The sequence below is a fragment of the Hakea prostrata genome, chromosome 4 (assembly GCF_041222555.1).
Source record: "Hakea prostrata isolate BN-2017 chromosome 4, UWA_Hpros_2, whole genome shotgun sequence".
Classification (NCBI taxonomy): Eukaryota; Viridiplantae; Streptophyta; class Magnoliopsida; order Proteales; family Proteaceae; genus Hakea; species Hakea prostrata.
Window position 1 is genome coordinate 21,157,593 of NC_142603.1, and position 126,197 is coordinate 21,283,789.

The 126,197-nt window shown below is 37.4% G+C and overlaps 2 protein-coding genes, 2 non-coding genes and 2 pseudogenes across 9 annotated transcripts; 2 read left to right on the forward strand and 4 right to left on the reverse strand.

Moving 5' to 3' along the window:
• Positions 1 to 10,314: 10,314 nt before the first annotated feature.
• Positions 10,315 to 55,382, reverse strand: LOC149018459 (Metal-dependent phosphohydrolase). 6 transcript variants are annotated; one of them, XR_016172943.1, is made up of 10 exons: positions 55,013 to 55,382; positions 54,747 to 54,871; positions 54,578 to 54,615; positions 44,929 to 45,039; positions 38,442 to 38,521; positions 31,469 to 31,505; positions 27,669 to 27,710; positions 12,598 to 12,670; positions 12,140 to 12,212; positions 10,315 to 10,513 (listed from the first exon to the last, which is right to left on the reverse strand). XR_016172943.1 is itself a non-coding variant. In XM_089152702.1 (9 exons), exons 1-8 carry the CDS (start codon positions 55,313 to 55,315, stop codon positions 12,603 to 12,605), a joined length of 804 nt encoding a protein of 267 aa, XP_089008828.1. In that variant the 5' UTR covers positions 55,316 to 55,382; the 3' UTR covers positions 10,556 to 12,212; positions 12,598 to 12,602. The 6 variants fall into 6 exon arrangements, 3 of the variants coding, with proteins under 3 accessions (XP_089008828.1, XP_089008829.1, XP_089008827.1); XR_016172944.1 differs by lacking the exon at positions 10,315 to 10,513 and adding an exon at positions 10,556 to 11,999; XM_089152702.1 differs by lacking the exon at positions 10,315 to 10,513 and having other exon boundaries at positions 10,556 to 12,212.
• Positions 55,383 to 74,519: 19,137 nt separating this feature from the next.
• Positions 74,520 to 74,592, forward strand: TRNAA-UGC (transfer RNA alanine (anticodon UGC)). The gene has a single exon. It is a non-coding gene; the product is annotated as a tRNA-Ala (tRNA).
• A 5,812-nt stretch (positions 74,593 to 80,404) lies between these two features.
• LOC149018461 (small nucleolar RNA R71) lies at positions 80,405 to 80,511 on the forward strand. The gene has a single exon (XR_016173218.1). It is a non-coding gene; the product is annotated as a small nucleolar RNA R71 (small nucleolar RNA).
• A 2,713-nt stretch (positions 80,512 to 83,224) lies between these two features.
• On the reverse strand, positions 83,225 to 84,962 carry LOC149018462 (UDP-glucuronate 4-epimerase 1 pseudogene; annotated as a pseudogene).
• A 5,440-nt stretch (positions 84,963 to 90,402) lies between these two features.
• LOC149018463 (uncharacterized) lies at positions 90,403 to 90,837 on the reverse strand. The gene has a single exon (XM_089154361.1). It carries the CDS (start codon positions 90,805 to 90,807, stop codon positions 90,481 to 90,483), a length of 327 nt encoding a protein of 108 aa, XP_089010487.1. The 5' UTR covers positions 90,808 to 90,837; the 3' UTR covers positions 90,403 to 90,480.
• A 5,897-nt stretch (positions 90,838 to 96,734) lies between these two features.
• Positions 96,735 to 98,931, reverse strand: LOC149018464 (zinc finger BED domain-containing protein RICESLEEPER 2-like; annotated as a pseudogene).
• Between the last annotated feature and the right edge of the window lie 27,266 nt (positions 98,932 to 126,197).

A 126,197-nucleotide genomic window follows, 5' to 3' on the forward strand; every position in this document is an offset into this window, starting at 1 on the left:
AGGTCGAGCCAGATGATGTCCATGAACAAGGTAAGACCCCCTCCACATGTTGGTTAAGGTTACAACAGTGTTAGGGATCAATCGGGTAAGCAAAACACTCAAGTATTGAAAAGTATTAGGGGTTGTTGCTTAAGGGGTTAATGACCAACAACGCCTAGGATGGTGGTGGGTTAAGAATAAAAGTTGGAATCTATTAAAGATAACAATGCATTATTTATTTGTGGAGGTGTGGGATTAAGTAGAGGTAGAGCATATGTGGTGGGTGGAGAAGAAACCTCTATTCGGGGAGAAACCTCGGATTCTACATTGACTTTCAGATCCAATTGAAGTTAGTTGATCACTCTCCTATTCTATTCAAACATGATATTATTTGAGAGTAGTTTTCTTCCTCTAAGATTCTATAATGATGAATTTGTGTAGTTTAAACCTTTTCCATCGATGATCTTGATTGGATCATGCCAGAAGATGGATTCCTATATCTGCATCAAGGGTTGATCTTATCGAGGAAGATGATGTGGGTTTAAATTATTCTTCCTCTATGATCGGTAGTCTAGTGACCTCTCTAGAGTTCTAAGAATGAAGTTTGGACTTTAATTAATCCTACATCAGATCGAGGATGAGTGATCAAAAGTCAGAATTTTGGACTTGGAATTTTGCTTGAGAAAGGGGCAGTCGATTGACCCAACAAACCACCATAACTGAACAGCTAGGTCACAAAGGCTATTTTGATGTTGATTTTGCTCAGTTTGACTCTCAGACCCTAATGTAAATTTATAATCTTAACCTAGGGATATTCTAGAACCTGTTAGTGTATTTACTTGGTGAGATCTAGCACAATTACCAATACTTTTCCGTTGAAACAGGTTCGGTTACAATTGCATGTATATCTGAACTGATGCTATAATGAACCGCTTGCTTCGCTATACTTGTCATTAGTCTTGTATCTTGTTGTATTTACTGTTATACATGTTTATATGATGGTGATGTGTCATGAGTGATGATAGATGCCTTTTAATACTTTGCATGGTGTGGAATGGTGTGCTTGATGCGACTATGATTGGGGAATACCTAGCTTGGGATATCAGGGCTGTGGTATGGGACACTGTCCTCTGATGTCCCTAGCACCTTCATGGTTGATGTCCTACATGATTAGGAGGACTAGATTGCATAGTTAGGAACTCTTACATGCTAATACCCTTTAGGCAAGGGTATTGAAGTCGAGCGACCCGTGATGGTAGTGACGTGACTCTGTATCATCCAACAACGGTAGCTAGTCCGTGAGGAGACTTAGTGGTCCATTGTCTATCATACAATGGAGGGTTGCATATGTTAGGGTTGGGCTCATGGGCACCCAATAGGAGGCTTGGGTGTCATGAGGGAACATGAAAGCATCTGCCCCAAAAATATATGGATGATCATAGGGTTAAGGAATGAAATCCAACAGAGGTAATCAGTCCATGAGGGTCTATATTTCTAGGTGGAAAATGATACTAGACCAACAGTGCATTGTGTATGAGGAAAGGTATCTGGACCACATGTAGTGTGTTACCATAGGACCTTGCATTGGGTTTAGAATCCCCGACATGTGCCAGTGCTCAGACCAATGGTTGTGGTGAGAGAGTGTGGACCAAAACCCTAGCTATGGTTGATGATGATGACCGTACCCCTTGCCCGAGATCCCAATTGAGGTAGCCAGTCGGTGAGGGATTAGAGTGACGAGACCTACCCAGAGGGGGGCTGGTATTACATCTTAAAGCATGTCTGCTTGAATAAACTCGCATAGTTAGATTACTATATGGATTTCATAACTCATGCATTTCATTATTTCATTTGCGACTCCCTATATGATTGAGGTGTATATATATGGAATTGTTGTCTTACTAAGTTTGTTCTCATCCTTGTGGATTATCTTATTTTCTTCACATGACTTTACAGAAATAGGAGAAGTTCCCCATGTGTGGGAGAACACCCCTTAAGAGATATTGGAGGCGTCAATGGGATCTGGTCTTGCATAACACGAAGCTTCCTGCAGGTCATGAGTGCTCTTATAGCACCTATTGATAGGAAGACAACCTAGGTCGTTCATCATTTGGATAGGTCTATGAAAGAAGGACTTATGACCCTGTGGATTGAGAAATACGAGATAGAGTACTCTAATAAGGAGAAGGAAAATAATGAAACATGATAAAACATTCCATTAGACTATTTTTGCTTTCATTGTCATGAACCTAGTTACCTCATTTGGATACACTTTTTTGAGACATACTTTGACATCTTTCAACATTGTTTTCCTGGGATATTGGATTCATTTATTCCCTTAATTAATTATTGAATTGTTCTTGCTCACAAATTATGGCATTTTGTGTATTATTTATTATTAATGATGTAACTATGGATCTTGTGGCTGTGGATCACTCCCACGGGTTGTCGAGTGGGTCTGATACCGGCAGTTGGAGTGTGACACTCCAGGTAAAAGGGTACCTCATAACCTACAATAGAATCTAAAAGGAAATACACATAAAGGGTTGAGTTCCACAAAACTCAACGAAGTCAACATAATCACACATCATGCAATAATTACACACATTTATATGCAATATAGATGAAATGAAATAATGAGTGATGATGATGATGCAAATATGATCCTAAACTCTAACGAATGTAGTCTATATGCTAGACATGCATTAGGTTACAACACCAGCCTCCTCTGTGCATTCTAGTCACTCTCCCTCACGGTACTCAAGCATGTCTTTTGGGTTCTCCGCAGCAATTGGGTCAAGTCACATCATACCGTGGCTAAGGTTTAGGTCACCACTCTCTCACCAACCATTGGTCTAAGAACTAGCATGTGTCAGAGATAAGTCTAGCCCAATGTAAAGTCAACTACGTCTCATGCTACATGTGTTCCAGATACCTTCCCTCATGCCTAGTGCCCTTTTGGTCCGTGTATCCTTCCCACCTAGGAATGTTATTCCTCATGCCACTCAAGCCATCTTTTGGAATATTATTCCTTAACCCTGTGGTCATCCACATATGTTGGGGCATATACCTCTCTCATGACACTCAAATCATCTTTTGGATGCCCCATGAGCCCATCCTTAACATATGCAACTCAACCGCTATATGGTAACAGTGGGCTTGCATGATGTTCACAGGACCCAGCCATTGCCATCAAGGGTCATTCGACTTTAATACCCCTGCCGAAAGGGTAGTAGCACTCTATCGGGTTTACTAGCCAAATGCATCTAGACACTTAAACACCATGCACTTAGTGAATCTATATAGACACATAAGCATCAGGGGTAATGGGTGATCCACAACCTTGGGTTGATATAAGTACCTATATAGGTAGTATTCTACCACCAAACTTCCAACACAATCACACACACACATCCATCATTTGAATGAAATGATAGCAACATAAACTTATATATTAATAAATAGTGGCATAAACATAAACACCAATTTATCTTTCATCCGTGCAAGGTCTCACGCAATTCATAATAGAATGTTTGACATTTGAATTAATGGAAAGAAAATCAAATTAACTACATGACATATGAAAATGCATCCCTCACCTGTCAATGACAAAAACAACTTCCAGTTGCCCAAGCAATCCACCAATTCAATAGTGTAAACAAGCTACAAATACCCTAGAAAACATTAGGATTAGATTAGTGTTGCTTGTATCTCAAGATATTACGCAAGTATACGTATCGCAATCAAGTAATAAATGATAAGTACAAAATCGATCCCACGGAGAATTATATCCTTAACTTTCAATGTAAAAGTAAAATTGATTTAAATGAAATTAACAAGGTTGATTGGTATTTGTATAACTAATTAACCAAATGACAGGTAAAGAAAACTAAGGAACTAAAATGTAGATTTGAGCAATGGAAGAAACTTAATGAGTGACAAGTGTGTTAGGAATCAAGTTTCCCTTCCCCTTAATTTTAAAACACAAATACTAAAGCAATACTACAACCCCAAGATAAATCAAGAACTTGGAATGAATGGCAATATGGTATTTTCCAATACACATAAGCTAGCATCCTAAATCAACATCAGCATATTCCTATGAAGAATTGAATTAAGAATGCAATTTAAATCCAATCCAATCAATGGTAATGTGAGGTAATTGGGTATTCCTACCCAACCTACTAATTAACACAACCTAATTAAAGATGATGCTAACTCACCCAATTCAACAAACACCTAGACTTCATTAATTTTCCAATTAATGAAATCATAACATTCATTCAAGAAAGATCATTCAAGAACTGAAATTAGTCAATATAACATGCTGAATTCATTAACAATAAAGTGGATTGCAATAAAACTAAAGAACACATGATTAATTACATATTAAAATTCAGGTTTAGATACTACTATCATCCCAACACAGCTAAGATTTAGCCCATAACAGAATTCGAATGCATAAAACCAAGTATAGTTGACATGAGACTAGAAAATAAGAAGATAGAGTTATATAAACAAGAATAAACTAAGGCTTCAATGCTTCCACATGAGCTCCGACTTTCTTCTTGACAAATCAGCAACTCCAGCAGCTCCTTGCTTCCACAAGAGCTCCAGCATTCATTCTCTACCTCCTTCCTCTCAGCCAAGTCTATCATCCACACCTTGGTCCCATCTCCCTTCTTGTCCTCCTTGCCTCTCTTCTCTTTCTTCCATAAATGTCTTCAATCATTAGGTTAGATTCTGGCCATAGGATTAGAACCTTCCTCCTGAGATCAAGGGCTGAAAACCATCATGTATTTACAAGAATTTAGTCCACTTAAGTTAGCCCTTTTTGGTCAATTCCATTTGAATTGGATCTGAGAATATTCTGCTCCATTGTTGTAGCAATGCAGCAACAACTCTACAACAAAGTTAGAGGACATGTTCTTTATGAATCTTCACCTACATGTTCAAGAGAAAGAGAAACAGTCAAATTCATCCATTAAAAGAAGGGAAATTCATGCAATGTGACAAAAATGAACTAAACAAAATGCAACATGTTGAGACTAAATAAAACAACACCTAATGAATACTATCACTAAAACAAAGACAAAATACTCCTAAATCAAGCCATCTCAAGTATAAAAGTTATAAATCTTAGCTCTATTTCATAGAGTTATCAATTAGGCATAAATTGGGAACCGACCGGGCATCAAACAAACCAAAATGCACACCCGGACAAGGGGGTGGTAGGATAAGCCTGCCAGGGCCAATCGACCGCTCCTGGTTGACTGCCCCTAGGGCTGCGACCAAGCATTCTTGATTTTGAACTCCTCTCAAAATCTAATCACTTGGGAGATTTTTGGACTTCAATGGGACACTAGTATTTGATAACTCTATGAAATAGAGTTAATTCTAGTAATTTTATACTTGAGATAACTTGATTCAAGAGTATTTTATCTTTGTTTTAGTGTTAGTTGTCATTAAATTTCATTTTAGTGAGTCTTAGTGTTTTAAATCTTGTAAAGGTCTTTTATGTCATTCATGCATGATATTCTCTTGAATTAATGAATGGATTTTGATCAACCCTCTTTTGCTTGGCATTGTAGGAAAAGAACCATAAAGGATGAAAATATGACATGAAACATAGAAGAGGAACAGAGAACATGTCTTCTCAGCTTGCTATAAAAATGATGTAGCATCACAGTAGTAGAATATTCCCAGATTGAACACACGTGGTACCACCTAGTGAAATGACTGAAAATGACCAACTAATTAGACATTCTTCTTGTCACTATGTGAAGGATCTCAGCCTTTGATATCAGAAGGAAAAGTTCTAATCCTACAACCCATTTCTATCCTATCACTTAAGGAAAATTTGAGAAAATGGAAAAGGAGGCGGATGAGCTACAAAAGAGAAGAGGAGGAAAGAGAAGAACCGGAGAGAGAGAGAGAGAGACGGGGAGGGAGCTCGTGCATGAAGAAGACCTTCTGAAGATAGGAGGCTGGAGCATTGTGGAAGCATCTCCCATTTTTCTATTTGGTTTTATAGTTCTTACTTCTTCATATTCTAGCTCAACTGTGTTAACGACTACATTTATTTATCTGCTTTTGAACTTTAATATGAATAATTCCTTATTTTGTTGGGATAATAAGAGTACCCGAACCTGTGATTTGAGCTGTAATTATCCAGTTTGTTGTAGCTCTGCTGTAGCACAGTTTATTATTAATGTATTCACCATATGCGTTTTTGAGTAATGTCATTTATTGATTGACCATCCGTGAGTGAATGTTGTGGTTTTAGTTAATTGGAAAGTTAATTAGAGCTAGATTATATTGAATAGCATGAATTAGCTTGATCATTATGTGGGTTTAGCTACTTAGTGGGTAGGGTAGGAATACTCACTTGCCTCACGTAACCAATATTGGAACTCGGGTGTAATTTGCATCATCAGTTCAATTCTCCATAGGAATATGAGGGTTTTGAAATAGGATGTTAGTGTATATGTGGATTGGAAGATATTCGTTTGCAATTTCGTTCCAGGTTCTTTGATATGCCTTGTGCTGCAGCGTTGTTGTAGCATTCTCAGCCCAAATTCAAGGGAGGGGAAATTGATTCCAAACATTTCATACCACTTCTTATATTTCCTTCTATTGCATATTTTCCATTTAGGATCTCTAGTTTAATTTACCTGTCCTTTGTTTATTTATTTCATTAATCACAAAGTAATTTTGTTAATTTTGTTTAAATTAGCCTTCCTTTTACATTGATAGTTAACGAAAAATTCTCCGTGGGATCGATACTCTATTTCCTATATACTACTTGATTGTGACACGTGCACTTGCGTAGCATTTTTAGACACAAGAAAACAATATTGTCCCCAAAACACCTTCCAATCATCCCAATTAGTTCTAAATAAAACAGGCCCAAATTGGCTCTCAGAGAGTCGCCTGCAGACATTTTAAAGAGGTTTGATCGGTCTCAAATGGGTGAAATAGGACCAATAAACACCCAAAAAAGTTGGGAAACACAAAGGGGGACTTAAGCAAGCATTCAAATCTATTCAACTACTTCAACCACTACCATTATTGCAACTCCTCAACATAAATGCTTTAAAGAAAGGTGGCAAATAGGGTTTTATAGGTCTTGTTACCTCAACACACAATTCTGTTCATATTTCGAGCTTTGGCACCTCCAAATGTGCGAGATTCCTTCAAATCTTCAAGCTCTCCTTCTTTCCCACGTTCTTAGCTTCCCTCTAGCATAAGCAATTCGTTTATGAGGTGAGAAAACGATAAAATAAGGTTTTAAAGGCAAAATTACCAAAAATACCCCTCTTCTAGGTGGGGGTGGTTGATCAAACCGTGCAACCGACCCTCTAACGTCTTCATATGAAGGCCGATTTTGAGGGACTTTGGAGGTAAAAACCTCTAAACATTTATTTATCAATGGTATAATTTACTTTAGCATTTGAGTCCTCTAGCATTGATTTTCATGCATGCAAAAATCTCTTTTTTATGCCTTCCGGACTAACTTTCTCTCTCCTCTTTACCTCGATTAGGGTGGATGGGTCTTCTTCTCATCCATCCAACTCCATAGGTTTGATTTTCAAACCTCCGGGTTCAACTTGAATGGTCTAGAGTTGCCTTCTACTTGAACTCCGGGTTCGTGGACTTGAAACAATGGGTTATCGGGTTAGGATTTTAGAGGGATTTCACAAACTAACCAGAGGTTGGTGGCAATACCCCTCTTCTAGGTGGGGGTGGCTGATCAAACCGTGCTACCAGCCCTCTAACGTCTTCGTACGAAGGCCGATTTTAAGGGACTTCAGAGGTAGAAACCTCTAAACATTCCTTAATCAATGGTATAATTTACCTTAGCATTTGAGTCATCTGGCATTGATTTTCATGCATGCAAAAATCTCTTTTTTATGCCTTTTGGGCTGACTTCTCTCTCCTCTTTACCTCAATTAGGGTGGATGGGTCTTCTTCTCGTCCATCCAACTCCATAGGTTTGATTTTCGAACCTCTGGGTTCAACTTGAATGACCTAGAGTTGCCTTCTACTTGAACTCCGGTTAGTGGAAACGTTGTTTTAGGCTTTGGTGCATACCACAATGCCTCGCCGTATCAAGATTGCGAGACATCGGTGATTGATACGTATGACATGCCGAATTACTATAGTGATTACATGCACAGTGACTCATGTACATGTCTGGATTGTTTATACGGAGCTTAGTTCCATGCTTAGGAAGACAGAGACTATTTGAGAAACCGAGACTTTTGTACATCACATTTATCATTTACTAAATAATACGTACAAGATGTAAACCGATTATTGAACTCCTTTTTCTTTCCCAGTTTGACTTTCCATTTCTTTTTGGATAGATATTTCTATTAGTTTTGTTTACGCTTCTACACCTTTGAGATTCTTTTGAATATTCTTTACTTTTATTACAAATTAATTATTGGATTGTGTTTTTTCTTTCTCATGATTATGTTGTTACGTGGATTGGTATATGATAGTGTGTGAACTGATCTTATGACTGTGTATTACTCTCTTGGGTATTTGGGTGAATCGGATAGTAGTTGGGCGAATGTGACAATGTTTTAAAGAGATGATCTCCTATATTAATGCAGAACATAAGTTGCATAATTACATTTAAATTTGGTTTATTATTAGCCATTGAATTAGAAGAGTTTCTTCTCCTTCATCTTGGTATTTTCTTTGGTGTCTCTTAATATAAGATTAATATAAGATACCGATCATCTTTACTTGAGTCTTTCATTTACTTGTTAATTAATTGATTATTTTCCCTTGAAGGTTTGCAAGATGCTTGAGGAAATGGAAGTCTGAAAATTGAAGAAAGTGGGACTTCCCACTTGAGGGTATGATGTTGTATCTTGCCCTTGTATTTGATCCCCCCACCTTCTTTTTCCTCCTGTATTTTCTTGTATATGTGATTCTCTTGTACACCTAATGCTGGTCAGCTCATTCTTTTTCTTCATGCAATGAACTTGTTATTCGTTATCATAAGAGATTTCAAATGTAGTCCTCATTGTTGCTTCATTCATGTTGTACATAATAAACGAATCATGTTGCCACTTGGCATCAATCTTTTTATTATTTTAAATAGCAAATGAATAGATGAAATGGGATAGTAAATAGTTTAATTTTCATTCACGGGCACAACTAGGATTTAACATAGGGGGGAGTGGAACAATGAGAGTCCAAATCATCACTTTGTTGAGGGAACACTGACGCGTCCCATGTGGGGCCCACTAAGGGTCCCACATTAGAATTATTTTATCATATTTGAACGTGGCTCCAGCCGCTCCACACATATTAAAAATACAAGTAAATTATTAATAATGACATTTTTATCCTGATAAAGCATGATGATCATTAACCAAAAAAAAAAAAAAAAAAAAAAAGAGTACATGATTTTCAACAATAAAAGCTGGATGCAAGCCAAACGAATGTGAGATATTTCATTCGCAATATAGAATTAAAGAACTTAAATGTAGCAAAGATTTTGGCCTCCACATGTAGTAATCATTTTGGTAGATGTTGCAACAGTAACACAAAACTCTAGCTATTGTATGTTTTCTTCCCTATGCTCCAACAATGGTTTGCTAAACTAGCACTAGAAGCATTTATTAACCCCACAAGGCTCTTTATATCATAGACAAACTCATGTCAATGTGTTAAGTAGCTTAATGAATCTTTTCTTTTCATTAAAAAAAAAAAAGAAGAGTAACAAAGACTCTGTAGAGTCATTGAGGTCTTATGTCTAAACAATTGAGGCGTAATCAAAATTCATTATACAAAACATAATGAAATTAATATCATCATATATTTAAAGTCTACCTAGGAAAAAATATTATGCCTTACATATTTTTTAAAAATATATGTTGTTACCGATGTTCAACCATACAATAGAGATGTCAAGAGAACTTCCGCCCCCCCCCCTCTCGTGGGCCCCCTCACGGGGGGGGGGGGGGGGGGGGGGAAGGGAAAGGGGGGATTGGCATAACTAACTCTTTTATTAAAGGTTAAATAAAAAAGAGCTTTGGTGGACTTGATCCTCATCTTTGGAATATACTCATGTTCCAAATGCTCAATCATCAAGTTCTCTAAAATTTTCGATTTGGTGCCCCTAGCAGCAAGAGGAAGGGAAAGACCCATTTTCAACAAAACAACCAATGTTTACAAGACCATATGTATAAGCTTTAGAAGGCCACAAGGGTAGTTGTGCTTTCTCTCACACATTTCTACCACACATTTAGGAAGGAGGTCCACCTTTGAGACACTGACAAGAATTAGATTTAAGTGGAGTGATGGGTATATATACACATGCCTCAATAATGATTAATGAATGCTGAAATTAACAATAGATCAATTGCCCCTCACAGATCAAGAGAATTCCACAGAATTCTAATTGATCTGCATCATACTAATCTTGCAATTCCAATAATTCTTCGCTGGGGTTGGGGAGGCCATACACAACCATGTGACTAATCAACCTCCTTATCTCTAGAGCAGCATCATTCTGCAGAAGGGATGGAAGTTGTTGTCGTTGAAGAACTCAACAAGACCAAGAAGAGACATAAGAGTAAATCCAGACAACAAAAAAATGGTCTAAGCTTTTCAGCGAGCTTGCCTGATGACGTTCATGGAGCGTTTGCAAATAGTACTGTGTGCACAGTGAAATACTCTTTTCAATCCATTTGCAGATTTGAAGGAATCCATCGTTGCAATGGTGAGGGCAGTGGGGGTTAAGACAGGGAAGAGATGGAGGAGTTGATTTATTATTATCTGGTACTCAACCCGCCAGAGATCCATGGATTCTTTGAAGCTGCTTTCATTAGTTTGTGTTCTCAAGATCTACTGTTTGGAAATGGCTGAAACAAAATTAGTCCATTTTCAAAAGGTGTGATTCCTCTCCATCCAATGGTTAAAATTTTACCTGTCCACATGTTGCCCTTCCAACGGTCAAGCGGACAGGATAGAAAGGATTCGAATTCTAGAATCTTATTAAGTGTCACCATCATTACCATTTATATCAATGCATGTTTACTATTCAACATGTTTAGTCGAAATCTGAAATTTACCATCAAAGGGTCGGTTTAGTTGGCAATGATTGACACATTTTAGCGAAGAGGTCAATGTTTGACTCTCCCTATTGATGTATGTTATAGCTTCCACCCCCAATATATACAAAATCGCCAGTTCCAAAACTCTGAGATTTGGGAAAGAAAAACTGACAAAAATTCTTAAAATTCCAATCTCAGCAGCAGGTAGTGAACCATGAAGGACTTTCATTTAGTATCCAACAACACATTAAAAGAGTCTATCAATGGCTAGTATATTCAACAAAAGTAGAACACAAGAAATTTAAACGCATGTATTTTATTTATTTATTTATTATTATTAATTTTTTTTTTTTGAGGACAAGTAAAAAGATATATTGAAAAAAAACTGGATCAGTACATTCTGTCTTTCATCATAGGATCCAATAGAAACTCAGACTGGATCGACACAAAACCTAACAGTCTGGTCATAAGTCTGTATTATAGTAGATAACTGAAGCATGTATTCTTTCAAGACATGACTGAGCAATGAATCTGAACAGGATAGAAAGCTTCTTGTCCATGCAAAAGATCAAAAGTGAGTTCTGCTTATGGGAGTGGTAGGACAATTTTCTGTGTGAAGGTCGAGAACCATTCTCAGGCCCAGAACATGTCAAAATTGGCTACTGGTAAAACCCAATACCATTTAAACCAGGAAGCAAATTTTAATTCAAGAGAATGCACACGGTCATGGAAGAGCCAAGTAACTGGGTATTGAACAACTCAGGACTGCTTTTCAAGGATGGCTAACTTCCATCGAAGAGAATGTACATAATCAAGGTTTTCATGAGTTCCAACCCCTTTGAAGGTGCCAGTGAGGGCTACAAAACTTAAAAACAAAATCACTTCAGCCCTACATGTCCGCAACAGAGTTCCCATCCAAACTCAGTCTCTACTTCCTTTTTGCTTTTGGATATGCATAAATTAATGAAACCAAGAATACCAGTTATTATATTGTGAAATAGCTTTGCTGTCCCCATTCTATTATTTTACTAAATATAATGGACATAATGGAAAATATTGTTCCATTGCGAAAGAGTACTCACCAGTCCGAGACTCATAACAGCCTTGCTGCAAAGCCAAGAGCAATGCTTTATACATTATGACCCTCCCTGGACCCTGCAGTTGTGGAAGCATTATGGTATACACCCCTTTGTTTATGATGAATAACAAACATAACTCATAAAGGAACAATTTTCAATAGATATATTTCTACTCCCATCTCTACCAACACAAAAATCAGTAGGTATGAAGGGCAGGGGTATTCAAATAGAGAAAAGAAAGGATTACGAACAAATCTTACTGACAGTATAACTTAAGCTGACTGTAGGACCTTCATGTCAGTCCAAAGATACACCTAGCTTCTAAGCAATTAAGCTCCCCATATGGAGATGCACCATCCTGATTTAAAACACATCTAAGGCCCCTTGACTTCAGAACGAACAATGACAATTAATGATGTATGACAATAAGAAACCAAAACCAGGATAAAGATTGTGTATACAAGAGCTAGTGTTTTTTCCTTCTTGATACTATCTCAGAAGCCCAAGCTTTGCCTACGTCAGTCTGGAACTTCCCTGCAACATTTGTCAAAAGGTAGAAGTGATTAGAATGACAACCAAAAAATTGATTGTGGCAACACTGTTATTCCCCTTCAACCAAAAAACTTAGTTCTCTATAAACCCTCAGAGTTTGCAAGCAAAGAGGAAGTTCAATTCCCTGGGTTCACTACTGCAGCTGATTCATTATCATATAAGCATTTGTCTTGTTGAAGATGTAGACATGTTAATGCCAACTCCGTCTTGGTAAATACACCACTTTGATGAAGTACTCATCAAGATATACCAAGGTAATTTCACAATAAGAAACAGATGTCCCTTCACATGTCGTCAACTTTACCAAATAATGGAGGGGTGAAATCTGAATTTAGAGTAAACTCAATGGCTTATTCATAACTCTAGAGTTTTATCAGTTGAACAGGACAGGGTAGAACCACTATGGGTCCTCACACTTAAAACAATATGCACACTAGCAACAGAAGAAAGTTCAATAAACTGGGAATATTATTATTATAGGAATAACAATCAGCTGTTGTTTCATTCAAAAGACATGTCCTATAAATTCCCATAAGAGTTGACAAATGACTCAGATTAGCATATTTTTTTTCAAAGTTTTGTTAAGCAAATAATTATCATTCTAACCCATAGAGCTAAACAGATGGAGTTTTGCCGAAAAGAAAAATGTGAGTTGTGCCCTGAGTTCTCTTGATTCAGGCAAAGAGAATCTCACTTAAAAGAAGGAAGAGGCCCAGCTCACCAAGCTAGGTCCAGTTGCTGTGCCCCAAGAAAACAAACAATAAGGATTTGAAGGTACTGCACCCCAAATTGATCAATTCTTGCTAGGTTGGGATCCAACATTATAATCAGATTATGATTCAAGCTTTTATACATAGCAAAATGTGTAAGGACTTTGCCCAAGATTTAATAAATAGAGAAGTTCAGATTTTGATATGCTATTGTTGAGATTCAGTAAAGTGAAGAACCAACCTTGAGGGCAGTGAGATTCTGATCCAGTCAATAGTTATCTATCCTTTTTTTTTTCTTTTCTTTTCCCTCTCTGTTCTTGCTTCTTGCACAACCTATCTCCTCAATCAAATATTGTTGTTCAGTGATTGGTTCACTGACTTAGATAAAATCACCATCATTAGTCTACTGATAGTCTAAGTAATCTCTTGATGTTGTTCTAAACTTGAGGAGTCACTGTTAAACCCAGCAGATGCTCTATTTTAGAGCTAATCTTTCTATCAGAATAGAATCCTCACCTGAAAAAGATCTGATTATCAGATCTAGGGAATTGGTTTTAGTTAGATCATCAGATCTAAATCATCTCTTGGGGTATTCAACCATGGTATAGTGCTGATCTGATTTTCAGTTGACTTTGCTTTATTTTTTAGCCCAGATCTGGATGAATTAATTATCTTGGATCTGACAGCTGAATCAGGGTTGTATTTCAGAGATTGGAGGAGTCATCCAAGACCAACTGATGTAAATCAAAATTCTAGGGTTTACCTTGCAAGATGTTGCCTAGATTTAGGTTCACTCCCGGATCCTCTCTCAGGAACCAGCAGTCTAACAGGAGATTTCTTTGAAAAATTAGGGTTTCAAGTAACAAACCAGTACCTTAGAAGGGTTTAGCCAGGCTTAGAACCAAAAGAAATGGGGTTTTGAAGCTTGTACCCTTGTGATTCAGTCTCAGGACTGGTGATAAGTCTAAGATTGGGTTCAAGGGTTTTAAGGATAAATAGGAGGGTTAGAAGGGTTCGGTTGCTGCTGTAGTTGAATTCCTGATGTGAACACAGACCCCCCCCCAGGCCGAACCCCAAGTGGGCCCCGAGATGCTGGCCGAACCCCATTTCCAGGGGTATTTAGGGCATTTTAGCCTTCTTTTCAGTGCTGGAATTAATTCCAGCTCTTTTTTTTTTTTTTGGTTTGCCAACCCTAGTTTCCAAGGCTTTGCCCTTACTAATCCAGTGTTCGACCCGGATCCCACACCTGGCTGTGGTGGGTGAGTCTCCCAGCGGGGATTTTTTGCATCCACAAGGTTTCGATACCCAAACCTTTCTTAAGCGGACCAAGCTGCTTACCACTTGGACCAACCCCCGTTGGTTCAGGAATTAATTCCAGCTCTATTTCTATAGTTTTGAGTTTGTTTTATTTCTTAAATTGAGTTTGTTTTGAGTCCTTAAGTCATTAATCCAACACATGTCAATTAGAATTCTACTTAAATAGGATTTAAGCATGTGCTAATTAGAGTTTTAAGTCACTTAAACTTTTATTTCAGGATGTGTTTTTAGTGTCCCTTAGATCTGCTGTTTTGAATGGTTCAGATTAATTCATGTGGTAGGATCCTAATCTATAAGGAATCCCACCTAGAGTTAAGGTCTTTAAGTATTCAGATTCCAAGAGTATAGGTCAAGTGGTGTGATCCTTGTCTGTTAAGGATTCCCACATAGTGCCAAAGTCTTTTAAAGGCTATAAATAGCCAAGTAGTCTTTGTAATTCTTCAGTCGTGATTGAATAAAATTATTGAGTTTGAGGATTGTGGTTTCCTAGTTGAGGATGCCATGGTTAAGGAATTTTGTTCAAGATCAAGCAACCTGCCATCAATTTGCAGCCTTTCTTCTTCATTCCAGCAGCCTACAAGCATTCAACAAGAAGCCGTCAATCATTCACAGAAAACCCAAGTACAGAATCACCTACCTCTCCACTGCCTCCTCTTTCATTCGCACCCCCTCTATGCCCTTTTACCCTTCAGCGCAGCTTTTGGAAAGAGTCCCACCCCATCGCAACTCCCTCTTCCTCACTCATCTGTAGGTACAACAATTCCCTACCCTGCCCCACCTCCCCTAGGTCCATGGACCTATTCACTGCCCCTCCTCTGCCCTGCGCACATTTGAAACTCCCTCCCCAAATCCCTGCAGACATCACAACCCTTGCTGTTTCAGACCTTCAGGCACCCTCCCCAACCTCCTACGACCTTGCTAGGCCCTTCCCCCATCCAGTCCAGCCCCTGCAAATCCCCTTAAACCTCCCCTTCTCCCCTTCAGCTCCCTGTTTTGGCAGAAACTAGAGAAATAGGAAAATTCATAAATGTCTGCAACTTGTCTGAAACCAAACTCTATTGCAATTCAGACCCTCCCCATGCCCCAGAACCATTAGAATTAAATCTGAACTTTCAAAGGCAGCAAGTTCAGCCCCTTTGCTACCCTAGCCGGAACACCCCCCCCCCCCCCCCCCCAACCATCCAATAATAATAAAACTTGTTTTCTGATTCTGTTAAAATTTCAGATCTGAAGTTACAGTATTGCAAGGTTTTAGAGTAATAAATTACCCTATAAACCCTACGATAACCATTCTCTGAAAATTCCTCGGCAGACTTTAGAATTAGGGAAATTCCAATACTATCCTTCACCCTAAATCTGGGTTTACATCAATTCCAAAACTGAATTTCCAGGTTAGAGCTTTAAGGGATGCTTGTCTTAGGGTTTGGTTGGGCTTAGGAATTGACTGCTGGTAGTGTTTTGTAATTTCACGTTAATGTTAATTAGTTTACGTCTGTCCCAGATGGGTTAGTTTTGAAGCGCCCTCCAGGGTTTGGGGGTTCTTGGATCGGGCTTGGATTGGGATTGAGCATAGGAGAGGGGCTGGGGAAGCTAATCATAAGAGGGTGGGGTAATTGGAGTTGGGATTTGAGAGATATGGGTGTTTCGGATTAGGTAAAATTCTGAAGTTAGGGTTTTCTGGGTTTCCTAAGCTGCCACAGGGTACGGAAGAAGGTAAGAGGGAAAAAGGGGAAGTGGGAAAGGCTGTACCTAGGGTTTAGGGTTAGAAGAGGGTAGGGGATGAACTAATGTAGAAGGGGGAGGGGTCCTGCCACAAGGTTTAGAATGGGGGTTGGGGATGTCTGCGATAGAAGGAATGGGCTGGAATGGGGATTGGGGAGGGGAAGGGCTGTATGTACTTGGAGAATGGTAGGAGGCTGCTGTGGTTGTTGAATTGTTGTTGGAGCTTGAACAACAATGCTGGAACTTTGAAGAAGAGAAGTCTTAATGCCACTGTGCCCCTCCCAAGAAGACCACGACTAGGATCTCCTCCAAACTAAGAAATTTTATTCAACTTGACTTGACTTTACAAAAAATGGAGGCTTTATTTATAGCCTCAAAATAATAAAGGAACTCAAACTTGGAAAGCCAATTAGAACTTTATTGGCTAACACTTCTAACTCAAACTAATAATTAACAAGGACTTCAACTTGCAAAAGGAACCTCCATAACTTACTCTCTCCAATTCAAATTCCCAGCGTAGAATTGGAGTCTTAATAAAAAGTATAATCAAGGTGAACTCAAATTAGAGGATCCCAACACAACTGGGAATAACACCTAGAAAAAAACTCTTTAATAACTTGCAACATATGGACTCAAATAAGAAAACAAAAACAGATCTAGGGTCTGCACAACAAACTGGACTCAATAGGGCCCAGACCTAGACAACACGAATTGGGCAGAATTACCAAAATACCCTTGGTACAAATTAGGGGTCCTAGGGTTTGGGGAGTCAACCCTAGGCCCTGTGAGACCCTTGGAAACAATTTATATCAATTCTCCATCTCTTGAAAGCACTCACCTCCAATGAATAAGGAGTCTTCTTTTGAACTTCATGTTTCCCAAGAGTTTGGCTTGCTGCACTTTGGATGGAATTCTTGGCAATTCTGCTACATTGAGCCATCAAGGTTGGTTCCTAGGACTTGCCTCTGCTAGGCTTCTGGTGGTATCTTCTAGCCCCTATGTCCAAAGACACATTTATTCTCCTTGCAAGTGACGGAAACCCCTTGTTCGAGCACCAGTTGCATCTGGGCCTAGCAGCAACCGTGGAGCGAGTTCTCAGCCTCAAGTGCAGCCTAGTGCTCCATCTAGACCCAACAGGAGTTGCATTGCGAGTTTTTAGGAGCAATGTGAGGAGGTAACAATAGCACCACAGGCGCCAACGCCCATAGAGGAGAGTCATTTTTAGCCGATTCAACTTGTGCCACAAGAATCACCAGCACATACATATAGCTGTAGGGTAGTTCTAGACGTGGACCTCCTGAATCCTGAGGATAGTTCTCAAATGGATGTAGCCAGCTTGGCAAGCTCCATGGGATCCATGAGCTTGGATGAGTCTACTAGAAGTTCTGGATATTATAGTAGCATGTAGAGTGTCGAGTCTGCACCATAGGGGGCTTACTATGGCTATAGATATGGGGGAGCATCATCAATATATGGTGGAGTTGGGGGGGGGGGGGGAGTCTATTTATTCTTTTAGTGATGGCAACAATATGTAGTCAACATAGGGGTATGGATCGTATGGTGATGGAGCGACGGCGACACCAGCAGCCTGTGCATCATCGCAGGACTCCATCTTTGATACCAGTTGGTCTAGTTCCAATGATGGTAGGATACTCACAGCCAGCTGGGCCAGTTCTGAAAGCAAGTTTCCATCAAAGTATCTTCCTTATGAGGCATTTCCAAGGATGAGATATCTACATTGTGCATGATTCCACCAATAGAAACACAGTGAATTAGTTCATGGACAACTTATGTCATGTGTCATGGCCAGCTTTCATCTAGTATTCTGAGTACTACTACAAACAGAGGATGGATCCACAGGTTCCAGCCAGGCACTCAACATGGAACTAGAGCCCTGGGACATTGTAGTTGCTAGTTGGTTATTGTATTTCTTTAATTTGTACATGTAATCATTTTATCAAACAATTCATGCATGCTGATTCTATGTTTTAGCAATCCAATTTGTACTTCTCGGAACCAATTATGTGTTATTACACTTGAATGATAACTTCCAGTAGTTTTTTTTTTAGCAAAATACCAATTCCGTTGGGTTTATTATGCTATAAATAGGTAGGTGTTGAAACACCTATCTGATTTGGTTAGATTTAGTTAGTACTTTTCTTTTCTGTTATTACCTTATTGGGAGTAGAATTACTAGGATTTTATTTTGTGAGATTCCCACACTACAAAGATTTGGTTTGTTCTATATCTGGTAAGTTTTGAGTATAAATAAAGCTCCTATGTCCTTTAGACACAAGCCAGGTTTCTTCAATTATTTTAACATGGTACAAGAGCCAACTTTGATCCATCACTGAGCACTACCCTACCTTCTGCTTAGTTCAAACCTCAGGAAGAAGAAAACATAGCCATTGGAACCACCTATCTTCCACCACCATCGCACTTCATCTTTCTCCTCTTTTCATACCTGCAACACAAACTTGGGACCAGAACCACCATCCCCTCACCCTATCACCACCATAACACCCATCTACCACACTCAAACCTGAACTAGAACCATCACTTGATCTTCCTCGCCTCTTCTTCCACCAAGAGAACCTTTGCAACCATCGTTTCAATTTTTCCTTCTATTTTCTCTTATTTTTCCCTTAGTTATTGTTGGAACTATCGTTTCTTTGCAACTATTGTGTCCTTCAGTCTGTTTAGAACTATTGGTTTTTTTTCCTCTTAATTTTTTCCGCCACTGTTAGCTCTTCTTCCTTCTCACCTCTTCTTTGCAACTATCATCCAACATCCTCCGGCTATCGACACTGGTCTTCTGCCAATTTCTTTCCACCAATCATTGCTTTCAAACCACCATCATAACTTTGCTTTAGGCATCGATTTTGTTTCCGGGTTGTCAAAGGAAGAAGACAGTGAACAATTAATATATCCCTTAACCAAAATACTAACCCAACCAGGTCAGACCCCGCAAACCCCATCGCAACTCAATCTAGACCTCTATTTTTCCCTTCTAAGCTCCCCTTATGACCTGTGGTGACTAAAGAAAATAAAATAAAATAAAAAGGAAGAAAAGAAGGAAAAGTTGCCTCTCCATTCCTATGTTCTAAACAATTTTTTCTTGTACTAAAAAATTCTCTTTGAGACCCCGCAAACCCCATCGCAACTCAATCTAGACCTCTATTTTTCCCTTCTAAGCTCCCCTTATGACCTGTGGTGACTAAAGAAAATAAAATAAAATAAAAAGGAAGAAAAGAAGGAAAAGTTGCCTCTCCATTCCTATGTTCTAAACAATTTTTTCTTGTACTAAAAAATTCTCTTTGAGTTGTTTTTGGTGGTGAGCACATTTATCTTACCACAATATTTTTCTAGTACCTAATTTGCTTCGTGGTTCTTGTAATGGCCAACATAGTCTCCTCCACCTCTTTGGCACATTTGACATGGAGGATCCTCTTGTCACTTCTGTTTCATGGGATTGTGATTTCTCTCTTTCAGATGACCATTGTTAAACTTAATGGGATGAATTATCTTCATTGGTCCCTTTATGTCTCCCTTGCAGTTGGTGCTCGTGGATTGACTAGCCATCTTAATGTTTCTATCAAGCCATCTTCATTTAGTACAGCTCAAGACGAGTGGGAAACGGATAAATGCTTGGTTATGAGATTCCTCCTTAATTGCATTAAACGAAGTATAGCAGAGAATTATCTTCTTCTTCTCGATGCTGCGACAATTTGGAAGGTTGCAAAAGAAATATACTCCAATGTTGGTAATGATGCACAATGCTTTGAAATTCGAAGGAAGATCCATCAGTTATAACAAAAAGAGCTTATCTTGTCTCAGTACCACATCTTCAAGGCTATTATCAAACCCTTGAATTCTATGGCTGTTTTACTCCATCCTGTGATGCGGATGTTGCTGCCTATCAAAAGTGGGAAGACAAGCTCAGAGTGTATGACTTTTTTGGCAGACCTGAATAGAGTACGATCAGATTCAAGCACATATTTTTTCCAGGGAGCCTATGCTATGGTTGACACTCAGGACAAGCATAGACAATAACGGTACACACTCAGACATGTGACAGTTCAACATTGGTGGCCAGTTTTGGCAATAATAAGTCTGCTTTTGGTGATTTCCTCGCTCCAATGAAGTGAGTATTGTAAAAAAGGCCATCATTTAAAAGACAAGTGTTGGAAGTTACACAGACGACCAACAAATTCTCATGTAGGTAGGACTGGAAATAGAGGCAGCAATCGAGCATCTAAAAACCAAGCTAGTTCTAACAACCTAAGTACTACAGCACCACTTTCCTTAAACAAGCTCCAGCATCTTCGCCAGTTGATGTCAAGACATATCTTCTCCACCACCGACTTCCAGTGCAAGCGTAGCTTCTGTCATTGTTCCTTTGTTGATCCACAGTCCTCCACAGGTATTTTCGGTTGTCACATTGTCAATTCGACTTATCCATCCTGAATAATTGACTCTAGAGCAATCCACCATATAATAGGCTTATCTTCCTTGTTTCATACTCATTTATTTGTTCCTTTTGCTCAGGATATTCGAACAACTGATGGGTCTCTCTCCCTTATCTCTGGGAAGGAATCTTTTATCTGTTCGCCTTCTCTTGCCTCATCTAATGTTTTGCATGTTCCTAAGTTTTCGACTAATCTTTTATCTATTAGTAGCCTTACTCGTGATATGAACTGCAAAATAAATGTTTTCCTTCTCACAATGTGTTTCAGGACTTGGAAACGGGGCATATGATTGGCAGTGGTGGACACAAAGGGGAGCACTACTTGTTGGATGGTCTCCATCAGCTCTTTCTTCAGCCTCTAGTTTCCCCTCTCTTGTACTTTTTACTTTATTGTAGTGGCATCATTCTCTTGCCTACATTTCTTTACCTGTTTTGTCCAAGTTATTTTTTATCTAATTAAAAGATGTAATTTGAATGATTTGTATTAAGGCCTGCATTTTGGTCAAATAGACTAGGCATATTTACCCTATTTTAAACAAGCGTAGTAAAGTTCATTTTTTAGTTATTCACTATAATGTGTGGGGTCCTTCTCGAACCGTGTCTATGTATGGCCATAGGTGGTTTGTAACATTTATTGACTATTGCACTAGAACCACGAGAAGTCTATTTCGCCAAAAGAGTGATGTTTTCTTGTGCTTCCAAAATTTTCATAATATTGTTAGGACACTGTTTGAGGCCAAAGTTAAAATCCTTTGCACAGATAATGGGACTGAATATTTGGGTGGTGCATTCCCTTCTTACTCGGATAACCATGGCATCATACACTAGACCACCTATGTCAACGCTTCACCTCAAAATGGGGTTGCTAAACGCAAAAATAGACATCTACTTGAGGTAGCACATTCCCTAATGTTTACCATTCACGTGTCTCCTCGATATGGGGTTATGCGGTTCTCACTGCAACTTATCTGACTAACCGAATGCCTTCCCAAGTCTTAACCAGCATTGTCCCATTGAGGTTCTTTTGAGGACAACAACCTTTACAGTACCCCCAATGTTTTTGGTTGTGTTGCTTTTGTTTGAAACCACTACGTTCATGGTAAGTTGGATCCTTATAGGTTGTAATGCATTTTCTTAGGTTATCCTCCTACACAAAAGTGGTATAAGTGTTATCATCTTAGTTCTTGTCGTTTATTTCTCTCTATGGGAACAAGTTCCTTTTCCCCTTACACCTCTTCAGGTTCATTGCATTTTCTTAGGTTCCAGTGTTGATTCCTCCTTTTGATATTTCTTAAGATTCTTGCGAATGATCTTCCTATGGAAGATGGAGTAACCGGACAAGGACAGTTGGTGGATGATGTGCAAAGGGAGCCTAGACCTCTAAAGACATATCAAAGAAAAAAGCGAGTGACCCCTTCTGAACCAAGCCAGTTGGAAGCTTCGGTTCCTAGTCTTGAAGAATCTGTTCCACCAGGTGAGTTTGTCTCTAGCCTACACCAAACATCCTATTTCCAATTATGCTTCACATCAATCTGTAACCCCAGAATTTCAAAGTTTCATTTCCTCTTTGTCCACTATTGTTCATAACACTTGGCAGGAAACATTATCTCACTCAAACTGAAAGGAAGTTATGGATGAGGAAATGCAAGCTCTGGAGAAAACAAAAACTTGGAAATTGGTAATTTTTCTTACAAGAAAGCTGTGTTTAGTGCAAATGCTACAGGATAGCTAAATGTTCAGTCAAATGGGTGTTCATGATCAAGCACAAGGCAGATGGGACTATTGAGAGGTACAAGGCGAGATTGGTGGCCAATAGCTTTACTCAGACTTATGGCATTGACTACCATGAGACGTTTGCCCCCGTTGCTAAGATGAACACAGTACAAACTATTCTTTCATGTGCAGTGAATAAATGGTGGATTCTACAACAGTTAGATATGAAGAATGCTTTTCTAGATGGAGAACTCCAAGAGGAGGTGTTTATGGATATGCCACCTGGGTATTCTACTTCCAAGACTCATGGGAAAATGTGCAAGTTGAAGAGGCATTGTATGGGTGAAACAATCTCCAAGAGCATGGTTCGGAAGGTTCCATAAGGCCATGATCTTTAATGGCTATAAACAAAGCAATGCAGACCACATTTTGTTTATTAAAAGAGATGGTTCCCACACTACTGTACTTCTAGTACATGTAAATGATATTGTGATCACAGGCAACAGTAAGGATGAGATTTCAGCATTGAAGACTTTTTTGGGAACTAAATTTGAGATCTAAGATATAGGGAAGCTCAGATATTTTCCAGGGCTAGAGTTGGCATATTCCGCCAGTGGTGTATCTCTCTCTCAGAGGAAGTATACTCTGGATCTTCTTGAGGAAACTAGACTACTAGGGTACAAGCCTGCAGAGACTCCTATTGAGCCTAACCTACACTAAAAATAAAAGAGGGAAAAATGGTTGACATGACAAGGTATCAGAAGTTTGTGGAGAAGTTTATCTGTCTGTCTTATACTAGGCCAAACATCATATTTGCAATTAGTTTTGTCAGCCAATAATGCATGAACCCTACTCCTCTCACTTGGACACGATGTTTCAAATCTTTAGGTACTTGAAAGCCACTCCAAGAAAAGGGATTTTGATTTAACTCATGGACACTTGAGGATTTAAGGCATATACAGATGCAGACTGGGCAGGATGTACAGATGACAAGAGGTCTACTTCTAAATATTGTGTGCGTATGTGAGAGGTAACTTGATGACTTAGAGACGCAAGAAGCAAGCTATAGTTGCATGGTCCAGTGTCGAGGCAAAGTTTAGGGCAATTGCTCAAGGCATTTGTAAAAGGGGCTAAAAGGGCTACTTGAGAAGATTGGATCTAGAAGATCCTCTACAACCAGCATAGCTCACAATCCAATACAACATGACAGAACCAAGAATGTAGAGATTGACTAACATTTCATCAAAAGAGAAAGTTGAGGTTGGGTTAATTCGTATCACTTTAGTTACTTCAGACAAACAACGGGCTGATGTACTTACAAAGAGCTTGAGTACAACGGTGTTTAGTAGTATCATTGGCAAGTTGGGCATGGTAAATATCTAAGCTCCAACTTGACGGGAAATGTTGAAAGACCAATGTGATTTGGTTAGATATAGTCAGTACTTTCCTTTTCTGTTATTTCCATATTAAGAGTAGATTTACTAGGATCTTATTTTGTGAGATTCCCCCACTAAAAAGATTAGGTTTGTTTTGTATTTCGTAAGTTTTTTAGGATAAATAAAGCTCCTACTGTGTTCTTTAGACACAAGCTAGTATTTCTTCAATTCTTTTAATAGTAAGAGGCAAGAAATCAGATGAAAAATAGGCCATATAAGGGTTGAAACCAGAACCAAAATGTTCCAATTTCGACCAAAAACCAGCTTTAAACCGAGATTCCAATCCTTGGGCATAACTGAAAATAACCACATCCAAGAACCTATAAGATTATGATGGTCTCAAACTTCCAATATCATTTTTTTTTGTCTTATATAGTTATATTTCCCTTTGGAAATTTTATGAATTAATGTGGCTAAATATTTATTTTTATTGGCTTGGTGTGACTTAACATTGAACTTTTATGACTTTTTTTTTTTTGGATGAATAAATAAATGCATTAAAAGAACAGAACAATCACACATACATCAAGGAGAAATTTAGCAAAGCTAAAAAGCATAGACAATGCAAATTGGGGCAAGACCCAAAGAAAAATGGGCGAACAGAGGCCCAAAAAAAAAACTATTTTGCGGAGTTTTTCTTTTTCTTCTTTCTCTTGGAGGACTTGAGATCAACCAAGAAGTTGTCACCGAATGGGTTGTGCCCTTTAATAGGACGATTACTCCTTCTACACTCGGCACGATCAAGATCATGCGCAGGGGGGGAGAGAGGAGAATCTAAAGCGTGCTTTGAAGGGTTTAAATCACAAGCCAGAGGTTTGGCAGAGCGAGCAATGGCTGATGACAAAAAAGAGGGGTTGGAGGAGGAAGGGTGAGAGGTGGAGAGGGGGGGGGGGAATGGGTCAAGAGGTCCCAAACAGGGGTGGGGGGAGAGTGAGGTGAGGAGTAGGGGTTAATAAGATTAGGCCCATGGGCCATAGGGCCCAATATGGAACACTTAGGGAAAGGTAAAATGCGAAAGTTAAGATGATCGTGGGAGAGAGAGAGGAAATTGAAGTGGTGGTGGCTGGTTTCCCTATATCGTTAACCAAAATGGGAGAGTGAATAGGCAGTGAGGGGGTGGCAGAGATCTCAGAGGTGAGGGTTTCATGGAAGAGGAAGGGCGATGCTCGAGGGCCAAGGGTGAGATGCAACGACTCCTGTAGACACTGGATAAAGGAAGGAGATCCTTCAGTAGCTGTGGAAGGAACAGTAATCCAAGCTTCGCCAGTAGAAGCAGAGGTTTCGACTGCAGTGTACTGACAGAAGACCTCGAAGGACTTCTCAACCTGGGAAGCTGAGCAAGGAATTGTCACTGTCTGTGTAGGTTTTAGTCTACTTCTGCATCTCCAGTAAGTATTGGCTACTGGCGGTGAACAAGAATCAAAAGGCGCTAATGTTGAAGATGAAGGAGCAGCCTGAACGAAAAAGACGGTAGCTGAAGTTGCTGTTGTTGAAGATGGGAGGAGCAGAAATTTCTGAGAGCTTAACGTGAGGAAATTCTCTAATTGGAGCGGAAATATTTTCCCTAAAATCAGCAGGGGGTAAAGGGACAATGGGGTAGCTGAACTTTTATGACTTGATATGGCTTAAAATTGATTTTGATGATATAAGTTATATACCTGATATATTTATAAAGTAATACTAGAAAGCGATCTAGACCACCTAGCACCATATAGGGACCTTGAGGCTTGAATGCCTTGGATCTTTGACGCAAAAAAGAAATTCAGGTTTGAAAAACTTCTTGTTACTGTCCTTTTTTCAACCATAACTGATGGAATCGGCACACCTAAGAAAGAAAGAATTGAAAAATGCTATAACAAATGAAATGTCACACTTTCATTTCTATTTTATTTACATTTCTTAATTTTTTTATTCATTTTAAAATTATACATATGAATTTATAGTAATAAATTAATAAAAAAATTAATACCTAAGACAAATACAAGAAAATATAAGAAGAAAGTCGTCCGTTACCTATATATTTAACCCCTTCTCCTACAAAAAAAACTTTTAACACCAATATCATTCATAATTCCATCAATTACTCTTGGATCACCTAGCTCCTTAACTATGCATTAATCCTTCCATTCGATTAGTGCTATATTCAGAGGATCACCTATTCCAAATGCTTCAAATTTCTTATTCAGGTTTCCTTGTCATTGAGAGGGTTATGTAATCTGTATCTCGGGTTCACCTACCTACCCTGCTAGTACCCACCATTTCTATAGAAGGAAATATATTTTGCATTTCAAATTAAATAAATACAAGAAATGGTAGAACACACTTGTATTGGAATATAATGAGTGCAGTAATCTGGACTTCCGATTGACTTGCCAAGTTGGGCTTCTGGATTTAGAAGAAAGGCAGTTTTAACTCATTTACAGTTTTTAACAGCTTACAGGAAAAATCTTCAAATCTAGGGTACGTCTTGGATAGAATAATTTCTAAACATAATTTCAAAACAAGCATAACTATGTGCATTGAAATCCTAGTGTTACTCATCAACTAAGTGTGACTAAAAATAAAATTCTGAATACCCAACAAGAAACAAAAATACCCATGTTTCAGTTTCTATCAACCGAAGTACAAAATGGGAGATCTGAGCAACAGAAATAGTTCTATTCTTGTTTTGTACTTCCCAAGCGATTTGCCATTCTATGTGGGTTAGATGCCCTTTCTAAAAATTATCTAGAGAGCCTCCCAGTGATGTAACTAGCTATGCATATGATTACTGGTACATATCCAGATATTGTCTTATACAACTTTTCAAACAATAGAACTTTGCAAGTGTTTCCATGTCTCAAGAAACCGAACCGGGGAATGCTTACATCCCTCCTACATACCATTGGCTTTGGAAAAAGCATAGAAATAAAAATCTAGTTTTAGCAGGAAGGTTAATACTTGGATGAACCCCCTAAATATTCTGGCAGTTTTCATCCTTGCTACAGTAATTTCCCAAACCACCCTTTTTAGCCAATCTATCAGATTTTATTTCTCAGTTCTCAACATTACAATATAATTTCTAGACTTTCGATTTGTTTTCCAATTAGCAAGGCATCTGGCACAAAAACACATATAACTGAGGTGAGTAGAAAGACTGAATTAGTGATAATACATCACATAAAGAAATAGAGAAGAAACCAGCTCTAAGATATACAGACGAGAATACTTGGAAACTCAAAAAAAAATTCGGTATGCCTAGACATTGGAGGGAATCTACATGTACGGTTATTGAGGCAATCAAGGAAATGGCTTCTCCATCCATAAAATTTATTTTCAATGAAGACTTTCCTTAGGTGTTTGAATCATCCGCTCAAAACCTAGCACCCTTACAAGAAGTTAAAAATTGTTGGCCTTCTCTTTCTCATTTCAGTTCATAATATCATGTGTGTGTGTGGGTGGGTGTGTGCTTGTATTGATATAATTTTTCAGGCTGAGGAATCCTTCTTTCATAATATAACCTTGATGTGACATTTTCTCACCCTTTAACTTTGTAATGAAGAACCATGAAACTTAAACATGCACACTACAGAATACAGATGTAAGAAATAGCTCGAAAAATCTAAAATCTATACCTGCGGTTGACTGGAAAAATTCATCCAAATCCTTCCCTTGCTCTGCATCAGAGTTGGGGGGGGGGGGGGGGGGAGCCATTTTCCATAAGCCCATGATAAATAAGATATGATAAAACAATCACAGCTCTTCAACCTTATTGCTACTGTATAAGTTGCTTTCTTCACAAGTGCTTACAGTACTCAGTGAAAGTCAACAGTGCATGACAACAAAAAGGACGACTTAGATTTTGACCTTCAAGGCCATATTTGTAATACCTGTGCTGCAAATGGATTAGTAACTGATTTTTCTAGCTTCTAAATAAGAAAAAGTTGCCTCAAATGATTTAACTTAACTTTGTATAGTAGGATAAAATGTGTTGCGTATGTACAATGATGTTTTACTTACAATATTAATTTAATTTTAAAATTTTAATTTAAAGAGTTACTGACAAACATGAATGAGAACAATTAAGAATTAAAATAAATTTGAGATATAATCTGTTGTAAATTTAAATAAAATTGGAGAAAAAGATTAAACAAATAGGAGTATAAATAGGAATATGGAAATTTGAGATAAAATACGAAAACAAGATAACAAAATAAAATAAAAATAATAAATGACAATGGAAACGAGAGAGAGAGAGAGAGAGAGAGAGTGAGAGGGAGTACATGAAGTAGAAGAGAGAATTAGTTGGTTTAGTTGAGAGAATCTAGAACATAGAAGTTAGAGGTTAGAGGTAAAAAAGGAGGAGTAGGGAAGTTGAAGAAAAAAATAGGAAATAGAAAGGAAAAATAGGACTAGAAAAATAAAAGAAAGAGGGGAGAATGTGAAATGAGGAGAAATAAGTTAGAGATAAACCAAAAGGAAAAAGATTAGTAATAAAATAAGAGTTAGTTGGAGGTCAAATAGGTGTTAACTAGAAACTAGTTAGAGTGAACAAAGGAATTTGAGGAGAATAAGCAAATTAGGAAAACGCAAAGAGACTTCCCTTGCTGTCAAGCTTGAAGAATATAAAAAGAACCAAGGGGAAAGACAAAAACAAAAGGAAAAGAAAAACTATGCATATAAAAGAATGAAGAAGAAGCAAGAGGAAGGAGGACAATCAAAAGGGAATGAAAACAATTGAGATACGTATTTTCTTCCTTCACTTATGATCATAGAAGCAAGAGGAAGGAGGACAATCAAAAGGGAATGAAAACAATTGAGATATGTATTTTCGTCCTTCACTTAAGATCATATCATAGTATCATTAGGTCTAGGATTAATGGACAAAGCAAGGGGATGATCTTAGGGTTTAACCTTTGGTTGGGTGTGGAGTAATTCTATCAAATCATGGGAGGACGAGTGCACCACCAAATCCTCAATGAATTTAAATTTGAAACTTTACAAGGTCGTGGATGACTTATAGACAAAGGTCTCAATCAAATCTGAGACCTTTTGTGACCTCGTTTGATTGGGTAAGAAAATACCACAAATCAGATAAATGGACTGGAATACATCCTTTTCTAAGGTTCTGTTCCTCAGGCCCTAAGGGTACTTTTGGTTTATTGGTAATGTTTAATAGGTGCAGAAATGATAGATTCTGAGGCCATATCAGACTCTACACATTAACATCAATATAAGTGAGAGGAACTAGTTTTATTTTTCCAATATTTTACTAGCTTATAGGCATCATGCATCATTCTTCTTCTTTCCTGATCATATCACATTGGTTATGGAATTGTTATTGATTATTAGGTGATGTGACATTGTGGTACATTGTGATATATATAAGATCGGATATTTTGATTATCTACTTCCATGATTCCATCTATTGCATGAGTACATGTGTATTGGACATATGTATGAGTGTGATAGGTCATATTATGATGAACATGTGTGTGCATATGGTTGAGTAGACATAACCAGTACCACAACCCTTGCCAATAGGGGTTCAAGTGTTGGATGATCATATATAGGTTGAGATGATGAGATCATGTTGAGCTATTCAGGAAGTACAATGTTGATTTCTACCAGAAACAACTAAGTCCGTTGCAAGTGTTTCACATAGGATGGCAATAAAACATGGTTTTTATCAAGGGTTATTGAGTTGGTGTCTAACATGTGAGGAGGCTAAGATGGCTAGCATCTATGGCGCTCTTGAGCATGAGGAGGCTAAGATCCACCTAAGCTGTTGTGAGTACTGCTATACGAATTTAGACTTAGAGATGGTTGGCTAGGTTCTAAATTCTGATAATTAGAAACATGTGTTATCATCAACTATTGTGGTTTTGTTTAATTGCTTGCTTGCATGTTTATTTGTTATGATGATTCTAATGCACATATAGAGACGTGAAGTGTTAGGTTGCACTGCATTTGCATGTCCCTCACTATGTTTGTGTCATAAAGCTTACAGCTTGGAGATTGTCTCTTTTAAATACCATGACAAGTGATGTTTCAGCATTGGAAAAGTAGGTTTGGTTGACACATGATGCTTGTTGTGTATGTAAGAGTTACAGGCATGGTGGGATGGTGGGAGGAGCGAGATCTCGCTACCATGAAAAACCGAGATCTCGACCATCTCTGCGAGATCTCGGTCGAGATATGCCATTTTTTGGGCGTCAACTCGGTAGCCCATCTCGGTGGGTTTTAGGGTCCCAGTTAGGCTAAAACTTGGTATTTAGCCTATTTGATGCCTTTTGAACACACTAGTGGCCTTGGATTTGTGAGAAAACAGCCCTAAGTATGATTTCTAAGTCTACCCATATTGTGAAACCGAAATACTGTAGGATTAAAGAATGCAAGGTTATATAACATATAATATAAAACCATTAATGCTATAGGATTAGAGAATGCAAGGTTATATAACATGTAATATAAAACCTTAAGGCATATAAATGAAAATCATGTGTATCAAATACATCAAATAACTTAAATGTCATCAAGATAACATTCATATGAGTATTACAATCTTAACTTTCAAGAATAGAATGATAAAAGTATACAACCGTTAGAAGTTTTATATAAGTCATTAACGCATAAGTTCATAAGACAAGTAGAGGATGATTGAGCTTTCTTTGATGTTGTAGGTGTGCTAAGAGTAGTTGCAAGTGAAACTTTGGCTGAAATCTACAAAAAAATTGGTAAAAATTGAGAGTTCCAGCGAGATTTGGAGCGAGATATGGCGAGATATGGCGAGATATGGCGAGATATGGCGAGATCTTGAGCGAGATATCCCATCTCGCAAATCTCGCCCTTGATCTCGTCTCGGTTTATGAAAAAACCGAGATATCTCGCGAGATCTCCCACCATGGTTACAGGACATTAGAGCTTTCCAAGAAGTATACATTGGTTTAAAAATGTTTAATTGATTCAGATGTAATAAGACAAGAAGATAGCACTTGGATAATTAGTTTGTGCAGACCTTAATCATTTGAATTAATATAGTTAATTCTTTCGTTGCTAATGATTATTGGGTTCTCTTTAGCCAATGATATTAAGATCTACGATGTAGATGTGAGATATGGCCCCTAAACTAAGCGATCCTAGATTGTGTGGTATGTGGGTTATCACACTAGTTATACCTTAAACCTACGTAGTTTGGGTTGCATGTAACAAAATTTATTATATGGTGACTATGAGGGTGTATAACAGGATGGTGGTTGAAAATCACAGACCTGCATCTAGATGGACTGAAATATAAACATCGTCCATATAAATTTTTGGACTTAGAAAATGCTTTGAGAGTATAATATTATACTTATTAACAGTTAATGGCCAACCAATACCTAATTAATTGCAAATAGACAAATAAAGAACCAAAGAATCAAAAGATTTTTACCACTTTCATATTCCAAGGCTTGAAGTATCATCTCCACCTGAAAGGGAAAAACTGTATTCAGCTTAGGCTTAATCAACAGGAATTAGGAAAAAAAATTTAACCATGAAAATCAACTAAAATTCCTTCTACATTGACAATTTAGTTGGCAAAAGAAAAAGGATGGAAACAAATGATGCATTTATCATCAAAAACATATAAGGTAGTAATGCGAATCCAATTCTAGGGTTAGGGTTTCTTGGAAAGATTCCCTAGAATTCAGAATTCGCCCAGAATCTTCCAACAAATAATCCAATAATTTTAAGGGAGCCTATGGGTTGTTGGGGTTTTAACCAAAAATATGTAGGGATTCTTTGGATCATTATGGGAGGGTCGAATTGATATGGGAGGAAAAGGATTAATCTAAACTAATGTGGGAGAACTCAATTTTCACAAAACATACAGGTAGGGATCATTTTGGAAAAGGGAAAGATTAGGGTTTTATCCAAATCTATGTGGGTAGGGTTTTGGGTAAGATTTGATTTGATAAAACAGAATGGGATGGTAGGGGAAGGTTTAAGGATGATGGGAAGGGGATGGATAAAGATTAGGGGAAGTTTCTTGGTAAGTTCTTGAGCAATCTTCCTTGATCTTTCTTTTCTTTCTTTCTTTTTTCTTTCTTCCCTCTTTTTTTTTTTCTTCTTTTCTTTTTCTGCTTTTGTTTTCAGTCTCAGATCTGCCACAAGCCAAAACAGGGGAGGAGGGGGGGGGGTTGCAATGAAGGAGAGAGACAAAAAGAAGGGGCAATAGGGTAGAGGAGGGGTGGGGGAGTGGCCAGGCAGAGTCATACGGGGTTGGAGGAGGGGTCCAGGGTCTGTTGGGGTTTGGGGGTGCTGTTAGGGTAGCAACAGCAGGGAGGTTGGGTTTCTGGGTTGCGCAGACAGGGAGGAAGAAGGAGGAAAAAGAGAAGAAGTGGGGGCAGGGGTTGGGGAGGGGATTCACCTACTGGTTTACTGAAAACTCTTGAAGGATTCTTGCTGGAGCTATTGACTGGCTGCTTTAGTTCTTGAAGAAGAGTGCTTGAATGCTTGTAGATGCTGGAGATTGGGATTGATGCTGAATATTGAAGAAGAACTTCTACTAAATCTGCCAAGGGCCCTTCAACAGGAACCCCAGTCCTCAAACTCAATAGTTTTCATTCAATAATCCGGCTTAAGTTACAAAGAAAGAATGGGCTCTTATTTGTAACCTATTAAAAGAGTCTTAACACTAAATGGGATTTCTTTATGGATTAAGATACCACCACATAATCTCAACCTTGAAATAGAATCTAAACATCTAAAGACACATGCTCAAAATAAAAACTAAATAACTTAAAAACTCTATCGAAGGAAGTTCATTTGAAAAAGAACTCCCAACTGCTAACTACAAATTGTAAACAATCCCAGGATCTATAACAAGCACTAAGTACAGAGAAGAAGAAAGAGAGATTGAGGGAGAAGAATAAAAAATAATTGGAGAACAAGCTGGCCAATGGAATTTGTGTTCTACCGTTACCAGTAAGCACATATTTATAATAAATTGAAATAGACTTACAAAAGGAAATATAACTCAAATATAACTCTTAACTCTTTCCTAATTAAACCTAAAGCTATATACAAAACTCACTTGGACTCTAATAACCATAGTCCCAGTAAGGAAACCACTAACACCAGAAACCCAAACAAATAAGGAAACCACTCTAGGGGAACTTCCCCTATCGTGTTACATCATATTTAATCTCATTATCTCTAACACTCCCCCTCAAGCTGGATTATATACCAAAAAAAAAATTACTCTAGCTTGGACAAATAAGAATAAACTTAAAAAAAAACACCAATCTTGAACCGTGTAGCAACCAAACACCAACATGCTCAAATCAGCACCCCAATCCATGCCGTCATAGCAGCCAACAAAAACAAACACAAAACACCCTTCCCAATGAAGGTCTCAAAAGTCCGTCAAACGTAACAACAAACAGCTACAAAAACCACCAAATGTAGCACCTTAACAGCTACATAAGAGTCCATAAAATTGCAGCTTCAATGCGTGCACAAAAAAATTCTCATGAAAGTGCAGCTCCCAGGGCTACACAAAAAATTCCACAAAAGTGCAGCTCCCATGGCAACGCAAAAATTCCATAAAAGTGTAGCTCCTGTGATTACACAAGATCCATAAAAAGTTTCCATAAAAGTGTAGCTCTAGTGACTACACAAAATCCAAAAATGTCTCTTACAAATCTTCAATCTCCCCCTCATGTGTAACATTACACATGACCAAAAAGTCAAACAATTAATAATCACCTCAAATTCCATAACAGAAGATCCCAAAAATAAAATCCTAACGTCTTCAATCACAGCGAGTCAACGACAAATAAAATCCCAAACTGACGAGAATGACTAATAAAGGAAAGGAAGGAAAAATCTATAAATACCACAAAATTGAAACGGAATGACATGAATGTTACCGCAAAAGGAAACGCAAACAAAAACCAATGAGTAAACTTGGAAGCGTAAATTTAATGAAACACTATGGAAACCAATCATAATTAAATATGAAAACAAACAATAATGGAAACACAAAATAGTGCGAGTCTAGGAATCAGGAACTGAATCAGAAAACTGAATCAAGACAGAACCAGAAAATCAGTTCTGGAACAGAATCAGAAAATAGAATCAAGAAACAGAACCAGGAAATATAATCAGAAAATGAACCAGGAATCAAGAACAGAAGAGAATCAGAAAACAAACCAGGAATTGAACCCAAAAACTAAATCTGAATTTGAACCAAGCTCTGAACCCAAAACTGAAGTGAAACCTAAACCAGGATACATACCAAAAGTTGAACCCAAAGCTCAACCAACTGAACTGTCTTCTTCCTCAACAAAGCCTCCTTAAACGTGAAAATCGAAGATGATAACGAGACCACCTGCAACTTCCCTCATCTTCTTCCTCTCCTCTTCAACTTTATCTTTAAGTTTCCTTTTCTCTTTTCTTTTCTTCCACCGAATCAATTTTTTTTCCAACCTTCCCTACTACATAATCATTACGCTGCTTTTCTTTTCTTCTTCCATGATCTCTGTGGCAGAGATCATTGCAACACTCTTCCTTTCTCTTCTTCTTCTTCTTCTTCTCCTTTTTTTTTTTTTTTTTTTTCTTTCTTTTTTGTATTTTTGTATTTTTTTAAATCAAGAAAACACCAACAATTGACTATTGGAGCTGACTCTCCCTTTCTCTTCTTCCATCAAACAGGGCAATGAACGAGCTGTTTTCAGACAATGTGAACTCGACCCATCGAACCACCAAAAACCCAAAGATCATTTTTTTTCTCTCTCATTTTCTGCCCTCACAGACTCTATTTGCCGTGAGGTTTACAGCTCTGCAAACACTGGGTTTTACCCCTTTTGCTTCACTTTCCCTCTCCAAGAAATTTAATTAATTCCATATAGCTCTAAATTCAACCAGAAATCCTCGCTCTTCTGTTCTCCTTCTGCTACTGCTAGCACTTCAACAGAAATGGAAGTAGATCACAAACCAAAAGAATAAATCTGAAAACCCAGAAGACCAGAACCACTCGTGCGATCAGGTAGGATAAGAGCAAGGAAACAAGAGACCTTCCTTCTGCCTCCACCACCAAATGAAAACACCTCAAAGAGGATTTGTTTTTTCTTTTTCCTGAAGGGATTTACCAAACCAAACCCAGATCCCAGCAGCCACACCAGTACTTCCAAGAAATCTCCAATCAAAGCAAAAACTCGATGCAAATTTCAGAAACCTCCAATCCAAGCTCAAAAAACAAAGTGCAGAATTCTTTTCTTTATGGGAACCCTAGTTCATCTTCTTCATTGAACTAGGGTCCCGTTCTTCAAAATGAAAAACCTAAAGGACTCTCAAACCAGCAATAGTTAGGGTTTTGATACCATGTAAACAATCCCAAGATCTGTAACAAATACTAAGTCGAGAGAAGAAGAAAGAGAGATTGAGGGAGAAGAATAGAGAATAATTGGAGAATAGGCTGCGTGATGGAATCTGTGTTCTACTGTACCAACAAGCACATATTTATAATAAACTGAAACAGACTAACAAAAAGAAATATAACTCAAGTGTAACTCTTAACTCTTTCCTAATTAAACCTAAAGCTAATAGGAAACTCACTTAGACTAGGACACTAATAACTATAGTCCCAATAAGGAAACTACTAACACCACAAACCCAAACCAATAAGGAAACACTCTAAGGGAACTCCCTCTATCATGTTACAACATATTTACTCTCATTATCTCTAACACCAAAAAAGACAAATTCCAATTAAAAGCAAACTCCCAAACGATAGGAACCCTTTTTGTAGAAAAGTCTTATCCACACTTAAGGAACTCAAACTGAACTTCCTAACTAATTGAAACTCTTCAGAAAATAAATAATAAAACTCTGAAGATAAAAACCAGCCACTAAATTAGGGATAAAGTGACCAAAATAACCCGCCTAGAAGGTTCGGCCAGCCCTAGAGGGGCCCACTTTAGGGTTCGGCCAAGGGGGGTCAACGGTGTTCACATCAGGTAGACAATAGTCAAAGAGTTTTTTTCAGAAGAAGCCTAATGGTAACTTGTTATAGGTAGAAGCCCATGATATGTTAGTGTTAAACAATTGGTTGTTTCATTAATCAAGATCCTAGTGACATTCAGAAAATTTCTTGTTTGATTCAATAGTTCAACAAATACACATTCCCCTCCACACCTACACTAAATCCCACTAAACTTATTAATGGAACAATGCTAGTATACTAGAGCAGATGGTAGCATGATTTTATCTCACACTAGGTATATGATTTGTGAGGGGCCTTGGCACAATGATCGGTGAACAATAGTTTTAACTTGAGGTCAATGTATCAAAGCAAACCTCAACAAAAAATTGTTGGGGGTAAAGCTGCCTAGGAAAATTACCCCCCAAGACTTTTGCTTGTGAGGAAGCTTTCGACACCAAGTTCACTTTTGTCTATAATTTGTATATTTGTACTCGATTGGTTTTTCTTGTAATCCAATATACTTTTTAACAGGAGAAAAGCTAAAAAGATAGGAGAAACCCTTAGGAGAGAGAGAGAGAGAGAGAGAGAGAGAGAGAGAGAGAGAGAGAGAGAGGAAGAAGAAAAGAAAAAAACCCCCATCAAAGAGGGATTGGAATCCTGGTTTCAAACTTTCAACCAGGCTACAAACTGAAATATGCTGGTTGAAACCAAAATTTCCGTCTAAACTTGAAACATTTCGACCCAAGTTTCAACAGTAGGTTTGAACCTTTATGTGATGAGTGTTTCATTTCATTTCTTGCCTCTAACCTATTTAAAGCATAATGAACACAATGGAACTAGTATTTTGCTACAAGAACCACTGAAAAGTTATCATTCAAGTATATTAACACATGAAAGGTTCCGATAAATACACACTTTGTAAAATTGAACAAGTTGTATTGCATACATGAATTGTTTGATAGAAAATCACATATACACCAAAATATAATAACCAAAAACAAAATCTCAGGCTTTGTTTCCAAGTTGAGCTGCCTGGCTAAAATGAGTGGATCCATCCACTGTCTATAGTAGTAATCTGAATACTGGATGAAAGATTGTTCAGGAGCTGATTCACTATGTTCTATAGGTAGGATCATCAACATAATGTAAATATCCCATCCTAGGAAATGTGAAGTAAAGAAAAATACTCTGTACTTACACCCCTCAATCCACCAACAAAGCAAAAATCAAGACCATTCAAGCCATCAACGAAGAAAAAATTTAAAAAATAGGAAGTTTGGAACAAACCTTACAAGAATCTTCCAAAATCCCCAAAAGGAGGAGCAAATGGTGTGATTGAAGGCAAAGGAGTTACTGATTTAGGGTGAAAAAGAGGTTAAAAAACTAGCAAAAAATGGCTCGGGTGTCGAAACTCAAAGTACAAAATCTGGCGGAAGCTGTGGAACCTGCAAAGGTTTCTAGGTTCCGACTCATCTCGGTCAAAATTTCGACCGTTTCGGTCAAAATTTTGGCAGTTTTGGCCAAAATTTATGCCATGCCCTCAAGTACCCAGATGATAATTGGCTACCAACTATATATGTTAAGCATCAACAGGGTTTGTACTTCGTATCATACCAGCCCTTCCAAGAAATCAAGCATAAAGTTGTACATTCATGAAAGACTGATCTATTCAAGTTCTTTTCTCGAGTTTCATTTTTCCAGCATTAATGAATTATTATGTATAGCACTCTTTAAATCTGTTAGTGTGGATGACTTCTTCCTTTTCTTAGTTTGTTTTACTATTCTTCTTCTTCCTTCATCTTTAATTTATTTATTTCCATATTTCCTACATAATCCTCCCCAGAAAACCCTCATCAGAACTTTTCAAATCTCAACCTGTTTTATAACCTCAATACTTAGTTTCTTGATTTTCTATGTTCAATCCTCAGTATTGGTATTAAAAATTCAGTTTATTTAATGTTGTTCCTCCCTTGTATCATGCATATAACCTAATTCTTATTTTTCATCCAATGCTTCACATGCAGAAATGCAAATTCCTAGACACTGACTTACACGATTGTCAGAGTCAAACAGACCCTAGTCGTTAAAGGAGACCTAGACACAAGGAGACAATGGGTGCCCGAATAGGGGTCACTCAGACAACTAGCTGATTTGCCAGCCTGAAAAGTTTGTGAGGTAAGCACTCCACACCCAATTAGTATTTGGATGAAGCTTCACTTGCATGCCTCTAAGCTTTCAGATGCAGGCATAAAACAAGAGCGCCCAGAGTTTCACAAATGATTAAAGAGTACAAAAGTCAGTTGTAAAAGTGTAAGTCGTTGAGGATCCAAGTTTTGAAACATGTTTGATGTGACAAACCAAATTGATCAGCTCCATCATGGTCCAATGACAAGACAGCATTTCTAAATCAAAAGTTGAAGACAGAACTGACAAACACCTTGTCAAAGTCCTTGACAATCTTTGCTTCTGGAGAAGAATTCTCCTCATATTCCATCCACAACTCACCTATTTCATTTGCTGCAAAAAAAAAAAAAAAAAGGTTGGATAAGAGATGGTAACTACATTTAAATTTAGACAATCAAATGATTAAAACTCATATGAAGAAGGCTCGACGAGAATCCAAAGTCTACAAAATGAAACAAGAAAAGTAAGGGCTCAATTAATTATCTAAGCATACTAGTTGCAGGCCAAATTTGGGTTTTCAGCTTGTGAAGTTGACATGAGGTACTTTTTATAGTCAATGTTTGTCTATGAGCCTACCCCATTATGTAAGATGCGTTATGTAGAATGGGTGCCTAAGAGTATGTATATAATCAATGAGTTAGAAGTTACTTTCAGCAGAACCTGTATTTTGGAACAAATTTATATTAAGAGGACCAAATAAGGGTGTCTTTTCACTTCTTGACGGGTTAAGCTAGGCTCTCTTTGGTATGGTTTAAATCCATGTTTATCTAACACCAAGCAAAAATTCACAAATAGATAGACCAGTGTTTATGCTTATCACCATAAACTGTAAATGTTTGTTTATGTGGGTTCTATTAGTGAACATGTGCAGAATAGTTAGAAAAGTGGAAGTAAACTAGCAAAAGTAACAAGAAATAAACGTGTATATGTTCATGGACGTATTATAGAAGAAAATTCAACCGAAATTTCGGTTGAAATGTCTACATTTTTCAAAAACAAAACAAAATTCCAACTATTTTGGAAAAGTGTCAAATTTCGACCGAAATTTCGGAAATTTCAACCAGATTTCGACCGAAATTTCGGAGATCTCGACCATTTCAGAGGTTTCAACCATTTCAACATTCAAACTTGTTTTTCCTTAGTTTTTGTTGATTTTTATCCCATTTTCACCTAATTTCCATGACTCCTTTGCCTTCAAACACCTCTTTTGCTCATTTTTTGCCTCCAAACACCTCCTAAGCCACAACAGCTACAAAGGAAACTCTGACAACAATAGAATGTGAAGCATGAGCCATACCCAACAGTTCCAAACTTCTCTTTTTTATATTTTTGTTTTGTTCATGCCTTAAATGATCTTGTATTGCCTTGAAATTAATATATGTTTAGCCTAGGATTATGATCTATGATTGTGTTTTTCTAAACTTATATTTTTATTATTTGCTACCATTTTTTCCTTTTCTGATTTTAATAATTATTTCTAACATTATGTATTTTTATTTTATGTATATATATATGATATATAAGCTTCAACTTAATATATGTGAGACACCATCACTTGATCTAGTCGGTCATTTTATTTTATTGACTTGTTGTAAATATAACCATTCTACCAAACAATTCATGTATGCTAATGATTCTATGCATGTATGCAATACAGTTTGCACTTGTCGGAACCAATCATTTGTTAGTATACTTGAATGATAAACTTTCAATTTTTTTTATTTTTTTTTTGGCAAAATACTAGTTCCATTGTGTTTATTATGCTTGAAATAGGAAGTATGCAAGAATCCAAATCATTTTGAGTCCATATGAGGCCTGAAATTGAAGTTTCAATTTCCATAAAAAGTGTCCAGTTTCAACCGAATTTTCGATTGAACCATCGAAATTTCGGCCTTTTGCAAGGTCGAAATTCCTGTTTCGGTCGAATTTTCTTCCTTGCGTAGAACATTGTCCAAGTGGCAATAGACAACAAAAGTAATTCCAAGGAGGCAACTAAAAGATTGATGAACGGGCACAGTGGCATGGTTCACCTCTTCACGACAACACAATATGTAGTGGATGTGGTCAAGCAGACAAGACAAGTAACCAAAGGAGAGATGCATGAGAGTTTGTTGAGGCTTAGCATTTCTCAATTTGCTCACTATTACAGTGCATCCTAAGCCTTTAGGCAGTAATGAATAGATCTGTTGGAGGGAGCTGGGTATGCTAGGAGGTAAAGCAACACATATACTCAACTCAGGTGATTAGTAGTGGCATGACCTGAAGAAGTTCCTCATACTAGACCAAATGGTAAGGCTATTATGGTAGATGCAGGGACGATGAATACCTTGCCACAATGTGTGCTACCTTGGACTGGATGAAGAATCGCATAACAGCTGCTATTCCTATAGATGGTTTGAGTCGTGTTCCTGAAAATAATTGATGACTGATGGAAGAACCGAAGAAGTACTAGCCACATCTGCTGCATCATGTTGGTGAATTTTGTATGTTTAGCGAGTGATAATAGAGTTAATTTACATTCCATTTACATATTCATAAGTACTACAAGTCATTTGGTAATCATCAGTACAATCTCAAACCCATTTATTACTCTAAAAGCGTCAACCTGGGATTGATGGCTCACTGCTGAAAGGAATGGCAAATGTGATAGCCATGGTTTGTATTTATTTCTGTTTCTTGAATAGGCATTTTTTTACTTCAGATAATTCCTATTCCTATTTATATTTGTAAGATTCCTATTAGAATTATGAATTAGTTTTTGCAATGAAAGAAAAAGCACAATGGGTTAGGCTCATCAAAGGCCCAAGGATATGACCCAAATCAGCCCATGGCTTTCATGGGTTAGGACTGTTTTAGTGGGTTAAAGTCAGTCCACACATTATGACTTCTATAGGCTAGACCTAAGCCCAAATCTAGTCCTTGAGATTTTCATCAAAGTCAATAAAAGAGGCTATAGTTTGAAAATAAGGAACTCTTGTCACAAGGAGTTTTCCTTTGTCAAGAGTTAGGTAGTGGTTGAGTCATTAATAGATAGGTGTTAGCTAGTGGTTGGATGTTGCACTTAATGTTTATGTCTCTTTGGAAAGGCTATGTAAAGGGACTTATGTAAAAGGGTGGAATACACACTCATCATTTGAAATCAAATTGCTTTGTTAGCTATTCTTTTCTTTAGAGAAACCTTGTGTTTGAACAAAATAGGTTGGTGTCTGATCCAACCGATACACCTTGCGGTGTGAAGCCCAGGTGTTACTTTGTTGTCCTTGTTGTTCTCTCATTTTTGCCATAACATTTCCTCATTTCTCCCTCTAGCAATAAGCCCATCTAGTTCTTAATCTTCTATTTCAGTTATTACCCCTACCTTGAAGTACAAATTTGCCACTATTATTCTGATGTTATCCTAGAGTTAGCATTGTGATAACTCTCTAGATTTCAACTTTGCTTCACATCTGAAATCTGTCTCATTCTCAAGTCTGTGAAATCTGAATTTCCTTCCTGTGAAAAGATCCTATTTGGCTATTGTTTTGCTCATACAGTACTACATTAGGAGTTTATTGTAAATACACATCAAGATAACGGGGATTGGCAGCTTTGAACATTCTAAGAGTTCCCAAGTCTCAACCTCCCACTCCATCTCTCTTGGCTCTAGTATTATAGGGTCCCCTACTCTATTATATATGGGAGAGAGTTACATGAGAAAATTGCACACTGAAGCCACCCATGAAGGAGGTATAGGATGAAAGCACTGACATTTCAATTGAGTAGGAGAGATGAGAGATAGACAGGGAACTACTAGTCTACCCTATTCCAGCGGCTCAGAGAACCTTTTCCCTATAGATATTCAAGTGTGATACAGATTACAAGTCCATGTGTTGCCACTAGAACAAGGACCCAAACCCAGCCCAAGCGCAATTGTGGGATTCAACTGTTGAGGAAGTAGTATTGTATTTGATTGATCAAAACAATAGCCAAATAGGATCTTTCACAGGGAATCAATTTCAAATTTGATAGATTTAGGATGAAACAGAATTCAGATGTGAAAGAAGGCTGAAAACTAGCGTGGTTTTATAAGGATAATAGCATGACAATACGGGCTGAATAGATCCTCAAAACTGGGGCAAAATTATAAACTAAATTAGGAATTAGGCTGAAGTGTAGATCGCTAGACTAGACTTGCCAATGATGAAGAAATTGAAAGAACAATCTGAGGGAATCGAGAGAACAATAAGAACACAAAGTAACACCCGGGCTTCACACAATCACACCGCAAGGTGGATCGATTGGATCACAGACCAACCTACCTTGATTAAACACAAGGATTCTCTATAGAGAAGGAATGCTAACAAAACAATTTGATTTCAAATGATGAATTGTGTCTCACCCTCTTACATAAGTCTCTTTATATAGCATTCTAAAGAGACATTAACATTAATTATAACATCCAACCACTAACTAACACCACCTACCTATTAATAACTCAACTACTACCTAACTCTTGACAAAGGAAAACTCTTTCGATAATGACTTAATGAGTTCTTTTACTTTTAAAGCACAGCTCCCTTTATTGACTTTTCAAGAACTAGACTTGGGTTTAGGTCTAGACCATGGAGATCAAAATATGTGGGCTAACTTTAACCCACTAAAACAGTCCTAGCCCATGAAAGCCATGGGCTGATTTTTTTTTGTACAAAGGGGCTTTATTAAGCCGAGAATGGGGATATTAATATGCCTCAGCAAGAGTCGAACCCACAACCTCTTCACTAAGAGGTGTTGGTTTCACCACTAGAACAGCTTTGCATTGGCAACCGTGGACTGATTTAGATGATAGCTTTAGGCCTTTGATGGGCCTAATCCAATGGGCTTCTTCTTTCTTGAATATGTCTTCAATTTTGCATCAGAAGGTATCACGGTTTGATGATGTGGCCTGGTTCTTTGTTGATTCATTGGACCCCTACTATCCAACAGAACTAATGTTGATCTATTTCCAAAACAAAGGTGGATTTACTTCTAGAATTGAGGAGATTGATCAATTATTTAAGAAGATTCTATCATATCTCCTATTATATGAAGCAAGTTATTTCCTGCAAATTTTGAGACATCAATGATCAATTAAAGGAAGAGGTAATGACCAGATTTCGTGGCAGGGCCAGCTGGTGAAGTTCAAGCTACAGGTGAAAATTGCCGTATGTGGATGCCTTATTTTCAAGTAAACACAGCTGTCACACTGATCTAGATTAGGGCAAATTTTAAGATTAAGTTAGTACCCCAAATGGGACTATATTACACTAAGAAGCTTCTATTATATGGTTGTTTCATGCAATGGGTAGTTTCTACTCCTTTAAGGATTCTATAAATTTTAGTTATTTAGATTTACACTAGGTATTTTCATATTTTGTCTCTAAGTAACTTTGATGTAGTTGATTTGAAGTTTACAAACAAAGAAAGAAGGGCTGAAAACAGCCGAGTTTCAAGAAAAGAATAAGCTTAAGTAAAGTCACCTATGGCTGTGAGAGACAATTCCTGTGAGATAGGTACAGTGAGAGGTCATGGGAGAGAATCCTAAGACAGCAAGATCCTTCACGATCCAGTCTAACATTGGTGTCACCCCTGCATTACACCATAGCCAATCAGAGCATAGGTGGTTTTTCATATTTCACAGGGGACAGGGCCATCATTTTGCCTGTCTAGGTGCGGGAGCTAGGTGACATGGCAGGGATGTTTTCCTTTTATATAGAATGTTTTACTTTCAGTAGTTTTGAATGAGAATTCTCTATTTATCTAATGTAAATTCACTATAGGGTCTCCAGAATTGGAATTGGATTGGTTGAATCAGGATCAAGCAATAAGGAGCAGACAATGCATGCTGGGTTCTAGGGTTGAGCCAAATCTAAATGAACCAGAGTAGGCATCAGCTGTGCTTGATCCAGATCCTGATTCCAAGTTCAGCAAACCTTGACTCCCAGGATTTTTTTTTTTTTTTTTCTTAGTGGCAATTACTAAGTTAACAAGTTATCTGTTCTTCTCGTTTCTAGTCTAAGCAGTGCTTTCCATTTCTATCAGAGTAGATTCTTTAAGCCCTGAAACAATTTGTTTTCACCATTTCTCTGCACTGCTCTGCACTGAAACTATTATAGCCATCTTCATCCTCTAATCAACATGTAACCATAGCACTAGATTCACCTGACCTCTAGTTTTTCCCGGTTGTTTACTAGCTAAAAAAAGGGGGGGGGGGATCCTGCTTCTTCATCAGAACCTAGTTGTAGTGGGATTTCATTCCAACCCTTGGACACTACTAAATTGTTGAACTTTAGGTTAGAGGGACACTGCCATAAGCCCGTATTAATTCAAATTTTTAATAATACAGTTATGTGATGTAGATACTTGGTAATCATAGATTGAAAACCCCCTAGAGATCTCCTTTTTGGGATTTTGTTATAAGATGGCATACGAGGTAATTACCTCAGTATCTTGGCAAAATCACGGTACTATCTTGGAATTTCTTGTAATTGTATGCTACAAACTCAAACTTTGTCTTTGATTTTAACCAAGAAAAAGTGTGCACCAATTCAGCAAGACCTTGGTCCAACTCGATTTTCTGGCTGCCCAAGTTGGGCTCTGAAAGCAAGGTTGCAAACTATGGTTGTAACAAAATTTTCAAATTTTTCTACCCCAAAAAAAATTTTCAAATTTCAGAAATTCATGTGCTTTTCTGAGTAATGCAAAAATGACTAAGAACAATGAACCTCTTGACCCTCCACCAAGTAGTTTGCACATGTGCTCCAATGCTTCTCGCTCCATTCGACTTTTTTCCAACTTTGGTACCCCATCTGATGGAGTGATGTCCCCAACAATTGCTATAAAATTATAACAAGAAACAAGTCAAATTTCAAACCCTAGAAATAGCTTCAGAATACAAAATAGAGCCTATTGGTGAAGGGAAGCTATGTTGATTTCATATTGTAAACAAACATGCCAAGGATACCAAGAATCTGGCTACCATGTTCCGTTCAAAATACTTGAAGTGTTTTCCATCACAATTGCTCAAGTGCTGAGATATGTAGGTGCTTTAAAATGAACGTCACACTGCCTCTGATGTTTATACTGCAAATGTGAACTTAGTACTTCTACCAAAAAAAATGTAAACTTAGTACTCGAGACTTAAAAAGATTCCATGTGCTTCCAGTATCTATGAAACGCAACCTCAAGACCAGAACATCAAAACTGAGTGTTGCAAGGAAATCGATTGGGGGAGATATGGACCGTTTGGTTGATTTAGTTTCCTATTCTGTTCTTTCCTTATTGAGGGTAGATTGCTAAGATGTTTTTAGATCTTATTTTTCTTGTAAGATTCTCACACTAGGAAGATTTGATATGTTCTATATTTGGTAAGTTTTGAGTAAAAATCACGCTCATGTTGTGTCCTTCAGACACAAGTCAGGATTTCTCCAACTCTTCCAACTGGATATCAAAGCCAACTATGATCCATTATTGAGCAGCAACCCACCCTCCTGCTTGTTCTAACTAGAAAAGTGCAAGAAGGGGGGGGGAGAAATTTTATAAGAACCACCATCACAGGCCTTCTCTAAGCTCTACACCCGCCACGACCACACCACCATCGAAAGAGTCAGTTTATGTGTTTTTTCCTTCTTTTTTTTTATCACAAAAACTAAATCAACCCAAATCAACTAAATAGTCCAGATCTCCTCTAATCGATTTCCTTACTACACTCTCCCTCAAGTTGGAACATAGATATTTATCATGTCCAACTTGCCAATGATACACCTTGGTGCTTATCTCTTTGTAAGCACATTTGCCGTTGCTTGTCTAAAGTAACAAAAGTGATATGAATCAACCCAGCCTCAATTTTCTCTTTGATGAAATGTCTTTCATTCTCAAAGTGTATGATTTTTTGGCAGGGCTGAATATTCAGTATAATCATATTTGAGTACATATCCTTTCCTAGGAGCTTTTTCCTTCTCTACAGCAAGCCTATGCTATGGTTAACACAGAGGATAGTCGGAGGACAGCTATGGTACACACTCAGACATCTTACGGGTTTACATTATTGGCTGGTTTTGGCAGAATAAATCTTGTTCGAGTGATTTTTGCGCTCCATGAAGTGTGAGTACTGTGGAAAAGAGCATTATACAGAAGACAAGTGTTGGAGGTTGAGGCGGTCATATTAGAGTTGGTCTAGGAGTTGCTCCCATAAGTGATAAACTTCGAGAAAGTCATTTGAGGTGGCACGACCACGTTCAACGGAGACCTATAAATGCCCCTGTACGGAGAAGTGATATAATCCATATTGAAGGAACTAGAAGAATTAGGGGTAGACCTAAGATAACCTTAGGAGAAGTGGTGAGAAAGGATATCTATAGTTTAGGCCTTGTATCTAGCATGGCCTCGAACAGAACTGATTGGAGGGCAAGAATCCATGTAGCCGACCATTTAGTTGGGACAAGGTTTTTTGTTGTTGTTGTTGTTGTTGTTGTTGTTGTTGTACAAGTGTTGGAGGTTGCATGGACGACCAACAAATTCTCATGAAGGAGGTAGGAATGGAAATAGGGGCAACAATCAAGCATCTGCAAACCAAGCTAGTTCTGACATCTTGACTACTCTAACACCTATTTCCTCATACGAGCTCCAGCACCTTTGCTAGCCGATGTCTAGACTAAACATATCTTCTCCAGTGCTGACTTTTAGTATAAGTGTAGCTTCTACCATTGTTCCCTCTACTTCCACAATTCCCATGGAGGAGGTAGGAATGGAAATAGGGGCAACAATCAAGCATCTGCAAACCAAGCTAGTTCTGACATCTTGACTACTCTAACACTTATTTCCTCATACGAGCTCCAGCACCTTTGCCAGCTGATGTCTAGACTTAACATATCTTCTCCAGTGCCGACTTTTAGTGTAAGTGTAGCTTCTGCCATTGTTCCCTCTGCTGATCCAAAATTCCCCACAGGTATTTTCGGTTGTCATAGTGTCAATTCGATTTATCCCTCTTAAATAATTGACTCTATGGCAACCCACCATATGACAGGCTCATCTTCTTGTTTCATACTTATTCATCTGTTCCTTTTGCTTAGGATGTTCAAACGGTTGATGGGTCTCTCTGCCCTATCTCTGGGAAGGGATCTATTACCTCTTCGCTTTCTCTAACCTTATCAAATGTCTTGCATGTTCTTAAGTTTTCGAGTAATCTTTTATCTATTAATAGCCTTATTTGTGATATTAACAGCAAAACATTTTTTAGGACCTCATTGTGTGTTTTAGGACCTCAAAACGAGGCATAGGATTGGCAATGGTAGATAGATGGGGGGCTTTAGTTTTTGGATGGGCCTCCATTAGCTCTTTTTATAGTCTTTAGTTCCACCTCTCATGCACTTTTTACTTTATTGCAATGGTATCATCGTCGTAGTTTGAGATCTCGCGAGATCTCATTTTTCTTAGAAGCCAAGAGAGATCCCTTGCAAGATCTCAAGTTCCCACAACTCGCTCGAAATCTCACAAGGTCTCCAGTTCTCACCACAATATCTCAATTGGACCAAGTCTGGACCAACAACCCCCCTCCCTTTTTGACACCTAATCTCAAGCAAGTAAGGTAAATTCTAGACTCTCTTGCCACTTTCCCTCTCTCCCTCTCGCCATATCTAGCTGAAACTCTCAATTTTCACTAGATTTCAGCCGGATTTTCACTTGCTACTACTCTTGGCACATCTATAACACCAAAGAAAGATCAATCAAGCGACATTTGTCTAGTGGCTACTATAATACACCCATAAGCCATGTTATCCCTAATCCTGTGAGGGAATATATGATAGACCACCTCATAGAGTTGGAGGCAGACGTGTAGCTACTGGTATACGACTTGGTCGTGGTTGTGGTGTTGCTAGAGCTAGTGGATTTGGTGCTGGAACTGGTGGAGGAGTTGAGGCTTGATTGAATTTTTATCTCATTTCATGCTTGTCTTACGAAATTATGAGTTACGTCAAGAATAGTCAGGATAGCTCAGCTAGTAGAGCTGAGGACTGAAAATCCTCGTGTCACCAAAATTTATATAGAACTTCTAATGGTTGTATAGTTTTATTATTCTATTATCAAGAGTCAAGATTGTGATACCCATATGGATGGAATTCTGATGATACTTAAGTTAATTGATGTATTTGATACACTTGCTTCTCATTTATACATCTTAAAGGTTCTATATTTCATGTTGTATAACCCTGTTGTCCTTAATCTTGCATCATTTCCATTTCAAACTTAAAGTTGACTTGGAACTCATACCTAGGGTTGTTTTTCACAAATCTAAAGTCACCAGTGTGTTCAGAAGGCCTAAATTAGGCTAACTACCAAGTTTAAGCCCAACCTGGACCTTAAAACCCCCCGAGATGGGCCCTCAAGTTGGTTCATCAAAAATTCCCATATCTCAACCGAGATCTCACCATCTTAATTGAGATCTTGATTTTCTAGCATGGCAATATTTGTGGCAAGAGCGAGTTCCCCAACTATGATTTTCGTCTTGGCCATGTCCTTTACTTGTTTTGTCCAAGTTATTTCCTAATCTAATTAAAAGATGTAATTTGAATAATTTTTACTATGAGGTCTACCTTTTAGCTAAATAAACTAGGCTTGTTTATCTAATTTCAGATTGTCGTAGTAAAGTTCCATTTTCAGTTATCCACTCTAATGTATGGGGTCCTTCTCAGACCATGTTTTTGTTTGGCCATAGGTGGTTTTTCACATTTATTAATTGTTGCACTAGGACCACGTGAGCCTACTTTACCAAAAGAGTGATGCTTTCTCATGTTTCCAAAATTTTCATAAACTAGTTAGAACACAATTTGGGGCTACAATCAAAATCCTTCATACAAATAACAAGATAGAGAACCATCTTACTTAGCTGACCATGGCATCATACACCAGACCAATTGCGTCGACACTCCACTTTAAAAAGGGGTTGCCGAACACAAGAATAGACATCTACTTAAGGTAGCACATTCACTAATGTTTACTATGCATGCGCCTCCTCAATTTTGAAGTGATGTATAGAGAAGTTGGGAGGTGCATTTCCATCTTACTTAGCTAACCATGGCATCATACACTAGACCAAATGGAGTGACCCCTTCTGAGCCGAGCCAATTAGAAGCTTTGATTCTTAGTCCTACAGAATCCATTTCTCCAAGTGAGTCTATCTCTAATCCTTTTGATTATACTTTGGCTTACCAATTGCATAGAGAAAGCAGCCACGAACTTGCACCAAACATCCTATTTCCAATTATGTTTCATATCAGTCCTTATCCCCGGAGTTCCAAAGTTTCATTTCCTCTTTGTCCTCCACTTCTGTTTTTAACACTTGGTAGGAAGCATTATCTCACTCAAACTGGAAGGAAGCTATGGATGAGAAAATGCGAGCTCTAAAGAAAAATAAAACATGAGAATTGGTGACTATGCCTACAAAAAAGCAGATTGTTGGGTGCAATTGGGTGTTAGTGATCAAACACAAGGCATATGAGATTGCTCAAAGGTACAAGGCAAGATTGGTCACCAGAAGCTTCACTCAGACTAGTGGCATTAATTATCAGGAGATATTTGCCCTTTTGCCAAGATGAACATAGTTCAGACTATTTTTTCATGTGCACTAAATAAAAGGTGGAGTCTACAATAATTAGATGTGAAGAATGCTTTTCTATATAGAGAACTCCAACAAGATGTGTACATGGATATGCCACCGGGGTATTCTACTACGAAGACTCATGGAAAAGTCTACAAGTTGAAGAGGGCATTATATGGGCTAAAGCAATCTCCGAGAGCATAGTTTGGAAGGTTCCATAAGGTCATGATCTCTAATGGCTATAAATAGAGTAATGCAAACCACTTTGTTCATCAAAAGAGTTGGTTCCCACACTATTGTACTTGTAGTACATATAAATGATATAGTGATCATAGGCAACAACAAGGATGAATTTCAACATTGAAGACTTTTTTTGGGACTGAATTTAAGATCAAAGATATGGGAAAAGTATTTCCTAGGACTAAAGTTGTCATATTCCGTCAGTGGTGTGTCTCTCTTTCAGAGGAAGTATACACTAGATCTTCTCAAGGAAACTAGGATGCTACAATGTAAGCCTGCTGAGACTCCTATTGAACCTAACCTACACTTGAAGGCAAAAGAAGGAGAACCAATTGACAAGATAAGGTATCAAAAGTTGGTGGGAAAGTTTATCTATCTGTCTCATACTAGGCCAGACATCACGTTTTCAATTAGTCTTGTTAGCTAGTATATGGATGATCCTTACTCCTCACACTTGGATGCACTATATTGTATCTTAAGGTATTTAAAGGCCACTCTAGGAAAAGGAATTTTGATTTCAGCTTATGGACACTTGAAGATTGAGGCATATATAGACACGACCAAGCATGTAGAGATTGACAAACATTTCATCAAAGAGAAAATTGAGGCTGGGTTGATTCGTATCACTTTTATTATTTCAGACAAGCAATAAGCTGATGTGCTTACAAAGACCTTATGCATCAAGGTGTTCAATAATATCATTGCAAGTTTAGCATAATAAATATCTATGCACCAACTTGAGGGAGTGTAATAAGGAAATCGATTAGAGGAGATCTGAACTTTTTGTTTGATTTGGGTAGATTTTTGTTCTTTCCTTATTGAGGGTAGATTGCTAGGATGTTTTTACAACTTATTTTTCTTATAAGATTCTCACCCTTGGAAGATTTGATTTGTTCTGTATTTGGTAAGTTTTGAGTACAACTAAAGCTCCTACTGCGTCCTTTAGAAACAAGTCAAGAGTTCTCCAACTCTTCCAACACTGAGAAATGTTTCTAGCGCAAGAGGAAAATGTTCAAGCATACACAATAAAACAAACGTCCTTGGACCTTCTTGACCCTTGGAAGCTGAGAAATTAAAATATCAATGCCCTTACAATCAATACATTTGTCAAAACCTTGGCCAATTCAACCCATCCCAACTGGAACCTAACATCAACCTGAACTTACATGGGTTTCATTAGAGAAGGAAAGTTATTGGCTGACTTTGAGAGAGGCAGGATATATGATGGGGAGAAACTTGACCAAAAAATTAAGAACAAAAAAGAGAAGCATATAATGTTCAGGACTCTTTACTTGAAAGTTTTCTACAACACAAATCAAAACAAATTCCAAGCAACCACGGGCAGACAGACACAAAACTCACACATCCATGCATGTTATGGCTACTGCAGCATGGTAACACATTCAATCAATCCATTGAGATCCCTACAGAGCGGTTGGCAGGTAAACTGTTGAAGCATCCTTGATACATTCACTTATGCAGAGAAAGGTCCAAACAGTGCTGCATATACATATTCAATGCAAGCACAAGTTGTGGCCTCGCTTGCATGGTAAAATACTGCTCCAATCCCACAATGACCATCTCCTTTGGAAAAAGCACCTATTTTCCAAATTTGTCCTTCCATTTCCCATTAGTCTACTAACATCAACTCATCTGAAAGGCCAACCAACTGATACCATTGACAGAAAAAATTACTCCACAGAAGATTACCGTCCTGCAAACAAGTGACTATCCTTCTTTATCTGCACATATTACTCCACCTCCACCCAATTCAGAATAACTTACTGACTGAAAAGTTACTCCAAAGATGCAGTCCATTACATTATTCAGTATAAAATGCTTCTCTCTATACTCTCACTAAAAATATTTAGAAAAGATACAAGTTTTAAAAAGAAAAGCCATTAGATGACACGAGCATAGCAAGAAAAAGTAGAACTCATATGTAGTTGTACATCCTCACCAGTTACAGATTTTTATGGTTTTTTAAGTTTGCAATTTCCTACCAAAAAAGACATGTATCATTTTCCAAAAGAACTGGCTCCTCATCATAATTAAAATATCAAATCCATCCCACATAACCACTAGAGTACATCTGATGAGCACATTTATGTGTGAAATCTTAGGGCATAAAGCATGCATTTTACACACTTAGAGTGGAGCTACCTTGGGTTTTATGTTGTTTTTGCAGATTTTAGGACTTTTCAAGATTTAAGCAAATATTTGGAGTTTTGGATATAAAATATGCAATTTTAAATGTCAAGCAGTCTGTTCAAATTCTCAAGTGCGAAAATGGGCTTGATCTAGAGCATGATGGGCTAGAGATGGGATTATGGGCCAACTCCAAAATATTTTAGAAATAAAGAAGCAAATTTTTATCTGCGGCTGAGATTAGAAATTATCAATCAAATCTACAGAGGTACTATTGAGAGAGTCCTAATGGAGAAAAAGAGTCCTTGCATACTTCAATATCTTATTTCCTATTTGGGATTTGATCAAAGATAGAAAAAGAGGAAAAAAGAATTATATTCAGAGAAGGAAGAGGGAAAAATCCCGTTTTTGAATGTCTCTATCCAATTTCGATCAAGCCCTTCATCGAATGGTCATCCGAAGTCCGATCAAGCTGATTTTTGGAGGAGAGCTTCACGACTTCTTGATCCTCAAATCCAACGGTGGAACTGTGCATTTGATCTCTCTAAGTTAGTTCGATTAGTACGCCAAAACCCTAATTGGTTGAGTCAGATACGAACTTTGAGTTTGATTCAAATTCTGTCAAGATTCATATCCCATGTAAACTCTATAAAAGGAGAGCATACTCCATCAAGGGAGAACGTGTTTTAGAGCTTAGGAGAAGCACTCTTCCTTTTCTCTTTAGTTTATTTAGGCTTTCTCTAGTTTTCTTTGATTGCTTTTATGAGATTCTAATTTTTAGATTGAATATTTAGGTTTAATTTTTCTATGTAATGCAATTTCAAGTTCAATTTCAAGTTCAAGTTTCAGGATTCGTTTTTCTCTGGGTTCTAGCAATTGCAGATCTAGATCATTCTAGATCAGGTTGTTAGGGTTGGTTGAGATTCGAATCGTTAGTTCAATTCTTTTTTATTATTTGAAGTTCAAAGATGCAAGTAAGTAACATTCTTCAATAATCTTCTCTCCCCCCTCCATTCCCTCTTCTATCTACCCCTCCATATTCTTAATTTAGGATTTACTTTCTGCATTTATTTATTGTTCTCCCTTCCCCTGGGTCCTTGATCAAAGATGCCTACAGTCGTGCCTCTCTTTGGTTAAGGTTTCATTTTTCCTTTTATATTGCTTTGTTATTTACTTTTGCAATTTACTTTCTGCATTTATTTATTGTTCTCCCTTCCCTTGGGTCATTGATCAGAGATGCCTACAGTCGTGCCTCTTTTTTGTTAAGGTTTTCCTTTTTCCTTTTATTGCTTTGTTATTTCTTTTCTGCCTTTTATTTATGTGTTGGTTATATTTGTATTATCTTTAGTCTCAATTTGATCGCATTAGATGTATGGATTATGACCACTCGTTTAGTTTAATTAAGTAGTTAACAAATTTCAATCATTGTACTCTCGCATTATCATTAAGAGATTAAATTCTAAGTGGTATATCTCCTTGAGATCGACCCGTTAGCCACACGATATCTTGTGCTTGCGGTTATTTTTATTTCACAAACAACATCCATTGGCAGTAACACACAAATGTTTTTATGTTTCCACATCATTACTAACCTTCTAATTGTAACCTTTCAATAATTTTAATGAACAAAATAAAATTATATTTCAGAAAAGACCATACATGAATTGTATCACCCCTGTTTCTTAATTTTTAAACAAATTCATAATAAACAATAAAAGCCATGCAAAATAAAAGCTAGACACAACCAATTTATTATGTATTAAATATAACATAACTATGCAACTTACTTCAACAAGGTTATTTCTGAAGGTTTTGACTTTTGACTAATTAGGCCACATCCTATCATAAGCAATATGATGTTTAGGCATCATAGGTGGTTGTTTTACTTACATAATGGTCCATTGGTCTTATAATGCCACACATTGCACCAAAATGTTTCATCTAAAATTTTTCATCCTTTTCAAAAGCTCAGTAACAATATGCATTACATGTAAGAGAAAAAAAGGTGGATGAGATACACCACTTAGTCTGCCCAGTTACCAAGTAAAAGAATTTAGTAGGATTCCTTAACTCAGACTGCATTTTTCCTCTAATGTAAAAATTTATATCTACCCAGCAAACAGCACTGCCTGTAAGATGACCATGCCAGAAAATGGATACCAGATAATAATGAAAGTAATAGTATTTCCTCGTTCACAGCCATATTTCCCCCTTAATTTAGAGGTTCACATCATTCTGTTCTCCCGTTTTCCTATGGTAGTTGCATGACATGAATAGAATAATTTATATTTTCCCAGCAAAACAGAACTGTTTTTTTGTAAGACCACTATAGCTGAACAAATCTAGATAACAAAAACAAGCTAGAGCAAAAGTAGAAACTGTATTCCTACCTTCAGCAATATCGTGAACAATTGCCATCTTTATACACCTGAAATTCAGAGAGAGAGAGAAAGAAAGGGCACGATGATCCATTAAAACGAAGCTCATTCTTCCCTAGACATAGAAAAATAACACAATCCAACAATAGAATGCCGTGCCAGAAATGTCCGAAACCCTAACCTGTCACGGTCGATTCCAGGAATGTCGGAAGCAATAAGAGCCATAATGCCCATTCGATACATGTGATCAGCTACAGATTCCGGATCCTGAACGTCCCTTCGGACCCATCCAGCTCTCTTCGTGGTCTGATTGATAATCAGATATAGCATACTAAGTGCAATGAGAACGGTTTCTTTACTTGTTATACCTCAATTTTCGGAGAAGATGCAAAACGATCGAAATGATCCCAACACGAAGAAGAAAGGGATCGAGGCATGTTACCATACCTTGAGACGATGGCAGAGAGAGAGAAAATCGATAGCAGAGGAAGCAGAGGAGGTGGAAGATTCATTCTTGGAGAGTGAAAGCGCGGCTGAGTGAGAAGTGGAACCACCATCCCCAACTGTAGCAGGACCAGCAGTTTCAGCACTCTTGTCGCTGCTACTGTTGTTCGGTGAGGAGGCTTCAGTCGCCATTCGAACGAACTTGGATGATAGTTTGATTCTTCGAAGTGAAATGAAACTGAGGGGAGAGAAAGTTACACAGGGAAGCAGGAGAGAAGATTTGCAGAAAGCTCGACTCCCACTCATGTTTGTGTCTCTCTAACCACGAACCACTTCAACGTGTCGGGCCGCATCTTACGTATCAATTAAAGAATTCAATCTGTGGTTTAGTGGTTGACTCAACACTCGAGGGCTATATCCTTAATCTATGGTTTAGTGGTTTTGGAGCATCTTTATTGCATGGAATATCAGAGGCTTGAATGGCGGCTTTTCTCAAATTTGTTTTTAAGTGTCGAATAAAAAATAAAAGAAACATTTTTTTTTAAAGCTTGGTTCATCCAAATATATATCAAAGGCTTGGCAAGCTTTTCTCAAATTTGTCTTGATTAAATACTAGGGTAGATCCTACTTCTTTGAGAGGGTCAAACCCACGACCTCTCCACTGATAAACTTGGATCTCTACCACTCTTGGTGATTTCAATGAGATTAGCATCTCTGAAGGTAAAATGGGGGCTCTAATTAAACCCACACCATCTTTAACAGCCTTAGTGACTTGGAGTTATCTCTCTCTTTGATAGAAATTTCTGCACCTGAACAATATTTTACTTGGTCTAATAAGCAGAAACTTCCAAACTTGGTAAAAGAAAATTTGGAACGTATTTTTCCTAACTTGAGCTGGATAGCTTGCTTTCATTTTGCCAAAGTAATCAGGTTACCCACAATCCCTTTGATGCTTGTTTACTAAGCAGCATTTTCTTTGATTGGGGAGAAGACCTTTTTGTTACCAAATGGCTTGGCATCTTCATCCTTCCTTCTCTGATGTTGTGGATAAAGGATGGAATGGGTGCTCTGGGGAAAGACTAGACACCAAACATGTGAATCACTCCCGCTTCCTTCAGCCTTGGAATAAACAGGTGTTTGGGAATGTAAATGACATGTCTAGGGCCTTAACTCCAGAGATTGGTGTTTTAGAAAACCAACCCAGTCCATATTGGGAGTTAATCCATGAAGAAAGAAAGGGGAAAAAAACACATAAATTCTCTCTTGGGTTTTGGATGCTAAAGAAATCTTTTGGTTCTAGAAATCCTAGAACTAAATACATTATGGAAGGGGATTGTAACCTCGGATTTTACCATCTTGCCACCAAGATTTACTACCACTCTAGAAAAATTGAGTCCATTTTTATGGACAGGAACTCTCTCTGAGTTGAAGGACAACCAATTATTTTGCAACTCATATGCAAAATCTTTTCATTTCCTCAAACCCATTGAACCCTTCGTTCATGTACTGCTTTTTCCACCTCTAGAGAATACTTCCTTTTTGAGGGTATCTGTGCAATACCTTCGTTGGATGATAATTAAAATGTGGTGTTCCCTTTTGATCCCTATAAGGCCCTTGGAATGGATGGCTCTCATGCTTTCTTCTTTAAAAAACATTGGCACCTGGTTTGCGGGGATCTTCTCATTTTTGTGGTCTTTTTCTTTATGGATCTTCAATTGCCATAAGGAACAAACCATACTCTTTTGTGTTTCATTCCTAAAAAGGATAATGCAATATCTTGACAGACTTCAGACCCATAAGCCTTTGCAATGTGATTTTCAAAATATTGGCTAAGATCCTAGCTTGTAGGCTTAAACAAATTTTGATAGAGTTCATCTCCCCACTCTAGGGAGCTTTTGTACCTAAAAGACAAATCACAGAGAATATTTTTCTTGCTCATGAAATTTTTCATTTTATGAAGAGAACAAGAAGGAAGCAAGGGTTAAGTTTGTTGCCCTCAAGTTGGACATGTCTAAAGCTTATGATAGAGTGGAATGGAAGGTCATCTCTGGTATTTTCTCTTTCCTAGGTTTCAATCAGCAATGGTGTAATCTTGTTTTTAAACTCATTAGCTTTGCGACTTTCTCAATAAAGCTTAATGGTTGCACTTTTGAATGGTTCTTAGGCTCAAGAGGACTTCGCCAGGGTTGTCCCCTGACTTCTTTCTATTTATAATGGAGGCTTTATCCTAACTCCTAAAAGAATATAAAAATCCAAACCTTTTTAAGGGTTTTAAAATTGTTCCCAATGCTCTTGAAATATTGCATTTATTTTTGCAAATGATACCTTCCTCTTCTGTCGAGTGGAAGCAAATGATGTCTTAGCTATGAAGGTGGCATTGGAACTATTCTCCTATGTAACAGGCCAGGAAATTAATTTTGAAAAGAGTGGTGCTCTCTTTAGTTGTAATGTGGATGTCTGTGTCAAAAATCAATTCTTGTCGATCTTGGGCATTTCTGAAATGAAAAAGGATGATGTGTATCTAGGAACCAACGTCTTTCATAAGAAGGGAAGAAGTAAGAATATGAAATTCCTACTAGGAAAGATTAACAAGCGCTTTGCCAATTGGAAAGCTGCTTCTTTATCTTATGCTGGAAGAGAGGTTCTTATTAAGTCAGTTTTACAATCCATATCCTTCTACCACATGCAATGCTTACCCTTCCCAAATCCTTGTAAAAACAAATTGACTCCATTTGCCAAAGATTCTGGCTTGACAATCCATCCAAATCTAGACACTTTACTCTTATTAATTGGGATAAGTGTTGCCAACCTAAGTCAGCAGGAGGATTGGGTTTTAAGAGAATGGAAAATGTTAACGTGGCCTTGTTACTCAGATAGGGATGGTGTCTGCTTAACGAGTCCCATAGCCTCTAGGCAACTACGCTCAAGGCTAAATACTTTCCCAAGACTACTATTTTTAATCCCAAAGTGCAAAAGAAAAATGGCTCCTGGCTGTGGAGAAGTATTTGTAGTATCATCCCCACGCTTGAGAGGATAGTAACAAAGTTGGTAGGAAATGGGTCCGACACCTCATTTTGGTTTGACTCCTTGTTATCTGAGGGTACAACTATTGTAAAGGAATACCAAGGGGCTTTGGTTTGAGCACCAAAAACAACTGTGGCACATATGATACGAAATCTGGAGCTTAACAAGGAGTGTCTCTCAACTTTTAATCTTCCTAATTTTGTTTTATCTCACATTTTTCTAACCCCCTCAAATGATAGGTGGGTATCCAAAGTCTCTTCCAATGGTAAGTTCTCTACTAAGTTGGCAAGGTGAGCATTACTGAGACAAAAATACCCAACAAACTGCAATCTCTTCAAAGGTTGGTGGAAATCTTCTGGAAATTACCCCTCCACCCAAAATTTAAATCTTTCTTTTGGCTTCTACTGAATGCAGGGCTGCCAATTAAGTTTGTTTTATCTCGATTGTTCGAAATGGACTCTATTTGTGAAATATGTGGAGAAAAGGCAGAGACTTTATAGCATGTCTTCTTATCTTGCGAGTGGACCAAAAGGCTTTGGGGGTCAAGACCCCTTAGACTGAGAACACAACTTCTAACTAAAGAATTAATTTTCCAGTTATGTGCCTCCCTTTTAGCGGACACATAGCTAGACAAAGGAGCATTTCAGTGGCTTTTATTGGTTTTATAATCACTTGTCACTTCTTATGGATAGAAAGGAATCATGTGGTGTTTAATAAATAGAGACCTAACCCTTGTAGAGTCTTGAATAATATTTCTCAATGGATTAATGAGCTCCTCCAATTGGGGAATTCTCCCCAAATTTTCACAGATGACTTTCAACCTCCTTTCCAAGACAACCCCATCATGGAACATGGTATATGTCAAATATATGAAGAATTGTCTATGATTCACTTACTTATCTTGTTTTGTGTAGGGGCTCCTCATGAATTTTTTAAGGCGGCCGGATGGAGTGTGAGGATCATAGCAAATGGAACCTTAATGAGCTTGAAAACATGTTGCTTTGAAGGTAATGACTTGGTGGGAGCTCCGTTGTTCACAATAAATGAAGGTTTAGATATGGCTAAGACTTCAAATATCTCCATCAAACAAATCTAGTGCAGTCTTGATACGGTCACTAATTTACTTCACAAGCCTTAAAGGACAAACTGACCTCTACAACACTTGCCACTCTTAGTAACTATTGCAGCAAAACTAGATGTCACGTGTGTGAAATCCCCCAGATTTCTACCCCTTTAACCCGTGGTTTTAAGACCGAGAACCTGGGCCTTGATTCGGCGACAATTGTGGACCATTCAATTCGAGCCCGAAGGATTGGAAATTAAACAAATGTTAGTAGATGACCCTTATAATGACTCAAAAACTCTCCTAAAGTTTAAGTGAAGAGAGAAGATTAGTCTCGATAGTGTAAAAAGGGTAATTTTGGAATATCTGTAGATCAGTGATGGAGAATCCAATTGACGTAAATAAGATATCAAATCGAGGATCGTTGAAAGACCTTTCCAACGAGCCAAAGATCATCAAAATCGGAGTTCGTTTGGGGGTCCAACCATGGACGGAAAGTTGGGCCGGTTGGGTGAACCAATCCCCCACCCTATTTTCTATTTAGGGGCAAAAACGGAATTTCGGATTCTTAAACCCTATTTTATGTTTTAACTCATCCGTAACCGCATTTTATTTTACAAGAACGACTCGAGGCTGCGGGAAGAGGAGAAACGAAAGAGGGGCGATTTCCATTCTTCCGGAGGCATTCCCGTGATTCGAATCTTCAAGAAAATTTCAAGAAAGGTTAGTTTTATTTAATTATTCTATTACTCACAATTTTGTGAGTATTTTCTCTCCTTCCCTTTTGAGGAATCTTGAAACGGAAGCATGTTTAGGTTGATAGCTTATTTCTCAATTTTCTTTTTAATGTCGCTTTCTAATAAATGAGTTATTGGTGCAATCCCATGATAAGGGTGATTCATTTTGATTCTCTAGGTTACCCACGGGTGATTTATGAGAGCCAATTTGGGGGACTTTGATTTAGGTCAAATTAAATCAAATTGAGAACACCCTTGTGATCTCTTTATTTCCAATTAATTTTTCCCCACAATTTCATTCCATTTCGACTTCAATTAAAGACAAAATTATAACTTTTAGCCGATTTAGGTTAAAAGGGTGAGTTAAAACCTAGAGTTCTATTTGGGGTTGTTACGGGAATATTTTTACATATTTTACTAAACCCAAATTAACTCTTATTATTTGGTTAATCCTTTTGCATGATTAGGATAAATTACCCAAAGGTTATTTCCTTGTGGGAAGAGATATTGATCCGTGGAGAAATATCAAAGTAAAAGGTGAGGAATAACCAACCCATTATATTGAATTGATTGTTGTTGTTTTATATCTTTTGATAAATATGAATTGTCATAATATATGTTTATCATTATTACTTATGATGTTGCTTCTCTGTGAAATATATTAATGTTGTTATGATATGGAATGTGAATGTATGTGAAGGGAGAAGAGAAATATTATTATTCTTCTACCTTGTATTATCTGTTGGGTTGTGGGTTCGCCCATCGCCTAGTTATGTGATTGCTTAGTTGTGGTTGGAGAATGGGGAATGCCCTTTGGCATCGCCATAGGATACCAGAGGAGGCGGTATGGGACGATCTATGGTGCCCTTGGCGCTTTCCCAACTACCGGTGGCATATTTAGGGCATGTCTAGAAGTGTTGGGCTAGGTGACCTCTTGAGTACTACTACTCTTCCGGCAGGGGTATTGAAGCCGGTTAACCCGTGATGGTAGTGGCGGGTCCGTGTCGAGCAGGCCCACTATCATCATTGAGAGGTAGGGTTGCATATAACGAGATAAGGGCTCATGGGCACTCAAGACCGGTGAAACGACCCGTGAGAGGACATGGAGATATCCGCTATATATGTGGATGATCACGGGTTAAGGGATGTAATCCGACAGATGCCTCCCGCTGAGGATTACATTCATAGGTGGGAAGGTATTGAACCAACAGAGCACTAGGCGTGAGGGGAGATATCCGGACCATTGTAGTACGAGACCGTATGACCCCGCACCGGGCTTAGGTTTGTCCCGACACGCGCTAGATCTTATACCAATGGTGATGTGAGAGAGTGGAGACTTAATCCCCAACCATGGCTCGATGAGACTTACCCAACAACCGCGGAGAACCCAACGGACGTGCTTAAGTGCCGTGAGGGAAGAGTGATGAGACCGCCCAAAGAAGACGGTGTTTGACTTAATGCGTGTCTACCATAGAGACTTCATGATAGAGTTAGGAGCATAATTATTCACATATCATATCATTGTCATTAATTACATTATTGATATTCATGTTATATGTGTGGTGTGAAATCTTGAAAATGAATGTGTGATATGATGTTGAGTTGACCTCACCGAGTTCGTTGAACTCATTCCTTTTATATGTCTTTCTATTAGATTATCCCCGAGTTATGAGGACTTCTTCCAAATGGAGGATTCGTTGCTAGTATATCTTCTTGAAGGAATGACCGAAGAAGAAGTTGACGCACATGGAGCTTCATGCCAGTATCAAGACTATTCTTTTGGGTGGGATTCCATTAGAGAACTAGTATACTTTAGTTTTCCGCTGCGTTGAAAATTACTCTCTTTCTTTTAAAAACTCGATGTTATATTTTTATTTTGAAGTAATGGATGATTGTAACCATTATTTCGGTTTTGATAACTTAGTATGATAAACTTGATTTATTCTTGTCCATTTAATTATACTATATCATGTTTTGTATGGATTTGTCACCGAACCTAGATCTTGGTGTATCACCCCCACGGGCATTCGGGTATGACCGGCGGGGGGGGGGGGGGGGGGGGGGGGGGGGGGGGGGGGGGGGAGCGACCAGTACAAAAAAAAAATAAGAGGGGGGGGGGGGGGGGAGGGAGAGCACCAAAAAAAAAATAAAAAAAAAAGAAGGGAAAGAAAGGGAAGAAAAAAAAAAAATAAAATTATTGTAAGAAAAGAAAAAAAAAAAAAAAAAAAAAAAAAAAAAAAAAAAAAAAAAAAAAAAAAAAAAAAAAAAAAAAAAAAAAAAAAAAAAAAAAAAAAAAAAAAAAAAAAAAAAAAGTCACGCCCCCTTCTTTACACACCCACTTTTTTTTTTTATTATATTAAAAAATTTGAATGTTGGGACCACCAATAGTAATGGTAGGGCTAATTTAAGTACTAATTTGGCTACGAACCATCATAGCAAGAACCTTTCTAATGTTAGTGTAATAACATCTATATTCCTAACCCGAAAACCCAAATTGCACGTCCGAGTACCCGAAGCTCTAGTCGAAAAAAATTGTGGGCCATTCGAATTGAAGCCCAATATTCGGCCCAGAACCCATAGATTTGGATATTGTTGGTGAAGACCCTACCTTATTGGGAACCATAAGAAGATCTCGTCGGAACTTGATGGATTGGGTAGATGGATATCTAGTGCAAGAAAGGTCAAGTTGGAAGATGCCTATGAACAAGATAAGATTCCTCCACATGTTGTTTAAGGTTGTAGGGTGCTAGGGATCAACCGGGAGTGCAAAACGCCTAAGTATTGAAAAGTACCAGGGGCGGTTGTTTAAGGCGGTTGATTGACCAAGCAACCACCACCCCTAGTGATTGATTGGAAAATTCCGCTAAAAAACTGGAATTTGCCCCCGACACCCTATTTAAAGTCTTCCACGACCTCATTTCGTAATATTTTATTCCTAAAGTTTGTTGTGGACTAAGAAGAGATAGATAACACATGGTTGGTGGAGGAGAACCTTTATTCACGGAGAATCTTTCGAGTTTTCTTTGACTTTTAAATCCTAAGTAGAGGTAAGTTTAACCACTCTCTTAATCTATTGAAATTTGCCTTACTAGAGAGTAGTTATTTCAAGTGGTAAGCGCTGGTCGCAAGCAAGGTCCGGTGAACCTTGTGGGCAAAAAAGGGGACCACCCCCCGCGACCGGTTTATAAAACCGGGGTTGGCAAACCAAAAAAAGAGAATGGTTATTCTCCCACTGATTCTGTTGTGATGGTTTGGAGTAAATTACTTATTTCCCATCAACGATCTCTATTAGATCGTGCCAAAAGAGTGGATTTTATATCCAATTTAGTGGCGGATCTTATTGAAGAAGATTATGTTGGTCTAAATTTTCTCTCTTTGATATATGTAGTTTGAGTGACCTCTCTAGAGTTCTAAGAACATAGTTTAGACTTGGATTAACCCAAAATTAGATAGAAGATGGGTGATCAAAAGTCTGAATTTCGGACTTCGAATTTTGCTCGAGAGTGGAGTGGTTGCCTAGGGTAGTCGATCAACTTGACCAACCGCCTTAACCGACTGATTGGGTTCCAAAGGCTGTGTTGAAGTTTTTTATGCTCAGTTTGAGTTATAGACTCTAGTATAACTCTATAATCTTAATCTACGGGTTTTCTGGGATCTACTAGGGATTTTGCTTCAAGGATTTTGCGCATTATTCAATACTTTTTCCACAAAGTTAGGTAAGGACACAGTTGCATATATATAGTTGAATTGCTGATATGATGAATTGTATACTTTTCTAAACATGTCAACGACCTTATATCTTGCTGTAATTATTGTTATGCATGTTTACTTGTTACTAATGTATCATGAATGATGATTGATGCATTTTACTTATTTGCTTATTGTGGAATGATGTGTTTGGTGCGACTATAACTTGGGGAATACCTAGCTACGTACTCCTAGCTTGGGGAATTGTTACTATCCTCTGATGCCCCCAGCACTATCATAGATGTTGTCATTCATGACTAAGAGGTCTAGATTGCATGGTTAGGTACTTGATGAGCACATTTATGTGTGAAATCTTAGGGCATAAAGCATGCATTTTACACACTTAAAGTGGAGCAACCTTGGGTTTTATGTTGTTTTTGCAGATTTTAGGACTTTTCAAGATTTAAGCAAATATTTGGAGTTTTTTGTATGAATCATGCAATTTTACACGTCAAGATGTCCATTCAAATTCTCAAATGCGAAAATGGGCCTGATGGGCTAGAGATGTGATTATGGGCCAACTCCAAATTATTTTAGAGATAAAGAAGGCAAATTTGATCTACGGATGAGATTATAAATTATCAATCAAATCTACAGAGATATTATTGAGAGAGTCCAAATGGAGAAAAGAGTCTTTGAATACTTCAATATCTTATTTGGGATTTGATTAAAAAGAAAAAGAAAAAGAGGGGAAAAAATTATATTTAGAGATGGAGAGGCAAAAATCCCACTTTTGAATGTCTCTGTCCAGTTTCGATCAAGCCATTCATCGAACGGTCATCCGGTGTCCGATCGTACTGATTTTTGGAGGAGAGCTTCACTACTTCTTAAACCTCAAATCCAACGGTGGAATTATGCACCTGATCTCTCTAAGTCGATCCGATTAGTACGTCAAAACCCTAATTGGCTGAGTCAGATAGGAACCCTGAGTTTGATTCAAATTCTGTCAAGATTCATATCTCATGTAAACTCTATAAAAGGAGAGCATACTCCATCAAAGGAGAAGGTGTTTTAGAGCTTAGTAGAAGTACTCTTTCTTATCTCTTCAGTTTATTTAGGTTTTCTCTAGTTTTCTTTGTTTGCATTTGTGAGATTTAAATTTCTAGATTGAATATTTAGGTTTAATTTTTCTATGTAATGCAATTCAAATTCAAGTTTCAAGTTTTAAGATTCGTTTTTCTCTGGGTCAAGCAATTGCAGATCTGGTTGTTAGAGTTGGTTGAGATTTGAATCGTTTGTTCAATTCGTAAGTAACCTTCTTCAACATTCTTCTCTCCTCCCTCCATTCCTGCTTCTATCTACCCCTCCATATTCTTAATTTAGGATTTACTTTCAGCATTTATTTATTGTTCTCCCTTCCCCTGGGTCCTTGATCAAAGATGCCTACAGTCATGCCTCTCTTTGGTTAAGGTTTCCCTTTCCTTTTATTACTCTGTTATTTACTTTTTGCAATTTAGTTTCAGCATTTATTTATTGTTCTCCTTTCCCCTGGGTCCTTGATTAGAGATGCCTACAGTCGTGCCTCTCTTTGGTTAATGTTTCCCTTTCCTTTTATTGCTTTAATTATTTCTTTTCTGCAATTTCTTTTTCTCGAATATCCGTTCCCCTATCGGTGATTGTAAGCTATGGCAAAGGGTCCACGGTCAAAGTCATTATAATTATACTCCCCTTCCCTAGATCCAGAGCTGACACTTGGATCACTTTCTCTTTTATTTTTATTTATTTATTATTTGCATTTTTTCTGCCTTTATTAATTATACGTTGATTATGTGTGCTTTAATTTTTGTTTCAATTTGATTGCATTAGATGTATAGATTAGGACCGTTTGTTTAGTTTAATTAAGTATATAACAAATTTTAATCATTGCACTCTCGCATTATCATTAAAAAGTTAATTCTAAAGTGGCATATCTCCTTGAGATCGACCCGTTAGCTACACGATACCATGCGCTTGCGGTTACTTTTAATTTCACAAACAGTACCCATATATGCTACTGCCCTTTCAAAAGGGGTGTTGAAGCCAAGTGACTCATGATGGTAGTGATGTGACTCTATGTCATCCAATAGAGGTAATCAATCCATGAGGAGACTTAGTGGTCTACTGTTTATCATACAATGGTAGGATTACATGTGTTAGGGTTGGGCTCATGGGCAACCCAAAGACAACTTGGATGTCGTGAGGAGACATGAGAGTTTCCGCCCCAAGGCCCCCAACAATATGTAGATGACCATAGAGTTAAGGAATGTCGTCCAATAGATGTAATCAATCCATGAGGATTTACATTTCTAGGTGGAGAAGGATACTAAACTAAAAATGCATTAGACATGAGGAAATGTATATGGACCACATGTACCGTTGACCTTATGACTTTGCATTGGGTTTAGTCCCCAACATGTGCCAATACTTAAACCAATAGTTGAGGTGAGAGAGTGTGAACCTATATCCCAGCCATGGTTGATGATGAAGATTGTACCCCTTACCTGGATCCCAACAGAGGTAGCCAATTCGTGAGGGATTAGAGTGATGAGACCTGCTTAGAGGAGGGTTGGTGTTATATTTTACAACATGTTAGCCTAGATAGAGACTCGCATAGTTAGATTTACATATGCATTCATAATTTAGCATTTCATATATTCATTTCTTGCTTGCTATGTGATCATGATATACGTATGGAATTGTTGCCTTACCGAGTTCTTTAAAACTCATCCTTGTGGATTTTCTGTATTTTTCCTTGGATGCCTTTGCAAAAACAGGAGAAGTTCTCTATGCATGGGAGAACACCTCTAAAGAGATATTGGAGGCCCCAATGGAACATAGTTATGATGAACACAAAGCTTTCTGCGGGTGCAGAGAGTGCTCTTTCAACACCCATTGATGGGAAAAGAGCTTTGGTTGTTCGCCGCATGGATAAGGAGATGAAGGAGGGTCTCATGACTCCTTTCAATGAGAGATTTGAGATATAATACCCTAAACTGATGAAAGACAATAACAAAACATGATGAAACATATTTTTGATATATTCTACTCCTGCTATACATTCTGATTGATTCATTCAGTATTTATTCTTGGACTTTGGAACTTTAGTTTTGTAAATTAAAATTTGAATTTCTCTCTTTGCTCTTGATTATAGGTTGTGTGTTTAATTTATTGCTGATAGTGCGCCTTTGGATCACACCCACAGTTTGTCGGGGCGGGTCCAATACCGTCGAGTGTGTGTAATAGTTTGTATCTTTAATGAAAACTTCTAATATATTCTCTCTTTTTTTTATATAAAATATAAAAAAAAAAAAAAAAAAAAAGAGGAACTTTGATGCTTCTGGATCACCTCCCCGTCATGGAGAACAATGTGCTCCCCCTAATAGTTTTGAACCACATAGTAGGGGGTGGGGTCCACATATAAATATTAAAAATAATAATAAAAAAAAAATTCTCAATGGGCCATATATGGGGTTTAAATTAAATTGTCAAGAGAGAATGCCCCCTACTGTGTGGTTCAAAATCGTCAGGGGAGAAGTACATCTTTCTCCTCTTACGGGAGCTGGTCTTGAACTCAACTTTAATTTGATGATTCACATCAAACTTTGACCAAATAACGCTAATCACGGGTGTCTTTGAGTTGACTTCAAGAGACCTGAGATAGAGTTCGATACTACTACTCTGAGGTCTCCTCCATCACACATTCAAGAGGAGGTTCACCATACTGAATCTCATATTTGCTTATTTTCTTGAAAGAAATCTCCCAATGACTACCCAATGAATTATAGGATCATTGCAACAGCACACCAAAAACACAACACAGGGGTCGTTTTCTACCCTTCACGGCGACTACCTACCCTGCAAATAGGGTTTTTCACGGCGACGACTTGGGCTCGTCTTCTACCCTTCGATTAGGGTTTTCCCTCTTAACCTGTGAATTAGGTTCTCCTACATCTCCCTTAACTGAAGGGTTTTTTCTGCGGCACTGAACCGTTTTTTCCTCTCTGTCTCGACGATATCAGAGAAAGCCGGACTGCTTACAGGTAAGTATTTCCCCTGAAACGACTTCGCTTTCCCTCTTCATTTTTGTAAACTTTTAACTTTTCATACGATTTTCCTTGTGATGGCTTCTTCCATAGGGTATCACAACAGTTTTTCTCATCGATTCTTGTATTGCAGGGACTAATTGAACATCTATAGATGGTTTTCCTCTGTTTTCCTCTTTTGTCTCAACCGTTTTCCTTTTTTCTCTTTTCTAGTATCTTCAATTCCGTGGAACTAATTCTCTGTTTCTAGGATTTTCCATGATCTTCTTAGTTGCAGAATTTTTTAATCACATAAATGTCTTTATCTATTTCTTTTCTATCACCGAAATGGTTCTAGTTTTTTTCTTTGCCTAGTTGTTTAAGGAAATAGTTGATGTTAACTTTTTGGAATCTTAATGCTGTAAATTTTAGGCTGCTCTATTTTGTTCAATACTCTCCCTCACCGGTTCCATGTTTTTCCTTTGTTTTTGTTCCCAACTGTTATTGTATCCAATGTTGCTGCAGGTAGTATGTGTTTTGTTATATTTATAGATTTTCATGTATATATTTGTGAGCACTCTGTTTTTTCATTAGCCGTTTTGATCTATCTTTTTGGTTTATTTTGTGTTTTTATCTTCTTTTGTTTCAACATGGTATGCTTTTTCCTCTGTTCTATTAAGTGGTTCTATCTGCAGGTTTTCTCGGTTTGTTTTCTTTTTCTTTTATTAGGTTGCCGTAGATGTTTTGGTTATCATAATGCATTGTAACCGTAGAATGTTAATCTCTTTTATTTTCAATTCCACAAATCTTGGCTGTGTGTGTTGGAGGTCGATCTACTTGAAGGTCTAAGGAATTGTCAGGGACTTGGCCCTAATAAACACCCACGATCTTCATGAGGCTATTAGCATGGAATTGTCAAGGACTTGGCCCTCCGCTAACTCAACAATACTTACAAAAGCTTTGTAGGAAAATTGGGCCAAGCATAGTCTTTTTACTTGAAACCAAACATCAAAATGCTGGAATTTTTAAAGTATCCAGGAAACTTAGGTTTGATAACTATTTTTGTGTGGATGCAATTGGCAATTCAGGCGGAATTGGTATAATGTGGAATGGTAATATTTCTATCACAGTTCTTTCTTCTTCTTCTTCTAATATTTTTTTTTTTCTTTTTGGGGGGGTTTTTCCGGGGGGGGGGTCCCGCCCCCCCTTTTTTTTGGCCCCCCCCGGGGGGGGGGGGGGGGAGTAGGGAGGGGGGAGCATGCCCCTTCGTGTCCTTTTTTTCCCTCTTTTTTTTTTTTTTTTTTTTTTTTTTTTTTTATTTTTTTTTGGATAATTACTATTGCCCCCTTATACTTTGGTTTTATTACTAATCAAACCCCCTTCTTTGTGAAATTACTATTGCCCCCCTCACTTCTAAAGGTGTTAAGTGGTTGTTAACATCAAATATGAAATGTCTATTTTGCCCTTAAAATTAAGAAGTAAAAAAATATGGCATTACCCTCATTTATAAAAATTATATTGCATGTTAATTATATCCTTAAAATCTTATATTTTATAATTAGTTTTGGATTTGGTGGGACCACATACTTATGATTGTTGAAACTTTCACATTCCACTTAAATTTTTCATAATCACATACTTATAGAAGTTTTACAAACAAATTAGCATATAATATATAATTGATAAAAAATTTGGTAACATACATAATGGTCAGCATATATTAGGTGATTTTCAATTTTCAGCTTTGAATTAAATTTGATATTTCTTAATATTTTAGTTTCTATTTAATTACATCTTTCCTTTATTTGGTGATTTATTTTTAGAGAAAAAAAAATCACATCTTTCCTTTATTTGGTGGTTTCTTTTTAAAAAAGAAAAGTGAAATTAAAGTTAATTTTTTCCTATTAAGGTTAGTATTATAACTTGAAAAAAGAGCAAATAAGTAAAAAGATAATTGCAAGATTATTTTTGGGATTTTGAAAAAATATATAGATGCCACATCATCAGTAAACTGACGGAGCTTAACGGTAGGGGGGCATTAGTAATTGTTGACAAAGTTAAAGGTTGGAATAGTAATTTTAAAAAGTACAGGGGATAAAGTAGTAATAAAATCAAAGTACAAGGGGGCAACAGTAATTATCCATTTTCATAATGATGAGAAGTTAGGAGGTAGACCTAAACCTTTGGCCCAAATGGATAGCTTTAGAGATGCTATTGAGTCATCTAATATTCTTGAGGATAAATGCACAGTCCTAAGTTCCCCTGGTCCAATAAAAGACAAGGGACTGATTTGCTCAAAGAATGTCTAGACAGGGCTTTCATCAATATGGACTTTCTTGAATTATTTGGAAGTACCCAAGATCATAGACATGCTATGGTGGGATCGGATCATACCCCTTTAGAGGTCTCCTTACACCCAGAAAATAAACGACCTATGAGATTTCATTATGAAACCAAATGGGAAGATCGCCTGGACCTCACTTCTCAAATTTCCACTGGTTGGAACTCACCAAACTCTGGCTCCCCCACATACAGACTACACCAAAGGATCAAGAATTGCACAAATTCTTTAAGATTATGGAGTAAAGCTACTTTCCATAATGCCTTAAAGGAAATTTCTAGATTATCCCAATTATTGGAAGAGTGCCAGACAAAATCTGTTTCTGAAACATCTGCTAAGGAAGAAATTGAGCTGAAAAGAGAAATTGAGAAACAACTTTTAGCAGAAGAGAAATTTTGGTGCCAAAGATCTAGAGTCCAATGGTTGCAAGAAGGTGATAGACACACCAAGTTCTTCCACTGCACAAAGGAGGCAGGAAAATTCTATCACAAAACTTAAAGACCATCTAGGTAACTAGTTGTCTGAAGACTCTCAAATCAATTTTGCAATATGGTCACACTTCAATTACCTTTTCACCACTTCTCACCCTATCCTCCCCAGGAGTTTCTCACTAGCACTCCTGCATGCATTACAGCTTCAGATAACTCCCTTCTTTGCTCACATTTTTCTCCTGATGAGATTAAAAGAACATTGTTTCAAATGAAGGGTACCAAGGCTCATGGATATGATGGGCTCCCTGCTAGATTCTTTCAAAGGTACTGGGATATCATTGGCAATGATCTCACCCTTACTGTGCAACACTTTTTTAATGGGGGATTTATGTTGTGCAGTCTTAATAAAACCATTATTTCCCTGATTCCCAAAAGAACCCACCCTTAGGATGTCTCTCACTTTAGACCCATCAGTCTATGCACCACTTTATATAAAGTCATAGCAAAATGTTTGGCTAATCGATTAAAACCCATCTTGAGGTCTATTATTAGTCAAACTCAAAGTGCATTTGTTCTAGTTCGTGCAATGTCGGATAATATATATCTTACTCATGAGTATTTACACTTTATGCGTAAATCCAAATCCAAGTCTGGATATATGGCTATTAAACTGGATCTTTGCAAGGCTTATGATAAATTAGAGTGGTCATTCATTGAACATACTTTGAGACATCTAGGGTTTGATTCTAAATGGGTTCAATGGGTCATGCAGTGCATCACCACCGTTGAATATCAAATCAAAATCAATGGTGCCCTGTCCAAACCTATTGTACCACAAAGAGGGATTAGACAAGGATGTCCATTAAGCCCTTACATTTTTATCCTCTGTCAAGAGACTTTTTCACAAAGGCTTAGTTCCAATCTAGGTATCCCTCGACTACCTGGTTTTAGGCTTTCCTGTCTTGCTCCAAAAATTAACCATCTCTTTTTTGCTGATGATAGCATGATCTTTTCACCTGCATCTACTTCTAATGCATCACAGATAAATGTTTTGTTGCAAGATTATGAACAAGTTTCTAGCCTTCACATCAATCCTGAAAAGTATGATGTTTTGTTTAGCCCCAGAACCCCTCATGATCTCCGGACTGATATAGTTTCTGCTTTTGATATTAAAGAGGTCAATTCTCATGGAACCTATCTGGGTCTCCCTTCCTTTATTGGAAAATCTAAAGTGAAGACTTTCTCTTTTATTTTGAAGTGTCTAGATTCTAAATTATCTGGGTGGAAGGGGAAATTGCTTTCTCATGCAGGGAAGGAGATATTAATCAAAGCAGTAGCTTTTGCTCTTCCTGTCTATGCTATGTCGTGTTTTCTCATACCCAATGAAATTTGCAAACAAATGAATCAAAGGATCTGACAATTTTGGTGGAAAAATGATCAGGGAAGAAGCATTCATTGGGTAAAATGGGAAACCCTGTGCAAGGGCAAAAGAGATGGAGGATTGGGGTTCAGGGATGTACATTGTTTTAACAAAGCTCTCCTTGCCAAACAAAGTTGGAGACTTTTAACCAATCCAAACTCATTATGGGCTCAGATGATGAATGCAAAATACATTAAAGACATTCCATTTTTTGAATGTCGTGTCCCAAATAATTGCTCACGGGGTTGGAGAAGTATATTGTCTGGAAGGGATATTCTCAGACAGGGCATTATTAGGCAAGTAGGAAATGGTGCTAATGTACATATTTTTAAGGACCCATGGCTTCCCTCTTTGCCTTTCCATGGTATTAGTAGTGCCCCTTTGGGACATAGTCCAATTTGGGTGCAAGAGCTTATTGATTGGGACACTTGCCATTGGAACTTACCATTACTTCAGTCTCTGTTCTCTCCAGGTGAGGTTCAAGCTATCTTAACAATCCCTATTTTGTCTCCTGATACTCTAGATTGTTGGATATGGGACAAAACAAAGGATGGTAAGTTCACTGTGAAGTCTGCTTATTATCAATGTTTAGCTATGGCTGATGACCAAGGTAATGTTGCTTCTTCTTCCTCCTCTTCAATATATTGGAAAATTATTTGGCAGATTCCTACTCTCCCAAAGATTAAACAGTTTTTGTGGCGAGTCCTCATATGAGGCTATTGCAATTGGAAGCTCACTTTTCTTAAGGAATGTTTCCCTTACCCCACTTTGTCTTACTTGTGGCCATACCTCGGAGAATGTATGTCATGCCTTGTTTTTTTATCATCATGCACAAGAGTGTTGGAGACTATCCCTCCATATTAATACATCTGATTTTTTAGGGACAAGTTTATTTGATTGGATGGATTTTATCAAAATAAAGTTCAATGGTTATAACAATTTAACTCTAGTGAATCAAATGTGGAGTGCCTTAGCTTGGTGTATATGGAATACGAGGAATGCAGCACTATTTAGAGGGATTAAGGCCTCTATTATGCATACAATGACTATGTTCTCTTTTCTATGTGCAGATATACAATCTCATATTATGGAATTCCAAAGGGCTCATGGGGAACCCTCTCCAAGGCCTAGTCATAACATTTCTGAAGAACTTGCTGTTTTTCAAATTTTTGTGGATGGATCTTGGGACAGTACTTCAAACAAAGGAGGTAGAGGGTGCATCATGTGGGATTACAATGGTGGCTTTGTAGCGGCTCAAAGCAAATGTGGACTTAGTGCTTCAGCAACCTTAGTTGAACTTGAAGCCATTAGAGATGGCATTATTCTGGGCTCCTCTTTAGGAGCGGTTGATTTGCATATTCATTCGGACTATTTACCTGTTATTAGTGCCCTCCAAGGTCTCCAATCATCTTTAGATTGGATGTGTCTCAGTTTAATTGTAGATATTTTAAAGCGTTGTTCTTTCTTTCCTAGGGTTTGTTTTAGTTATATTGGCAATGGTTTTGCTGATTTCCTTGCTAAGGGTGCTTGCAGGTTATCTCTAGAGAGATCCTGGTGGGGTATTCCACCTTTGTTTATTGTGGACTCCTCTCGTTTGTATAGGTCCTCTGACCTAATCTCTTTCGTTTAATATAATAGTTGTCTTTTTGTTTTGGCCAAAAAAAAAAAAAGAATTATAGGATTCAATCACATGTTCAATTCTAATCTAAAAGTATTCGGATTTACCCTAGCCCTTAGATTAGAATATTACATCTTAAGTCTTGGTTTAGATCATGCACAACTTTCCCAATGCAGCTAAAAGAAGTTTGGTTTAATGAGAATGCAGTTCTTGATCTATCACTAAGACCAAGAAAACATGCATGGTCACTAAGTCTTACCCCTCTTTTGATGGACATCCTAAGTGCTACTATGAATGTTTGGTTTTCTTGTTTTAAACATCCCAACTTTCTTACATGGCCTACTTGTATGGCATTAGTGTCATCTCAATGTGGTGACAAAAAACATGACTCAATGTAAAATTATGTGATCTATGTACTTGTAGTATTTAATCAATAGAATTTTCATCTTTTATAAATAATAATAATAATAAAATAATTAAAAAATAATAATCTTATAACTCATTGGGAGAACCTCTATAAGGAAAAGATCCAGACTCATAGAACCCTAGAGTTAAGATGTTCGATTTATTGGAAAATATCGAGTTATATGTTTTTCAATCGAAGGTAATAAATTATTAAAAAAAAAAACCGAAGTATCAATTCTTATTTCTGTTGAACAGATGAAGGATAGAGTCGATGCAATTTAAGCAAAATACTAGAGATGATTGGTAATAAAAGAGAATACAATGAAGTTACTAAATTTACCAAAGCTTTTACAAGGAATTATTGTATTCACCTTAGCTGACATGGATGCCTTAAGGTCCTTTACTTAGAATTCTGGGCTTCCTAAAAAATTCCCTCATCTTGTATAACTTTGATATATACATATCTATATAATGGAGACGACCATCCATAAAGTTTTACCTTATGAAATATGACTCAGCTAATGCCCACATCTAGGCTGCCTCCTTAACCTGACCTTCATAGTTACTAAGATACACCCAAAACTACTAACATAGAATTACAAAGCTACTAATTTCATCAAACAAGATGCTGTTTTGCAAAAGGCAAATAGATTGGACTTTTATTACAACATTGGTACTCTTCACTTTAGGAATTGAATTATTTTTCAACCAAAATTTTCCAATGGGGATGTAGCTCAAATGGTAGAGCGCTCGCTTTGCATGCGAGAGGTACAGGGTTCGATCCCCTGCATCTCCATTTTGGCTGTAGTTTAAAACATGTCAAAGTTCAAACTCATGTCGTTGCATTTTTGGTTATCATATACCAAATTGATGTAGAACAGCCCAAGGCTACGGTATTCTAAGGGTGCAAGTTTTTGGCCTTGACGGCCCCGTAATTTGCCCTGAGCCCGAATAGAGTTTGAGGGCCAAAATATTTTAGCCCTGACTATGGCCAAGGGCAGCCCTGGGATTACTCATTGGCTCACTGAGTTTGTCCCAACCTGTCATGCCTTGATTTTGGCTTTGATTCTGGTCCTAATTTTGACCATGAGGCTTGATTTCAATGAATTAGGAACAAGGACAAGGATATGGCCAATCAAAGCCGGGGTCAAGTATAGGGTCAATCAGAGTTAGGGCTAGGGACAGGGCCAATTAGGGCCATTGCCAAAGTATAGGGTCAATCAGGGCTAGGCACGGTACATTATGTCGCCGAAATATCGCAACATCTCGGCAAAAATTCGGCATGTCGCTGAAGGGCGACATGAAACCAAGCATCAAAATGACAGCAACCGAAAATCGCCGAAAAGTCGCCAGAAAATCATCGAATCGGCGAAATATCAGCAAATATCGAAATTTTCGATGCTGGCTCTTCACCTTCTTTGACTCCGATGACGGAAAAACCTCACAGTCCTCACCGTTGTTGTTCTTCTCCAGCCTACAACCTCTCTCTCTCTCTCTCTCTCTCTCTCTCTCTCTCTCTCTCTCTCTCTCTCTCTCTCTCTCTCTCTCTCTCTCTCTCTGTGGTTTTAGGTGAAGCAACAGGATTTCCGGTGATAGTTCCACTGCCAAAAGTCGTCGAAATATCAGCAAAATATCATCGTGTCAATGGTGTTGCCGGCCACTAACACACCAGTTTTGGTTGACATTTCGAACCTTGGGGCCAGGGCCAAAAATAGGGCCAATTAGGGCTAGGGACAAAGCCAATCAGGGCAATAATGGGCTTAGATTAGAATATATAGGGTTGGGCTTGGGATTGCAAAAGCTAGGCCCAGCCTGACCCTGTTGCAACCATAAAGTATTCTACAAAACAAAGGACTCTCAATCATAAAGGAAGGGGTTTGGCAAAGCACACAATTAATTTCCAAACTTAAAGAACTATACGAAATTAAAATTCCAGCTAAGAAAATTATAACTGATATGCAAAAATCAAGCTTAAGGGTTGTGGAAGTGCAAATCAGATTTAACCATCCAATCCACAAGACTAGGCAAGCAGGGTTTGGGGCATTACATCCAAGGAAATAAAGAAATTCAGGAAAAGATATAATAAAACCAACTTTATTCAATATAGTTGTGAGTTACAACCACTATAAAAGTAGTGACAACTCACATTCCCAAACCCAAATCAATTAATATGTAACCAACACCAAGTAGGAATTAATAAGGAGTAACAAATATATAACAAGTAGTCCTAGTTAATAACCAATCAATCAGCATGAAGCACTAGAGATTGATACGAACTTGTTGGAATAAATCAATCATCTCTTGCATCTTGGCATTTTTTCTAGAATCTGGAATTGAGGACTCAAGAGCTTAAGGGAAGGGAGCTTTTGGAATGTAAGACTTAGGAGTAGGATCCTCCACAATCGGAATGGGCAACCCTTACGAGGAAATTGATGGGGAATACTCACAGGTTTTGTCTCTTTACTAGGTTTGTGTGCATCATCACCAGTTTCATGGGTCAAATCAATCTCTTATTGACTCTCAAGATCAATGGGCAATGGCTTAGGAGTAGGCAAAGATGCATAATATTCCTTCCCACTATGTGTCACAATAGAGACTATTTGTGTGACATCCCGCAAAATCCACCCAGTCGGTTCCCTATATGGAATACCCGGAGGAGTGATCCATGGTCCTGACGATCCAGATCAAGAACGATCATATCCACTTACCACAATAATATAATCAAAAGCAAGAACAAATCATTGTTTTCAAGTAATTTAATAATAGAAGTCAAGAAATGATCTCAGAAGGATCACAAAAGACATCAGAGTGCGGAAAAGATACCAATAAAATAAATAGTCAAAATGCGGAATGAGGCAGAAACCCACTCTACAACAACTTTGTAAGGTAGATCGAATAAAAGTAAAGGTTACAATCGGTTCCCAAATAAGGGGAATAAACTAAACTACGGTCTCAACGAATCAAATAAAATGTCAAAAAGAGAATGGGACGACATCCCATTGCCGGCACACAAATGCAAAAGTCGAACTACTCCTGATAAGTATCAATCTCGTACTAATAGTCTTCACCAACGTAGTCACCATAAGCAGTATTGTATGAGTCATCAACTTGGTCTTCATAGTGTTGACCATCATAGTCAACAGCAGTAGTACCTGAAGGAAAATCTAACAAAATGTGTTGCAAAAAGGAGTGAGTTCAAAAGAACTTAGCAAGGCAAGTTATTCCATAATAACATAAATAACATGATACAAAACATAGCATGATGCAATATGATATGAAACAGACAATGCATCTATAAATCTAACTCTATGTATGCTAGGCAGACATGTTTTAAGTCATAGCACCATACTTCTTTGGGTAGGTCTCAAATCACTCTTCCCTCAACCATTTAGATATCTTGGGTTCTTCGGTGGTAATTGGGTCTGTATCCCTCGGGACATTCATTGGCTGGGGTTTAGGTCACCGCTCTCTCACATCACCATTGGTCTAAGTATTGGCGCATGTCAAGGTCAAGCCTAGCCCAATGCAAGTCATCTACTTAGTCGTATCAAGTCAGATCCAGATACTTCCCCTATGGCACCAACCAACTCGGTTCCGTATCCTTCACACTAGAGTCACGTATCCTATGGCTACAACCAACTCGGACTACAGACTCATCAACCCTATTGGTCATCCACAAATAATAGACGGGAAGCTCTCATGTCCTCTCACGATCATTTCACCGGTCTCGAGCACTTGTGAGCCCAAATCTAGCTATTTGCAACTCTACCAATAAATGGCATTTTACGAGTATCCGCAATGTGATCTATGTCCTCTCAAGGGTTGGTTACCACTCTTGAGTGCCTACAAATCCACATTGCTACCACGGGTCGTTCGGTCTCAATACCCTTCCGAATCGGGTTTGATACAACAAGGACACCCTAGCCAAACACCGCTAGACAAGCTCTATGTATGACATCCAACAATCTAGGAAAGCGTCAATGGGCACCATCGGAAACATCCCATACTATTCTCTCAGATTTTCAATGACAGAAATGTCAAAAGGACATTCCCCAATCCCAAATCATACCTAATCAATCACATTCCCAATTCAATCATATCATACACAACCGATATTTCATCATATAGAAGATATTTAATATAACATGATCAATCGCATATGTAACTAACAAGAATGAATATTCCTGATAACAAAAGAATATATAAACATGGCACTACTGTACTTGAAGTACTTATAGCAGTCATATAATGTAAGAAATACGATAAATAAGGTGAATCTACTAAGTTTCCAACATAGTAGCAAGATTCACATAATCTATGTAATTATGGTAACAACCGTCCTTCCCTTAACTCGAATCGAAGATGGTCCGGATATCAAGGAGAATGGTCCCAAGGTTAGTACTTCAACCCTAGACAATCATATGTGCAAAATCAAAAGAAGAAACAAGCAAATTGGAGGTCAAACGGATCAAATTGGACAAATACTTCAAAGCTGCATTCAGCTGGTTGACTGGCTTGGTTGACTAACTCAGTCGACCAAACAGTCGACCATGTGAACAATAACAGGGCAGATTTCTGAATTTTGATCTGAAACCTAACTTTCGGGACTCGGATTGCTCCGAAATTTGAAAGGGATGTTAGGAACAGTAAATGAAAACTATCTAATGAAGATTTAACATAAAACAATGATCAAATTAAGAATCCCCAATTTGAAACCCTAACTTCTAACTTGCAAAAATCATGCTCTTCAATGAAATCAATTGCAAATGTAAAGGGAAGTTGGGAATTCAATCAATGGGATAATGAGTAATAGATTAGAGATACATACTAACATGTAATCAGGCCTATGTGCTGGAGAAATCAGATTAGGGAAAGAATTTATGTTGATGTGAAGAAAATCATAAGACTGTAAGCTAAGAATCAAATATGAGATGCATAGCATTGATAGAATAGAGAGAGGTTTATACAAATGTAAGGAGAGACAAAAGAAGAGGTGGTTGCTAGGTTGTAGCACCATCTTCATAGTCCCAACAACAAGAATGAGATGAGGTAGGAGTAGATTAGAGAGTGAATGAGAGATTACATAACTTGTAGAAGAAATTTGAGAAGAAAAGCTATGATTCTTGTAGAAGACCTTCACCAATGACAAGGAGGGGCCTAAGAGCTAGGAGTCTCTCCACGTTCTCAAAGAGTTCTAGCAATAGAATGGGGTTATAGTCACGAAGTCCCCTTAAGTAGAACTCAAAATTCTCAGGCTTAAAATGCAGCTTGCAGACTGCTTGGTCGACTGGGTTGGTTGACTGGCCAATCGACCAAGCAAGAACAACAACTTAAATCAAGGAAATGAATTGCCAGATCAACTCAAATTCACTTGGGCTTTCTCCTACAACTCAATCAACTAGTCTAGGTCAGAGAATTACCTTCGAATCAAGTCCGGGAGTGCATTAGGTCCATCAACTAAACTCCCCTTCTTCAAGGTGTAGTTTCTTATCAAACACTGACAATGCTTCCAAGTATGGAGCACCATCATCAAACTCCATGGGTTTCGGGTCAAACACCATGTCTTCTACAGAGAGGGCCCACAGAGACCACTTCCTTCACTTCGGGACATTGGATCTACCCTAAGGGAAAGGTCTAACATGACTTCCTAAGATTTTCAAAGATAGCAACACTGTTATCAAGGTCCAACTTCAAGGTCAAACATTAAACAAACCTTTCTTCACCCAAAATAGACAGGGTGTCCTTGTTAGGTTTGGGCTGGATTTCACAGTTTGGACATGTTCTTTCCTAGACCCAATTTGATGATTAAGGTTACTAATTGTCTGACTAGGTAATTGGCCAGCCTCCCTCCTACTAATGGCATTAACTAGTTGACCAAGTTGGGTTTAATGGACTGAGAATGAGAATGTAACAATTGAGTGTTTTGCTCTGGTCCACTAAGCGCCTTTAGTACCTTATCCTCAAATGATGAATTTTGTGAGGGTTGTGCAACTAATGGTTGCTCATTCCTATAGGCATTTTGTTGTATATTAAATGGAGGTGGCCTATAAGGAATTTGATTAGAGGGATTGGGCATTAGGTTTCGTCATGAAAAATTAGGGTGATTTCTCTATCCTGGGTTGTATGTATTGAAAAATGGGTCATTTCTCAGTTTAAAAACTCTGTGGGCCATATGTGCATGCTCTTGAATGAACTCAGGGTATTGAGTAGCCAAATAACAATCAATAACATTGTGGAAAATGCTAGAACATAAAGTGCATGCTTTAATCTGATTAAGTAGAGAGAGACTTGTAAGAAACGGATATAGGGTTTGTTGTCCTAATGACAAGAGATAATCCAATTTATTTGATAGCAAATCAACCTTAGTGCTCATCTCAACGGTAGGATTGATCTTATAGAGACCGCTCCTCTTTGGTTGCTCAATAGATGGAATCGAGTCCTAGGCTGCTAAAGCATGGTGTTGAGAATTTTCACTAAGGGTCTCAAAAAGTTCTCTTGCTGAATTGTCATTTTTGTGCATGAAAGTCCCACCACAAGAGGAATCAACCATTTTCCTATGTCGGTCTCTAAGACCATCATAAAAGCATTGAACCAATTGCCATTTAGGAACGGCATGATGGGGGCACTTCCTAAGTAATTCTTTAAGTCTTTCCCATGCTTCATGAAATTGTTCTCCTTCTTGTTGTAAGAAACTCGTTATTGCTCTCCTAAGGCTATTGGTACGACCAATGGGGAATTTTTTTTTTTTTAAGTAACTCCTGTTACATTTCTACTCAAGTGAAAAATTTTAACGTTGTCAAACGAATAAAGCTAATGCTTAGCTTTATCTTTAAGGGAGAATGGGAAAAGAAGTAACATTAAAGCATCGATTGAGAGGCTCATTGTTTGCCATGGTTCTTTGCCTTCTAAGGTTAGTCAAGGTCTGTTCTAACTCTAAAGCAAGCGGACTCAACTCAGGGTTTAGGAATTGACGACCATGTATACAAACAAGAAAAAAAAAAAAGCTAAATAAATAAAATTAAAAGAAAATAACTACTGCAAAAGAGAGAATTTAGGACGTACCTGAACCCAATCCACGTGATCTTTCGAACAAAAATTACACATGTGGGATCGGAGGGATGAGGATTTTTAAAAATTAACCTAAACAACCCTCTCTAATGCAAATATTACAATTGAAATGTTCTAATTACAATTATACCCTGTAGGGATGTGGTTATAACTATTTTCATATCTTCTTTCTCAACCACAACCCTTTTCGGATCTCCATAAGACCCTTGCCTTGTTTCTCCAGAATTGTTTTGTAAAGTTAGCTTAATCCCACCCTTCTAGAAGACTCGAGGGTAATGAAGGTATTGATCAACACCCCTTAAAATATGTACTTTTAGACTTCACCCTTTATCCATCCATCCTTCGAAATGAATAAGGTGTAATTTTTTTTCTTTTCCTTTTTCTTTTTCTTTTATGGGTATGAATAAGGCACGAAATCAATAGACGATACGGTACCAGTGCCTAGAACCGTGAATCACTCATCAACCCATGCCATCAAAATGACTCAAGAATGAAGTTAGTAGACCACTTTGTATTACTAAACGGTAAGGGTGTCAATTCATACAGTGTATCATTCATCAAGACTAAATCCATGCCACTCATCTGTACCATCCATAATGAATAAATATGAAATAGTACTTAATATACGATACGGTAACAGTATGGATATAAATGAACAATACTACAACGATACTATATTGAATTTTAGAACTATCTTGTATCGGATAAGTATGGTACAATAATGATGATAGACACACCGGGTACACTTATTCAATACCACAATGATATCATACCAAATACTGGTTCCATACCCAATTGACACCCTTCTAAACCAGCTGCAAAAGCTTGTTAGTTTAGAAGTTTAACTAACAAGTGTGCATTACCTATTGGCTACATTGAAACCTAGAGAGATGGGCCTGGATTGGGCCTGCCTCATTGTTCTCCAAACCCAAGCCCAAGTATAAGAAGTGGGATCTGAAACATGATATGGAAGGCTTATACATTACCCAAAATTCATCATTTACTCTGGCGTATTTGCACTGAAGGTGTTCAGACTGGAGAAAACCTCAGACCAAGACAGATCAAAGCAGACTATACATGTTCAAGAGGATGTAGCCATCAAGAAACTGCGGGTCATCTTTTTCTTGACTGAGATTTTGCTAGAAGGGTTTGGTTCCTCTCTCCCTTGATGTTTAGACCGCCAGTACAGAATCGGCTATATATCAACGATTGGCTTGAAGGGCTCAAGAAATGCATGCCAACAGAGAAATGGGAAGCACGAAAGTTTATCAACCTTAACTTTTATCTCATCTGGGAAATATGGAATGCAAGAAACGCTGTTATCTTCAAGCTCAAGCACAGATCCCCAATGGAGATTGTAAATAGATCCGTGTTTCAACACGAAGAATACTGGAAGACATCTGGTGCTAAGACAAAACAACAATCTCAAGGCTAAGTATAATCACACGGCTCTCACTCCGCCAGATTGGCACCTTGTTAAGTGTGATGCAACCTTCCGTCCTACTACACAACAGATGGGTTTGGGCTACGCGTTATACAATGCACATGGGATTCTCATCAAGGCGGTCTCTAAGAATGAAAATTTCGGGTCTGTAATCGTCAGTGAAGCGTTAGCTATGAGGTCAGCTATGTTGGATTCGTTGGAAGAATGTCTGGATAGGGGGTAATATTCCAATCCGACTATGAATAACTGATCCGACTTTTACAACAGTCATTGATATCCGTAAGCTTGGAGTTGGCACTTATCATGACGGATATCATACATTTAAAATCCTATTTTTTAGATTCTAAGTTTGTTGTAATCCCTAGGTCATGCAATGAAATTGCTCATGTCCTAGCCCGAAAGGCCATGTTGATTATGGGCTCGACAGCACGGCCTATCTCTTCTCTTTGGTTGTTTTCTCCCACCTTGGCTTCTACTCAAAATTAATGAAAGTTTATTACCAAAAACAAAAGAACGCACTCCCACATTTGACCAATATTTACAGCTGGACTGATGCCAAACGAATTTCCGTACCGCTCCAAAGATTCAGTGGGACCCGCGCTCCAACCACTATATCGCGTCACACAGCTGTCGCTTTCGAATATTACAGCTGGCAGGCGCTGTTTCCCTAAAACTATTGCCAGCTTTTAAAATGCGAGAAATAAAAATAAAAATCAGTCCACCACAGCAGTTTACAAAAATGCCCTTTCAGCCGAATCATCACAGCAACGCTAAAAATATGAAAAATAGAAAATCCCTACATATTTTATTATATGAATTCAAAATTTTCGAATATTTGGATCCATAAATGCAAATTTTATACCCTGTAAATAAATTTAGATTCATAAAATCTAGAAATTCATCTGTGTAGATTTTTCTAGATTTATAAACAAAGAGTGAAACACTACTATAAAAGTAGTAAATATTTGTGTATTCACAATAAATGAATTCACAAATTCAAGTTAATCAAATAGTTAATTTGACTTCTTTTTCAAGATTGTTCATAAACAAACAACCCACAGAGGATGAGGCTTTCTCTTATCGGCCGTGTCCTCAAGCAACGAATCAGTTACTCCTTTACAACTGATTTCTTTTTTCTCTTTAAATTAAATCTTCACAAATAGAAGAAAATACAAAAAAAAAATGGGGGAGGAAAACGTCAATTCACAGCTTGGCCGCGATTGTAGCCGTAATAAGAGAGATACCATCTGACGAACTTCTTCAAGCCAGTTTGCAAATCAGTGGTGGGCTCGTAACCAAGCTCATTACGCGCATGGCTTATGTTAGCATGCGTAAACGGAACGTCACCGTTACCTAGCATATCAAGTATATTCTGCCTCGCTTTCAGCTTCAAATGCTTCTCAAGTATCGCCACCAGAGTTGGTACCGTAACTGGTGACGTGTTCCCCAGATTAAAGATTCGATATGGTGCAGCGCCGCGTTTCTTACCTCCAGTACCCGTGCTCTTTCCCGCCGTATCCAACGATCCTAAACATCCGCTCACGATATCATCGATAAAGGTGAAATCCCTCGCTAGATCAACCCTGTCCTTTCCGCGATACACGGTTATCGGCTTTCCTTGAAGGATGTTTTGGGTGAAGGAAAAGTAAGCCATATCCGGTCGACCCCATGGACCGTAAACCGTGAAGAAACGAAGGCCGGTTATGGATAGACCGTAAATGTGGTTGTATGTGTGGGTGATCTCTTCACCGGCTTTCTTGGTTGCCGCGTAGAGACTCGCCGGTTGATCCGTCCGGTCTGACTCGGAGAAAGGAACCTTCTCGTTCAACCCATAAACCGAACTCGAAGAAGCCCAAACCACTGCCGGCTGAGGGTTTGCAGATTTGCAGGCTTCTAAGAGAGTAACAAGACCAGCAATGTTGCTGTGAACGTAAGAACTAGGGTTTTCCATGGCGTACCTGACACCAGCTTGGGCTGCGAGATGCATAACGTGAGTGAAAGCAACGATATCGAAGAGCTTTGCGAGAAGACGAACATCATTGATGTCTCCTTCGACGATGAAGATGCCATGGCTGTTAAGGAGAGCTTTTCTAGCTCTTTTCAGCGATGGATCGTAATAGTTGTTGAAATTATCAAGACCCACAACGCCATCGCCACGGCGTTTGAGTGCTTGAGAAACATGGGAACCGACGAAACCGGCGGCACCGGTGACCAATACGGACATGCCACCAGATCGGCGGATATGGGCGGAGGTTCTTACCTGTTCCTCCCATTGGACTCCACCCCAAGTAGCAGCAAAATAACGGCCACCTGAATCGACGAAACTTTGAAAACTGAGATATGAAGCGGTAAGAGCGATGAAGAAGAGAGCCCAGAGGAACAATGTGCTCGTAGAAGAGAAACATCGATGAAATTGACGATTTATTGCGTGGGCTCTTTCGATCTTCACCTTCCCCGGCGTCAATGGAAAGGATTCATCTTGCATTGACGGCATCTTATTCTCCCTTTGCCTTTGGATCTCCGGGTTTCTGTAGCTTCGCTTTTCCTCTTATTCTTTTTTTTTTCTCTCTCTTTTTCTTATTCCAGTTCTAGAAAGAAATGAAGGTAGAAGAAAGGAACAAGGGTAATAACAGATGCAGAGCAAAGATATGACCTTTTTCTGCACCTGCCGATAGAGGGACGACCACCAAGGTTATTTATAACAGTGGTCTCCCACAAGAACCGAAGTGCAGACGCGTTGTGCCCCACACGCGTTTAAAGAAGAACCATTGTTTCGATAAAACAGCCAAGCCAAACAGACCCTATTCGCTTCTTCCATTTTCCATCTTCCTCTGTATTGACTCAAATGCCCACTTGGAATGAGGAGTTATTGGGCAAGGAAGGAGGGTAGTTTTGGAAGTTCACATTTTTGAATGTGGTAGACCAGACATCAAGGAAGATGACGCATGCAGTGCGGACAGTGGAGTTTGAGTTGTATCCTGTAGGAAGGAAGACCGAGGGAATATGGATAATGGTGGGTCCCACCTTTAATTATGTGGGGTCCACGATGACCTGTTGAACCGGTCGTTCTTTAGAAAGAGAGTTTGACCGTGAAAGAACTAAGATTACCGGATATTGGCCGCGAAGCCGGTGGTTTCGAGTTTAATTGATTTAAATCCTTATTAATCGGGGTTTGTGATTGGGTGGCTTACCAAGTTTTTCTCTCCCTGAGAATATTCTCACTAAACTGGTTATTACCAATGATTACCAAAAAAAAAAAAAAAAAAGAAAAGAAAGAAAATTAGTTATTAGTTATTACCAACAACCGTTTACCCAAAAACAAGAAAAAAATTGGTTCTTAAATCTTACCAACTTCATTTTTGCCAGCTGCTTTTATGAGGATACAGGTGTCTTTTGTTTCTTTCCTTTGGATCGTGAGTGGACAAAACGGGTTAAATTTGATTTAATATGTGGATATAGTTGATTTACTCCATTAAGAAGTGGTAGGAATTTTTTTACAATTACAGTATGGGTAGGGACCACATTTGTAGCCGGAGGTGGAGGCATGTAAAACTGATAATTGTAGTGTAAGGCATCAACAGAAAAATATTGGGATAAGATTGTGTAAAGAGTGATTGGTTATATGAATCTAGATATTTGAAATTTCTTGATTCAGAAATAAGAGATTTATATCCGTTTAGTTGTGTGAATCTCTGGATTCATAAAATCTAGAGATTTTACTCCTACTATAAAAACATTAAATATTTGAACCATGATTCCATAAATGTTTTTCTAGAATGAATCTACAGATTTCATTCCAAATATTCAAACTAATAAAACAGTTAATTTTATGAACCATGACTTTGTAGATTTGAAATTTATAGATTTTGAAATCTCCATACTCAAGAAACCAAACATGCCCTAAGAAAATTATTTTTCTCAGGATTTTTATTTGTGGGAATGCAAACGCCGACTTCCCCCCATACAACTTAGATTATAACTTGCAATATTCGAGAAACACTTGCATGGCTTGAGATTTCACTAGAAGGATTGAAATATTTTGCATTTTATGTCCTCACAAGACCTATTAGTTTTAGAGCTTGGAGACTTGTGCACTCGAGGTTCTCCCCCGTCTTTCAAATATTTATGTTTGATTTGAAAATTATTGAAAAATATATATTTTTTACATAAACAAAGTCAAAGACTCGAAGAAGAACAAGTAGTGATCGAGCCTAGGTTATCCCAATATATATTAAGAATAGTTGATTGATAAAAATAAAAAAAAAAAAAAACGCTCCTTCAATTCTTTTCTCAAGGGGAGAAAGATCTCTAGAAATTCATATCACATGAATGTATTTTTATTTATTTAAATTGCATTGATCTTATTTTTCTTTTCTCTTATTCTGAAATATCCTACCTAACCATTTGGAAAGTATATTGAATTTTAACACTAGTGTTATTATCTTCAAATCAAGGGTGGCTTGAGTTAAAACTTCATTAAGATGTACCACCCAAAATCTATATTTCTCAAGCATTTCGCTAGAAATAATAATAATAAAATTGAAAGTTGATTAAATGTTTTAGAATTGCTAGAGTTTAATCTCATCCAATTGTACGAATAGAAGTTCTTCCTTTTCCTTCACTCCTAAACTTGTTTGGTCTATATTTTTGAAGTCTTTATTTTAATATTATTTTTAAATGTCATTATACAATGTTTGGATAATTGTATGACGAGTGGGCTAGAAAGTTCAAAATGGTGCCAATGATGCTTTGATGAGATCAGGAAACATGTCTAATAATATGGGAAATTTTAGGTTCCATCCTCTAAGTTATCCTAATATAAACATCACCCCATAAGTAACCTAATTTATCAGTAGCACCTCATATTATCTCTATATTCAAAGTTTAAAAACACTATTTATGAACCATATCTCTCAAACTTTGTAAGGATCTAGAATTGAGAGAGAAAAAAGCCACATATGGTAAAAGGAGACGAAGAAATTAACAAGTTGAGCCTAGGGTTTTTATTCAAGGTTATTTTTATCTTTTTGAAATATATAACTTACTTACACAAACACTTAAACTACGATTTCCTAACAGTAAGGGGTGTCTTTGATATTTCATCACCCTATAAAGGATTTGATTGATATATTGGATAATTCAAGGAACGGACCCATAAAATTTTCCTAATAATATTTGCACTCGATTGCCAATCGAAGAAGAAGAAGTTTTTATGTAACCTCTAAGATTTAAAAGCCTGCGAGTGAGAATTTGAAATTCTCTACTCACAAGGATAGAGGATTACGATTTCCTATTACCTTTTCACAGCTTACTTAAAAGAGAGTTCAGCTCTAATCCACTTTGTTAATGTTTAGATTGTGTTTTATTATTTAAATAATGATAAGAGATAAGGAGAAAAAATCCTCGACCTTCTACATAAAAATATAAACCAAATTGATCATGGCTGCCACTATGTACAAAGGAATAATTAAAAATTATGGAGTTCTAACAATGGTGACTTGTGCAGGATCAACCGATCAATTCAACAAAGACGTGCTGGATCTAAACGTGATTTCCACACTAATATCTAAAGCATTAATATAGTAGAAATATTGATGCATACTTAAATATTGGCAAAATAAAGTCACATATAATATGATTTTTTGTTTAATTTTATTCCTATAAATTTAAGGACAGATTTGGTAACCTCTCAATTTTAATTTATATATGTTTGTCACCTAAATCTTTTTTTTTTTTTTTTCCTTCTTTTTATTTATATTATAAAAATTATTTTTAATCATAAAATGATATTTATTTATTATTATTATTATTATTATTTTGGATTAAGAGCTTCTAATATACTGGAATGGGAATGATAATATTAATGTTGTTGAATGGGTGCAAACCTATAACCTCCCCATAGCTAGTTCATTTTTTTTGGAATGTAAATGAACCATGCTTATTTTATTGATTAGATTGTTTTATATCTTCTAGTTGATTGTGTTTGAGACTGGCCAAAGATGTTCTATAACTCATCAAACTAAAGGTGCCAAGTTTCGGCGAATGACGATAATCTTGAGAAAATAGAGCATATTTAGGAAGACCATCCTTAATTTGCTTTGAAGTGTAGGATTATATCGGTTAGTGAAAAGCATTGAGGATTCGAAATCCCAAAGATCTTCATGTATTCATAGTTAAAGTTTTTGTATTAATTAATATATTTAATTTAAATTTAGCTTGTTGAATTCAATCTTAGTAATTTAGCCTTTTAATTCCCCATAGTTCGATCCCGTACTTTATGCTAACTAGATTAGTATAGGATTTTATTTTTGATTTGGTTAGCGACACGATCAAATTTTGGCTGTTAAACTTGTTTCTAAAATGCTAATTCAAAGGCACATGAAGAGGTACAAGACGACGAAGAAATTGTATGCACTGTTCCTGATCTTCTCTTTTCTTCTGAGTCTCTTGATAGAAATTTTCATGAAGAAATGGTTTAATCGGACTCTTTTTTTTTTGCAAAATAACATTTTTTTCAAATCAATGAAATAAGTTTGTGTTCAATTCTTGTTTTTGAATCGCAAAGGGTGGCTCAATTGACAAAGACAAACACGTCATGACTAAGAGATTAAGAGTTTGAATCTCCTTAGGCCAGGGTTGTTACTCCCTCCCTTAATGAAAGATAAATCTTAGCATGCATAAGTTGGCCGATACACTTTTGATGTTGTTATAGTAGGCACTGAATAAGTTGAACCTGGTAGAATGTCTACATTTGGTCACAATGATTATCTTATTAGTGTTGATGCTGTTCGAAAAGTCACCAGCTCCCTTTTCCTGTTTCCACTTCAAGAAGCTGTGGACCTCCTGATCTGTTGCACAGTGATTTCTGCAATCCTTTTGTGTGTGTTTCATTTGATGTTTATGTCTACTACGCCTCTTTTATAGATGATTTTACAAAGCATACTTGGGATTTATTGACGAAGAAAAAGTCTGAATGGTTAGAAGTATTCACTAGATTCAACAATTTGGTTGAGAATTAATTTATTTAAAAGTCACCAGAAATGTATTGTTCATCCAACTCAAGCCTTTTGAGAAGCATTGTCACCATCTGCAGCCTTTCTTTTATGAGAAATTAAGGTCATCGCAGTTGGGATATCTTCTTGAGGGAGCTCCTCAATATGGATTGAGAATGTTGTACCAGTGAAGAACTCATATTAGTTCTTATAATAATTGCAGATGGTCTAGTGAGTGCAATAGAAATAGGAGATGTAACCGGCCCAGAAGAATAAATTTCATTTGATGTGTGAGAGGCTATAGCATCCGAGATTTGAACTTGAGACACAGTAGAAGAGATGGCTTCTGTGGCAGAAAAACCTGACAAAACTGCATTCGGTTCTAGAGAGAGATTGTAAAGTATTTGTGTTGGGCTCTAAAAATGTTGGTGGATTCTGATTTGCACTTACCAAGATTCAGTTGGAATAACCAGGCTATTTGAGCTTGTAGAGAGAGGATAGTGCCCATGAGTGATGATTGACCAGTTGCATTAAGTAAAAGTGTAAACCATATTTTGTAAATTGCTTTGGCCCAGTATGCTCTGTGAAGTGCTCTGACCCATTAAATTCTGTGAATCACTTATAGGGATTTCAGGAAATTCAAGATTTGCGGTGCATATATGGCAGGAAAATTGGTTCATGGATGTCTGTATACATGTGATTTGAGGATCTGATCTGCAAGTGAATTGTCTTCAAAATTCCTATTTTCAAGCATGAACTTATGACTAATATGAAGGTTCCATGCACTACTATTGAACGCCAAGGGAGATTGTCAAGTTGGCAAGAGACCATTGCTAGGGAAAGTGAGGTCCCAAGTTTGACCCTTCATTGTTTTAGTTCAGAGTTGAATGGTTAAAGGCATGGATACTTGTCATTACCCAGAAAAGGTGGTTACCCTCCCACCATACTACACTTGTTCAGGGAATCACATAGAGGTTAGGTTTGATCATTAATTAATTTCATAGCTAATTAAACTAGTAACAACAATAAAACAGAAGATTTGAGAGCAACACTCTCCAAGTACTCAATTTGCATAGATGAAGATTTCTAAGTAAAAACACAATTTTATTGCAGAAGTCACACCATCTTATTTATGTAAGAACAATGCATGGTGATAAACAAGCACAATATATATATTGACTCAGTTTCCATTATCACTTCCATGTCCATACCCAGAACCAGAACCCACTCCAACTCCTTGATCACTGCCAGAAGCAGAGATAGACCTTGAACCAGAGTAGGATTGCCCAAGGCCAGAAGCCGAGCCAGACCCAGACCCAGAAACCGAAACTCCACCTAACCCAGAACCAGTTCCAGTACCAATTCCCAGCCCTGTTCCAGTTCCAAGTCCCAGGCCTCCTGCTAAGTCATTCAGACCCAAATCTTTCCTTGCAACTCGGCTCTCAGCTAAAACTGCAAAGGCAGAAACAAGCAAAGCAAGAAGGGTTAAGGACTTCAAGATCGCCATTATCTTAAGATTTCAAAGCAAGAAGAGAAAAATCACTAGTAAAGATTGATACCAGGAGAGCAGTTCAAGCCATCTATATATAAAGGTGTACGTCTCTGTGTTTGATGTAGAAAGCAGTTGAGAGGTGATGATTTCAACGCATGGGCTTGCTGTGCTAGTGCGCCACCAGCCACTTTCACTGGGTGGGCATGCGTGGTGGATTGTTATACAATGGAAAGCGATGAGATTGGAGTTGATTTGCCTGTTCTCTTTCGTGGCAAGAAAACGTGTAATCCAGGTTGAGTTCTAATGAGTGTTATTTTCTGGAACCACAAGTTGGACGACCATGGGATTTTAAAATGAAGACAAAGGTAGCTAGATCCCATCTTTGGGTCACCAGCCTTGATTTGCAGTGGACACCTCATGATCTCACCGAATTATCAAATTCTAATTCCATGATTGTCTGTATAAGAATTAAAAAGGATTGAAGTTCAAATAAATAATCAATTTCTGTTAAACTATAATATTTTGGCCCCTGCTTGGCATTCAAATGCAGCTAGTTGAGATAGTGGTGGGTATCACTGTTAGGAAGGCACTAAATTGTGTCCAGATCTTTAAGATGACTGGTTAATCATGTCTCACATATTTGAATAGAATGGAGACGGAGTGGGATTAGCTACATTGATGTTTGCCTTTCAATTAGTTCAATTTGAGGTCATACTTGATATAACTTATAAGTTATATATTCTCAGTAAAGTGACACTTAAAATAATATTATAATAGAATTGTTGGGAAAAATACAGAAAGATGATTCACTCTTTTCCCGCCTATGTAAAAGATCGACAAAGAAAAAGTATATAAAAAAAAAGTATTCAGGAATAGTGTCCATGTGAATAGTGCATGTGTGAGGCTCACGTGAATAGTACTTGTGTGAGACCCACATGAAAGATAACAAAATAAATAATCACGAAATAAACACAAACACAACAATATATGTGGTTCGGCTTTGCTTACATCTACTAGGATAATGGGACTTTTCATTATGAAAAAATAGAAATACAACACTTATACAATGCTTGGATTTATAATCAAAACAAACCCTGTATCCAAAACTAAGTACACCTTCTCTCAACTCACACTCTCAACCCTTGAAGAGTTTCAAATCCAATATTCCAACACAAAAAGCACTTCACTCAACTCTCAGAACTCTGAACTTTATGAGTTTTCTCACTCACTTATTTATCTCCTCTCAAGCAAACCCCCCACCCCCACCCCTATTTATAGATGGAGAAGGAGATGTTAAAGAGAGAAAAAAAAAATAGACGTCTCTCATCTCCTTTGTCATTTTGTCAAAGGAGGTGCCGTCCTTATTAATGGGTTTGTCACCCATATGAGATTTAGAGAGAGAGAGAGATCCTCTCTTTCACTTTATCAACTATAGTGGCTGAGAGAGAAATCTCATTTTCTACATTTTTGGTGACTATTTGTCACTTTATGAGAGGACCCCACAAACTCCCCCTCCGAATCATAAGGAGGGACAACTCATGCTTGTCATGATTCTACAGTAATCATGTTTGCCCTTTGGTAGAGCCTTTGTTATCATATCTGCTCCATTTCTATCAGTGTGGATTTTCTCAAACTACAATTACTTCCGTTCCAGTACATCTCATATCCAATGATACCTTACATGGATGTGTTTGGATTTACAATGGAAACTCGAATTCTTACTTATATGGATACGAGATGTACTGGAACGGAAGTAGTTGTAGCTTGAGAAAATCCATACTGACAAAAATGGAGCAGATATGATGACAAAGGCTCTACCAAAGGGCAAACATGACTACTGTAGAAGCATGGCAGGCATGAGTTGTCCCTCTTTATGAGTCGGAAGGGAAGTTTGTGGGGTCCTCTCATAAAGTGACAAATAGTCACCCAAAATGTGGAAAATGAGATTTCTCTCTTAGCCACTATATTTGACAAAGTGAAAGAGAGGAAATCTCTTTCACTCTTTCTCTCTCACTCTCCTGATCTATCTAAATCTCATATGGGTGATAAACCCATTAATAAGGACGGCACCTCCTTTGACAAAATGACAAAGGAGATAAGAGACGTCCGTTTTTCTCTCATACAGACTTTTTAGCTTTTGTATAGTGAATGCGTTAAACTCTCTGTAGAAACGTGATGATAAACATAATCATCTAACCATTGACGAATGAAGCCAATGGCCTTCCAATCTAGGACTTTCCATTATGCTTCAGACATTTGCTCTAGTTTTGACAATGCACATTTTATGGGAGCATACAAGTTTTTGCAATATAGCAAATCTTCCATCTTAGATTTCCATATCATCCAGTTGCTCCCGTTCAAGTTGATCATCCGTCCTACGGCGCTTGCCTCCATCGACATCTTTTACAATCAGTCATGCGAACCACTAGTTGGAAAAAATACAGAAAGACAATTCACTCTTTTCCCTCCTATGTAAAGATCGATAGAGAAAAGTACAAAAAAAAGGTATTTGTGAATAGTGCTGGTGTGAATAGTGGCTGTGTGGGGGCCCACGTGAATAGTACATGTGTGGGACCCACGTGAAGGATAACAAAATAAATAATCACGGAAGAAACATAGACACAACAATATACGTGGTTCGGCTTTGCCTACATCCACAGGCGTAATGGGATTTTCACCATGAGAAAGTTGAAATACAAAACTTGTACAGTGCTTGGATTTATAACCAAAACCAACACTGTATCCAAAACTGGATACCCTATACACCCTCTCTCAACCCTTGAAGAATTTCAAACCCACTACTCCAACACATAAAGCACTTCACTCGACTCTCAGAACTCTGAACTTAATAAGTTCTCTCGCTCACTTATTTCTCTCCTCTCAAGCAAACCCCCCCCCCTATTTATAGATGGAGAGGGGAACGTTAAAGAGAGAAAACTGGACATCTCTTATCTCCTTTATCATTTTGTCAAAGGAGGTGCCGACCTTATTAATGGGTTTGTCACCCATATAAGATTTAGAGAGAGAGAGAGAGAGAGAGAGAGAGAGAGAGAGAGAGAGAGATTTCCTCTCTTTCACTTTGTCAAAGATAGTGGCTGAGAGAGAAATCTCATTTTCCACATTTTTTGTGACTATTTGTCACTTTATGAGAGGACCCACAATAATTACACTATATAGCATATACATGAGAAATATAAGAATCTAGAAAAGCCCAACTATTGATTAGTGCACAGTAGAACCGTGACTGCAAGTTTGTAATGTAGAAGCTGAAACTGGGCCCGAGAAGGACTCATGGTAAGAATAGCTACAAGCTGATGATCAGTAGCAACAGACTGAATAGAGAGCAACAAGTAGCAACAAGCTTTCGCACATATTAGAAATCTACCTCTATATGTAAGTTGAATCCATGTTGGTAAAGTGAAATTCAATAATAATATTGTAATGGGATTACACTATATACATAATATTGAAAAAACTAAGGTTATCTTAAAACTTTTAATTTTTTCGATCTAATTTAATCACTTCTCTGGATCTAGGTATTTAAAGGCCTTTATTGAATGTGACCGTATCAACCCAATCAACTTTTTCCTAACTTACATGTTGTTAGCAAGGAAAGATATTTCGCCTTCCGCTGGGTTCGCTGGGCGAAAGGGCAATATTTCGCCCCAAGTTGCTATTAAAAGTTTAAAACCATGGAAGAGGTAGCTGGGTCCCACACAAAGACAAAACATCACTCGTTGTCAACCTGCAATGTAAAGTTTGAAAACCACTCATTGTCACTGCAATGTAAAGTTTGAAAATCACTTGTTGTCAACATCACTCGGTGTCAACCACCGGCAGTTCTTCCATTACTATTAAATAAAGTAATGTAAAGTTTGAAAATATCCTGCCATCCTGCAAAACATCACTCACACTCAATCAGTATTCACGTTTACCTTTAAAAAATAGATATATTTTTAATAATTCCATGGTTCTCCTTGAACCACGTGTGTGGCTGAATTGCAAATGTCAAAAAAAGTTAAAACTTCATCTTCATCACTTCATTCATCTTCGGTGATTTCTTGCAGGTGCAGCGTCCGTTTTTTGCCAACTCGCCGGAGCAGGACGAAGTGCTAGCCACCGGTAGTTCTTCCATTCTGCTTCTCGTTGTTGTTCTCTCTTTTGTTTCTTTCTTCTTCTTCTCCTTCAACCCAACGATTTACATTTGATTTCGCTGGAAAACCGACGATATTTAAACAATATCGTTTTGTCCCCTGGTTTCGGTTTGCCAGGGGGTGAAATCACTGAATTTTGGCAATATTTAGCCGAACGGCGAAAAAAAGTTCCATGGTTGTTAGAACTATTTTCTTCCAGATCTAATGTGGTCATTTATTTACTTTAATCAGAAATATATTGAACTAAAAATGGGGATACAAATAAATCATATATGTAAGCGGATTGCAAGAAATATGGAAAAGATCGGAACTCCAACAATGGTATTACCATTGCAAGGTAACCTTCTAACCAGGAAACAGTAATAATAAAACATTCATAACCATGAAAAATCTAAGGATCCGTTTGATAACCCACCAAAAAACAAAAAAAAATTGACTGAAAACCATTTTGTTTCTCATGATTTTTGCTATGTAAATTGAAATTTATGAAAATTTTTGTCTTAAGAAACACTTACGACATAACAACTATTTGTTGTTCAATCTGTTTTTTAAAGCAAAAATTGGGTACAAATTGGGTTTAAGTAAAATTAAATAGAAGGAAAATTTTGTGGAATTTAGCACTTTAAACATAACAAACTTGCTAAAATCCTCTCAATACTCTGATAGAGCTCTTCCATTCATGGCAAGAGAAGGATGAGAGTTGGAGTTTGAAGAGGAGGATGAGAGTTGGACTTGGAGTCGAATTAGGAATTAGAGTTGGAGGATCAGTACAAAGAGATATATAAACCACTCACTCCACACTCCAGAAGCAAGTTTTATTAAACGCTTAAAAAGTGTTTCTGCTTCAAAAAACACTAAGAACTAGGGGTGTCAACGGTGCGGTTTGGAGCGGTTTCAGGCTGGGCTTAACGGTTTCGGTGCAGTTTCGGTTTGGTGCGGTTTGGGTTCGGGTTGGTTAGCGGTTTGGGCTAATGGTTTGGACTAAATTAAAAATCAATATTGAAACTTATTTTTATTTTTCCTCAACTCTTCACACAAAAAACTACGATAGAGAGAGGAAGAAGACTCCAAGTAAATCTAGTGATGGCATTAGCTTGATGCCTTGATCCAAACACCCCCAACCCCAAAAAAATAAAAAATTTAGATTCTTCCATCATGTGTAGGTCAACCTTACAATCTTCACCCAATGAAATCAGATTTATATGAAGGCTCAACTTAAAATTACTTGTGATAAGAAATAGATTTGCTAGAGCCTAGTAACAACACATGGTCCATTGGTCCTACCATAATGGCATACAATGTAACAATTACGAAAACATGATTCTAATTTCTAAATATCCAAGAATAAAAACACTTAAACACCATTACAAAAAAGCTCTATTTTGAAAGGAATAAACAAAGGCCAAAGGGTAACAACAAACACAAGAAAGTAACTTAGAGAAACTTCAATGAGTTCATCCAAATTCCAAAAGCATTGAATTTCAACCTCCTTCTTAACTGTTGAATACTTTGTTCAAGTCCACCTATTTGGATCAAATCAAATAAAACATGAGAAATGAGAATAAATAAAAAATAAAAAGCTAAGCTACTTTAAAATCGAAGTCTTAACAACATGACAAAAAAATCATAACATAATAGAATGTATGCTACTAGATTTCAAATGGTTTAATAGTACACTACCTTAGTATTTAAAAGTTAGAACAAGCGAGAGGAAGTAGCAGCTGTTGAACTTGATGCCAAGACGCTTCCTAGCACATTGCCTAACGATTGTTTAACTCATCAAGATCATCAACAGAGTTCAGCTACACACCAAAGTAAACAAGTTATTAATTGATAAACGAAAGTTCATTATAAAATATGTGATTAAAGGGAGGGAAGGGAAATGGGGAAGAAAAAAAACCTCTGAAATCAACATCAAACACCCAATCTCAAGACATATTAATGCTTCAGCGTTAGTTGGTAGTAGCTTGCTTCGATACTTATCAATGACACGACCTCCAAGACTAAAAGTGACTCGGATGCCACAGCTTGAAACTGGAATAGCTAGTACATCACGAGCCATTCGAGCAACATCCGGATATCTTGACCCATTAGCCTTCCAATAAGCCAACACATCAAAATTATCATCATTATCGTGCATGGGATCTTTGGGTCAGATAGATAAAAAATCTAGCTGAGATGTACATTCACTATCCAATTCAGCTATCACAGATGCCGTAAATTCCTAAGGAAAACATAAATTGTTAGTAATATTAGTAATTAATATAGAAATTTACAATTCTAAAAAATAAAATAATAGAATTTAAGGAAAGACTAAGGAATCACATTTACTTACAGTTCTTGTTCTAAATTTTCCAAGACGAGGAGGCATTGCACTTGATGGATTCTCATTTCCACTTTTATGCAAACTCTTGTATTCATCAAACAGTTGATATAGTTCAATCTTGACTTTGTTGAACATAACATTGGCATTTGAGTCTAAAGGAGCAACTTTTGAAAATGCCCATTTTACAAAATCAAGCTTGTAACGAGGGTCAAATATCAAAGCAATGGCTAAAATTATACTATAACCACTCCAATACTTGTCAAATTTCTTTTTCATCTCTATTGCCATTGACCTCATGAAACTTCTTTCATTTGAAATCTCCTCTAACAAATTTAGATGTATCTCCCATATATTGACAAAGTATAGATTGGATGTAGGATATTTGGAGCCAGACAATAAGACAGTAATTTCATAAAAAGGATGCAAGAAACCTATCAAACATTCAATCTTTGACCATTGATCTGAATTGGGGCATGCTTGATAATTGCTCTCCAAATCCTTAAGAACTTCAAATGCTTTTCGATAAAAAAATTGCAGATTCAAGCATAAGATAAGTTGAGTTCCACCTTTTGGTGACATCTCCATGTAATTCCTTATTACTTTCCAATCCCACTTGCTAACAAACTTCCAAAAACTTTACCTTCCTTGATTGAGATGCTTTCACATAGGTTACACTGGATCGCACTAACTCTACAGACTCATCAATATATTTTAATCCATCATGCACAATTAAGTTAAGAATGTGTGCACAACACCTATTGTGAAAAAATTCTCCATTACATAGAAGAGCATTCTTGAAGTTTAAATTCCTTTTCAACATCTCAACAAAACTGAAATTAGAAGTAGCATTATCCAAAGTAATTGAAAACAATTTTCTTTCAATGCCCCAATCATTCATAATTTGAGAAACCATGTTACAAATATGCATACCAGTATGAGGGGGTGACATTATGCAAAAACTCAATAACTTCTTATGTAACACCCAATCCTTATCAATGTAATGTGCAGTTAATGAAATATACCCATCATTGGATATGGATGTCCACAAATCACTTGTCAAAAAGATCTTACCATTAAAAGAGTAAAGCAAAGACTTGATTCTATTACCCTCTGATCGGAAAAGCTTCAAAATCTCAGTCATTTGTGTATTTCTACTTATATGAGTATAGTCCGAAAAAAGGTAAGAGATCAATTCCTTAAATTCCTCATACTCAACAAAAGCTAATGGTAACTCATGTTTAACCACAAGCCTAGTGATTTTGTCATGTACAAAATCTTGATCCTTCTTTTTGTCTCTTACTATCATTTGCCCTTCATTTCTAACCATAAGCATTTGTCCCACATCAACATTTTCCCTCTTTGGACAAATTTGAAGATGTCTTCGAAGAGTTCCAGTTCCATTTCTAGTACTATTAGCCTTATATATCTTTCTACATTTTTGCATTCATCTCTTTCTATTCCATCCTAAAAATCTTTTACATCAAGTACATTGAAGTCATCCCATACTGTACTTCTTCTACCCCTCTTTAAAGTTGTTGCAGTAGTTATGGTAGCTTCACTAAATTGAGATACCATGGATGGCACTTCAGGATATCCCAATGCATCATCAGTCATCTCATCAACATCAAGCTCATCTACATTGATAGGTCTTCTTGACATTTTCCTAATCAACCAAAATAAATGTGATATAGTAATATACTATTGAGTACAATTAATAAAATTCAATATTAATAATAAGATGAGATGAAAATGTTTTTAATCGTAATCTATAATTGTCACCATAAATCATAATGAACATTCTCATGCACACATATTTAGAATATAATAATTAGAAGATTTGATAGATCATAAATACAACTATACAAAGTTAAGGCAAAATGAAAAGAAGATGTTTTCATTTATCTAAAGAAAACTTAAGCCTACGGTTTAAGTGAGTTTACCATCAAAAAATAACCTCTTCTTATCAAATTAATAAATAAATAAAAAAAATGATGGTCAGAAGAAGGAGGGTAAGAATTTGCTAGGATTTCTAGTGAACGTGCAGTGGAGACATTGATTTGATCATTGATTTGATGACATTATTCTGAGTCTTTTCTGTTCAGATTTGGAAAAAGAAATCTTAACATTTAAGCCTCATTGTGAAGCAGGAGAACTGATTCCATAACATCCAGAATGTTCTATAGTTTTTTTTCCTATTGAACCGCAGATGTTGTGAAAAGTTTACTCCATAAGGATGCAAGAAAATCGACGAATGATTGTGAGATTACCTGGAATCGCCAAGGAGATTAAGAGCAAGAAAAAGAAGAACCAAGAAAGCAGAATCTCGTTGCCGCTTGCTTGCTTCCGAGGTTACCACTGCTTGCTGCTAACGTTAAGTAAAATTGTAAAAGTGAAAATCCTTTACGAAACAGTGAAAGAAATTCTGCAACTAAAAGTGAAACCAGAAAGGCATAAACGGTAAGGATTAACCGATTAAGGAATTAAGGCTTTAGGTTCTTTTTTGTTTTTGGTAGAAAACTAAGGTGGTAGGTTTCTAAAATTAAATGAAATAGCCAAATAGGGTTTGCTACCGTTTTGGTAAAATTCAAAATTTAAAATAATGAAAATTTTGAAATTTAAAATTTAAATTCTCAAGAATATGAAATGTGAGGTGGGTTGAAGTTGAACAATGAGTTAATGCGCCATAACCGTAAGGAATAAGGGGTTTTTTTTTTAATTTTTTATTTATTCAAACGGGTTAACGGGCTGGGGTTCGGGCCCTTCGGCTAGCCGGCCGCACACGGGCTGGCCTGGCCCAGCCCGAAACCGTTTGGGCTAAGGGTCTTCAGCCCAAACATAGCCCATTAAGGTTCGGTTCGGGCCGGTTCGGGCTATAATGGACCGGTTCGGTCCGATTTCAACGATTCGGGTTGAAAATTGACACCCCTACTAAGAACCAATTCTGGTGTCTCTCAAAGTAAAAACACTTGGTGGGTTATTAAAAGGGTCCTAAATCTCGACCTACCTAGGGCATCTTCCTATAAGTCATTTCTTTGTCAAAGAAAAACACTGAAAGACACGTAATTTGTTTGATGTGCTGGGTTTGAGGTTGTTTTGTATTCTGCTAGTCCATGTAATTAGAGTTTGAATGTAATTGTAATTGAAACAGATTTTGTGTCAATTACTTATATAGGGATTCTAATTATATGGAGGATTAAGATATTGGGTTTTCCTATAAATATTTTCTTGAGTTTTTTACATGACACTCGCTATTTTTAGGGTGAAACTAGCGAACACCCACTATTATGTTGTTAATTACATGGCACCCACATGAAAAATTATAAGTTACCCACAATTAAGTTTTGCTATTAAGTGAAGTGTAAAATGACCTAAATGACCTTTGAGCAATTAAATTACTTAATTGCCCCCATTTAATACCCTCCCATATTCAACCTACCAATGAAGGGAAAATCCCTTCACCCATCTTCTACCTATCCCTCATTAGAAACCACCAAACCTTTTCCCTCCGGCGACCACCACACATCTTCTACCCCTCTCTTTCTCTCATTCTATGAGTAAGATCTGGAAGATAAAATTCATGGCTAATTGTTTCTTTAGAAAATGTACCTATCTGTGTTGTACATGTAAAAGACTACAATCTATCTTCTCCGACCACCCCTCTTTGGATTTTTAGCGACTTTGGGAGCTCGGCTTTCTAAAGAGAGTCTAGGTGTTTTGCATAGACTGGATCGGTGGCTAAATCTTTAATTTGAGTTTGATTCTTGATGGGAGAAACTACATGAACTGATAGGTAGAGAGAATAGGGATTTGGACCAGTAGATGAGAGCTGAACTCAAACCTGGATAGGTAGGTCAATTCGTGAATTCTCTTGGATTCTAACATTGGAAAAAGCATCCGGAGTTCAAGATTCAATCTTTGTTTGATTTCTTAAGAGTTGTAGAATTTCTTCTTCAGGTGACCAAGCAGCTCCACCATCGACGAAGAAGAAGTGGAACCTCCCAGAGATGCCTGGTAAGTTTGGTACATGTTCATTCCAAGCTTGTTCAAGACAAATAGACGAGATCCATATCCTAATTAATGTTTATTTCTTCCCACTTGCAGATCCTGATGTTGAGGTAATTGACCTATCGCTGAGAACTTTAATGGCGACGAATTGGTTCATCTGTGAGATTTGCAACAACAATTTCTCTAGTAGTAACTAGAAAATTCTATGTATAGCAAGCATCATAGTATGTATAATCTCCAAATTATCGAATTACAAAGCAAGATTTATCGATGGAGAAAAGAAACAAAAGAGATGTTAATTACGGCCCCAACAATTTAAATACACGACTATTCAGAGGGATTCCTCTTAGGGATGTCAATCGTGCGGTTTCGGGCGGTTTCGGACTGGGCTTAACGGTTTCGGGCTCAAAAGCACTTAGCCCAAACACGGCCCGTTAGTAAAATAACGGTTTCGGGCCGGTTTCGGTTTGGTGCACTTTGGGTTCAGGCTAACTAATGGTTTGTGCTGACGGTGTATACATGGGTTGACTAATGGTTTGGACTAACAATTTATGATATGCAAGAAAAAGAACAAAAAAGAAATAGTTGAGCATCTTGTAAAAAGAGCCAAAATTCTATGAAAAAACAAAATTGCTATTGATCAATTTTCATTAAGAAATGAAAAGTCATTCAATATTGTAGAAATCCCACCCACTTTGTAGAAATTGAGAACCCAGATAGCAAGTAGTAACATAGAAACTGCAAGCTCATTCTTTAGGCTCTACCGGATAGTCTTTCTAAAACAAATTTTCAAACCAAAACCCTTTTAAATTCCAACTTGTGCTATGGCTTATGATCTCTTGAAACTGGGTATTTTTTTGTGAGAATGTTAATTTTTTTCCCCTTTTATGAAATCAATATCTTTTTTTTGGGTTGGTATTTAATTTGAAATGCAAAAGAAATACCTTTGGATAGGATAAATATTTACTTGATTTAAACAAACTTGATACATTCAATTGGACATTCATACTTAACTCTTCTAATTGTCCCTTACAAGTAGTAGAATGACTATTTGATCTTTGAATGCATGTTCAATTTTTTCGATAGTCTATACCAACTACCTAGTGGTAAATATGATAATTCAAACAATATTTAATGTTAAATTATAAAACGGGTTATAACGGGTTGTGGTTTGGGTTCAGGGTTGATGCGGGCTCGCAACCTTCAGCCCAATTACTGCCCATTAAGGTTCGGTTCGGGCTATAACGGGCCGGTGCGGTTCAGTTTTAACGGTTCGAGTTGCAAATTGACACCCCTAATTCCTTTATTTGTCTTAGCTTCAGCTTGTATCGTCGATCTTGTCGCCCTTGAAAGCAATGGATTCCGGGACAATTGAGCAGCGACTTGCCTGCTTAGAAGAGGAACTAGAAGAGGAGCAAGGGGGGAAGATTGAGCGAGACGCGCACAAAGGGGGGGAAAATGGGGGGGGAAAAAAGGGGGGGGGGGGGGGGGGGGGGGGGGGGGGGGGGGGGGGGGGGGGGGGGGGGGGGGGGTGGGGGGGAGAGGGGGGGGGGGGGGGGGGGGGGGGGACCCCACACCGGGGGGAGAGAAGAAAGGGAGGGAGGAAATTAAAAAAAAACACAAAAACAAAAAAAAAAAGAAGGAAAAGTAAAAAAAAAAAGAGAAAAGGAGAGAAAAAAAGAAGGAAAAAAGGGGGGGGGGGGGGGGGGGGCCCAACAAAAAGGAAAAAAAAAAAAAAGAAAAGAAAAAAAAAGAAAAAATAAAGAAAGGAAAAAAAAAGAAAAAAATAAAAGGAAGGAAAGGAAGGAGAAGAAGAAAAAAAAAAGAAAAAAAAAAAATAATAAATAATATTTATTATGGATGTCCATTACCCCAAAGAGATTGTACTTCCAATTGAAGATCTCAATTACCTCAGGATGCAATATTGGTGAAGATCACAACCATCTCATTACACAATATTGGCAGTCAATATTTCCATTCTATGCACCTTCTATCTTGGGCGGCAATATATCTTTCCATATCAAGAATATCTTATTGTGTGCAAGAATCATATATTGTATTTCCATATCAGAGTAGATGCTCCTTCTACTATAAATATGTAATGCACTCAACTGAATGAATTAGTTCTGATTGAACTCATCTTGTCTTTCTTCTTTGTATTCAATATCTTCTTTATTTTATAACACGTTATCAGCACGATTCCGCTCGAAGAACGAATCCGCTCGAAGTATTGCGTTTTGAGAAGAAAGACAGCAAACTATGTATCATTATGCTTTCTATTCCAAAGTGAAAAGAATGATCGACCTCCTCGCACGTTTTTGTAAACAATGGAGTTTACCTTATTCATCTTGAAATGTAAGTGCATCATGATAAAAAGGTATGTGTTTTATTGAATCTAAGAATCAATCAAATAATAAGATATTATGTTGCTTTAACGATTGTGGTTTTATTTATTGTATATAGTGGTTGCTAGCTTTGCACCACAAATATTGTTAAATGCACCTGAAGTTGCAAGATTTGAAACTGTAAATGAATACAGTTCTATAGATGCACATGAAGTTGCAAGATTTGAAACTGTAAATGAATACAGTTCTACAGATGCACATGAAGTTGCAAGATTTGAAAGCGAATAAACGAGATGCACGGCGAGCACTTGAAGTTGCAAGATTTGAAACCGTAAATAAGTACGATTCTGAGAGATGTACATGAAGTTGCAAGATTTGAAACTGTAAATAAATACAGTTCTGTAGTTTTTTAAATTAATTCTCTTTTGAAATTATAAGGAAAAAATATTATTCATGAAAATATCCCAGCAAATTTTCAAGTTTCAGATTTGTTGTTACAATAGTAATATTGTAAAAGGAGTTTTAAGAAATACTCTGAATGATATCATGCCTATTTGTGGCTGAGTAAAATAATGGACTATTAATGAAAACTCATGAAGTTCGTCTTATTGGTTATGTTTCATTCCCTGAAGTGAATGCATCAATTCATGATATGCCTGAAAGAAGGCAAAATTAAAATTATGGTCATAACTGTGGAAGAGGATGAGGCAAAAGACGGAATAATTACCGTCATTATTATGGAAGTAAATAAGAGAATAATAAGGATTCTCAATATAACAAATCAAGAAGTGAAGATAATATTTCTTACCGATGTGGTATGAAAGCTATTAGATCTGTATTTGTCATACTCCACAATATTTAATTAAGTTTTGTAAAGCCTTAATTAAAGAAATAAAAATAATGTGGAGATAAATTGGATTTTCCAAAATCATGATACTTGAGCAATTTTTGCCTATAAAAGAAATGATTTTGATGGCCTCACAGATACTACACATCTAGATGCTGCAAACTTCTTTGAAGATAATAGTTGAAGATTTGATTATGTAATTATTTTCTCTTCAAATCTCATCTCATAAGTTAGTTTATCTTAAATTTAATCTTTTTCCTCTATAATTTTTTTTTTATTGACTTTCTATATATCTTTTGATATATTTTGTATCATTTTGATGAAGAATGTGAATATTCTCTTATATGCTATGACGCATATTATACTAAGAGAAAAATATACATATTTCTCTTATTTAATGACGTGGAAGCCAATGTTCATATAAAATCGGTAGTACAACATTGATTGGAAGCTCTGGAAGAGCTAATCTATTATTATCTGGGAGATAAAATTGGCTATGAATAATTCATTATTTTGTAGTAAGTTTCAAAGCTATTTGCCAAAATGATTATCAAATTGAGATTACAAATAATGGTATAAGTAAATATCTATACAAAGGTATTCGATATTTCTCCCAATTTGTACTACACGAATATCGCATGGTTGAAACACATGCTTGGGTAAATCAAATGAATATTTATTCCAATAATTTTATTATTTGGCATGACCGGTTGGACCATCCCAGATCAAGTATGATGCAAAAAATTATTGAAAATTCAATTGTCATCCATTGAAGAACCAGAAGATTATTCAATTAAGTGAATTTTCTTATATTGTTTGTTCTCAAGAAAAAAATTATTATTAAATATTCACCAGCTAAAGTTGAGATTGAACATTCTACGTTTTTGAAACGTATAGATGGTGAATATATGGGCCCATTCACCTATCATGTGGATCATTCAGATAATATATGATTTTAATAGATGCATCTATAAAGTGGTCACATGTATGTTCATTATGAACTCGCAATTTGATGTTTGCGAGATTGTTTGCTCAAATAATGAGATTAAAAGCATAATTTATGGATTATAAGATAAAAGACAGTTTGTCTTGATAATGCTGGCGAATTTACATTTCAAGCTTTATGATTATTGTATAACAACTGAGATCACAGTTGAATAGCCTGTTGTTTATGTTTATATCCAAAATGGTTTAGCAAAATCATTTATTAAATGTCTTCAATTAATAGCTAAACCATTGGTTATGAGAACAAAGCATCATTTGTACGCATCAGGCCAAAAGGTTGTTATAAATTCTCCCTATTACAATTGGCTTATGGTCAGAAGCCAAATATTTCTCATCTTAAAATTTTTGAATGTGCGGCTTACGTTCCAATTGCTCCACCACAGCGCACAAAGATGAGTCCCAAAATAAAGTTGGGAATATATGTTGGATATAAATTTCCTTATATAATTCAATATATTGCTAAGGATAGGAGATTTATTTAATGCAATACTTGCTGAGTATTATTTTGATGAATTAGTTTTTCCAACATGAAAGGGAGATAATAAACAGTTGGAAAAAGAGATTGATTGTATGCATTATCATTATCTCATTAGATCCTCGCACTGAGCATTGTGAACTTGAAGTTCAAAGGATAATGCAATAAATATTATGAATCAACTGCTAGATTTGTTGACCTGCTAAGAGTTATTAAATCTCATATTCCAGCTGTAAATGCTCCAATTAGAATTGATGTCCCAGCAGAACAATCTATCAGTGCAAATGAAATTAAACCACGTTTAAAACGTGGAAGATCAATCGGTTCCAAGGATAAAATCCTAGAAAAGGAAAGGAGCAAATGATCAAGATGGTCATAATATGGAGACAATTGATTATGAAGATCTTGAAGACATAACTTTCTATAAAACCCCAGAAAAGGTTCAAGTACTTGAAAATAATGAAGAGATCTCGATTAGTTATGTAATTGCAAGAAAAAGATGGAACCAAAAAGAAAAAGTTGTCGACAACATTTTTGTATATTATGTTATTGTTGAAATAATACAACAAGACGAGGATCTTGAACATAAATTTGTTGATGAATATAAATCAATAAATGATTGGCCAAAATGTATAGATGCAATTCAAGCAGAATTGAATTCGCTTGAAAAATTAAGTTTTTGGACCTATAGTCCAACATCTGAAGGTATAAAGCCAGTGGGGTACAATTGAGTTTTCTGCGAAAAAATGAAATGAGAAAAAGAATGAAATCATGATATATAAATCATGAATTATGGCACAAGAATTTTCGCAGATGCCTGGCATTGATTACATGGAAACATGTTCTCTTGTAGTGGATGCAATCACCTTCAGATATCTTATTAATCTGGCAGTATATGAAAATTTTGACATGCGTCTAATGGATATTATTACAGCCTATTTATATGGCTCACTCGAGTGTGAAATATATATGAAAATCCCTGAAGGATTCAAAATGACTGAAGCATATAAAAATTTCTAGGAAGTTTGTTCAATAAGGCTTCAAAGATTATCAAGGCATATATGGTAATCTTCTTAGTGGATATTTACTAAATGAAAAGCATAAAAATGATCCAATTTATTATTGTGCATTTACTAAAGGATATGGATCTAATTTTAGTAAGTATATATGATGGTGATTTAAATATTGATGGGTCTTCTTTAGGCAATCCAGGAAGGTCTGGCGGTGGAGGAGTCTTTCGAAATGAAATTGCTGCGGTGGTTTTCAATTTCAGTATTTTTTTAAATGTTAAAACCAACTTTGAGGCTGAATTGGAAACTTTCATTCACGGATTACGTTGGGCAAGGCATTTACAAATTAATAAGCTTTGGGTAGAAAGTGATTCAAAAGCTGTGGTGACTTTAATACAGCAGAAGAAAATACCTTGGTATATCTTTCATATGTGGAGAGAGTTACAAGAATATTTGTTGACTATAGATTGGAAGATTTCACATTGCTATCGTGAAACTAATACAGTGGCAGATTTTTTGGCAAATTCGGCAGCTAGAACAGGAATTTCTGATATTAACATTCCTTGGTTAGCTTAAATCCTTAATGAACTTTATGTGGATGCCTCTAGACGTCCTAGATTTCGTTTTATAAGTTAGTGGTTTCTAATCTAAGCAGGAACCAGTGAGGAAGGGTGTATTGGGGGCAACAGTTGTTGCGGGTAAGGGAGGTTGGTTCTTTATACGGTATTAATTGATGTATTTTTAATATTTTTTTTTCGCTTAATATAATGATCCTTTTAGCGGAAAAAAAATATCATCGAAACTCCTGAAGAGTTTCCAAAAACAGTATATTATTTTAAGAAAGTTGAAAATGAAAAGTATAAAAATGATCCAATTTATTATTGTGCCTTTATTAAAGGATATAGATCTAATTTTAGTAAGTATATATGATGGTGATTTAAATATCATCGAAACTCCTAAAGAGTTTCCAAAAACAGTAGATTATTTTAAGAAAGTTGAAATGAAAATCTTGAAAAGACAATGTTTTGTCTTGATTTGTAAATTGAGCATTTGACGAATGAAATATTCGTTCATCAATCAACTTATATAGAGAATATTTTGAAGAGATTTTATCTAGATAAAATACATCTATTGAGTACCCCAATGGTTGTGAGATCGCTCAATATAAAGAAAAATTCATTTCGACCCCAAGAAAACAGTGGAGAATTTCTTGGTCCTGAAGTACCATATCTTAGTGCAATTGGGGCATTAATGTATCTTGCTGATAATACACAATCGGATGTAGCATTTTCTATAAGTGTATTAACAAGATTTATTTATTCTCCAATACGAAGACACTGAAATGTTATAAAACATACATTTCAGTATATTCGAGAAATTATTGACATGATATTATTTTATGAATGTGGATATCAACTTACTAGTTTTGCAGAGATGCGGGATATTTATCCGATCTACATAAAACTAGATCTCAAACATGCTATTTATTTTCAAGTGAATGTTAGCTATTTTATATTTGGTTAAGATCAATGATACAATACATTCATGAAGCATACAGTTTTCTTCTAGAAGAATGAATTTCAACAATATTATATGAAGATTATGCTGCATGCAAAGCTCAATTGAATGGATGATACATCAAAGAAGATAGAACGAAGCATATTTCACCGAAATATTTCTTCACTCTTGATCTTCAATGAAATGGTGAAATATATGTTCATTGAATTCGTTCAAGTGATAACTTGACAGGTTTATTTATTGAGGCGTTGCCTACTTCAAATGTTGAGAAGTTGGTATATGATAATGGAATGTACGTATTCAAAGATACTCAATGATGTTATCATCAGGGGGAGTAAAATACGTGCTGCACTCTTTTTCCCTTAACCAAGGTTTTGTCCCACTGGGTTTTCCTGGTAAGGTTTTTAATGAGGCAGCTACCAATATGTATTATTTAGATATGTATACTCTTTTTCCTTCACTAAGATTTTTTTCCCACAGGGTTTTTCTTAGTAAGGTTTTAACGAGGTACATTATCTATTGATGGACATCCAAGGGGGAGTGTTATAAATAATATTTATTATGGATGTCCATTACCCCAAAGAGATTGTACTTCCAATTGAAGATCTCAATTACCTCAGGATACAATATTGGTGAAGATCACAACCATCTCATTATACAATATTGGCAGTCAATATTTCCATTCTATGCACCTTCTATCTTGGGCGGCAATCTATCTTTCCATATCAAGAATATCTTATTGTGTGCAAGAATCATATATTGTATTTCCATATCAGAGTAGATGCTCCTTCTACTATAAATATGTAATGCACTCAACTGAATGAATTAGTTCTGATTGAACTCATCTTGTCTTTCTTCTTTGTATTCAATATCTTCTTTATTTTATAACACTTCTTCTTTTTTCCCCTCTTTCAGGTGGATGTAGACAATTTTCCTTGCCCACGATAAAAATCCTTGTTGTTGTAAGTGTGTTTTACTTGTGTTATTTTTCATAGTTATGCATCCATCCCCAACATGATGACTTGCGATGAAATTTGTCTTATTGCTATAATCTAAATTCAACATTAATCAAATGTAGAGGCCGGAGGGATTGCTTTCATGTTTCTTTACCCATTTTCTTGCAAAGTACCTCATAATATTGATCATGAAGGAAGATCAATTGTGACTTTTTCAAGAAATACAATCTAAGAGTTGATTATTCGAGAGATGGCAATGGGGAGAGTAAGAAAGAAAACGTACTATTTGCTCTGATAAATAAAGGGAAGGCACAACAGTTTATTCTGAGAACCGTCATTTTCATCTGGTCTAATTCCTTGCAAACTCATAAGCAGCAATTGTTCTAATTAATGACCTTATTAATTTCCTGAATCAATTCACGTACAGTAGTTGCATGTAGGGTGTCAACAGTGCAGTTTTGGGTTGAAAAACATTTAGCACAAACATGGCCCATTAGCAAAATAATGGTTTCGGGCCGGTTTCGATTTGGTGCGGTTTGTGTTCGGGCTCACTAACAGTTTGGGCTAACGGTTTAGATTCGGGTTAACTAACGGTTTATGGTGTGCAAGAAAAACAACAACAATAAATAATTGAGCATCTTACAACAAAAGCCAAAATTCTACGAAAAGCAAAGTTGCTATTGGTCAATTTCCATTAAAAAAATTCACCAATTCTATAGAAATCAAGAATCTAAATATTTAAGTATTAGAATGACTACTTGATCTTTGAATTCATGTTTAATTTTTTAATTGTTTATACCAACTATCTAGTGGTAATATATTGATTCAAATACTATTTAATATAAAATATTATTTACCCAAAAAAATTAATTTATGTAAAATTACAAAACGGGCTATAACGGATTGCGGTTCGGTTTCGGGCTACAAATTGACACTCCTAGTTGCATGGCTTCACTTTCCATGCCCACTGCCGTAACCGGACCCGTATCCACAACCTTCACCATAACCAGACCCACTTCCTGAACCGTGGCCTTCGCCACAGCCCTCACCATATCCAAAGCCAGACCCTTGGCCTGAACCAGATCCATCCCCACGACCGGAGCCTGAACCAGCCCCTGATCCAGCACCCGAACCGGCACCCGAGCTCAAACCAGAGCCTGAGCCACTGCCACCACCACCTAAGCCAATGTCAACACCAGCACCAAGACCAATTCCAAGTCCAAACCCAAGTCATTTCTTGCTATTCGACTCTCAGCAACAATAGAAGACAGAACAAGCAGCAGTGCAAAAAGAGGCAGTGACTTCAACCGACCAATAGAAGAACAAACAATATAAAACAGTCAAAACCCTTGCTTGAGAAGAAGCAGGAAATGAATTTCTTGTCTCAGAGAGTGAGAAATCAATCAACTTAGGTGAAGTCAAAAGAGTTTCTTCTCAGAGGAAGAGATCTAAGGGAATGGAGTTTTATAGTTGTAGATGTTAGTGGGTTGTTAGTGCTTGAAACTTAGTAGAGATGAAGTGGAAGATAGATGGTATTAGCCCACGAAGTATTTCTTGATACCTGGTCTGACAGAACTTGTGGTGCAGAGATCGTTTCAAAAGGCTCAGTAGAGAGGCTGTTTTTGCTGCATTAGTTTTTAAGATCTAGCGTGGACACGTTTGTGGCTGATGCTTGCCCATGAGAGCCGACCCACCATAGTGGAGCAAGGTTTTATCTGAAAACGTTATTGCTAGCTTTTTGGCCAAGTATCTGAAGGTAGGTATCATTAAGAGCTCAGGTGTCCATTGATTGTCAGCTTGGATTGTTACTTCTTTTCCCTTCTCTTGGCCGACAAAACTAGTGGAAGGCTGGTAGGATTCACAACCATTCTAGTAATTCAACAGATAAGGTTTAACTAATTAATCATTACAGTTTGGTAATTCATTGAAAGACAGTTTTTGACATACTTGTAAAAAAAAAAAAAAAAAAATTATCCAAAACCATTTGATAAAGCTATTTAATTCTCATGATGTTTAAAGATACATTAAATTATATGAAAATTTTTGCTTTAAGAAATACTTCTGATGCACATCTATTTTTTAAACTAAAGTTGGGCATGGAATGCGTATCCATAGAATTTTCATCCTAAACATAAAGAGCCTACTAAAACCCTCTCAAACTATGATAGAACTCCTTCCATTTATTGCTTCTGCAATCCTAACAATAAGGATCATTTGGTTCTTGATCTCCGATGACCAAAGTGTCTATTTTTCTCTATCTCCAATGAAACCCTAAACCGTGTCTTTGCAAAAGGTGTCCTTGTCTTTCATAGCGTCTTTTGATACTATTTCTACTTCGAGGAATAAGTTTGATCAAGTGCCTATAAAAGTAGATATTTCAACTTCCAAAAACACTTTAAACTACTTCTGATTTTTCTCATAACAGAAACACTTGATAAGTTATCAAATAGGTCTTTAACTCTTAAGTCATATTACAACACTTTTAGTTCCCATATTTTAATTCTATCTTCTAATTAACAAAGTATTAAGTCGCCCCCTCTTATTTTTGTTGGTACTTCACTGCTTTTTACCACTTCCACATTGTTTTCATCACCAACTATGCAAGTGTGGTCATCTCTTTATATGTGATCCACACTTCCCTTTCTTATTTCCATTATATTCCATTTATTTATACATTCATGCATCATACTAACATCTTGCAAATCCCCTTCACGATTCTGCATTTCAATATCACATCTTCATGCATGTTTCATATTCTCAATAACTTTATCCTGTCAATGCCTAGTATTCTTCATCCGTTTTATGATTTCATGTTTTATTCATGATCTCAAGCATCTTCTTGTAATCTCATACTTCCCTTAAATTTAAAATGATTTCATGTTTTACTCATGATCTCAAGCATTTTCTTGTAATCTCATAGTTCCCTCTTTGTATTCAATACTCTTCTCAGGCCTCTCAACTTAAATTCTTTTTTCATGGGAATTTTTCCATAATTTTATTATTATTGTCTTTGGCCTTATGGGAATTTGAACTCTTGGTCTTATACAATGAGGTGATGGTATTTACCAATTGAGCTAGCCCCTTGAGGCTTGTTTTTCTTAATAATTCTCGTGTAATGATTATAAGAAACATCAAAATTGGCCGTAACTTAGAGATATTTCCTAGAGTACCCTTGTATTTCTATCCCATCTCTTATGTATCCATGTAATATTAATAAACATCAAATATCAGTCTCAGATACACTGAGAGATTTCATTCTTATTTGTGTATTCTCATATGGTATCCGTCGGGAGGTCGATCTTCTCCCCCTTCTTCCTTCTTCTTTCTTCTTGAGTCTCTTCTAGATTCTTGGAATTCTTGTTGTGTTCATTAATTTTCATTCGTGTATGATTTGTGTTAGAACAAATACTATGAAATAACAAATCGAAAAATAAACAAAAACGAAAACACACAGAGATTTAACATGGTTCACACACCTATTGATATGCTACGTCCACGGGCGAAGAAGAAGAGTTTTTTTACCATGTAGAAGAAGAACAAAAGGAGATCTCACAACCAATCGCCAAGAACGGTGTTACAAGAACTCTCACTCAAAACCCTAGTCGAAATTCCCAAATCTCTTAATGATGTGGTAGGAGAAACATAATATATATATATATACAGACTCCAATTTGGTAAACGGGTCGACTCATCGGGTCAGGTTGCACGGTATCTTGAGGCTCCGCCCCTGCAACCCCCACCACAGATCTTGAAACAGGTCATTCGGATCAGCCACCAAAATATGTTGGTGCAGGTACATCTTCTGAATCGGGTACAAGAATTTGAATTAAAAGATGACAATTGGTATTCTTGAAAATTTGTGTTGTGTTCTTGCCTGATGGAATCCATATCATCTATATCTGATCTCTAGTCACATGAATCTTCTTTGTCTCTGTTGCTCAACAATATTCCCCATTTTCTATCAATCAGACTCTCCTCCAACAAATATTTGGTGTTGTGATCCCTATTTGTTTGCCTTCTTAAGACTCGTAATCTAACAGGGTTTTTTGATGGATCGACTCCTTGCCCTTCCCCCTTTCTGAGGTTGTCTTCTTCAACATAGACACCTAATCTGACGTACTTTACTTGGTAGCATCAGACCAGGCTATTATGAGCTAGATATTGTCTTCCCTCACAGAGGTTGTGCACTCCCAAGTCGTTGCAATCCCTACCTCATTCAAGGTTTGGAAGGCTCTTGCCAAGACATATGCATCTTCTCAAGTTTGCATTATGTAGCTTCGGATGCAACTTCATAGCATCAGGAAATTGTTATCTACTTCAGGGCAAGAAGATAGTCAATGCTCTTGCCCTTGCTAATCACCTATTTTAGATGTTGATCTTGTTTTGTATGTTTTTGGTGGATTTAGATATGACTTTCAATCCTTTGTGACTTCTATAACAACTCCTGAGACACATGTTTGCCTCTCTGATCTTCATGGTATGCTACTATGTGAGGATATTAGAGTTGCTTCTGCTTTTCAAGATTTGACCAAATCACAACTCAAGTTGCATCTACAAATCTTTCCTCTAAATCTTCAAGCTCTAGACCTAACCATTGTGGTTCTAATAGTTATAGTCGCTTCTCTTGACCATAAAACCATGGTGGATCAGCTACTAATCATCATGGTGGTTGACAAAGCTCTAACACTACTCAACTTTTCTACCAATTCGCTTAGGTGATTCAGCTTCTTTCTATTTCTGATTCTTCATTTCTTCTTATATATATCTTGCATGTTCCCACTACTTCTCACAAATTATCTTCAATTAGCAAATTCGTTGGTGACCTTGCACTTAAAAGAGGAGAGTTCATAAATGAAATTGAAAAAATAAATGTTAAAAGATAAAAACGGAAAATTGAGCATTGTGCTGACGAGCATAGCTTCTATAAGATTATAAGTCATGATACCTAGTGTACCCAAATGGGAGCACATGAAACAAGACTGGAAAGTGGAAATATAAGGTGTAGGCCGATGATACCTACCTACGAGGGATACCAAGCCTAGTGCCAAGAGACTGAAATTGGGAACCTAGTATGGGAATTCTCACGACTAAGACTGAATGCCACTTGGGTGGATTAGACTGAGGCGTCCTCTCCATAGGTGAAGCTTGGGTCTAAGACTTAAGGAAATGAAAGTAAATAAATTGAAAAGAGAAACTGATAGACAACGGAGCTGAATTGTAGTCTTTACCATAAAGAAAAATGGAATGAGTTGCTTGTTTGATACACCATGTAGGTTGCATAGTTGTGCATCTATACTGGGGGTGTACCCTGTTGATCGGCCAACCAGCTTATGGATGGAGTCTACTACCTTCCTGCTTAATAATTCTATGCTTCTCCCATCATGGCCTTATCTGCTATCAAGGCTACTCTAGACTCATGGCATCTTCATCTCGAAAATTTTGGCTTTGGCATTTTATGTCCCTCAAGCTTTTGTCACCTTTATCAATACCAGGGAACATCCTGTTTGTCTTACTGATCTGCAAGGTCTTCTTTACTGTGAAGAAATTCGACTTGCCTTTGCTTTGCAAGACTTGGCTAATATCTCTACACATGCTGCCTCTTCTTCTACAACCTTTAATATAATTTCTCATGTGCGTCCTCCTCGGTCTAATTTTGGTCCTTCACCTCACAATAATTCTTGTTTTCATGGCGGTCGTTCTGGTAGATTTCATACTTAGGGAGGGGGCCGAGGTGGTCGTTCTCATAGTGGATTATTTTGTCAACTCTGTGAGACGTATGGTCATCATGTTAAGAATTGTTATTAGCGATACATTGGTCCTCCTTCTCAATTTACTAGTTGTGTTGTTCCTCCCTCTTTCTCTAGAGGTTCTGAAAATCCTCAAGCTTATGTTGCTGGATCTTCAAGATCGGTTATGCAGTGGCTTCCAGACACCGGTGCAACTCACCACATCACCTCTGACTTGAATGCAATTAGTTCACCTTTTGAATATATTGGTCCTGATATTGTGCAAATTGAAGATGGATCAGGTTTGTCAATCAAGCATGTTGGTAATTCCAGTGTTAGAGTTGGTGATTCTTCTTTCAAATTAACTAATGTTCTTCATGTTCCAAAGGTTGCTCAAAATTTGTTATTTGTTCACAAATTTTCTATTAACAATGATGTATTCTTTGAATTTCATGGGGACTACTTCTATGTTAAGAATCGTTGCTTGGGCCACATCCTTCTCACAGGGCTTGTCAATAGTTGAGTATATTCCCTATCAGTGGTGACATCTTCTTCTGCTACTATTATGGCTTTGTTTGTTGTAAGTGCCACTCCTAATCCTTGGCATTTACATTTCAATCATGCTAATTTCTCTATTGTTAGTAGGGTCATTTGTACTTTTTCCTTGCCTTCTATTGGTAATAAGTCTTCTTTTGTGACATCCAGCCCAAACCTAGCCCGGGATACCCTATTTGTTTTGGGATAAAGAAAGACTTGTTTAATGTTAGACCTTGAAGTTGGACCTTGATTTCAATGTTGTTATCCTTGAAAGCCTTAGGAGGCCATATCCGGCCTTATCCTTACCCTGATCCGGCCCGGAATTTGTATTGTCTGTTGATCCAATGACCCGAAGTGGTGGGAAAAGTCCTTGTATACCCTTTTGGTTGATGATTTGGTGTCGGAGCCCAAGCCCATGGACATTGACGATGATGCCCCTCACTTGAGAGCGTTGTCAGTGTTAGTTTTGAATCTGCGCACCGAAGAGGGGTGAATTAGTTGGTAGACCTAATGAACACCTGTGCACAATCCAAAAGTATTTCCCGAAACTAGACTTCTTGATGGACTTGTAGGAGAAAACCCCACCCAATTTGACCCCATATAGCCCTCCAAATCCCTGTCCGAAGTTGCTGAACTATGTCTGGCAAATCCTGCTTGCGCATCGAAGAAGGTGAGCTTAGTTGGTAGACCTAATGAATTCCCATGCTTGATCCAAAGGTATTTCTGGAAACTAGACTTCTTGATTGACTTGTAGGAGAAAACCTCACTCAATTTGACCTTGTATAGCCTTCCGAATCCCTGTTTGAAGTTGCTGAACTATTCCTGAAAATCCTGTTGAGACTCTGTTGGTCGATACTATTGGTCGATACTATCAACCAAAGGTATCGACCAAAACAAGCCCAGAATCGTGAAAAAGATGCTGTTTGGATATTCCTTTGTCCTTTTAAGTGAAACCTCGAACCTAAATCATTATTTCACTCATTTCAACATCTGAGAACGTGGGAAAGCTCCTCTAAGCCTCTTCCTTGGCTTGGGTGATGATCTTCTACAAGAATCATTGTTTCTCTTCTCTAATCTCTTCTCCAAGGTATGTAATCTCTCACTCTCTCTCTAATCTACTTCTACCTCATCTTGTTCTTGCTACTGAGTTCGTGGAGAAGGTGCTGCAACCTTGCAACCACCTCTTCTACAAGCTCTCTTGGGTTGATTAAACCTCTCTTCATTCTTTCCATGCTATGATTCTCATACATGATGTTCTTGCTTTCTTATTTTGATTTTCCTCTTCTTTACAACATGAATTCATCTCTTAATCTGATTTTCTCTTTCAATTAGGTCTGATTATATGTTAGTAATTGTCTATATTCTGCTGCTCATCATTCTATTGATTAAATTCCTAAGTTCTCTTGCAATTTCAGTTGATTCCATTGAAGAACATGATTCTTGCAAGTTTAAACCTAGGACCTCAATTTGGGGGTTTTCAATTTGACCATTGGATCATGTTAATTCTTGCTACATAGCCTCTTGCTACTGTTCCTAGCGTCCCCTCCAAGTTTCGTATCGATCCGAGACCCGGAAGACCAATTTTGAGCCAAAACCCAAAGAAATAGCCAATGCCATGATTAACAACTCTTGAACTTGATATGCCAATTTGGGGATTTCTAATTTGACCATTGGATGATGTTAATTCTTTGATAATTAGTGTCTCTATATTGTGTTTGAACTGTTCTCCAAGTTTCGTATCAATCCGAGACTCGAAAGACCAATTTTGAGCCAAAACCCAAAAATCCCATTTTGCTGTCCAAGACTCTGTTGGTCAATACTATTGGTCGATACCATCAACCCAATGTATCAACCAACAAGGTTGCTGTCAGAAACTTTTTCCCAGTTTTGATCCATTCGATCTTCGATTGTTTTGATTTCTTCTCTAATCCTTCATGTATGTTTGTTTAGGGCTTTAAGACTATAATTGGACCATTCTCTTGTGACTTCGGATCATCTTCTTCACAATTTGAGGTAAGGATGGTTATTGCCATATAACATAGACTGTATGACTTTTACACTGCTGTTGGTAACTTAGTAGACTTAACTTATTAATTGATTTTAGACATCATATGACTACTGTAGTTACCTTATGACAGTAACACCATGCTTAATTACTTGATTTATCATGTTTACTTATTCTTGTCATTTATTTATATACTGTATTATGAGATGTTATGACATGTTTTCAATATGATAATGTATTGTTGATATGTAATGGATGGAAATAAGCATGTGATTGCTTAGGTATGATTTGGGATTGGGGAGTGCCCTCTTGGTACTTCTGTCCTTGGACATCGGAGGGAATAGTATGGGATGTTCTCCGAAGATGCCCATCGACGCTTTCCTGGATCATTGGATGACATACATAGGACTTGTCTAGATGTATGGCTAGGATGCCCCTGTCATATCAGACCCGAATCGGAAGGGCATTGAGACCGAACGACCCGTGGTAGTAGTGTGGATTTGTGGGCGCTCAAGACTGGTAACCACTCCGTGAGAGGACATAAATTGCATTGCGGATACCCGGAAGGGGCCATTTATTGGTAGGGTTGCAAATGGCTAGACTTGGGCTCACGGGCACTCAAGACCGGTGAAATGATCCGTGAGGGGACGTGAGAGCTTCCCGTTTACCATTTGTGGATGACCAATAGAGGGTTGATGAGTCCGGTGAGTAATATCCGTGACTCTAGTGTGAAGGATACCGGAAAGGATCCCGAGAGGGGAGGAATGGACGTATCTGGAACTGACATGATATGACTAAGTAGATGACTTGCATTGGGCTAGGCTTTACTTTGACATGCGCCAATACTTAGACCAAATGGTGATGTGAGAGAGTGGTGACTGAAACCCCCAACCATGGATTTGTCCGAGAGGGATGCAGGACCCAACTTTCCCCCCGGTGATGAGTGACTGAGACTACCCAAAGAAGTATGGTGCTATGACTTAAAGCATGTCTACCATAGAGACCAGCATACTTAGAGTTAGAATCATATTTGCATCTTATGTCTCATATCATCTGCATCAGTTCATGATTGATATCATATGGCTTATGTATTATGGAATAACTTTCCTTGCTTGAGTTCTTTTGAACTCACTCCTTTTTGCAACATATTTTGTTAGACTTTTCTCGCAGGTACTCCTCTCGTTGATTTGTGACGGTCAACACTTTGAGGACTAAGTTGGTGACTCATACCACTTTGGCTACGGTGACTACATCGGTGAAGGCTATCAGTTCAAGACTCATATTTGTCAGGAGTAGATCCGGCCTGGCTTAGTTTCTTATGATTATGTTATTGAGGAGACATTGTATAAGTTAGAAGAAACTGTAACTTAGTTGCTTACCTTTTTATTTTCCTTCTTTGGAGATTTGGTTGTAACCTTTACCTTATTTCGATCTACCTTCCGCACAGTTGTCTTTTGATTTGGTACTTGTTATTCCGCACTCTGATGTTCGTTGTGATCCTTCTGTGATCATTTCTTAACTTTTATTATTAGATTACTTGAATACTATAAATTGTTCTTGCTTTTGATTATATTATTGTGATAAGTGGATATGATCGTTCCTAAACTGGATCTGTTGGGCTGTGGATCACTCCCGAGTAACCCAGATAGGGTACCCCCTGGGTGGATTTAGGGCGGGATGTGACATCTTTGGTTTGTGCTCCTTGTCAATTTGGAAAATCCCATAAGCTTCCATTTCATAAGTGTAATGTTCATTCTTCTGGCCCCCTCCAACTTGTATATTCTGACCTCTCGGGTCCTTGTCATGCTGCTTCCAATGAAGGACATCGATATTATGTCTCCTTTGTTGATGACTACACCCGTTTTACTTGGCTTTATACTATAGCAAATAAATCTGATGCTTTACACATTTTTCAACTTTTAAAACTTCTTGTTGAAAATCAAGGCCAAAAGTTAGATAGGGGCTGGGCAGGCCAAAGAGTAATCCCAAGCCCGCTCTTGGCCTTGACCTACCCTTAGGGCCAAATATTTGAGCTCAGGACATGTCAGGGCTACCAGGGCCAAACTTGCACCCCCTACATGGTCATCATTCAACTGGACCTTCTTCTTTATTGATTAATGGGCTTGAGCTTACTAAAATAGCTTTATCATCATCAAATTTTAATGAATCTATAGCACCTTTATGCACACACCCCATGGTCATCCATTCTCAAGATGGGACAAGTGTATCTAGAGTTTCCTATAACCTTTGTGTCACACCCCACCCAGTAGGATCCGGTCATACCCGAATACTCGTGGGGGCCGGTGATACACTACATGACCAAGGTTCTGTGCCAAATCCATACTACCATACAACATAGCATAATCGAAGGACAAGAATAAATTAAAGTAAAGAGTACTAATCAAGCAATCAAAATGTTATTACAGTTATCCATGAATTAAAGTTAATCGAATCTAATCATTAGAGTTAAAGAGAAAAATAGTTAATAGCGGAAGTCTATTTTCTTGAGAGGTTTCAAAAGTTAAGTAGCACCCTAATCTATCGGTTGGGAGAGAAGGATAAAGCACAAGGATACAAGGGTAACTACTAAATCATATGGTATCTTTAATGTCTCAGAACGGCTGGACTCCGTTGGCACAGTCAGAACAAGCACACGACTTGCCATGTAGCTCCATGTCCTTTGTCGCTGGTCCCTCATAGGACTCATATGGTGGCGGACTCTCCAAGTAAACAGGGTCTTCTTAACTTGCAGTGAAATCTAGAAAGAACATACACATTGAGTTCAATAGAACTCAATGAGATGAACTTTACTCCATATCAAGCATCCATTCACAATTCTCCACACGTTTTATATAAATATAATATTAAGATGAATATTAAATTAGTATGCAATCATGCTTCTAAGTCTATCATGAGATCTCTATGGTAGATACACATTAAGCTATACACCGATGAATATTAAATTAGTATGCAATCATGCTTCTAAGTTTATCATGAGATCTCTATGGTAGATACGCATTAAGCTATACACCAGCCTACTCTGGGCGTTCTCAATCACTCTCCCTCAACAAGAGACATCTATTGGGTTCTCCGTGGTTGTTGGGTCAAGTCATATCAATCCGTGGCTAGGGATATATGTCACCATTCTCTCACATCATCATTTGGCATAAGAACTGACACATGTGAATGACAACTCTAGTCCCAATGCATGGTCATACAGTCTCAAACTACATATGGTCTAAATATCATTCTTCAATGGGAGGCATCTGTTGGTCCGACATCCTTATCCACTTAGAAATGGGATCCTCAACAGGAGGCATCTATTGGATTCCATTTCTCAACCCTATGGTCATCCACATATATATAGGCAGATGCTCTCGTGGCTTACCCGCTAAAATCGCACATCCCTCTAAAAGTGACACGAGCCCAAACTATATACATATGCAACACTACCATCTCATGATGGCAGTGGATCTGCTTGATGCTCACGACCTAACCACTAACATCACGGGTTAACCGGCTTCAATACTCCTACCGTAAGGGTAGTAGTACTCATAGAGTTATCTAACCAACACATCTAGACACCCAATATCCATGTACTTAGGTCTAAGTGCATACATAAATAGAGTTACCAGGGTAATGGGCAAACCCACAACCCTAGTTGGCATATAAATACAAGAGGGAAAAGTCCCACAATCAAACCCACACATTCACATCATTCTCATATCATAATTCATAGAATTTGAAAGTAGAAACAAACATAAATGATCTTACCTTTTATTCGTGCAAAGTCACACACAATTTATAATAAAATACAAGATAAAAAAAAATAAAAAATAAAAAAAAAAGATTCAAATAACACCATAAATCACACAACATATGGTTAAGTATTTTCCTCACCTTTCAAAACAATATCAATCTCCAAGATCCAATGAAATCCACAAAAGAGAGTGCAATTGACCCCCAAAAAAACCCTACAAAAATAAGAAATTAAATAAGCAACAATTCAACATATGGTTAAGTATTTTCCTCACCTTTCAAAACAATATCAATCTCCAAGATCCAATGAAATCCACAAAAGATAGTGCTGTTGACCAAAAAAAAAACCTACAAAAATAAGAAATTAAATAAGCAACCATTGGGGATTGACTGGTGTTAAGGGGGGTAAAACACACTTACTTAATAGGGGTAGGGGGATTGAGCCACACAGGGCCGGTCGACCACCCAGTCTAGGGCTCCAGCCACTTTGGTTGATTTCGGCTTTGATTTGAAATCAACATGAAATGGGACTTTGGGTCTTCAAATTGGTAGCAATAGGGTCCCCAAAATACCTTTCAAACATGCCAATTGGTTCATAAACGAAAACCCCCAATTTGGGTTCTCCATGTCTGCCCGTAGGTGTCTCAAAAAGGTTCGAATCGATTTCAAATGTAAGGGATTGCATGAACCAACTCTCACAAAGGTTGGAAAACATCAATGGGGCAAAAAAAAACATTTAGTATTGCCCAACAACAACAACCACCACAACTAAGCAAAATTCTCATCATAAATGCTTCAAAAGATAGGTTGCAAGGGTTTTCGAGTCCCCTTACCTTGTTGTGTGATTTCCTTTGTATCTCGTACTTCGGCACCACCAAAGGAGTGAAGAAGCTTCAAAATACCAAGCTCTCCCTCTCTCCCACATTCTTAGCCTCCCTCTAGCATAAACAATGCTCCATGAGGTTAAAGAAATATAAAATAGGGTTTTTGGCCCGAAATTCAGCTAGTCAACCGCTTTCGACCAACTGGCCATGTATCTCCTTCATGTGAAGGCCGATTCCAACAGGCTTTGGAGGGTAGAAAGGTCCTTTCGAGGTCTGATCAATGGTATAGACTAACCTTCTCTCTCTTCTTAAAATCCATTAGAATGATCAGGTCTTCATTGTGGTCTTCCACCTCCAGAGGTTCGATTTTTGAACACCCGGGCTCAACTCGTATGGTCTAGAGTTGTCGCTTACTTGCACTCCAGGTTCGTGGTTCTGAAACCAATCGGTTAAAGGGTCACAATTCGGGGAATTTCACACTTTGTGCTACTAGACACCTTATCTTGGTTGGGTTACTTGCTAATGGGCCTTCTAAAATTGAGCCCACATGCTACTCTCAAGTGGCTACTTAGATTTCTAATCATACATAGGAATTAAAACCTCCACCATCTGATGGGCATATTATAGGGTGCAAATGATTTTTTTGGATAATTTTTTTTTTGATGGCACTATAGAACAACATAAAGGTGTGCTTGTTGCAAAAGGGTACATTCAAGAGTATGGCTCAGATTATGGTGAAACATTTAGCTTGGTAATGAAACCCACGGCAATTCACATTTTCCTTTCCCAAGTGGTATCTCATAAATGGCATATTCCCCAACTTGATGTTGATAATGCATTCTTACGTGGCACTTTAGATGAGGATGTGTATATGTATCAACCACCAGGTTGTTTAGATACTCAATTTCCTATGTTTCCAAACTAAAACGCTCCTTATACGACCTCAAGCACTCTAAGAGCATGGTTTCAATGATTGATTTCGTTTCTTTGTACACTCAGTTTTGTTGGGTCCAAAACTGACTCTTCATTGTTCTATTATCATAGTGACATTGGGCCTCTATCCATTGAGTCTACCTTAAAGGATCTTGGGCCAACTACATTCTTTTTGAGTGTTGAGTTGATTTCTTTATCCACAGGCATACTTTTATCTCAATAACAATACATAAGCAATTTACTTGAATAGGCTGGGATGACTGGTGCTAAGCCTAACTCAACTCTTGTGACCCCATAACTTCAATTATATAAGACTTTTGGCAAGCCTCTCTCTACAACAGTCTTGTAAGTACTCCCTAATATGTTACATTGACACATCCAGATTTGTCCTTTTGTGTTAACAAGTTATGTCAATTTTTGGCCACTCCAACAGAAGATCACTGGCTTTGCTCTTAAGCGGTTACTTCACTACTTGAAGGGAACTATCTTTATGGTTTGCACTTGACTCCATCTACCACTTGTTCTCTTACTGTATACACCGATGCAAACTAGCCTGGATGCCCCAATGATAGTAAATCCACAGGAAGGTATCTCATTTTTTGTTGGAATTAATTTTGCTTCTTGGCAATATCAGGAAAAAAATATATATTGAGGCATGGTCTAGTATAGAGAATGAAGATAAGGCTCTAGCTCTTGCTACCACTATACAACCTCTCCTTTCTGAGTTAATGATTTGTTAGTCTTCACCTCCTATGATTTGGTAAAACAATATCAGGGCCACCTATCTTTTGGTCAATCCAATATTTCATGCACACGCCTAACATATAGAGGTGGATTTTCACTTTGTGGTGACAAGGTGGCTAAGGGAGATATCTCTTGGTTGATTTTCTATCTACAATAGATCAATTTGCTGATATTCACCTAGAGTTTGAGTGTTTCTTCTTTTTCAATCTGTTCACTCCATACTCAAGTGACTATTTGGACCCTTGACTTTGCAAAAGGGTGTTAGAGATGTCTCCTAGAATACCCTTGTATTTATGTGTTGTCTTATTATCCATCTACTATTTAGATAAATATCAAATACCAATCTCTGATATATTGAGAGATTTCATTCTCATTCGTGTTTTCTCACACCATACAATGTAACCAATCAAGGAGTGTTGCATAAACTCTATAGCCTTCATCTAATTAATAAATTTTCTTTTCTTATTTTGGGGGTGGGGGGGGGGGGGGAAATAGCTTGAAAAATATAATCTTGGGTGCAAGTTTGCTCCTAATCACTTGAACAAGGTCTAGGCTCAATATTTTGGATAACATCGGAGTTGTCCAATCCAGCTCTTACCAGCCCTATCGTCATATCAGATGTTTTCTGTAAATGTAAGACAATAACATAGAATTATTGATTGCTGAATTTTTTACATGAGCCTCCTCCATTTCCATCGAAAACAGGGCACACCATCCTTACAACCAAAACCTTACAAATTCCCCCCCCCCTCCACACTTCACACTGTTAGTTTTATGTTAACCTTAAATGTGATTGTATTACTTTGCCCTCACTTATTAAATGAGTTAAAAAAAAACTTAATATGAGATTACTAAGTTACCGTCAGATCATTCTTCTTTCCACCTCTCCCTTCTTTCCTGATCATCCTCTCCTCCTCTGGTGAGCCAAGGATTGGTAAACAAAAATGTTTGCGGAACCTTTCTCTACTTTCTAAAATTTGACCTCCAAAGCTCAACCATGTTAGACAAAGAGCACCACTTCGAGTCAAAGGTTAATGTTAGGGCTTCCAAGGTTACCCTCAACAGGTTGAAACTGTTTGCAACAAGGATACATAGTAATCAAATGAGGACCTTGGAAGGTTGTCGAGGTTTCAACTTCCAATACTAGCAAGCATGGTCATGCAAAGAGCCACTTTGTTGGAATTGACATCTACAATGCTAAAAAGCTTGAAGTTATTGTGCCCACCTCGCTAACTGTGATGCTCCCCTTGTTACTTATAATGATTAATGCTGATTGATATAACTAAAGATGGATTTGTGAGTATTTTTACTAAAAATGGTGACATCAAGGATGTTCTCAAGCTCACAATGGATGATAACCTGCTCACCTAGATCAAAGACAATATATAGAGGGGAGAAAAAGGAAACACTCTACTCTAGATTTATTACTCTAAGAATAGAGTAACGATTTTCCCCATTCTGAACAAAAGAATCCGAAGGGAAGAAAAATACTGGCAACCTTTAGCTGGGCAAGGGAATCTCTCTTGTAGATGAAGGGTAGAAAGGATGAGATGAGCTTCACAAGTATGAACTATGTTGCGTTTATTATTCCTTAGATTTTCATTGGATTTAGTTGATTCACACAATTGGTCATCGCGCTTGGTTGAAAAGCCAGTGGCGCGAAGCTACTATGTGCCGGATTATGACTGAACGCCTTCAAAACCGTGATAGGAGCTATCTACAATATTGTGGGAATTTGGCTTTAGTATGTTGATTTGTTGATAAAAAATAAAAATAAAAGAAAGATATAAAACATAGAAATACAATACATGGAAATGTTTGTATGTAAATATAATACTTGGAAATGTTTGTATGGAAATGATTTAATAGAGAAACCTAATCAAGCCAAAGCCAAATTAAGATATTGATGAAATGGAAGGATGAGATGGTATGGAAATAATTCAAATGTAAAGAATGATGAATGTAATAAATTCAAATGAGAGGAGTGATGAATGGAAAGAATTCAAATGAGAGGATGAAATGATATGGAAAGAATTCAAATGAGAAGATGAAATGATATGGAAAGAATTCAAATGAGAGGTAATTAGGGAAAGGATGAGAAATCATCCTTATCACGCCTAATAAGGGGGGGGGGGTGTAATATAATTTATGATAGTCATTTTTATTTTTAGAGGGGTAATATGGTGATATTCAAAAAATCATCTGAAACTTAATGAGTAAGTGCAAACAGTGACTA

Coding starts and splice junctions, on each gene's coding strand:
- LOC149018459 (XM_089152702.1), bottom strand. CDS start 55,315: ATGAGTGGGAGTCGAGCTTTCTGCAAATCTTCTCTCCTGCTTCCCTGT. Junction 54,872..55,012: donor CTCTCTGCCATCGTCTCAAG/GTATGGTAACAT, acceptor ATTATCAATCAG/ACCACGAAGAGAGCTGGATG. Junction 45,040..54,577: donor TGTTCACGATATTGCTGAAG/GTAGGAATACAG, acceptor ATAATTTTATAG/CAATTGTTGGGGACATCACT.
- LOC149018463 (XM_089154361.1), bottom strand. CDS start 90,807: ATGGCGATCTTGAAGTCCTTAACCCTTCTTGCTTTGCTTGTTTCTGCC.